The sequence below is a fragment of the Engystomops pustulosus genome, chromosome 6 (genome assembly GCF_040894005.1).
Source record: "Engystomops pustulosus chromosome 6, aEngPut4.maternal, whole genome shotgun sequence".
Lineage (NCBI taxonomy): Eukaryota > Metazoa > Chordata > Amphibia > Anura > Leptodactylidae > Engystomops > Engystomops pustulosus.
The window spans coordinates 30,821,185-30,965,363 of record NC_092416.1 but is presented as its reverse complement, the minus strand read 5'-3'; the positions used below and the strand labels follow the sequence as shown (position 1 = coordinate 30,965,363).

General features: G+C 43.3%; 2 protein-coding genes across 6 annotated transcripts in view; both read right to left on the bottom strand.

The window, feature by feature from the left end:
• LOC140065632 (uncharacterized) overlaps positions 1 to 11,118 on the bottom strand; it is a 12,273-nt gene extending 1,155 nt beyond the window's left edge. For both annotated transcript variants that reach the window (XM_072113215.1, XM_072113216.1), the window contains exons 1-4: positions 11,045 to 11,118; positions 9,388 to 9,753; positions 4,488 to 4,622; positions 2,040 to 2,083 (exon numbers count right to left, since the gene is read on the bottom strand). In XM_072113215.1, the coding sequence (XP_071969316.1) occupies positions 2,040 to 2,083; positions 4,488 to 4,622; positions 9,388 to 9,753; positions 11,045 to 11,066 (567 nt within the window). In that variant the 5' untranslated portion in view covers positions 11,067 to 11,118. The remainder of the gene's footprint in view (positions 1 to 2,039; positions 2,084 to 4,487; positions 4,623 to 9,387; positions 9,754 to 11,044) is intronic.
• An 18,141-nt stretch (positions 11,119 to 29,259) lies between these two features.
• LRRC4B (leucine rich repeat containing 4B) lies at positions 29,260 to 142,932 on the bottom strand. 4 transcript variants are annotated; one of them, XM_072155451.1, is made up of 5 exons: positions 142,757 to 142,932; positions 142,170 to 142,287; positions 40,059 to 40,122; positions 35,572 to 35,655; positions 29,260 to 32,539 (listed from the first exon to the last, which is right to left on the bottom strand). In XM_072155451.1, exon 5 carries the CDS (start codon positions 32,479 to 32,481, stop codon positions 30,559 to 30,561), a length of 1,923 nt encoding a protein of 640 aa, XP_072011552.1. In that variant the 5' UTR covers positions 32,482 to 32,539; positions 35,572 to 35,655; positions 40,059 to 40,122; positions 142,170 to 142,287; positions 142,757 to 142,932; the 3' UTR covers positions 29,260 to 30,558. The 4 variants fall into 4 exon arrangements, with proteins under 4 accessions (XP_072011552.1, XP_072011553.1, XP_072011554.1 ...); XM_072155452.1 differs by lacking the exon at positions 142,757 to 142,932 and adding an exon at positions 142,399 to 142,626; XM_072155453.1 differs by lacking the exons at positions 142,170 to 142,287; positions 142,757 to 142,932 and adding an exon at positions 74,465 to 75,679.
• Between the last annotated feature and the right edge of the window lie 1,247 nt (positions 142,933 to 144,179).

The following is a 144,179-nucleotide window of genomic DNA, read 5'->3' as shown; positions in this document are numbered from 1 at the left end:
GCAATTTTCCGACTTGTCTGAATAAGGAGGAGTGTCCTTCTAAAGATGGGCGTGGCTCCACGAGAGAGGGGCGCGGATTGCAGGAAATCGCCCGTGCGACCAAAATTCGGGCACAAAGTTTAGACCAACTAAAATTAGGTCTAAAGTAGGATACGACAGTCTAATACTGCACCAGAATTCATCATCACAGTGATAAATCTGGCGCAGCAAAAGACTAGTGTTTTCCAGCTAGAAACTGGCGGAACCTGAGACACATTGTTAAATCCCCCACGATGGGGCACATTTACTAAGGGTCTGCGGACCACGATTCTGTCGGGTTTCCCGAATATTTCCTTTTTGTGCCAAATTGCCCCGGGTTTTTGGCGCACGCGATCGGATTGTGGCGAATCAGCACCGGCTTGCATGCATCAGAAATTGGGGGGGCATGCCATCGGACAACCTGACTGATTCGGACAAACCGCGGAATTTAAAAACGAAATTGTGTCGCAAGATCAGCACTTACATGTACCAGGAAGAAATAGGTGAACTCCAGCGGATCTGAGAGGGGAAACGACACATGAAGGAAATTGGACGCATGACCTTAGTGATGTCAGCGCAGCAGAATCGCAGCAGACCCAAATCCTCGTCAGACAACGCACAGCGGGGATCGGGAGAGGACCGGGTAAGTAAATGTGCTCCAGTGTGTTCATATTAATGTAGCTGATAATTATGGTGACTTTGATTCTAGCCACCCCCCTTCCCCCAGAAATTCTTCTTCACACTTTGCTTTTCTTTGAACTTTTCAGCAGTTCATTTTCAGCACATGATTTCAATGACACTCCCCATCACCACCCTATAATCAAGTACATTAAATAGAGTAAAAAAGTCTCTGAAAAAAGTGAATAAATATTTTTTTCAATTTGTAAAATAAAATGAAACATTGGGACACATTCACTAAGGGTCCCCGCGGACTTTACTTTTTCAGATTTGCACTGCTGGGACAGCCATCTAGAAGGGGATTTTGGCGCACGTGATCGGATTTTGGCACAGCGGCGACAGGTTTTTTTCGACACAAATGGGGGGGGGGGGCGGTCCGTCGGTCGATTGTGTCGCAAGACATGCACTTACATGCACCAGGAGGAAGATGGTGAACTCCGGCGAACCTGACCGGGGAAGTGACACATGCAGGATATCGGGCGCATAATCTTATTTAATTGCAGCACAGTGCATTGTCGTGGGACAATGCACTTTCGGGAACTCCTCCGGACCGGGTGAGTAAATGTGCCCAATTATATATAGAGCACACAGATATATCAGGGACCACTTTTGTATGCACATGAATTGCCCCGGAATTGGGATGTCCGTCTCTGATCTTAAAGGGAACCTGCCACCAGATTTTTCACTAATACAGCTAGTGGCAGGATCCCATTGAGCCCTAGAAACTAACTGACACCTTTCTTTTAGGTAAAAAATGTTCCCCTCAGATTCCCATAAATTCAACTTTATAATCTTACCTGGTGTCCAAGCATGTCTACAGCGAGTCGAGGTGGGTGTGGCCTCCTCAGGCTGAATCCAGCAGCTCCTCTCCTTGCTAACTCTGCATGGAGCAATAATGTCATGTGACCAGGTTGACATCGTTGCAGGTTCTGTAGCCTTCTAACATTAGCAAACTGTAAGCATATATCTCATGAAATCACAGCATATCATATCACATAATATCACAGCAACCAGCATGGAGAGGAGTAGAAGTGCATGCTCCTGTTATTGTTTTATGTGGTCAGATATGTGCATGGGGTACAGTTTGCTAATGTTAAGAGGTTACAAGACCAAGATAATGTCACCCTGGTCACATGACTTTAGGCCATGCCCTCGATTCACTCAAAAGATGCATAGATACCAGGCAAGTTTATAACTCTGGCTCTAAAGGAACCTGCCACTAGCTGTATTTGTTAAAAATGTGGTGTCAGGTTCCCTTTAAGAAATAATTTGGGCTTCCAATAAATATTTCCAATAAATAATGAGCATTTTTAGTTTAAAACACTGAAGTTCTCTCCACATACCTTGACATTTTCATAAACAGGGACCTGTCTGTTCTCCAAAGACTCTGGGGGTGGATCACAAGAGATTATAAATAACGTGGCTGAGAAAGTATCTGCATAAAGTTAACATAATTAGTTTGGTGTTGTGAAAAGAAGTGGTTCCTGGGTCTACAGTCACTCTTCCTTTTAGTTTCTATGAATATTGGAAATACTGTATGTGCTACCCTTCCATCATAGAACTGTGCAGCCATACTATAGCTGCATAGCCCTCCCTATCTCTTCCACCACTCAGTTATTTGATTAATGTTGGGAGGAAACAGGCCGCTGAACATGTAAAGTTACTAACAATAGTTTGGTGTTGTGAAGAGAACTGGCACCAGGATCTGCTGTGTACAGTGGCGTAACTAGTAGTGGCTGGGCCCCATAGCAGATTTCTGCATGGGGCCCCCTTCCCCTTTAAAAGATATATGCAAATTTATACAGACATATACACACACACATATAACGTTCTACACTCATACATTCACTATCCTATACTCGCATCCACATACATACATGTATACACTCATATGCATACACAAATACATTTATACACATATATACAAACTCATACAGTATATACACATCAAATTTGCACACTTACTGTATACTACATACACATTATATACATATAGTATGTATATGTATACTTATACATACAGTATAAACACAACATATACATACAGTGTTTACATACAGTACATACAGCATTTACACACATACATTAAGTATATATAGCATATACACACACGTATAGCATGTACACACATACAGCACATGCATACATTCAAATTCGCACCATATACAAAAACACACATACAGCATTTATATATTATATATACACACACACATACCCAAGCATAAGCATATATATTTATACACACACACATACATAAGCATATATATATATATATATATATATATATACACACATACATAAGCATATATATATACACACACACATACATAAGCATATATATATATATATATATATATATATATAAAAGCATATATATATATATATACACACACACACACACACACACATACATAAGCATATATATATATACACACACACAAGCATATATATATATATATATATATATATATATATATATACACACACACAAGCATATATATATATATATATATACACACACACAAGCATATATATATATATATATATACATATATATATACACACACACACAAGCATATATATATATATATATATACACACACACAAGCATATATATATATATATATATATATATATATATATACACACACACAAGCATATATATATATATATATATATATATATACACACACAAGCATATATATATATATATATATATATATACACACACAAGCATATATATATATATATATATATATATATATATACACACACACAAGCATATATATATATATACAAAACACACACATTAGCATATATATATATATATATATATATATATATATATATATATATATATATATATACAAAACACACACATTAGCATATATATACAAACACATGTAAATAATAGTACTTACTTTTTTGATGTCCAGCGTGGCGGCTGTGTAGGCCATCAGCTGGGTGGTTCGGCGTTCGGGCGGGCAGGGGGGTTCGCGTGCGGTTGGCAAGTGCGGGGGGCGGGCGGTTGGCAAGTGCGGGGGGCGGGCGGTTGGCAAGTGCGGGGGGCGGGCGGATGGCAAGTGTGGGCGGATGGCAAGTGCGGGGGACGGGCGGTTGGCAAGTGCGGGGGGCGTGCGGATGGCAAGTGCGGGGGGCGTGCGGATGGCAAGTGCGGGGGGCGTGCGGATGGCAAGTGCGGGGGGCGGGCGGATGGCAAGTGCGGGGGGCGTGCGGATGGCAAGTGCGGGGGGGCGGGCGGATGGCAAGTGCGGGGGGGCGGGCGGATGGCAAGTGCGGGGGGGCGGGCGGATGGCAAGTGCGGGGAGGCGGCCGCGCGCGCGCGCGAGATAGTGCGGTGGGGGCGGGCAGTGTGGTCGGAGGTTCGTCGGCCGGCGTATGGGAGGCTGTTTGGGAGGGAGTAGGCGGGTTAGACACATGCGGCCGTGCGTCCCCGGGCCCCTTAAGTTCACGGGCCCCGTAGCAACCGCTATGGCTGCTACGGTGGTAGTTACGCCACTGGCTGTGTACCTGAGGTCACTCATCCCTTTTGTTTTTGTGGAAATTGAAAAAATGTGCTACTGTGCAAACATAGAGAGAACTGTGCAGACATAGTGTAGCTGCATAGTCCTCTCTGCACTCAGTTATATGTTCAACCTAAGGAGGAAATAGGTCGATGAGCATGTAAAGTTAGTGTAAAGTAAAGTCAAAATGCCCCCAAGAAAAAGCAAAAAATCTCACAGCTAACCTAAACCACAACATGCAGTGAATGTGTCTGTCTATTTTCTTACCGTCCAACCTCTGTGTCCCAAATTTCCTGTATAAGTAGACACTTCCCATAATCATCAGTGCAATTCCCAAGATTATTGCAAAGATAAGTCCAAGTGTAAATCCTAAGGAACTGTCTTTTTCATAAATGATGGATTCTAAAACAAAGAAAGCTGAAAGTATTACTAATAGTAACAACAATATTAACATAAAAACACGGCATGATAATAACAATGCAAATAACAATGGAAACAATCAGAATAATGATAGTAAAAGGTGTAATCCCTGCAAAAACCCGGTACATTTAAGCTGTGAGCTTTGTAAGTTGGTGCTTGGTGATAGACTGTAATAAAACTGTATTGTAGTCTTTGGGAAAACGCGATGGAACTGCCTGAGAGACGTCAATCTCACTGCAGAGACTGTAATGAACAGGGAAAGACTTCCAAGATCTCCTCATGGGGAAGTGATTCGGTTGATTTCAATTTTTACAGAAGTAAAAGTAACCGCTCATATATTGTGATTCCATCTGGTCACAGTATCTGAGAGGTTAAAGGCCCTGGATCAAAGTTGTGTTCAATCACATCTGCCAGCAGAGACCTTCCTCTTCTTGGGTATTCCCAAGAAGATAAGATTCTTAAATATACTCAGGATAACAAAACAACACATTCTCTAATTCACTGTTATTAACAAAATTACAACATTTCACAGATATAAGTCCAACCTGTCTCTATCAGTCCTGGTGTATACCTAATTTCCCAGGGATCTGACCATAATTCTTCTATGATTGGGCATGGCAGATTCTTCTCAATAATAGCTTCTCCTGTATGCACGCTGCAGTTTGACCTCTACCCCTCTCCCTTCCATTACAAGACAAGCTCACACGCAGAGCCTTACAGACACTTCCTACCAGCAAGCAGCAGCATGCACATACTTACTCTACAAGCTACAGGCAAGATAAGGTCTTTATAGAAGGGGAAGGAGACTGTGTGTGTGTTATAGCTGAGATATAGTATAGTTGACAATGTGTGTTATAGGTAAGTTAGCAGGGTGTCATTGTGTGTTTTATCTATCTCATGGATCTCATCATCTCCCATCCCTGATCCGTCTCATCTCTCTTTTTCTATGTGTCAGATACTAGTGATTGTTCAGAAGCTAAATAAAAGTGTAGATAAACCCTGTACTCGGATAATTTAAGCCCATTGTCAGCACACAGCACTATAGGGATCATGAAGTGTCTGTTTCCACACTCTGGAATCGCTGAATACTATGACCATCACTGAGGGGTAGGAACTAAAACAGCAATAAAATGATAATGTAGTCATTAACCCCTTAACGCTCTGCGCCGTAGCTCTACGGCGCAGAGGTATAAGGGATGTATGAAGAGGGCTCACGGGCTGAGTCCTCTTCATACAGAGGTGGGGGTTTTTGCATTTTGCACAAAACCCCCACCGCTAATAACCGCGGTCGGTGCTTGCACCGATCGCGGCTATTAACCCTCTAAACGCCGCCCGCAAAGTCGCGGGCGGCGTTTAAAAGACGCCATCTTTTTTCCGATCTTTTTTCCGATCGCCACGCCCCCGAACGTCATCGGGGGGCGGCGATCGGTTACCATGGTAGCCTCGGGTCTTCTCTTGACACGAGGCTACATGGTTTATGCAGGTTCGTTACAATGAGCCAGTGGCTCATTGTAATGTAAGACCTGCAAAAACGCCATATATTGCAATACTGTAGTATTGCAGTATATGGTAGGAGCGATCTGATCATCTAGGGTTAATGTACCCTAGATGGTCTAAAAAATAGTGAAAAAAAAAAGAAAAAAAAAAGTTTAAAAAATAAAAAAAATTAATAAAATATTAAAAGTTCAAATCACCCCCATTTCCCTAGAATGGATATAAAACATAACAAACAGTAAAAATCACAGACATATTAGGTATCGCCGCGTCCCAAAATGCCCGATCTATCAAAATATAAAAACGGTTACGGCCGGCGGTGACCTCCGAGGCGGGAAATGGCGCCCAAATGTCCGAAATGCGACTTTTACACCTTTTTACATAACATAAAAAATGAAATAAAAAATGATCAAAATGTCGCACAGACCTCAAAATGGTAGCAATGAAAACGTCGCCTCATTTCGCAAAAAATGACCCCTCACACATTTCCGTGCGCCAAAGTATGAAAAAGTTATTAGCGTCAGAAGATGGCAAAAATTTTTTTTTCTTTTTTGTACACATTCGTTTAATTTTTGAAAATGTATTAAAACACAATAAAACCTATATAAATTTGGTATCACCGCGATCGCACCGAACCAAAGAATAAAGTAGGCGTGTTATTTGGAGCGAAGAGTGAAAGTCGTAAAAACTGAGCCCACAAGAACGTGACGTGCGGTTTTTTTTCAATTTTTCCACATTTGGAATTTTTTTTCAGCTTCGCAGTACACGGCATGTTAAAATAAATAACATTACGGGAAAGTAAAATTTGTTACGCACAAAATAAGCCCTCACACAGGTCTGTACACGTAAAAATGAAAAAGTTATGGATTTTTGAAGTTGGAGAGCGAGAAATGAGCCGGAAAACCCTCCGTCCTTAAGGGGTTAATAGTAAGGCCAATACCCCAATGATAATTGTGAAATAAACATGAGGAACTTTATAATCACTTAGCTGAGATCTGGGCTGGCATCGGGATACACGGGGTGCCAGTTGTAACTAACAGCAGACATTCCAGTTCAACACCCACATGCCGTCTTCTGTGGGAGCTGATCATTACTATGGCCGCCCAGAGGTCTGATCAGGACCCCAGGGCTGTCTGCAGGCAGTGCCTGTAATATGGCGTCTATGACTTTGTCTTAAAGGCACAGTGTCAGCCTATGCATGTGCATAGGCTGACACTGCTAATACGCTGCAATACATCAGTATTGCAGGGTATTATCATGAACAAGCAATCAGACGATTGCTTGTTCATGTCCCATGGTGGAACTAATAATACTAATAATAAAAAAATTCTTGTTTTTCGTCTCACAAAAAATGCAATAAAAAGTGATCAAAAAAATATTTACTCCAGAATGATATTGTTGCAAAGTACAACATGTCCTGCAAAAAACAAGCCATCAACCAGCTCCGTAGCCAAAAAAGTAAAAATGTTATTCCATCCAGAAGACGGTCATTCAAAAATGATAGATTTTTCTCCACATTAGGGTTTTATTTGGCAAATTTAGTAAAACATAAGAAAAAATATCTGAATCTGGTCCCCGTAATCGTTTTGACCCATAGAATAAAGATAACATGATTATTAGGCTATACGGTGAACAGCAAAAAAAATAAAAAAGTAAAAAAATCCAGTACAGAATTGATGCTTTCTTCTTTGGGGATAACATCCCCAAAATACTGGAAAAAGCATCTCATCCTGCAAAAAAATGCCGTCACATGGCCCCAAAAATGAAAAAAAAAGCTAAAATGTTATAGCCTACAAAAGCAGCCAATGAGAAATCCTGGCAGCTGCAGGGCGCTCCTTCCCTCCTGCGCCTCGCTGTGCCCCCATAAAACAAGTAACGGCCACATGTGGGGGGTCTCTGCACTCGGGAGAAATTGCATAACAAATTGTATGGTGGGTTTTCTCTTTTTATAGTTTGGAAATGTGTGAATTTTAGGGCTAAATGAACGTATCACCGACACAATTTGACCATTCTAAATTTCACCTCCATTTTTATTTAATTACTATGAAGATCTCAAGGGGTTTACAATCTTCCTAAATGTGGGTTCTGATAGTGTGAGGGGGGCAGATTTAAAAATGTGTTGGTTATATAGGGGGTTTTTGATGCCAACTAGTTAAAATTTCATGCAAAAGTATTTATCCACAAAAAAGTAAATTCTGAAAATACGGAAAACCGATATTCGATTTGAAAGCCGCGTGATGTCAAAATAAATTATCCAGACATTTCAAAAATTATGAAAATGTAAAGTAGACAAATGGGAAATGTCATTCAGCAACTTATTCGGCTGGTAAATTTATCTGCCTGAAAACGCAATGATTTCGAATTCCGAAAATGGCAAATTTTTCAAAAGATTCATAATTTTTTCTTTCTTTTTGTAAATAAACGCAAAACTTAAGTACAACATGTGGGGAAAAAACAATCTCAGAATCGCTTTGATAAGTAACAGAGTTCAAAAGTTATAACCATATAAAGTGACGCAAGTCAGAATCCAAAAAATGGGGCTGACCCTTAAGCTACAAAATGGCTGCGTCCTTAAAGGGGTATTCCGGGAATATGAACGTCTGACACAAAAACCCATGATGATATAAATAAATGAATACAACAATACTCAATGTCATTAGTCACAAAACGGAGCTTAAATAATTAGATTTTATGATTTACAAAATTTATGGCCTCTCTTAAGTAAGTGGAGTTATCACTAAGATGGCCGCCACTGGAAAATACAAGTTCCATGATCCTTTAGTTCTCAGTAACTCCTCCTCCCTCTTATGCTCTGCTCCCAGTGATGATATAACAGGTTTTCTTGCTTGGTTACCATAGTAATGATGTGTAACTGCCATCACCACAACACTGGCCATACAGGATGCACTGCAACCAACCGACAACAGCCAAATGTAGTGGTGATCACATGACCTGCCCAGGCAGGTGCAGGACATGTGATGTGGACATGTGACCAGCGGCCATCTTCTGTCCTGCAACGGACCGCGCGAAGGAAATTAACGGACTGATTAAAGGGCCAGTAGCATTTTAATTCTTCATTACAGTCTATGTCAGCAGCATTTTCTGCTAAGGGGAGCAAAATTTTAAATAACAACTAATTACACATTAGCTTATATTTTGAGTGCCCACTTGTATATGAATTATGCTTATTCCTGGAATACCCCTTTAAGGGGTTAACATCAAAACTAAAGGAAATCTTGGAAGTGAAACTCACCATAGAAAGCCAACGTGACACTTATATTCTCCAAATACAATGACTGCAGTTTCCATATAGCCACCAGATAGTTCCCTCCGTCTCTGAGTTGAAGATCTGTGATCTGTAACGAACCGTTAGCAAACATTCTGAAGCTTCTAACATTGTAGAGAGGTCCAGGAAATAGAAGCTTCTCACTAAGAATATACATCAAGATACGACGGTCAGGATCTTCATTTTGTCCTTTGTACCAGGCAACACTATAAGGTGTCTCGGTAATGCTAGGAGTGACACTCAGGGTGACAGATCCATTAATAACCGGGTGCTGAGGGATCAGTTGGATACTGCTCGTCCCAATGGTCACATCCATTGTGAGGCCGAGAAGAACTAGAAAGGAAAAGTTCATCAGTTATATTTCAGAAACTAAAACACCCCTTTTTTCCTTTGACACAACCGGCTTGTTTTTTGTGGGAAGAGCTGTATTTTTTCACAGCGCTGTATTTTGGTATATGTTTAATGTACTGAATCCAAAAACCAAGGCGGTCAAGAGCAATGAGGGTTCTAATATTTACTCACATCTGTAGACTCCTGCAATGCTCATGACATAGTGCAGAGCAGAGGCAGAGAGCACTGTGCTGCTGTGATTTACTGAATCTCATTAAACTGCATCATTACTCTGGAGTACATGTCCATGAGATCTCAGCAGGTGGACTTCATCTTGAACATTGGCTACATAATTTATACAATAAGACATAGTACCGGCACCTGCAGGGCAGGGAGTGTGATTTCTATTTACTCACATCTGTAGACTCCTGCAATGCTCATGACATAGTGCAGAGGAGAGGCAGAGAGCACTGTGCTGCTGTGATCTACCGAATCCTGCTCACACAGGAGGACAACTCATTACACTGCATCAATGCTCTGGAGTACATGTCCATGAGATGTCAGCAGGTAGACTTCATCTTGAAAATTGGCTACATAATTTACATGATAAGACATAGTACAGGCACCTGCACGGCAAGGAGTGTGATCTCTATTTACTCACCATCTGCAATGCTCATGACATAGTGCAGAGCAGAGGCAGAGAGCACTGTGCTGCTGTGATTTATCGAATCCTGCTCACACAGGAGGACAACTCATTACAAGTCCATGAGATCTCAGTTGATGGACTTCATCTTGAACATTGGTTACATAATTTATACCATAAGACAGTGATGGCTAACCTATGGCACTGGTGCCAGAGGTGGCACTCAGAGCCCTTTCTGTGGGCACTCAGGCCATCACCAGAGATGACTCCAGGTATCTTCCTGCAGTCCCAGACAGCCCAGGACTTGCTGTGCACAGAGCTATTTTAAAGTGACAGCTGTACCTGGGACTATTTTCTGCATTATTGGTGTCCTCAGAGTGCTGGTATCAATGAAAGCTGTGACAGAGAAGGGAGTATAAATCACAAATTACATTTCTGTGCTGGCACTTTGCGATAAATAAGCGGGTCTTTATTGTAGTTTGGGCACTTGGTCTCTAAAAGGTTCGCCATCACTGCCATAAGACATAGTACAGGCAGCTGCAGGGCAGGGAGTGTGATCATTGCGTTATTACCGTGTAGACAGGACGCCTGATTATTGATAGAAAAGATATGTCGCTAATGGCAGAAGAGTCTTATAAAAGTGAACCTTACCTGGTATCACTAATCCCCTCATAGTAGATGATGGATGGTTGTGGGTCGCTCCTGTAGAACATCTATATACAGTGAGGAAGTTGCGTGTGACGGTCCGTCTGTAAAACTTTCCTCTGTAAGTCTGGTTAAGCAATCATGAGACGTAGATAACTTCTGTTTTTTGAATTCAAGGAAATTTTTATATATTTTCAGAATAGCTTATACTGAGAAGTAGGGGCGGATTAAGACTATCATGGGTCCTGGGCTGTAGGAATATTATAGCCCCTACAAGTCTGGAATCACTTTCTGCATAGGCTGCTAGAATCAGCTTCTTGGGGAATGGAGGATGCGTCCCTTCTGCTGCTTTCTATCTGGGGTTTCAGGACCATTGGAAGACCTTCAAAGGTCCCAAAATGCTCTTGTGTACATGCAAATTAAGAGCAGGAAAAGATGTATGTGAATTTTATGGGTGAATAAAATTTGTTGGGTGGTTTGGGTGGCCATGGGTCCCCTAGAAAACTGTGGCCCTGGGCTACTGTTCAAACCACCTATGTTTGGGATCCTAGTCGGAGATCCTATCCTCAAGACCCCGCAACTAGTGCAACTAAAGGGCTGCAACACTGTGGCCTCTTCAAGACAATATCCAAACACCATCTATTCTGGTGTGAATCCTATATATCGGTGCTGCTCATTTGAGATGGTTGAGCTGCAGTACCAGGTACAGCCACACAGATGGAGCCCCTGTTCTTCTGTTCTGATGATTGTTTCCAGTCCCTCACCAATTGACTACTTTCAGTATATGGAATAGCTTGCTGATAGTTAAAGGTCCACTCCTTATTAATGCCAAAAATAGGGGTCCTGCCCCCCTCTATAAATAATCCTCACATATATATTATTTCAATATGAGATCTTCTGCAACAACCCTGCGATGCGTAGATTAGGTAGTTGTTGCGAATAGCACCCTCTCCATGTTAGGAGCTGCCTAGGGAGACTGGCCATCTCTTTAGGAGATCTCCGAAAGTGGAGAACTTAGTAGTTACAACTGGTACCACTGCCAGGGAGGGCAGGAGTTAACATGTGAAATGTTATTAACCAATGTGTTCTAATTGTAAAGCAAGTTGGAAGCTGGTTGGACAGTGCTGCCACCTCACTAGGGGAGTATAAAACCCCCTGGTGGGCGGGAGCACAGGGTCTGTGGTCTGAGGGATCAGTCAGCATTTGAGAAGCCAGCGGTGTCTCAGACCAGCTGCCTGACACCTTGGGCAAGTCAGGAGACTCAGACACAGACTGCTGTGTAATACTAATGATCAAGTGCTGAGGGATAACATAGAGGGCAGGAGAGCACAGGGCTAGTGAGGAGAGAGTAGGAGTTACATGTGGTTAGGGAATATGTTCAGCCTGAAGGGATGGAGCAACGGATTGTATATATACGATGCAAAGGAGAATTCAGATTCCGGCACAACCCTAGGACATTTCCCCCAGCAGTGTCCCCCGCCATGAAATGCCCCCAACAGTGCTCCTCTCATGGAATGCCCCCAACAGTGCCCCCCATGAAATACCCCCAAAAGTGCTCCCCTTCATGAAATGACCCCAACAGTGCTTCACACCCCTAATAAATGCCCCCAACAGTGCTCCACACCCCTAATAAATGACCCAAACAGTGCTCCACACCCCTAATAAATGCCCCCAACGGTGTTCCACACCCCTAATAAATGCCACCAATAGTGTTCCACACCCCTATTAAATGCCCCCAACAGTGCACCACGCACTTAATAAATGCCCCCAACAGTTCTCCACACCCCTAATAAATGACCCACAACAGTGCTCCACACCACTAATAAATGCCCCCAACAGTGTTCCACACCCCTAATAAATGACCCACAACAGTGCTCCACACCACTAATAAATGCCCCCAACAGTGTTCCACACCCCTAATAAATGACCCACAACAGTGCTCCACACCACTAATAAATGCCCCAACAGTGTTCCACACCACTAATAAATGCCCCCAACAGTGTTACACACCACTAATAAATGCCCCCAACAGTGTTCCACACCACTAATAAATGCCCCCAACAGTGCTCCACACCACTAATAAATGCCCCCAACAGTGTTCAACACCACTAATAAATGCCCCCAACAGTGCTCCACATCCCTAATAAATGCCCCTAACAGTGTTCCACACCCCTAATAAATGCCCCCAACAATGCTCCACACACTTAATAAATGCCCCCATCAGTGCTCCACACCCTCAATAAATGCCCCCAACAATGCTCAACACACTTAATAAATGCCCCCAGTAGTTCCCCCCACCCAATGAAATCTCCGCGATGGAGCCCCATAAAATGAATACAGACAACACTTACCTCCGGTGCTCCTCTTCACCCGACTTCATCTCTCTTCAGCTTTCCGGCCAGTGCGGGCAGAGGCACGTCTATGCTCTCTGCTTGCGTGCATGGCGCTATGACGCGGCCGTGTCGCAGGCTAATTACAACATAGCGGTGCCTCTTGCACATTATTTATGTGTCAGCACCACAATTTTGGTGTTTTTTCCCGACATTTGCAGCGTTCTGTTTTCAGGTGCAAAATTGTGGCGCCACTTTTGTGCCGCTTCTATTTACCAACTTGTTTTGTGGCACAATTCTACTTCACCTTCATGAATGGGGAGACAATTCTAAACCTTATTGTTCGTGCACCAAATCATTAATCCCATATGCCACAAACTTACATCCGACTGAAAATTATATTTTCCTGCGCCCAAATGAATAAATGCCCCCATATTTAGGATGATATCTCAACATGGTAACAGGAGAGGTTTTTTGGCAAAGGTTTATCAGTAAACTACAGATGTGGGATAGGGAATGCCCAACCATTCAGTTATAATAAATGGAAAGAGGAATTCATGGATTTATCCATGGATGAATGGAATCTCTGAATATGATTTAATAGGGATGTTGCAGTCTCCCATGATGAGGGTTGGAATCTCACAGGATAGAAAGTGAGGGAGCCAAGAGGAAAAGTGGTCAAGGAACTGATAGGGTGAACCGGGAGGAAGGTATAGTACAGCTACTAGCACGAGGAATGAGTGGAAAAGCGACAGAAGGGAAGATGAGACTGGATACAGGAAGAATGACCGGTGATGGGCGCAGTGTACCTACCTCCTCCTGTGCTGCCGCTTCTGTAAGGAAGAGAACGTTTCTGGACTCTGGTGCCCTCTAGTCGTTCCAATCCAGTATTACACCTTATATATTCAAGTCACTTTCCTGCACTGGTTAAGTTGTAAATATTAAAATAACAGAGACTCATGGCCTCATAATGTGGAGGCACCAAAGCAAGAGACACTGAGGGCAGTATGTTCTGCCAACATCATGGAAGTCTATAGGTGCCAAATTACATCTCCCTACAAAACAACATTTCTCTATTATTAGTTATAAATCAACACAAAATGCTGGATAGCAAAGATTTTACTTATAGAATTAATGTCAGTGCATTTGTAACTGGTTTCTTATGGATTCTAATGTAAATCTGATAATGTTATTACTCTGAAATGTCTTGTGTTATTTGTATATGTCCCCCATCATCTATACAGCGCTGCGGAATATGATGGCGCTATCTAAATACATTTATTATTATAACCGAATGGATAGGCTGTTTGAGCTGGACTCTCCTGGAAGAATAGAGGTCACTTATAGACTTACAGCACCAGAACCAAAGTTACTGCTTATATACAATACCAGAACCAAAGTTACTGCTTACATACAATACCAGAACCAAAGCTACTGCTAATATACAATACCAGAACTAAAGTAACTGCTTAGATACAATACCAGAACCAAAGCTACTGCTAATATACAATACCAGAACTAAAGTTACTGCTTATATACAATACCAGAACCAAAGCTACTGCTTATTTACAATACCAGAACCAAAGCTACTGCTTAGATACAATACCAGAACCAAAGTTACTGCTTAGATACAAAACCAGAACCAAAGCTACTGCTAATATACAATACCAGAACCAATGCTACTGCTTATATACAATACCAGAACCAAAGCTACTGCTAATATACAATACCAGAACTAAAGTTACTGCTTACATACAATACCAGAACTAGAGTTACTGCTTAGATACAATACCAGAACCAAAGCTACTGCTTACATACAATACCAGAACCAAAGCTACTGCTTATATACAACTCCAGAACCAAAGATACTGCTTAGATACAATACCAGAACCAAAGCTACTGCTTACATACAATACCAGAACCAAAGCTACTGCTAATATACAATACCAGAACCAAAGCTACTGCTTACATACAATACCAGAACCAAAGTTACTGCTTACATACAATACCAGAACCAAAGCTACTGCTAATATACAATACCAGAACTAAAGTAACTGCTTAAATACAATACCAGAACCAAAGCTACTGCTTAGATACAATACCAGAACCAAAGTTACTGCTTAGATACAAAACCAGAACCAAAGCTACTGCTTATATACAATACCAGAACTAAAGTAACTGCTTAGATACAATACCAGAACCAAAGCTACTGCTTATATACAATACCAGAACCAAAGCTACTGCTTATTTACAATACCAGAACCAAAGTTACTGCTTAGATACAAAACCAGAACCAAAGCTACTGCTTATATACAATACCAGAACCAAAGCTACTGCTTACATACAATACCAGAACCAAAGCTACTGCTTCTATACAATACCAGAACTAAAGTTACTACTTACATACAATACCAGAACCAAAGTTACTGCTTACATACAATATCAGAACCAAATATACTGCTTAGATACAATACCAGAACCAAAGCTACTGCTAATATACAATACCAGAACTAAAGTTACTGCTTACATACAATACCAGAACCAAAGTTACTTCTTACATACAATACCAGAACCAAAGATACTGCTTAGATACAATACCAGAACCAAAGCTACTGCTAATATACAATACCAGAACCAAAGATACTGCTTACATACAATACCAGAACCAAAGTTACTTCTTACATACAATACCAGAACCAAAGATACTGCTTAGATACAATACCAGAACCAAAGCTACTGCTTAGATACAATATCAGAACCAAAGATACTGCTTAGATACATTACCACCAGTGTAACATATCCCCAACAATCAAGGCCATTTCTAGTACCCGGCAATTGGACACCTTGACCTGGTTATACTAGAATCAATACAATGTGTGGCTTTAAGACGTGGATAACATTGATAATGAGAGTCCTGCACAGGACCGCTGCAATGAGCTCTCTGTCATCACATTGTCCACAGAAGCCGGGAGACAGCAGGAGAGGTAAGTGGTATATTATTTTATAACAGAGGGCACTTATTTTTAAAATGACTGAAAGGACACATTGTTTATTGATTTACTCCAGGGGGCACAGGAGGGGGACAATATTTATATACAGTACAACCAAAAGTTTGGACACACCTTCTCATTCAAAGAGTTTTCTGTATTTTGATGACTATAAAAATTGTAGAGTCACACTGAAGGCATCAAAACTATGAATTAACATATGTGGAATTATATACTTAACAAAAAAGTGTGAAACAACTGAAAATATGTCTTATATTCTTAACGACCTTTTGCTGTGATTACTGCTTTGCACACTCTTGGAATTCTCTTCATGAGCTTCAAGAGGTAGTCACCTGAAATGGTCTTCCAACAGTCTTGAAGGAGTTCCCAGAGATACTTACTAGGCAGTGTTGTGGTCAAGAACAGAAAGACGGTCAAGGCAGGCGGCAATGACGCAAGGTCGGGGATGGAGCAAGAGACCAGGGCTGGAAGTGAAGGGGCAGAATCAGGAACAGGTTTGGGGTCCCAACGGGAGGTCAACACTTCGGAAGGAAAAATTGGGACAAGCTTCCTCATAGGCATGAGGCACTAAGATCTGGCCCGGGAAAGCTTGGAGCCGCCGGTCTTTATAGGAAACGGGGAAGTGGCCAGCGCCAATCAGCGGAGCACTGGCCCTTTTAAGCTGTGAGTGCCGGTGCGTGTGCTGGCTGGCCGGGACAGTGGTGAGTTGAGTGAGCTCAGAAAGGGGAGCCGCCACGGAGAGGGGCACAGGTGTGCCTGCAATCCGAGATGTAGATCGCAGGGGCACCCGTGACTCTGGGACTGCCTATCTGCTTGGGGGCATGTGCATATTGTACGACTCTTACGGAATAACATTTTAAAATGGTCGGGTTCATGGCTCTCTCAGCCAAATAGGTTCCTGACCCCAGGTCTAGCAGTTAGGGAACAGATCTTGAGCAGCAGCATGTGGTGACACCTCAGCGATGTCTGGTGGAACTAGCATAGCGTTAGGACCACCCCTAACCTAGAAACTGCAATTGCCAAGTTAGCAGCTCCTCCTAGATGTCACTTCCGCTATATCACATGCTGTGGCAGCTCAAAACGGAGCTCATACACCAAAGCCTAGAAGTTCTGGAGAAATGCAGGAACCAGGAGCCAGAGCATTACCAGGTGTCACTTGGGTATTCAACACTCTTCCTGCATTTTTAGTTTTCCAAGACATTTTTTTGGCGTAATTTTTGGTACATTCTTAGAAGCTTACAAAAATCTGGTCTGTGGAATTCTCCTTCCCCTTCATAAATTGGGAGTTAGTTTAAACCATTTTCGGTCATGCGTCCAGTCCATACACCACAATCTAATATCCCAGTGAAAATTATAGCAAAATTTGTGCACCAAAAATATGGACCCTGTGCCAAAATTGATAGATGCCCCACTTTGCCTTTATGATCACTTTAAGAATAACACTTACCATGGCGCAGAAGAACAATCCCATCATGGAGAAAGAGATAATCCTGTGCTGGCATGTGTGGACGTGTTTTTCTAGATTTTTCCAATTTTTTGCCCTTTTTCAGTGAGTTGTGTTTCGTGATTTTAACATGACGGCTCTCTCCGTGCTCCAGATGCAGCCGAGCTGGAAAGGTCACTTATCATATTACTCTTCACAATTCTGTGTGCGATCACTAGTTACAGATGGTAATGTGATGATCTGTCCGGCTCATACATTATATTCATGAGAGGTGCCCGGCTTGTTACAGGTTACAGGTAAAGTGGCATTTAGTTCCCTTTCATCAGTATGACAGGTGCAGGAGTAAAGTAAGTGATCCCCTTATTCTCTTCTCCACCTGTTAAGATGTAGCATAGCGGAGAGGAAAGTCTAGGAGGGTTTATCTTTCACTTAAAGGGGCTTTCCTAAATATTTACGTTAGCTCATATCCACAGATACCTGTTTGGTGAGGGTCCAACTGCTTGGAGCCCCACAGATTATGAGAATGTAGGTCTCACTGATGGGTGAAGCGGTAGGACAGGCATGCTGGCTCCCCACCCATCAGTGAGAACGGGATCCGCTCTGGAGAGATGGAGGTCCCAGCAGTCAGATCTCTACCGGTGCCCTTTCCTGTGGATAGATGTAAGATTAGTAATATTAAAGTAACACTCCAGGAATTTAAGTTTACAATTGCTTTACTATTTGTTGTCTGTTATCACATGACGTCTCAGCTAGACAGCACATAGACAGCTAGAGACTGTACAATTTCTGCCTTTTAGGAGGTGGATGTGGTTATCCATATCTCTATCATGGCCATTTCGGGATGCCGAACAGGGGGAACAACCAGAGGGGTGCTGAACAGAGAAGGGAGTCAGACAAACACTGCTAGAGCTGTGCCTCTCCATCTCCTTCAGTAGTCAGGTCAGTGAGGAAGGGGAGGGGTGTAGAGCACAGGATGCAGAAACTCTCTGTGCTTCCTGTCTCAGCTGTGCCACCTCCTCCTGTGCAGGAGGATTTTCTACACCTTCTTCTTTGGGGAAATTTTGATCTGCTAATGAAACTCCTGCCTCCAGCATAAGTGAATGTTTGTTCAGTATTAGCGTGTGCATATGTAGCTATATATGTCAGAAATCAGTGTAGAAAGGTTCTTGTGTGCTTGAGTCTATAAAAGTGCATATGGGTGTATGTATATGTATTTATATATCTTTTATGTATATAAAAGCAAACATACTGGGGGTAAAGGTCGGAAAAAGACATGAGCTTTAAAGACACTAAGGGCACCCTCGGACGTTGCAGAATGGCTGCGGGATTAATGGCAGTTATTCCGCCGTCATTCCGGAACCAGATACAATCGGCCAGTTTGTCAGGTGGCTGAGCAGTGGCATCTGTATTATAAAGGAGTTTCTTCTGCAGATTTTCACCCAGACAACAGAACTAAAAGTCTCTATGGGAAAAGTCCGGAGGGTGGAGTCTGTGGACCAGTGGACCCCCTAGACCACCGCAGGATATAGCATGAGGCCCACGGTGGCAGCCAAGGTACAGGGATGTGCAGGAAACAGTCTGGGATGACAGCAGCAACACAGAGGAACACTGGTAATGCTGGCACGGAGGTACCCAGGTAACGCTGGAGACAGGAACACAGAGGAACACTGGTAAAGCTGGAGATAGGAACACCAGTAACGTATGGGAATGCTGGAGATAGGAGACACAGAGGCGTCTGGAAACGCTGGAAGACAGGACACACCAGGAGCGCATGAGAACGCTGGAGACACACAGGAACACAGCATAGCGTCTGGAAATGCTAATGGGCTTTCTCTTCCATAGGAATGGCTTCGAGAAGCCTGGCATGGAAACCATAGGAGATCCTAGGAGAAGATCCGGAGAGGAGTGAAGGGAGGTGCCGGATTATAAGGGCGAGCTGGATTAGCAGGAGCCAATCAGCAGGACGCTGGCCCTTTAAGGCTTGAGAAGTCCGCGTGCGCCCCCCAGTGGCGGGAGCGCGCGCCTGCGGTGAAGCAGCGTGCAGACTACAAGCTGGGAGGCGGAGCACAGACAGAATCCAGGAGATGTGAGTGAGGGCTATGGGGAGTGCACAGGCGCTGGGCAGGAACACCCCACGATGCCCCACTTTGCCCTTGGCAACGCCTGCCTTGGCGCCCCTAAGCGTCCACTTGGCATGGAGGAGGCCAAAAGTTGGAATTAATCACAGTTCAGGGAGGTTCACAAGGAATTGCTGTTATTCCAGGCCTTGTAGTCTTAAATGGTGAACCCCCCATCCAAAATAATTGTGATGCACAGGGAGTTACCATGAAATTATTCATTACCATGAATTTCATTGTCTGAATAATATGTATTGATGGGAAAGGAACAGAATGAAATTACAAAAAGAGAAATACCTGTAGTGCCCCTTTAAGGGTTCACCAAAATTCATTCCACTTTGCTTCCGATTTAGAGGAAATATATAAATTAGAGGATCGCTATTTCTAGTATCAGAATATTTTAGGCCGGTATATTTAGCAGTTTTTTTTTTTGCACTCAGATGGTTGAAGGAATATGACCTAAATACGTAAGCAACGCAGAATTCCTAAGAGGGCATATTTCTAAAGAAAATGAAGAAGCTGGAAGTGAATTTATACTTATTATTAGTGCTCTCTGTTAAAAAAAGGGCATTTAAAGATTTAAGCAGTTTAAGTTGCCGGACCACCTTTATTTTGACCACATATTTATGTGTGACACCCAATTCCAGCCATTATTTGGGTTCATGCCTTTATAGTAGGAGGACTGTGAAAAAAAAATGATATTCCCTGACAGTAGCTGGACTGTACTCTGAGTAAGAGTTGTAGAAGGATTCTGATTATATATTGCATAGACTATGGGGTTGGAGATAAGTTTGAATGCAGAGATCAAACAGGAGAATATTTAAGTCCCGCTACAACCCTGGAAAATTGATGCATTTTTCAAAGATCTGCTGGTATGGTTACACAGATCTTCACGGACTATGGGGGTCATTTACTAAGGGCCCGATTCGCGTTTTCCCGACGTGTTACCCGAATATTTCCGATTTGCGCCGATTTGCACGCAATCGGATTGTGGCGCATCGGCGCCGGCATGCACGCGACGGAAATCGGGGGGCGTTGTCGAACGAAAACCCGACGGATTCGGAAATACTGCCGCATTTAAGAAAAAAAATGTGTTGCGAAAATTACACTTACCTTCACCAGATATAGGCCGGTGAATTTCAGGGCATTCCAGCGCGCCTCCGGGGAACTTCAGCGCAGAGGCGGAGGAACTACCTTAGTGAATCCCGGCCGGACCCGAATCCACCGCAGAGAACGCGCCGCTGGATCGCGAACGGACCGGGTAAGTAAATCTGCCCCTATACCTTTCACCGTCTGCAGTTTTGCTGTCAACTTTCCTTTAGCTCAAGATAGAGCAGTTGCCTAAACAAAATAGAAAATTGCCACATTTGAGTGTTTTATTTTTAATCATTTAAGAGTAATGGGAATAAATATAAAGTCTGCTAATATTTGTTGCTTTTTCAGTAATCTAGGAGTCATCATTTTTTATATTCTTGCAATATCTTGTGCAGAGCCCAACTACTCTTACATTAGAGGGAGGATGTTTCCTGACCATATTTAGTTGCTATATAATGATCATTAGATAGATCTCTATGCAACACCCCTGCCAATACATAGGCAGGCTGGTAGTTGCGATTAGCGCCCTTTCCAGGCTAGGAGCCGTCCGAGGGAGTCATGAGCCTTCTAGTAAGTTTCTAGCACTGGGAGATTATGCAATTGCATCTGTACCCTCTGCCTGGAAAGGCAATAGTTAAATGGTGTAAAGTGTTATCCAGTCAGTTGGCTGTATTATAAACTGGAGTGTGATTGGAGAGGTGCTACCACCTGACCAGGGGGAGCACATGGTCTTTGAGCACATGGACAGAGTGAATGGAGACTCAGTGCTCAGTACACCTTTAGTGCTGTCACCGAAACCAATCCCAGGAACTGAGTCAGGAGACTCTAATCCAGAGCTGCAGCTTCCACAGTTTGGACACAGCTCCACCCCAATTCTCCCAGCCTGCATCTACTACCAGGCTGGTGCACTATTCCTGAGGACCACTCTCCATGACCACTCCAGTACCAAAATCTGAATCTGCTGTTTGACCGTTCAGGCCCGTTGCCTGCTACCTGTTGTTCAATAAAGAACTGTAAGTTGATTTGCACAACGTTGCCTCTGTATGATACCTGGATACGGCTGTCTACCATCAAGGGCTCAACCATCCATTACCCAGGGACTTATCTTACAGATACCTCAGGGGTTGCTCCAGGGAGAACCAGTGCATCAGCCTCTCCCTCCATATTTCTTGCACACACCACCTGCTGGAGACCTGCCAGGCTGTAGGACAGCCCTCCGGTCCCCATACCAAGCACCATGACATCAGCGTGCCTAGGCCGCAACCGCCAGCCACTCCGGTATTCTGGGCCCCGGCTGCTTCCAGGCCCCAAGAAAAGGCTAGGCCCCGGTGGGGGATGTTGCATCTATAATGTCTATACATATGTTTGTACATATTTCTTTTCCAAGACACCAGGCTCCTCAAATCTCTCCATATAAGTGTCTAGAACTGTGCTGTTACTTACCTCTTCCCCAGTGACAGGATTAATAGTCACTTAGATGTTAAAAATGAAGCGTACCTCTTCTCCTGTGCTCCATGTAATAATCATAGCAGAGAGAATGAAGTCCTTTCTTTTATTGTGTTCTGAAGATGTGTTCCAGGCCCACACTGGGCTCTTCTCAGAATATAACTGGTAGGATGCCATTTGATCCTGGAGGCCTATTTAAGTCTGAATTTGTTGTTCTGATTTACTCCTCTATTATTTTGTCACCACTGCACATAAAGAGTGCAACAATGGTTAAGAATTTTACTTGACTCCTGCATTGCTCCTGTACCTTCTGATTTTGTCTGAACCCTCCTTCTGGTCCACAATTTTTTTTGTGTTTCTGATTCTAGCTTTTGGACTGTTCCTGATGTCTGTGCCCTGTTCCTTTCGTGGTGGCTTTACTTCACATGTGTTCCTGGTATCCAAGTTCCTATTTCATTCTCCACCTCTTGTTCCTGTATCCCCCAGTCAACCACTGACCATGACCTTGGGAGTTCACCTCTCTGTAAAAGGGTAAAGGGTAAAAAAAACTGGGACCCCTTGAAATCCACAAACCAATTTAGCCTGTGCTAAACCAGTTGCAATTATAAAGATCCACCCTCAAGTTTGGAGACTGGATGCTGAAAATCTGATCATTTGCTTGAGGTCTGTATTTAGTGATACCCAACTGTCTATTTTCAAAACCATTAGTTCATTAGTAACCTTATAGCTAATACCTTATAGGTGCCCCTTTTTCCTTAGCTCTCTCCCCTGATGGTCCAAATCCCACCCATTTGAAGTTAAATTGGAAAAGAGAAAAAAAATCAGAGACTCACCTTTTCTATTCCCGTGCAGCAGAGCTTCTCTCTCTTCTCTGCCATGGCTGCTTGTGGCTCGTCACATTGCGCCTGCCGGCTGCTGTGTGCGGCAGAGGCTCATAAACGCTGAGTTAAGCCTGCGGCTCCTCTGGTTACAGTCTAGAATTTACCTCCTTAAAAAAGACGATCCGATTACACCGATGTCACCACATGACAGGAACTAAAACTTTTTTTATCGGTTAAGCATAAAATTTTGCAAAATAGATCTTAAAACTTACAGGGTGTGAAGAGTTTATTAAGGTAATTATTCAATATTTGAAACTATATTGTATTTTTGACTATATTTTTAAACTATATTTTCTTTAAATGTGCAACTAATCGGTCTTCTGCTTACTAATCTCTCTCTTCTACAATTCTTCATACTGCAGCCAGAATGATCTATCAATCCGGAAGCTACACATAACCCACAATTACTAAGGGCTTTGCGACAGTTTTCTGTAAGACTTTGCCCGTTCTTTTCAGTGGAAACTGCTTGTACAAGTATTTAAGAAGTGTCTGAGACTTATTTCTGGTGAATGCAACACAATTGTGGTACGGCTGCGCTAGTCATCATGCGGGTGTTCAGGTGCACCAGATTTAACATGCAAAGTCTGTCGCGAACCCTATATTAAAGGTGCACCACAAAAAAGTTGGTGAACTCTGTTGGGCCAGTGCAGGGAAGCGACAGATTCATGATTTCTGGTGCACGTTCTTAATCAATCAGCATTACAGTGTATACACAGGCAGAGCACTTTTAGTGCAGTTTCCTACTTTCTTTGTAAATGTGCCCCATTGTGTTTCAGACCCTGCACTAGCTGCCCATCAACTTCCATGTTCAATCCAAATTATCCATCCTCATCCACAAAGCTCTACACAGTGCTGTACCTCCCTTCCTTTCCTCTCTCATCTCAGTCTATCGCCCAACCAGTGGTATTCAATTCTCTAATCTAAGTGATCTGAGATTACTTTCTTTTTTCAAATCCAAATCTCCCACTCACATCTCCAGGACTTCTTCCGAGCTGCACATATTCTCTGGAGAGCACTACATCGAACTATCAAGCTAATACATAACTAGCAAATTTTCATTGTTGAGATCGTCAATTTCTGGTGACGTCATGGAGGCCGCTGGGAGCCATTTAAAGATGGCGGCACCCATCTGCAGACCTGTTAGGCTCCAATACATTGACTGCCATGATTGGTGGCAGCACCGGCTGCAGCAGCTCTCGGCAGGTGTCAGCTGTGTCATACAACTGACACCCACCACGCATGGAGAGGTCTCGGTCTGTGAGATCTCTCAATACTTCCCTTCACGACCGCCAAACATAAATATATATCGGCTGCACACATCACTTTCTGTGTGTCCCCCTTCATCGTAATCGACTGGAAGCTCTTGTGTGAAGGATCTTCTATTCTATTGTTTCATCTGATTATGTTATTACTCTGTAATGTCTTATTTTATTTGTAAATGTCCTCCATGATCTGTACAGCCCTGCATAATATGATATATAAATAAATATATCACACAACCCCTCCCCCTGCTCTGAGTCACTGCTATCACAGCTATAACAGCTGATCTTTGAATTCTACAACAGGTACTCAAAAGGGAGGGGCTGTGCAGCAGTGAAGATATCTCACACACCTGTGCACCAGAGTGCTCCGAATCCAGATGAAATGCAGAACTGTTCACAGTCCGGCTGCTACTTAAACACACACAAAGGTATTATTACCTAGATCTCAAGGGACACTATCTGTCTTCAGAGTTTAATGGTCACAACTGGTGAGAGATTCCCTTTAATGGGTGTATGGGTGCAGGCTGGTGGTGTGGTGAGCACTGTCCATAGCCTGCATCAGTCCCTTGGGAAGGAGGGGGTTGGTGTTTATCATCTTATGGGATAGGCACAATGAGGGAGATTTATCACAGTTTGTACGCCTGAATGCTACACCAATTCCTGGTTCAGAGCTGGGAATTGCGACTAATTTCCCCTTTACACCACTTGGGTGGGTAGGGGGCTATGCCGGGGCATGGAGTGGATCAAGGCACAGGACCTGGCATAGGACTTTGCTTGGTGCACCCACCTTGTTGGATGTATATCAAAAGCTCGAAGCAAGAGGGGTGGGACCAACATAAATCTACCCGATGTGTAAATGCACAAAACTTTTTAACCAAAAATCAATAATAAAACTTGCCCTAAAATATAGTAGCCCTTTACACTCACCGGCCACTTTATTAGGTACACCTGTCCAAGTGCTCGTTAACACTTAATTTCTAATGAGCCAATCACATGGCGGCAACTCAGTGCATTTAGGCATGTAGACATGGTCAAGACAATCTCCTGCAGTTCAAACCGAGCATCAGTATGGGGAAGAAAGGTGATTTGATTGCCTTTAAACGTGGCATGCTTGTTGGTGCCAGAAGGGCTGGTCTGAGTATTTCAGAAACTGCTGATCTACTGGGATTTTCACGCACAACCATCTCTAGGGTTTACAGAGAATGGTCCGAAAAAGAAAAAACATCCAGTGAGCGGCAGTTCTGTGGACGGAAATGCCTTGTTGATGCCAGAGGTCAGAGGAGAATGGGCAGACTGGTTCGAGCTGATAGTAAGGCAACAGTGACTCAAATTGCCACCCGTTACAACCAAGGTAGGCAGAACAGCATCCCTGAACGCACAGTACGTTGAACTTTGAGGCAGATGGGCTACAGCAGCAGAAAACCACACCGGGTGCCACTGCTTTCAGCTAAGAACAGGAAACTGAGGCTACAATTTGCACAAGCTCATCGAAATTGGACAGTAGAATATTGGAAAAACGTTGCCTGGTCTGATGAGTCTCGATTTCTGCTGCGACATTCGGATGGTAGGGTCAGAATTTGGCGTCAACAACATGAAAGCATGGATCCATCCTGCCTTGTATCAATGGTTCAGGCTGGTGGTGGTGGTGGTGTCATGGTGTGGGGAATATTTTCTTGGCACTCTTTGGGCTCCTTGGTACCAATTGAGCATTGTTGCAACGCCACAGCCTACCTGAGTATTGTTGCTGACCATGTCCATCCCTTTATGACCACAATGTACCCTGTAACATCTGATGGCTACTTTCAGCAGGATAATGCGCCATGTCGTAAAGCTGGAATCATCTCAGACTGGTTTCTTGAACATGACAATGAGTTCACTGGACTCAAATGGCCTCCACAGTCACCAGATCTCAATCCAATAGAGCATCTTTGGGATGTGGTGGAACGGGAGATTCGCATCATGGATGTGCAGCCGACAAATCTGCGGCAACTGTGTGATGCCATCTTGTTGAATCTATGCCACGAAAAATTGAGGCAGTTCTGAAGGCAAAAGGGGGTCCAACCCGTTACTAGCATGGTGTACCTAATAAAGTGGCCGGTGAGTGTATATGCCAAAGCAAATGTTTCAATAAGTGAATAATTTTTTTTTTTAATTATAGATTTCAAAATCACATGTTAATAATCTCAGTTAAAATGCTGTTTATGCACAGCATTGTTTTTACATTTTGACACTCTATGACTGTTAGAACCTGTGTAAAGAATAGTGCTCCCTGATCCATTATAATGTCGTAGACTTTTCTCATCTCATTCTCCGGAATGTGATAATCTGAAAACCATATCTATCTAGCATGCCTGATCCTACGCCAAGTTTAATTTAATTATCAGTGGAATACCCCTTTCAAAATATGCAGATTCCTAAAAGTAAAAATGTGCTGTTATATGTTAACGTTCTAGATTCTTCATGCCATTCATGTAGCAGCTGAATAACTTGAATGCAGAAGAGAAGCAGGCGATGACCTCACACGTCATTGAATGGTTTGTATGTCTTCAGGTCTTTGCTTAATTTAATGCGGCTCCATTAAAGGATTCCCCTGACAAACCACTAATGTGAAGAAGCGTGAGTCTGGGTCTTTAGTGTAATATCTCATTATACTTAGGAAGTCCATACAGATGCATTTAAAGTAAGAGGTTCGCTGTGTGTGAACTGTCCCAATTAATCATGGAATTCTTTCTTGGAATACAATCAGCTCAGATGAATCAACTTATTCCTCCTTTCAGGGTCAATACATGTCCAGCGTCCACCACATAGATGTAGGGTTTTCATGACATTCCCCATCTCAATATTGCAATCAATTATTGATAGACTCTTTTGGTTAACTGAGAAAAAATCCCTAAATTGGTGCATACTAAGGCGGACATACTGGGGCTCATTTACTAAGGGTCAGTCGGACGCATTTTCATCGGGTTTCCCAACGCTTTCCGTTTTGCACCGAATTCCCCCGGGATTTTGGCGCATGCGATCAGATTTTGGCGCATTGGTTTGCACATGGCAGAAATCGGACTGCCGGACAAACGGACAATCTGGCCGTCGGACAATCCGGCGGATTCTAACAAACCGCAAACCGCAGAATTTAAAAAAGGATTTGTGTCACAAGATCAAGCACTCACATGCACCGGGAATAAGAAGGCGAACTCCGGGGGAACCTCAGCGCGGAAGCGACGGATGCAGGAACACGGGCGCCCGAGCTTAGTGAATGGCGGCAGACCCGAATCTTCCTTGGACAATGCACCGTGGGATCGCGACAGGACCGGGTAAGTAAATGTGCCCCACTGTGTCTTCTCCACCAGTTTTCTGCCAGAAAAGGCATTTATAAAGCCCCGTTTTCACCAGTTTTGGTGGATTTCCACCCGATAAGCCATTTTGCAGGCAGCTGGCATAAACCCTTCAGCCCACTCTTTTTACTATAGTCTCAAACCTGGCAGAGATCTTCATGTAAATCTACCTGCATCAAAGTAATTTTTCAGCTAAATTGGCTCTCCCAGGTTTTATTGTCATGCAGGCAAGGGATGACATTCTAATCAGTGGGGTCCAACTGCTGGATCCCCAACGATCACATAATCAGGCCCACACAATCTTTCCTCACCTACTGATTGAGCGCAGGTTGAACATACGTCCTGCTGCTCCATTCAATACTAGGGGAGTGTTGGAAATTGTCAAGCACATCACTTGTATATCTCCAGTGTTCTTGGTGGTCGACAATTTCGACCACCGAGTGGTCGACAATTTCGAACACTCCCGTAGCATTGAGTGGAGGGGTAGGATGTATACTCAACCTGCAGCTACATTCATTGGGTGAGAAATAGACCCCCTGTTGTTGTGTAGGGCTTGGTTCCCATCTCATAATTAGTGAGTTCCCAGCAGTAGGAACCTCACCGATCTTGGTACAACTCCTTTCATGTTATATGAATGGGGTATTCAAGGACTTTTTGATATATACACCTATACATCAATATCAGATAAACAGAAGTCAGACACTGGATCGGTCGTGAACATGTCTTTGGACAGGCAATACCAACTGCATGTCGAAAACTGTCATCAGATGATTGGTCCAAAACTCATCAACCTGATTTCATTCTTAGGACTCCTGAAGATACCAGCGACCATTTACTGGTGAAGGACTGCCGAAGGCAACTCATGCAATTTGGACTTGAATGGAAGGCACCAAAGAAATAGAATCCCCAATAGATAGTTATAGTATGATGATCGAGGGTCACTTTCAAGAGACACCTTCAGCACCTCCACCAACTCCAACTCTTTGCCACTCCCCTTATTCCAGGACTGTTGGAACTTCTTATTTAGCCCATACCATTCTTGTGAAAAGGTTAGGTTAACTTTAATACCAGATATACTAAATAGGCTACTGTAAGGTGGGTGGTCCTTAACTGGAGGAAACAGCCTGACACCGCTCACCTGACAGCAGTGGGCCTGAAATGAACAACAATCTTTGCTCGGGAATAGTAGGGGCTACAGAAAAAATGTTAATTTGGCCAAAATCTGTAGAGTAAAATGATGAAATATTTCTAAATATTATATTGGGGGAGCAAATTTCACTTACATATGTCAATCAACAAGAAGAGCGTCTTTCATCATTTTTATTATACTTTTGTTGCAGACTCTTGGCAATGTCACCAACTTAGCTTGTTACTTTCCGTCTCAATAAAGAGCCACAGACATATTATACTCTTTTCTGTTCTTATAACAAGAATACATTTCCCACCCAATCAAAATCTCCAAAAACGAAAAAAAAAAAAAAATCCAAAGCAACTAATCACCCACCCGAGAGAAAAAAAAAAAAAAAGGAGGGAGGACTTAAAAAGTTCATAGTAACTTCATTATTTCACACACCTTACACTTTTTGATAGAAATCCAGACAAAATAACTGGCCCAAATATTCCTGTGGCAGAAGTTTCAAAATTCGTAAAGTTCTCCGTGTTCCTTTCCCGAAAAACAAAAATATTTAGTAAAAACTGATTTTTTTTTTTTATCTTTTTTTTTTCATACAGTTTTCATTTTATGTAAAGTTCTGAAGATAATTGGCACATCTGTAAAGGGTTATATGGCACAGTACCTTTGAAAATAAAGTTCTCTTCAAGGTTGTAAACACCTTTTTTGATATTTTGTTATTTTATTTAATTTTTTAAAAAAGCATAATGAAAACCCTCAGAGAAGGATGGTGATATCAAGTGGCAAGGAACAACTTTCCTCCCAATTCCTCCCCACAATACTCAGTTCTGACTTGTTACACATTGTCCAAGCTATTACAAAGAAACCATCTTACAATCGCTGGGGCCTGTACCGCATTACCACTTTTTCTCTGTCATAGCAGGCACCCATGGTAATGAGCAATGGAAAAAAAAAATCTATTTTGTATTTTTTTTTTCTACGTGGACAAAGATGTCACTGTTGTCACAGACCCAGGATGAGACTCCTTAGCGACACTAAAAAAAAAAAAAAAAAAAAAAATCTCCATCGGAAATCTCTTGAGTGGTTTTCCTGTTCTCAACATCTTTGATGAAAATAAATCTGAAATAGAATTTACACATAAAGAGCTGTACCACAAAATAAGCATTTTCATACTTTTTTTTTTCTTTACGTAACTTTTTCCCTTTTCGCGTGTTTTTTTTTCTTTTATGTTTTTTAGTAATACATCAGGTAGTCAGAGAGTGAATTATCCCTTTTAAAGTTATCAAAAGAGTCTTCGTTTTTCGGTTTGTGTCAGTGCTTCGATTTGGGGGCACCTCTGTTTTGGATGGGTCGTTTTGGAAACAGGAAGATGAGTTTTGTATGAATTAGAACCCAGAGAAACTGCCGGTAGCTAGGTCTTCTTCATTCGCGCACTCTGGAAAAACAAACTTTTCTAAGTAACTTTCTGCGAAGCTAAATTTGTGTTTCTTGCACATTTTCCTTCGAGCTGCTTTTGAACAGAAGGGGTTCATGAATGGAGTTCAGCATGGGGTTTTTGGCACAGTTAAGTGTTCCTGTATTGTTGTTATAATGGGACTTGAATGCTGTATAATGGTTAAGGTGATCATGCTCAATAGCAGGGAGCGCCATATGGTTGTCTCCTGGGGCAGTAGCTGGTATTTCATCTTCAACATTGATAATTTCAATAGTTCGTGTTGGCCCGTGATGTTTGTGTAGCTGGTGCTGTTTACGGAGTTTGTAAAATGCGATTAACATGACGGCTGCCATAAATGTGATGGCCACAAAGCACCCGATGATGATCTTGGTTGTCTTCATGACATCGTCTAGATCTTTCATGATGTTCTCTGTCACATCTGTTATCGGGATAGTAAATGTCTTCTCTGTGGATCGGGTACTTCGTGGAGTAAGTGACGTGGTAGAGTATGTTATCCCCCATCGAACTGTTGTCGTTGGACCAGGCTCCTTATCAGTAGGCTTTATTTCCTCTGGGGATGAGTCCATAGTCTCCACCGTAACAGTTGTAAAATATGTATAATCGGTAGTTGCTGGATCAGCCGCAGCAGAAACGTTAAGAGTTGCAGATGCTGTTGTATTTCCTGCTGAATTTGTCACCATACACGTGTATTGTCCCGTGTCCTGTACCGTAACATTTGTAAAATTCAGTGTGCCGTCATGTAAAACAGAAATACGTACTCTATAGGAACCGTGAGTCATCAACGTCCCATTTGGTGTTAACCAGTTGACCGATGTCATTGATGTACCTGTTCTGCACTTGAGCTCTGCAGCCATGCCCTCAGTCACATTGAGATCAGTGGGTGGCTCAACTATTACTGGGGCATAGCATGTGAAGTGACTCTGATCTAGTTCTCCTATGTATCTAGTTTTTAAGTTCGGAGGGGAATGACAACGCGCACAACAGGTCGTATTGTTTGGTACCGTCTCTTTTAACCACCAGCTTAACCACAAAACGTCACAGTTGCAATGCCAAGGATTATGGTTAAGGTGTACTCGCTCCAGGCGGTGAAGAGGAGTAAAAAGATCATGGGGAAGAGACATTAAATTGTTGTGAGAAAGATTAAGTTCCTCCAATGATTTCAAGTCATCAAAAGCATTGCGTTCTATGGTTGTCACATGAGCATGCATCAGCCATAACTTTCGCAAGCTTGTCAGACCCTGAAAGGAACCAGGACGAATCATTTCTAGACGGTTTCCAGACAACTCTAGTTCTTCCAGTCTGACCAAGGCTGTTAAGTTGGGTATATCTTTTAAATTGCACATGCCCAGATTTAGGTATCTTAAGTTCACAAGACCCTCAAAAGCAGCTTCAGAAATATACTCCAACTTCTTGAGTTCTCCCAAATCAAGTCTTCTCAAAGAAGGAACTCTGTTGAAAGCATATGATGGGATACTTTCAATTGGATTGTTTCTTAGCCACAGCTCCCTTAGCTTGGATAGATATTCAAAGGCTTGGGTAGGAACAGTGGTCAAACGATTATCGAAAAGCTCCAATGTGCTCAAGTTTGGGAGTCCATTAAAAGCACCAACCTCAATCTTCCGAATAAGATTTTTGCTGAGCTGTAAGATTTCCAAATGTCGGAGGTGCTTAAAAGTGTCTGTTTTGATAACCTGAATAATGTTCTCCTGAAGGTTCAGGTATCGCGTATTGACTGAGATACTTTCTGGTACTTCCACCAGTTCTTTCCGTGTACATGCAACTCGACTGGCCTGATTGCTGCAAGAACAGGCAGAGGGACAAGATGGTGATGTTCCTCCCAGGGCCAGGGATGAGACCCATGAGATGAGTAAAACTTGCTTCAAAATCATTCTAAAAATCTTCAAACCAAGCATCCTGTGGGTGCAATGGTTGGTGACCATCTTCTATTTTCATAGTTCAATATTCTTCTTCCAGGTTTATCATCTCAGTTACAAGTGCCTTAAACAGAAAAAAATACAACGTATGAGAAAAAGGGATTACGTAGTAAAGACAGAAAGCAACTGGCCCCCAAAGCTAAATGTAGACCAATATCCCATATAGTGTTCTTGTCTCCTTGTATGGGGAAGAATTATTACCCCTCCCCCAACTGGGCCATGGCGTCACTACACCCTCTACAACCCCACAAATTACTCCCCTGTCATTGCCTAAGAAGTGCACCAGTACATACAAAAATCCTTTCTATTTAAAGGACTATGACAAAAGTGAAAATGGAAATAATCATCAAAGCACGTAGTATGAGACACCCCCCACCATTACATAAAAAATGTATTGAGCCGGCTAAGGAAGAATCTTTTTGCAGAATTAAAATGGAAACGTCTCAGCTTCTCCAGCAGAATATCCTCAATTATTAAGAGTCATATTTTACAGTGCAGTGCTCAAAATTCTTTGCAGTCAGCCCCTAATCCCCTGATGACGCCAGTTTCGGCGAAACATGTCGGGAGGGCCTGGTTGAGCGAAATATTTTAATCAGCATAGGGCAGTTCAAAGGTTTCACCTAGGTCGAAGTCACACATAGGCTATGCAAATTGAGCAGGCAGAGTAGGGATGACCTTGAGAGTAATTTTCATCTCTATTTAGATGTTCACTGCAATTTTGTTCGCAAGAAGAGAGGGAACTGATCAATCCTTCTAGCAGTAATACTTACGTATCTCAGTCTCAATTAAGCATCCCCGACCTGCTATATTCGACCTCCGATTTACTGCCCCTTGTGTATTTTAACAATTCAGTTCAGTTGCTTTCATTTTTATTCAATAACCAATAAAAGTTATATTTTATTCCCTACCCGGGTGGCAAAAGGGATATTTTTGGCCGCTGGCCGAGCGGCTTTGAGAGTTTTTTCCTAAATATGTTTTTGTATCCTAAATCTTTGGGTCTAAAACTGGGCTATCTTCCTCCCCCTACAGTCTTGTATGGGAGAGGAAATTTTCTTGTATATTTTACAGTGCAGTGCTCAAAATTCCAGGGATGTAAAATTAAGCATGCCATCTTTTCTAATTCCCATTTTTCAGCAATAATAACACTGCTATTTAAAGAGGTTGTCCGGCCCATGAAACCTTATAAAACAGCTTACAATGGTGTAAAAGAACAAAAGGAGTATAAGTCACATTGCTATTCCCCTGTCAATGCTTCCCTGGTCCTCCGCCAGTCTATGTTCTTCTGACCCCGGTGATGATATGTCAACATGACATGTAACCACTGACGGAATTACTGGTTGCAGTGGTGAATGAAGGAATCATTGGTCGCGTATCAAAGTGGTGGCGACATGAGTAGGAAGAACGGAGAACGGGAAGGGTTGGAAGCAGAGTGGTGGGGGAGGTTTGATATTACTTCTGTTGTAGGCTGGGGACAACCTCTACATTGATAAAAGGAATATTCTCTAGACGGAGGAATCCGTCCTTCGAAAGGAACCTTTCGTAGGCATCTTGTAGACTGATTTTGTATTAGTATTTATATCTTATTTATACTGATTTTACTATGTCCTTCTATATTTCATGCATGGCTGCACTTTCCTATCTACGATACACCTAGAACCCAGAGCTTTCTGGTTTAGGAACAAAATATCAGTATTTTAATAAACGCTAATATAAAAGAAAGAAAAAATAATACCTGTCCCCAGGATCAAAGAAAGCATAATGATCCAGCCTAGTGTCCAAAAAATACTTCATTGGTGCAAAATTGCAAACATCCAGATGGTAAAAACAAAACAGTCCATGGGGGTCATTTATCTTATCTGTCTGTTTTGGCTTTGTCTCAAGTGTCTCATTTTGCAAGTTTTCTTTAGGTATGGTTTCGCCTGGAGTTTTTTGTGCCCCAAAAAAGTTTCAAATTTTAGACAATTTGGGAAGATAAATGTAATTTTGCGACATTTAGAAAATGTGCAATAGAAGATAAATGTGTCTCTCTGACAATACACTAATGTCCGACAGACTTCAGTGCACATTTCAAAAAGTCCCAGAAAAGACACAAAAATTGCAATGCGCCAAAAAAAGTTGCAAAAAAGACACAACATAAGGAAGAATAAAAAAGAAAAATGACCCCTGTGTGTTTCAGCCACTTCTTGTGCCCTTAATCATTGATGGCTGGACATAGGAACCATTATGTATGAAAGAAACAAAGGTGCTACTTTGACCCAAAGTTAACAGATTCTGACCTAAAAAATCAAAGTGTAATTTCAGCTTTACTCCCAATTCTCATAGAAAAACAAACAGTCTAAAGGTGGCCGTACACTTTACATAATTGTCTGCCAAACCCACCAATCTTGATCAGATTGGCCAACAAAACATAGTTCATCTTTTGGTTTATGGTGGAAGGTCCACCAGAATTAGCTTACTGGTAGGGTCTCAAGTGTCGGACCCCCAAGCAATCTAATATGGTTAATCTATCCTATGGATAGATATTTAGATCCAGGAAGATAATTGTAGGCTAGTCTCTCTTGCATGATATATGTAGAGCAAAATAGCAAACAAATGGGACCTCAGGGCTCTATAGTGTTGAAATAAGCTCCATTGAGCCATGGACTCTACAAAACCTATGAATGTGTCCAGCAACATTATTAGCAATTGTGCTACAATAGAGGCTGGCCAGTGATCCGCATACACATCACTATGTCTTGGGTGGGCAAGACCCTGCCTCTGGGTAAACTGTTGGCTATTCAAGCAATCCACACCAGTGATGCCCTACATGGTGTAATTACAACCTGGTCTTGTTTTTGGTATAATGTGTGTTTACAGATACATACTGCCAGATTTTCTGTATACGACAATGGATGCATGGATCAAATAATATTCTTCTGATGGTTTCCACCTGATGTTTTGATGCTGGGTTGTTTCACCAGGACAAGAGTGTAGCTTCACTCTGTAACCTAATGCTTGGGCCCACCAATGTGTCAAACTGTCTCTGCTCTGGGGTCTGGTCAGGAATGATTATTTTTCCGTAATCTCTAATTCTAATGTCCGAGGCAAGTAACTTACCTTGAATCTGCGGTATACCGGTTCTACATGCCTGTCAATATTCAATGTACACGTCTGTCCTTGAATCTTGGTATTACTGAATATCTACAAAAAATCCAAATAAATAAATTACCAATATGATAGCCTATAGATGATCAAACTCAAGAAAACGAAAGATATAATTTCAAACATTCTCCTGTGTCTGGTATTAACCAAATCATAGGCAAGAGATACACTTGCCAACAAGGAATTCAAGGAATTTACAAATCTTCCCCATGACTTATTTATATCCGGGACAAGATCAGGCGGAAAACCTCAATATACATGGGAAAGAAAGTTTCTAAACCTACAAAGAGAGGGGTTCTTTACTGTAAGCGCAGTGGGGGAGATTTAGGTTTCTGAGGTATAAATGTTTTAGTTGTCCATGGAAACCAATCAGAGCTCAGCTTTAATGTAATTTATAAACAGCTGTGGGGAAATGAAAGCTGTGCTCTGATTGGTTGCAATGGGCAACTAGAACAATTCTGCTCAAAGAGACTTATGATAAATCTCCCCCAGTGAGTCTATGGAACGGTCTCCTAGAAGTAGTTATCATGGGGTAAGTACTAAAGACTTCTCAGATGGCCTGGATATGTATTGTTATAAGAAATTAGATAAATAAAGATTGGTCAATGATTGAGGGATTTATTTCCAGATTTGGATTTAGGTAGAAAGTTTTCACCTAAAATGGTGAATTTTGTGTTCTTCATCAAAGGGGGGGGAGGGGGTTGCTTTGAATCAACAGTGCTGAATGGATGTTTGTCTTTGTTTTTGCTTTAATTTTTTATTTTTGCTTCATTTTATTTGGATGGACAAATGTTTCTTTTTTTTTGCCGGGTAACCTATGGCCCTTGGGCGTATAGCTATATAGCCAGAGAATGCAGAAAGTTAAGAGGTTAGAAGAGGTTTATGCAGTTCCCAGGTTCCTGAAGGCTTCTTCTACCAACCATGCTCATGTTTTTAGGTTTAGGCCTAAGGTCGTGTTTAAATTGGTTATTTATTTTAAGTCATAGGTTGGGGCTAGATCTGGGGTATGAGACTTGACTTACATTCCCATTCCATGCTTGGCTGGCGTTCTGGTCCTTCGTTATGCTTACATGATGTTAAGTAATTTAAAGGCACTCTTGCCAATCTTTAATAAAGTTGTGGTCAACCACGAGTCAACCCACAAGTTAAGCTGGAGTTAAGTGTGTCTGAGTCATTAATTATAGATTGTGAGAATAAGATGGAATGGTCCACTCGACACCAACGACTGGTGGTCATGTCTTATGCATTATTTATGTATTTCTAAGGATATAAACATTGTGCAACTGTGATATTCAAGATCTCAATGGTTTGAGTTCAGCTACAAGACATTATAAATAAAAATTGAAAAAGTTTAGGATCAAGATCAGCCAGACCCATGAATTCGGCAGGAGTAGCCAATCATGTAATGTGTATGGAGTTTGAGGGGTATGTGTCCCTTGGGTACAAAAACAAGAGCAGCTGGATTTCAATATTGCCGATCCTTTAGCTCACTAGTGATATCTGGCAGCACTCCCACTCCCTCTATTAACAAACATTTACGTGAATGGGGGGTCTACGGGAATAGCTCTTGGCAAGTGTTAGGTCAACACTTAATTGAAATATATGGCCAGCTTTAGTTTGTTGAAATTGAGATTACTCATTTACACAGAGCGCATAAAATCAATACAATACGCGTCATACAATGTAATTCATGCAGATTGGAATGTGACTCCGCTGTTCATGTCATGGCTATACGCCAGGCCGACGGCATGAAGGAAGTTAGGATTCGGATTAAGTCACTCAAACACTATACAAGACACATGACCCCTTGTCAGGACACTCCGGCACGGCTTTGTGGATCAAAACAACATATGCTGCCATATTCTATAATACCTCTTATCCTCTCCATATTTAGCAGACGACTTGTTCATTTATATAGATGAATTTTTGAACAATGGGGGAAAAGTTTCTCTCAATTTCGAAGATCAGTAAAATTAGGCCAAGTTGGAAATGGGCCAAGTTGTAATGATGACAGCCAATCGCTGTTGTGTATCACATTGCGCAATGATTGGCAGTAGTAGTCATGCGGGTAATTTCAGAAAATTATTACAGCAGTGCAGTAAACAGAGACTTATGAGGAGCGCCGGAGCGGTAACATGCTGAATATCAGTGAATAACACGTTTATTTAAATTCTGTAATGTTTTTTCTATTCCTGAGCTTGTTTTATTGTAAAAAATGTATTGAGTTCTAATAACTGAATAACATATAAGAATAAGCGAAGAAGACATTATAAAGTATAACAAAACAATTTCAACTATTGTACTAAACCAGGCAGTGAATGGTGGAGGACATAGGGCAGTGGGGGCAAACCTTTTAGCAGCCGAATGCCCAAAAAGCAACCCAAAACCCCCCTTATTTATTGTGAGGTGCCAACCAAAAATTAAAGCAGTAACTTATTGCTCCCTGTTCTTCAACAACTTTCAATCATAATGGCCTCCTGAGGACAGCAACACAGTAGAAAGATGGAAAATGTCAGCTTCTTTCTGAAAGCAGCATCTTTTAAGTTGCTTGGAACTGCAGGAAGATTCTTTGAGTCCTGTCTGGTGTCCTGGGGCGATGGCCCGGGTGCCCAAAAAAAGGGCTCTGAGTGCCGCCTCTGGCACCAGTGCCATAGGTTCGCCACCACTGACATAGGGGATTATGAGGAATAAGTGAAATATTAGTAGATCAAAACAAATTATGAAACAACTTATGATACATTATACTTAAAGGAAACCTACCACTTGAAGTGGCAGGTTTCCGATGGCAATACCGAGCACCAGCTGAGGGTGAGCTGGTGCCGGAGCTTATTTTTGTTAGTGTTTTAAACCGCGGTATCGCGGTTTAAAACACTTTTTAAACTTTATAGCCGGCGCAGGGAGGTACGCGCTCGGCGCTTACCGTGCGTGCGGCTACATAGGAAGTGAAGGAGAGCCGTGCGCATTGTAAGCGCCGAGCGCGTACCTCCCTGCGCCACCTATAAAGTTTAAAAAGTGTTTTAAACCGCGATACCGCGGTTTAAAACACTAACAAAAATAAGCGCCGGCACCAGCTCACCCTGAGCTGGTGCTCGGTATTGCCATCGGAAACCTGCCACTTCAAGTGGTAGGTTTCCTTTAAGCACTTGTGTATCCAGATGTGTCCGCCCTTAGTTTATGGTTTAATACAATTTCGACAGAATGCTATTCACAATGCAACCACTGGGAGGTCACAAATCAAGGATGCAGGATTGGCATTTCCCAACAGATTATCACCAAATTATGTTGTTTAGAAAAGTTTGCACTTCCAATTTCTTCACCAGTTGGGTGATCAGGTAGGGGGTGTCTGGAGGTATAACACTGTTTACAAAGCAGAAATTCTTTATATCCAAATTCTGCTATGACTTCGATGGGTCAGGACAGAGGTACCCAAAAACATTACTTATTCTGCTCTGGCTCTTCGTTCCTGCCTCCCTCCGATACTTTGATACCTCCAACTGGTTAGAAGTTCCAGCGTTCACAGGACCAACTTTGTACTTCGTCATGTCACAAGTGAGGTTCCTTGGTCCTTCATCATGTCACAAGTGAGGTTCCTTGGTCCTTCATCATGTCACAAGTGAGGTTCCTTGGTCCTTCATCATGTTACAAGTGAGGTTCCTTGGTCCTTTATCGTGTTACAAGTGAGGTTCCTTGGTCCTTTATCATGTTACAAGTGAGGTTCCTTGGTCCTTTATCATGTTACAAGTGAGGTTCCTTGGTCCTTTATCGTGTTACAAGTGAGGTTCCTTGGTCCTTTATCATGTCACAAGTGAGGTTCCTTGGTCCTTCCTCATGTCACAAGTGAGGTTCCTTGGTCCTTCATCATGTCACAAGTGAGGTTCCTTGGTCCAAGGAGGTGACTGTACGAAGCTGAACGTTGGAAGTACCAAAGCAACACGAGAAGTGATAGCAGAGTAATATACTTTTTTTTGGACTCCTGCCCCAGCACCGATAGGTTTTACAGAATACCAGGAAAACTCCTTAAAATTGATGGCAACATATCCCAAACAAAAACTTTTGCTGTGCTACCCCATTATACACTGAGCATTGTCATTCTATATACCACTGCCTTCACTTCCGTTTCTTCACGGAGTTCCAGTTTCACTGTACTGTGGGATTTTATGTTCCTTAGTTTTGGCACCCGGCATTAACTCAGATAAAACAAGAAGTCCTCCAGACACATCCATCTTCACACTATCTTAGGTTTGTCATGCAATTTATTCACTATAATATCAGAGTGAAAAAAAACCTCTACAGGCTACAATTCACAGAGCAGCCATTAGATGACCGCAGAAAACCAACGGCAGGATAGAAATCTTGTGATATTGAAGTTGATCATATCACATGTCTGTAACATGTAAAACACATACATGGACATTATGTTATATAATATAAGGGACACTCACCTTGGTCAATTCAATAACAGTGGATTGGTCTATCTCCATAAAGGTAACCAGATAAATGTCTTCTCTGCAAAGAGAAATAAAAGAGGTTGGAAATGTAAATTTATGGAAAGAGAATGTATAAAATATATATAGAAATTAAGAACAGTTTGAATTGAATTATTTTGATGTAAAATTCTCCTATGTGAGGAACTGGAACCAACTCAATGCTCCACAACCTTCATGGCATCGAAGACCTGATCCAACACTTAGGGTGGTGACCAACCAGTCTCTCTTACGACATGATTCTTTACATGGAGATGCTGTACAATGTTTTCGGATTCTTGGTTGCAATCACTAAATTTTGTATGTATTTACTATAAGTGTTGGATTTTGTACTTTATACTTCTATATGTATAAAGTTTTGCTTTGGAATGTGTACTTACATCTGCACTATAGAATCTTACGGCATCGGTGGTGGAAAGGTGGAGAGACCCTTTTTAGTACAACTTACTTTATCACAAGTGTTACAGAAGTTGGCAAAATAATCATTACCCAATTATATTGTTTTCATAAAGGGGATTTTTGTCTCCTCTACTGATCTGTCTGTCTTGTTACATATCATAGTTGTATTTCCCATGACACCATTCTGTAGCATCTTCCTTAAGAATTTAGCTTCAGGATTATTATTTTATAACAATAGTCACAACTGATATTTTATTGTACATCCTGCAATAGACACGTCAGGAAAGTTGACATGTTCTCTTTAACATTGTTAGTTCCTACGGTGAAGCTTACAAGACCAAAGCTAAGCACTGAAGATCTGTCAGGCAAAACGGAAAACGGAGAAAGGATGAAGAGTGAGTATAAAAAAAGAAGATAGAAGAAGAATGGTGAAGAGGGAATCCAAGGGTAGAAATAGTAACATCTAAAGAGTGATGTTCTATCTAGAAAACTTCATTGTGTATATGCTGGATTCACACCACGTTTTATGTATACGCTAAGCGTATACGTTGGGAAAGCACCCGACTTCTGGTATGCATTGACAAAGGGTGGCAGATGGAGGCACAGTTGTTGCCTCCGTCTGGCCACTAAACTTCCTGTCCGCAAAAAATAGCAGGATGAAAAGACGTAGCAAGCTAAGCGCAGCGACATATGCGTTCAGTGGAGGCAATGGACAGCTATGCGGATGCAGCTAGTACATTTCTCCCCACAGCCCCACCCAGTGCATACAACGCTCGGCAGGAGGGAGGACCCGGTGATGTCACTGTCCACCTTGTTCATATCTCCTGCAGGATAGTCAGATATAGAGGACTCATATCTCCTGCAGGATAGTCAGATATAGAGAACTCATATCTCCTACAGGATAGTCAGATATAGAGGACTCATATCTCCTGCAGGATAGTCAGATATAGAGAACTCATATCTCCTACAGGATAGTCAGGTATAGAGGACTCATATCTCCTGCAGGATAGTCAGATATAGAGAACTCATATCTCCTGCAGGATAGTCAGATTTATAGAGCTCATATCTCCTACAGGATAGTCAGATATAGAGAACTCATATCTCCTACAGGATAGTCAGGTATAGAGGACGCATATCTCCTGCAGGATAGTCAGATATAGAGAACTCATATCTCCTGCAGGAGAGTCAGATATAGAGAACTCATATGTCCTACAGGATAGTCAGATATAGAGAACTCATATCTCCTGCAGGATAGTCAGATATAGAGAACTCATATGTCCTACAGGATAGTCAGATATAGAGGACTCATATCTCCTGCAGGATAGTCAGATATAGACAACCCACATCTCCTACAGGATAGTCAGGTATAGAGGACTCATATCTCCTGCAGGATAGTCAGATATAGAGAACTCATATCTCCTGCAGGATAGTCAGATTTATAGAGCTCATATCTCCTACAGGATAGTCAGATATAGAGGACTCATATCTCCTGCAGGATAGTCAGATATAGAGAACTCATATCTCCTACAGGATAGTCAGGTATAGAGGACGCATATCTCCTGCAGGATAGTCAGATATAGAGAACTCATATCTCCTGCAGGAGAGTCAGATATAGAGAACTCATATGTCCTACAGGATAGTCAGATATAGAGAACTCATATCTCCTGCAGGATAGTCAGATATAGAGAACTCATATCTCCTACAGGATAGTCAGGTATAGAGGACGCATATCTCCTGCAGGATAGTCAGATATAGAGAACTCATATCTCCTGCAGGAGAGTCAGATATAGAGAACTCATATGTCCTACAGGATAGTCAGATATAGAGAACTCATATCTCCTGCAGGATAGTCAGATTTATAGAGCTCATATCTCCTACAGGATAGTCAGGTATAGAGGACTCATATCTCCTGCAGGATAGTCAGATCTATAGAGCTCATATCTCCTACAGGATAGTCAGGTATAAAGGACTCATATCTCCTGCAGGATAGTCAGATTTATAGAGCTCATATCTACTACAGGATAGTCAGGTATAGAGGACTCATATCTCCTGCAGGATAGTCAGATTTATAGAGCTCATATCTCCTACAGGATAGTCAGGTATAGAGGACTCATATCTCCTGCAGGATAGTCAGATTTATAGAGCTCAATATCTCCTACAGGATAGTCAGGTATAGAGGACTCATATCTCCTGCAGGATAGTCAGATATAGAGGACTCATATCTCCTGCAGGATAGTCAGATATAGACAACCCACATCTCCTGCAGGATAGTCAGATATAGAGGACTCATATCTCCTGCAGGATAGTCAGATATAGACAACCCACATCTCCTGCAGGATAGTCAGATATAGAGGACTCATATCTCCTGCAGGATAGTCAGATATAGACAACCCACATCTCCTGCAGGACAGTCATATATATAAGACTCATTTCTCTTTGGGGATAGTCAAACATAGAGGACCCACTTCTGCTGCAGGAGAGTCAGATCTATAGAATTCATATCTCTGGCAGGATAGTCATAGATGTTTATGTAGGGGGATAACATTTTGGAATGAGGTGAGGAACCCATGGCTCGGGAGCCAGATGTGGCTCTTTTGTTGGCTGCATCTGGCTCTCAGACAGATCTTTAATAAATAGTGATGGCTGCTGTGTGTGTCATAGACTGATTACTGGACACAGGCAGCGATGTCACCACTGCTTACGTCCTTTGTGTGACCCAGGTGCCATCGCTGCCATAGTCTAAGCCAAAGGGTCAAAGAAAAGAGCATGGGAGTGATGAGGAGCACAGGTAGGTGAATATTCTTTTTTTTTTTTTTTTGCAGTGACTACCTGAGCATGCGTGAGCTGTGGCTACCTATATACTGGGGGGCATGAGCTGTGGCTACCTATATACCGGGGACATGTGCTGTGGCTATCTATACACTGGAGACATGTGATGTGGCTAGCTATGTAATCGAGGGCATGTGCTGTGGCTACCTATATACTGGGGGGCATGAGCTGTGGCTACCTATATACCGGGGACATGTGCTGTGGCTACCTATATACCGGGGACATGTGCTGTGGCTATCTATACACTGGGGACATGTGCTGTGGCTAGCTATGTACTCGGGGCATGTGCTGTGGCTACCTATCTACTAGGGGGTATGTGCTGGGGCTACCTATCTTCTGGGAGGCATGTGTATATTGTAGGGCTCTTATGAAATAACATTTTAAAATGTGTGGCATTTATGGCTCTCTCAGCGGAAGTTTCCACACCACATATGGGTTGCACTATTCTTTGCACTAAAAAGGGGGTTCCTGTGCCACATTTATCATGCAAAGTCCGAAAAATGTGTTGTGCTCTCTGTCGGGGCAGTGCAGGGGTCATGAGATTCATAAAGAACATGAACCAGAATCCTGAATCTGCCGCACCCTGCACACTACACAGGCAAACTGCACATAGTACACTGCAAACTGCAGTGTTATTAGTAAAAGTAGCCCTGTGTATGATAAGGGTCCCGCTCATCCACTGTAGCGGATATGCTGCAGGGCAATTTTAGGCCAGGCTTGCGGAAAAAACCTTCAAACATCAACACTGAAAGTCTCAGGGTATGGCTAGTGCGGAGGGGTGGGGCCAGAACGACCTGTGCCGGCCCATTCTGCCACTGGCCACTCCTCCTCCACGGCCACGCAAGAAATTTGGATTATTTCAGTGCTTCTACACCAGTCATGGCACAGAAGGCCTGATAAATCTCCCTCTGAGGGTACATTCACACGCTGTATGTCCGCCGTGCGGGCATACCGTCGCGTGCTGGAGGTGAGGAGGAGGTGACCCCTCCTCCCTCCATAGGAAACAGCGGCGCACGGCCGCACACTCGCAAGAAGATAGAGCATGCTGTATCTTTTTGAGGTGTACGGCGTGGATCGGTGCCACACATGTGTGGCACCCTACTGCCGCCGGGCCGCCATTGTCGTCTATGGGAACGTATATACGGCCGCAAATTTGCGGCCGCCTGTACGTCCCTATGAACGACCGTGTGAATGAGCCCTGTTGCAGGATAGTCATGACTGTTTATGTACTCCAGTAAACTATGTTATAAAACATTTGTAGACACTTCATATCTTATGTTTCCTGCAGAATAGTCATGAATGTGTTTGTAGAATAATACATCGTATACATGGATTTAGAGGAAAGTCAGCGGTTATGTATCTTATTTGTATCTCCTGTAATGACTGTGTATAGACGATAGTCCACGATGTTTATGCATAATAATCTATTTGTTGCAAGCACCTTTGTTCCATGGAGTATGAGAGTCTATAAGGAGAAATCACGATTTTAGAGACGGTGTTGGATTTGTGAAAGCATGGAAACGAGCTTTCTCGGAATATATTACGCTTGACCCTAAAAGGAACTTATACCGTGACCGCTGAGATATGCAAAGCGAGAGCTGAATTACGTAATCTTTCCCCGAACAACAATTTGTTGGTTTTCAGGAAGGGCTTGGGAAGTGTTCAGAGCCAGGACAAGAAGATATTGAAGAATGGCAGAGGGACAGAATTTGGAGAGACAAACAGAATTATGAAATAATTCAAATAATTCACAATAAGAAGATCTGGTTTAAGGGGACAAACACAGAGATTATGGGACAACTGATTTAGATTCCTGTATGTCCAATCAATGTACAAAAAGAGTAAGATATTAAACAAAAAATCCCTTTAAAGGGAACCTGTCATCGGAAATTGGTGAGTGATGTTAAAGGACACCTGTCATCAGGTCTGTGTCACTTGTCCTGTCACTACTACCTGTTGGAGCAGCTCACAAGGTTCCACCCCAGCCTTTATCTAGTTATTTCATACATTAATCATTGTAAAATCATCTATTCTTTATTATGTAAATGAGGTGGGTCACATGGTCAGAGGCAGTGATGTCACCGCTGTTGCCCCTCCCCTCTCCTCCGCCTGCTCATGTCTGTGTGTAATGTATAGTAAAGCATGGCTAGTGTGTGTGCTGCATCTGCTGACATGCTGCATCCTCCTAATACACAGAGACACAGACATCAGCTACACATGAATCTGACATGTTCTCTCCTATACACACACAGGCTGCAGGGGGCTCCAGCACCAGGAAGCACATCATTATACAGCCTTACATCATTATACAGCCTCACACCATTATACAGGCTGTCAGTCAAGCACTGGGGGTGTGGCTGTGCCTCCCACTCATGAATATCGTGGACAGCTTGAATATGCTAATGCTTCATTGGACATTTCACAGGTCATTTGCATACAGCTTTAGGACCTCATTGCTTAGGTTTACAGGCATGTAGAGGGACAATGAAGGGATAGAGGCAATGCTCTCTAATGGCAGTTTATGAAAATATATTTAGTTTAGGGGGTTACTGACGGGTTCTCTTTAAGAAACGGAGGATGGGAGGAAACAGGAAGTGGAGGGAAGCAGATTTTTTTGAGACGGGTAGTTGTTACATTGACAGACATGGACTTGTACAGGGACTGTATTTCTGTGTTGACATAGTGAACAAGACACATGATCGGTGTCTGCTGAGGCCCCTTATTGGCCACAGAGGGTCCCATGAACTCTAACTGGTAGTAATGGGGCACAGGCCAGGATATTGGGGCATGGTAAGTGTACTTTGTTGTCTTGCCTATTCTTGCCCTACATAATTTTCAGAATCAGGTGGCAAAGTGCTTGATAAAATCTAAAAATAAACCCAGAACCAGAGACCTTAACGTGTTACAGGGTCATAAAAACTAAAAAGCTTCTCTGTAACATGATAGGAAATGCTGCCCTCGCAGGGACAGTCTCCTCTCAGCACTATCACTGCTCCTGGGATGCCTGTATAGGTTACGAGTAGTGATGAGAAGACCCGATGAAGTGAAAAAAGCTGTCTGGGTAAAGAACCAGGACCCCAAAAAGTAAAAACCATGATTAGTGCAGCAACGATTGCGGTTTTTAACTATTCAAATGCCACCAGCAGAGTTGCCAGGTTAGCGTAGGCGTGCACGGCTGCAGGTAATTTAAATAACGCTGGCACCGTGCGGCTAGCTGGTAACAACTGGCATTAACAGTAATAGGTTGAGCCGAACACTAACCCGCTAAACACTAATTACAAGCAAATTTGATAAAATTTGAACTCCTCCCTTGGTATCAGAGGCAGCAGCATAGTATTGGTGAGCCCCTAGCACAACTACTACTAAAATTAGGATTTTCTTAGTGTAAAGACCTCAACAGCAATGTATTCTAATGGACCTGAAATTCAAGGATGATTTCTTCATTACCTGGTCAGACGGCCCTGGGGAGCTGGAGGAGTTTTTAAGTTTGTGGGCTGGTGTAACATAACAACATGCCATGACCATCAAGTTCACCAATAAAATAAACTCTAATTGGGAGATTAATCACTGCTTCTAAACCAGTTTTCTGGTGTAGAAGCAATGAAACAATCACAAATTTGCGATTAAGGTAGCAGCTATACCACCGCCACGCCATGTGGGTGTGGAGGGGGTGTAGAGGGGCGTGGCAGCCAGCGGAGTAGACGGGCATGGGGCGTGCCCTCCCTGTGCCTGATTATTTTTGAAAAACCTACAAACTGACGTGGTTTTGCACGGCGGCCACTTTGCCTGCCGGATAGATTATTAGGACTAATCTTCTTGACGTATCCGGCAGAACACAAGGGGGGATGGCTGCTATCATGATAAATCAACAACAAAATCTTTTCATTTCTTGGAACAGCCACCGATTTCCTTCTGCATTTGGATCGCAAAAAGTTCCTATATTTTTCCTCCTCCACTGGATTTATGCCAAAATTTCATAAATTTGGTGCATAGCCATGGATGTGTAGGTATAATATAATATAGTTTGTAAGTAACTAGAGGATAGCATGGTGTACAGAGATAGTCATAAAGGATAGTTATGGCTGTACATGTATAATATAATATTGATGTAACTAGAGGATAGCAGGGTGTATATATGGATTGTCATAGAGGATTGTCATGGGTGTCAATGTATAATATAATATATGCATCTAGGGGATAGCAGGGTGTACAGGGTGTGGGAGATTTGGCCCAGTAGAGACCGTGGTAGCGGGGTGCTGTGATGCAGTTCACGACAGTGACACCAAAGTACAGTCTAAAACAGGTCTAGCCTGTGTTTATTTCAGCAGGAACAAAGTAAAACAGCCTTCACATTCAGGCATCAAAAACAAAATAATATCCTACCCGTCAGGGTGCTAACTAAACAATGGTTCTCTGACTCACCACTAACAAAAAACTTTTGTTGCTCCAGGCACAGAGGTCAAGGCTGCGTGCTCTCCAGCCTCCATCCAGAGAGACAACACTTTCAGCTCTGCTCAGCCACTTTATGCAGACTGATTAGGCTGCTCCCATCACCTGTGTCCAAGGTGCTGGACAACACAACGTCAGCACTAAGGCCTTGCATAATAGCAAAACCTAGGGGAAACATACCGCCCATCCACAGTTAACCCCTTCAGTGTCTCACATACCCTCCCCCTCTGTTTGACCCTGTGGGGGCGAACACTTTTGGCCATCAGACAGTGGGTACGAGACAGGGCATCGGCATTCCCATGCAGCTTTCCTGCTCGATGTTCCACCGTGAATTTGAAATTCTGCAACATTAGGAACCACCTTGTGACCCTGGCGTTCCTCTCTTTGGCCTGACTCATCCAGGTGAGGGGAGAGTGATCGGTCACTAGTGTAAACTGTCGCCCTACCAAGTAATACCTCAGGGATTCCAGAGCCCATTTTATCGCCAAGCACTCCCTCTCAACTATGCTATAGTTCTTTTGAGGAGGTGTGAGCTTGCGGCTCAGGAATGTCACAGGATGTTCCTCACCCTCCACTACTTGGGACAGGACAGCCCCTAAGCCCACGTCAGAAGCGTCAGTCTGCACAATAAAGGTCTTGGTGAAGTTAGGGGTGATCAGTACCGGTCCCTCGCACAAAACCGTCTTAAGTCGCTGAAACGCCCCCTCAGCCTCTTCACTCCACTTTACCATCACCGCCCTGCTACCCTTGGTCAGGTCAGTCAGGGGTGCCGCTATGATAGCAAAATCGGGGATAAATCGGCGATAATAGCCCACTATGCCTAGGAAAGCCCTCACTTGCTTCTTGCTCATGGGTCGTGGCCACTGCTGGATCGCCTCCACTTTATTTACTTGGGGTTTGATGACACCTCGCCCAATACGGTACCCCAGGTAACGGGCCTCTTCCAGACCCAGTGCACATTTTTGGGGGTTCGCTGTCAACCCTGCTGCCCTCAGGGAGTCTACCACTGCTTGCACCTTGGCCAGGTGACTCTCCCAATCGTTACTATAAACTATGATGTCATCCAGATAGGCCGAGGCATATCTCCGGTGAGGTTTTAGCACGAGATCCATTAACCTCTGGAATGTCGCGGGAGCCCCATGTAGCCCAAAGGGGAGTACCACGTACTGAAAAAGCCCATCAGGAGTAACAAAAGCAGTCTTCTCTTTGGCCCTGTCAGTAAGGGGTACCTGCCAATACCCTTTCGTCAGGTCAAGGGTGGAGAAGAACTTAGCCTGTCCAAGTCGTTCTATCAACTCGTCAACCCTGGGCATGGGGTAAGAATCAAATTTGGACACCTCGTTCAACTTCCTAAAGTCATTGCAGAACCGTAGGGAACCATCAGGTTTGGGAATCAACACAATAGGACTCGACTAGTCACTTTTAGACTCCTCGATAACCCCCAGGTCTAACATCTGCCTGACTTCTTTGGATATGGCAAGCCGGCGCGCTTCAGGGACCCGGTAGGGTTTTTGGTGTACCCGGATGTGGGGTTTGGTTATGAAGTCATGCTTGATGACTGAAGTACGTCCCGGTAACTTAGAGAACACATCCACATTTCGGAGCACAAACTCCTTTGCTTCCTGAATCTGGGCCCTGGAGAGGGACTCCGAGATCCGTACTTCAGGCACCTTGGCATCGGGTACACCTACCTCCGGTGTCAACTTCTTGGGGACAGACGCTTTTTCTACTCCCACGGCTATCAGGGACTCTCTTTCCCTCCATGGCTTTAGGAGGTTCACGTGGAATATCTGTTCAGGTTTCCTCCTCCCCGGCTGAGATACCTTGTAGGTTACCTCCCCCACTTTCTCCATGACCTCATATGGTCCTTGCCATTTTGCCAAGAACTTGCTCTCAAAGGTGGGCACCAGAACTAGCACTCTGGCGCCTGGGTTAAAGGTCCTGAGTCTGGCTGACCTATTGTAGACCCTAGACTGGGCCTCTTGTGCCCTTGTCATGTGCTCCTTTACAAGGGGCATTACCGCCGCTATGCGGTCCTGCATAAGGGAGACGTGTTCTATCACACTACGGTGGGGGGTCCTCTCCTGTTCCCAGGTCTCCTTGGCTACATCCAAAAGCCCACGTGGGGAACGGCCATATAACAGCTCAAAGGGTGAGAAACCCGTGGAGGACTGGGGAACTTCACGTATGGCAAACATCAAATAGGGCAACAAATAATCCCAGTCCTTCCCATCTTTGCTGACCACCCTCTTTAGCATCCCCTTCAAGGTCTTGTTAAACCTCTCGACCAGGCCATCTGTCTGAGGATGATATACAGAGGTGCGGAGCTGTTTAACCTCCAGTAACTTACACATCTCCTTCATTACCCTAGACATGAATGGGGTACCCTGGTCAGTCAAGATTTCCTTGGGGAGGCCTGTGCGTGAGAATACCTGGAACAGCTCCCTAGCAATATTTTTGGAGGAGGTGTTCCTTAATGGAATCGCCTTGGGATACCGCGTAGCGTAGTCCAGGATAACCAGGATGTACTGGTGCCCCCTTGTGGATTTGACTATGGGGCCAACCAGATCCATTGCAATCCGTTCAAATGGCACCTCTATGATTGGTAGTGGGACCAAAGGACTCCTGAAGTGGGACACTGGGGCAGTAAGTTGACACTCAGGGCAGGAGCTACAATACCGGTTTACCTCCTCCCACACCCCGGGCCAGAAAAATCTCTGCAGGATCCTCTCTCGGGTCTTCTCAGCACCTAAGTGCCCTCCCAGCACATGTTTGTGTGCTAACTCTCGCACCAGCCTACGGTGAGATTGGGGTACTACAAGTTGCTCAACCTCCTCACCCCGTATCTGGTCGACCCTGTACAACAGTTCCCCAACAATCACCATTCGGGGGTATATTTTGTGAGCCCCTGGTATTTGGAGTACCCCATTTATCACCTTAACATTCTCCCGTGCTTTAAACAAGGTAGGGTCCTGTAGCTGTGCAGCCCCAAAATTTTCACGGGAGATCTCAAGGTCCGGCATGTCGGCCACCTCCTCGTGGCCCTCGACCTCACCGGCTAGGACCTCTAGGGGAGAGAATTCATCACATGGGGTCACCCCTACTGCTGGTGTGGGTACATTGGCCTCAAAGGGTTCAGGGGCCAAGGCCGGACACACCTGATGTCCATTATCTGCAACAGCACCTGAGGTGGGTCTTCGTCTCCAGAGGTCCCAAAACACCGGTAAGTATCTGCTGATAATAGCCTCATGAAACAGGGTCCCCACCACCCCCACTTCATGGGTAATAGTACCACAAGGGGTATGTAGGTTGATGACAGCAGTGGGATATTCGCGAGTGTCCCCATGTATACACAACACTCCCACTTTCCGCCCACTGTATAGTCCAGGATCAACCAGAGCTCCCCGCACCAGGGTGACCAGACTCCCTGAGTCTAGCAAGGCTTCCACTGTATGACCCCCGATTGTGACCATACACACTTGGGGTTCTGCATCCGTGACCGTCTCGGCTGCCAGAACCGACCGGGCAAACAGTGACACTCGCCGGGTCTGGTTGCAGTCCATTGGCTCCACTGACAGTGGACAGTTGGCAGCAATATGGCCCATTTCATGGCATCGCCAGCACTGGATACGGCTATGACCTCTGTCACGAGCCTCACTGGGTTTCTGGGTATCCACGCCCCCCAATGAACCCCCTCCCAACCTGACCTGTCTCCCCTTTTCCGCAGTAGCAGTCTTGCCAGATGGTTTGGTGACCTTGTCACTGGCACTGCTTCGTGTGGGAGAGGTAAGTAGAAGATCCTCCATAGCCCGATATCTCTCTACTAGGGACACGAGTTCCTCAGCATTTGTGGGACCGGCCTGTCCAACCCATCGCTGGAGCCGAGAGGGCAGAGAACGGGTGAACTTGTCAAGAACCACTCTCTCTACCATCTGTGCTGGGGTGCAGTCCTCTGGTTGTAGCCACTTCCGGACGAGATGGATCAGGTCATGCATTTGGGAGCGTGGGGGTAGTCTTTCTGAGTAAGCCCACTGGTGGACCCGGCTGGAACGAACTTGAACGGTGACCCCAAGACGAGCCAGAATCTCCGCCTTTAGCTGGGGGTACTCACGGGCCTCTGTTTCACTCAGGTCGAAGTAGGCCTTCTGCGCTTCGCCCGTCAGGAACGGTGCCAGGACATCTGCCCACTGCTCAGCTGGTAACTCCTCTCGCTCAGCTACTCGCTCGAGCACAGTGAGATACGCCTCCACGTCGTCGGTCGCCATCATTTTTTGTAAAGCCTTTTGTACTGCAGCCCGTGCGGAACGCTGGACAACCGGGTACCCTTGCAAACCAGTATGGGACCCCTCAGTAGTCGTCGCTTGCGGTGCTGCCATAATGCCAGAAAACTTTTTCATCATCAGCTGGAACATGGCTCGGGACTCTTCCTGCTGCTGGCGGGACCTCTCCTCCTGCAGCTGGAACATGGCTTGCTGCTGGCGTGACCTCTCCTCCTGCTGCTGGCGGGACCTCTCCTCCTGCAGCTGGAACATGGCTTGCTGCTGGCGGGACCTCTCCTCCTGCTGCTGGAGCATGGCTTGCCGCAGCTGCCGATTAGCCTGGGACTCTTCCTGCTGCTGCTGCCGATTAGCTCTGGCCTCCTCCTGCTGCTGGCGGGACCTCTCCTCCTGCTGCTGGAGCATGGCCTGCTGCTGCTGCCGATTAGCTCTGGCCTCCTCTTGCAGGTATTTAATAAAGTCCTCCATCTTGGCTGTATCCTGCAATTTGCCTGCTGCTTTCACCCAGGCCATGCAATGTTGCAGGATGTAACAAGTCTTTCAGGTGTGTGTCTTTGAACTGCCCGCAATCCGAAGCACCATATGTGGGAGATTTGGCCCAGTAGAGACCGTGGTAGCGGGGTGCTGTGATGCAGTTCACGACAGTGACAAGTACAGTCCAAAACAGGTCTAGCCTGTGTTTATTTCAGCAGGAACAAAGTAAAACAGCCTTCACATTCAGGCATCAAAAACAAAATAATATCCTACCCGTCAGGGTGCTAACTAAACAATGGTTCTCTGACTCACCACTAACAAAAAACTTTTGTTGCTCCAGGCACAGAGGTCAAGGCTGCGTGCTCTCCAGCCTCCATCCAGAGAGACAACACTTTCAGCTCTGCTCAGCCACTTTATGCAGACTGATTAGGCTGCTCCCATCACCTGTGTCCAAGGTGCTGGACAACACAACGTCAGCACTAAGGCCTTGCATAATAGCAAAACCTAGGGGAAACATACCGCCCATCCACAGTTAACCCCTTCAGTGTCTCACAAGGGATAGTCATAGAGGATAGTCATGGCCAGTGTCGGACTGGTGTACCTTGGGCCCACCAGAGAAAATTTGGGGTGGGGGCCCACCGCAGTGTGAATGCACACTAACTGTGTCCAATCATCGCTTGGAAAACATCTTATTAAATTACAGTGTACTGCGGCTGTAGCTCCATGTATGGCTGTGTACTGCGGCTGTAGCTCCATGTATGGCTGTGTACTGCAGCTGTAGCTCCATGTATGGCTGTGTACTGCGGCTGTAGCTCCATGTATGGCTGTGTACTGCGGCTGTAGCTCCATGTATGGCTGTGTACTGCGGCTGTAGCTCCATGTATAGCTGTGTACTGTGGCTGTAGCTCCATGTATGGCTGTGTACTGTGGCTGTAGCTCCATGTGTGGCTGTGTACTGTGGCTGTAGCTCCATGTATGGCTGTGTACTGCAGCTGTAGCTCCATGTATGGCTGTGTACTGCGGCTGTAGCTCCATGTATGGCTGTGTACTGCGGCTGTAGCTCCATGTATGGCTGTGTACTGCGGCTGTAGCTCCATGTATAGCTGTGTACTGTGGCTGTAGCTCCATGTATGGCTGTGTACTGTGGCTGTAGCTCCATGTGTGGCTGTGTACTGTGGCTGTAGCTCCATGTATGGCTGTGTACTGCTGCTCTAGCTCCATGTATGGCTGTGTACTGCGGCTGTAGCTCCATGTATGGCTGTATACTGTGGCTGTAGCTCCATGTATGGCTGTGTACTGCTCCTGTAGCTCCATGTATGGCTGTGTACTGCGGCTGTAGCTCCATGTATGGCTGTGTACTGCGGCTGTAGCTCCATGTATGGCTGTGTACTGTGGCTGTAGCTCCATGTATGGCTGTGTACTGCTCCTGTAGCTCCATGTATGGCTGTGTACTGCGGCTGTAGCTCCATGTATGGCTGTGTACTGCTGCTGTAGCTTCATGTATGGCTGTGTACTGCGGCTGTAGCACCATGTATGGCTGTGTACTGTGGCTGTAGCTCCATGTGTGGCTGTGTACTGCGGCGGTAGCTCCATGTACGGCTGTGTACTGTGGCTGTAGCTCCATGTATGGTTGTGTACTGCGGCGGTAGCTCCATGTATGGCTGTGTACTGAGGCTGTAGCTCCATGTATAGCTGTGTACTGCGGCTGTAGCTCCATGTATGTATGTATGTATGTATGTGTACTGCGGCTGTAGCTCCATGTATGTATGTGTACTGCGGCTGTAGCTCCATGTATGTATGTATGTGTACTGCGGCTGTAGCTCTTTAAGTAAAAGTTTTATTTTCTCCTCAGGACAGTCACAGCACAGGAGAAATGCTGCTGCATTGTGAGTTTAGGGGTAATACCTAGTCCCTCCAGTAGCCAGTATAGAGAAAGGGCCTCCCCTCACCCCAGGATAGAAATAGGGCCTTCCTCCCCACCCACCCCAGGATAGAAATAGGGCCTCACCCCCCACGCCAGGATAGAAATAAGGCCTCACCCCCCAACCCAGGATAGAAATAGGGCCTTCCCCACCACCCCAGGATAGACATAGGGCCTTCCCCACCACCCCAGGATAGACATAGGGCCTTCCCCCACACCCCAGGATAGAAACAGGGCCTCCCCCCACACCCCAGGTTAGAAATAGGGCCCCCCACACCCCAGGATAGAAATAGGGCCTTCTCCCCACCCCAGGATAGAAATAGGGCCTCACCCCCACCCCAGCATAGAAATAGAGCCTCATCCCCCACCCCAGGATAGAAATAGGTCCTTCCTCCCCACCCCAGGATAGAAATAGGGCCTTTCCCCACCCACCCCAGGATAGAAATAGGGTCTCACCCCCCACCCCAGGATAGAAATAGGGCCTTTCCCCCCACCCCAGGATAAAAATAGGGCCTTCCCCCCCTTCCCCAGGGTAGAAATAGGGCCGTACATGTATACATGTATAATATAATATTGATGTAACTAGAGGATAGCAGGGTGTATATATGGATAGTCATAGAGGATAGTCATGGGTGTCAATGTATAATATAATATATGCATCTAGGGGATAGCAGGGTGTACAGGGATAGTCATAGAGGATAGTCATGGCTGTATATGTATAATATAATAATGTAATTAGAGGATAGCAGGGTGTATATATGGATAGTCATAGAGGATTGTCATGGCTGTATATGTATAATATAATATATGTAATTAGAGGATAGCAGGGTGTATAGAGATAGTCATAGAGGATAGTCATGGCTGTATATGTATAATATAATATATGTAATTAGAGGATAGCAGGGTGTATAGAGATAGTCATAGAGGATAGTCATGGCTGTATATGTATAATATAATATATGTATCTAGAGGATAGCAAGGTGTATATATGGATAGTCATAGAGGATTGTCATGGCTGTACATGTATAATATAATATATGTAATTAGAGGATAGCAGGGTGTACAGGGATAGTCATAGAGGATAGTCATGGCTGTATATGTATAATATAATATATGTATCTAAAGGATAGCAGGGTGTACAGGGATAGTCATAGAGGATAGTCATGGCTGAACATGTATAATGTAATATATGTAGCTAGAGGATAGCGGGGTGTACAGGGATAGTCATAGAGGATAGTCATGGCTGTATATGTATAATATAATATATGTATCTAGAGGATAGCAGGGTGTACAGGGATAGTCATAGAGGATAGTCATGGCTGAACATGTATAATGTAATATATGTAGCTAGAGGATAGCGGGGTGTACAGGGATAGTCATAGAGGATAGTCATGGCTGTATATGTATAATATAATATATGTAGCTAGGGGATAGCAGGGTGTAGAGGGATAGTCATAGAGGATAGTCATGGCTGTATATGTATAATATAATATATGTAATTAGGGGATAGTAGGGTGTACAGGGAAAGTCATAGAGGATAGTCATGGCTGTACATGTATAATATAATATATGTAGCTAGGGGATAGCAGGGTGTACAGGGATAGTCATAGAGGATAGTCATGGCTGTACATGTATAATATAATATATGTAGCTAGGGGATAGCAGGGTGTACAGGGATAGTCATAGAGGATAGTCATGGCTGTACATGTATAATATAATATATGTAGCTAGGGGATAGCAGGGTGTATAGGGATAGTCATAGAGGATAGTCATAGCTTCATATGTATAGTATAATACCGTATATGTATTTAGAGGATAGCTATGTGTATAGGGATTGTTTGTCCCTCATAGAGGATAGTCATGGCTGTACATGTATAATATAATATATGTAACTAGAGGATAGCAGGGTGTAGAGGGATAGTTATAGAGGATAGTCATGGCTGTATATGTATAATATAATATATGTAACTAGGGGATAGCAGGGTGTACAGGGATAGTCATAGAGGATAGTCATGGCTGTATATATATAATATAATATAATATATGTAGCTAGGGGATAGCAGGGTGTAGAGGGATAGTCATAGAGGATAGTGATGGCTGTACATGTATAATATAATATATTTATCTAGAGGATAGCAGGGTGTACAGGGATAGTCAAAGAGGATTGTCATGGCTGTATATGTATAATATAATATATGTATCTAGAGCAGTGATGGGCAACCTTTTGAGCTTGGTGTGTCAAAATTCGTCAATAAACCGAGCCTAACTCGGGTGGTGTGTCACCTTGAAAAAAAAAACCTAATTTTGTGATATTTACAGTTTAAATAACAAATACGTATAATTATTTAACTTACCTGCTTAGTGACTTCTTTATTAATCTGTCAGTTGGTTTCTTTTGTTGGTCTTGCTGTTATTTAACTTGTGTGGGGTGCCATGAACTAAGATAAGTGAGGGGGAGGGGGAATTATTCCAGTGATGGCGAACCTGTGGCAGTCCAGCAACAGCTAGTTTTAAGGACATTTGTGTCCTGAGAAGTGCCCCCCAAAGAGTGTACTTCACAGCCCAGCCCGGCAGAGCTCAGCTCAATAAATTAACTTACCTAACTGGCACAGGCTCCAACGACGCCACGAGCGCTCGGTTACTCCTCTTCAGGCCGCTTCAGCTCCTGTGTAGATGTTCCCGCGCAGGCACAGCATAGGTTGCGTCTTTGCGAGCTGGGGCTGCTCTGTCTCCACGCTCCACTCTGGCGTCATTGGGCGGCCTCCGCAGAGCAGGAAGGGAGGACAGGAGCAGCAGCTGCGATCTCTCTGACTGAGATGCAGCCGCTCGCTGCAGACCACATCGCCAACCGACCGCCCGACCGGCCCCAGACAACAGACAACTGCACTACAGCAATTTTTCTCCAGCAGCCGTGTGTCACTGAAAATGGTAACGTGTGTCAGTGCTGACACGCGTGTTATAGGTTGGCCATCACTGATCTAGAGGATAGCATGGTGTATAGGGCTAGTCATAGAGGATAGTCATGGCTGTATATGTATAATATAATATATGTAATTAGAGGATAGCAGGGTGTATATATGGATAGTCATAGTAGATAGTCATGGCTGTACATGTATAATATAATATATGTATCTAGAGGATAGCATGGTGTATAGGGCTAGTCATAGAGGATAGTCATGGCTGTACATGTATAATATAATATATGTATCTAGAGGATAGCATGGTGTATATATGGATAGTCATAGAGGATAGTCATGGCTGTACATGTATAATATAATATATGTATCTAGAGGATAGCATGGTGTATAGGGCTAGTCATAGAGGATAGTCATGGCTGTATCTGTATAATATAATATATGTAATTAGGGGATAGTAGGGTGTAGAGGGATAGTCATAGAGGATAGTCATGGCTGTATATGTATAATATAATATATGTAATTAGGGGATAGTAGGGTGTAGAGGGATAGTCATAGAGGATAGTCATGGCTGTATATGTATAATATAATATATGTATCTAGAGGATAGCAGGGTGTACAGGGATAGTCATAGAGGATAGTCATGGCTGTACATGTATAATATAATATATGTATCTAGAGGATAGCAGGGTGTATATATGGATAGTCATAGAGGATAGTCATGGCTGTACATGTTTAATATAATATATGTAACTAGAGGATAGCAGGGTGTACAGGGATAGTCATAGAGGATAGTGATGGCTGTACATGTATAATATAATATATGTATCTAGAGGATAGCAGGGTGTACAGGGATAGTCATAGAGGATAGTCATGGCTGTATATGTATAATATAATATATGTATCTAGAGGATAGCAGGGTGTACAAGGATAGTCATAGAGGATAGTCATGGCTGTACATGTATAATATAATATATGTATCTAGGAGATAGCAGGGTGTACAGGGATAGTCATAGAGGATAGTCATGGCTGTCCATGTATAATATAATATATATCTAGAGGATAGCAGGGTGTATATATGGATAGTCATAGAGGATAGTCATGGCTGTACATGTATCATGTAATATATGCATCTGGAGGATAGCAGGGTGTACAGGGATACTCATAGAGGATAGTCATGGCTGTATATGTATAATATAATAATGTAACTAGAGGATAGCAGGGTGTATAGGGATAGTCATAGAGGATAGTCATGGCTGTACATGTATAATATAATATATGTATCTAGAGGATAGCAGGGTGTATAGGCCTAGTCATAGAGGATAGTCATGGCTGTATATGTATAATATAATATATGTAGCTAGGGGATAGCAGGGTGTAGAGGGATAGTCATGGCTGTATATGTATAATATAATATATGTATCTAGAGGATAGCAGGGTGTATATATGGATAGTCATAGAGGATAGTCATGGCTGTACATGTATAATATAATATATGTTACTAGAGGATAGCAGGGTGTACAGGGATAGTCATAGAGGATTGTCATGGCTGTACATGTATAATATAATATATGTATCTAGAGGATAGCAGGGTGTATATATGGATAGTCATAGAGGATAGTCATGGCTGTACATGTATAATATAATATATGTAACTAGAGGATAGCAGGGTGTACAGGGATAGTCATAGAGGATAGTCATGGCTGTACATGTATAATATAATATATGTATCTAGAGGATAGCAGGGTGTATATATGGATAGTCATAGAGGATAGTCATGGCTGTATATGTATAATATAATATATGTATCTAGAGGATAGCAGGGTGTACAGGGATAGTCATAGAGGATAGTCATGGCTGTACATGTATAATATAATATATGTATCTAGAAATAGCAGGGTGTACAGGGATAGTCATAGAGGATAGTCATGGCTGTCCATGTATAATATAATATATGTATCTAGAGGATAGCAGGGTGTATCTGTGGATAGTCATAGAGGATAGTCATGGCTGTACATGTATAATATAATATATGCATCTAGAGGATAGCAGGGTGTACAGGGATAGTCATAGAGGATAGTCATGGCTGTATATGTATAATATAATAATGTAACTAGAGGATAGCATGGTGTATAGGGATAGTCATAGAGGATAGTCATGGCTGTACATGTATAATATAATATATGTATCTAGAGGATAGCAGGGTGTATAGGGCTAGTCATAGAGGATAGTCATGGCTGTATATGTATAATATAATATATGTAGCTAGGGGATAGCAGGGTGTAGAGGGATAGTCATAGAGGATAGTCATGGCTGTATATGTATAATATAATATATGTATCTAGAGGATAGCAGGGTGTACAGGGATAGTCATAGAGGATAGTCATGGCTGTACATGTATAATATAATATATGTATCTAGAGGATAGCATGGTGTATATATGGATAGTCATAGAGGATAGTCATGGCTGTACATGTATAATATAATATATGTATCTAGAGGATAGCAGGGTATATATATGGATAGTCATAGAGGATAGTCATGGCTGTACATGTATAATATAATATATGTAACTAGAGGATAGCAGGGTGTACAGGGATAGTCATAGAGGATAGTCATGGCTGTACATGTATAATATAATATATGTAACTAGAGGATAGCAGGGTGTACAGGGATAGTCATAGAGGATAGTCATGGCTGTATATGTATAATATAATATATGTATCTAGGGGATAGCAGGGTGTACAGGGATAGTCATAGCGGATAGTCATGGCTGTACATGTATAATATAACATTGCTGTAACTAGTGTCCCTCCTCTCCCGCTGCATAGTCAAGGCTGTGTATGTATCATATACTATTATGTGTGCAGATCTGGAGGATAGCCAGATGCAGAGGGATAGTCATAGCTGTGTGGGTGGTTTTTTTCTCTTAACTAATATGCCTTATGTAAAATAACATCTATGTGTAACTCTGAATAGATCTTTTATATAACAGTAAATTAATTTTAGCTGTGACATTTTCGGAGCGGAGCCTCCCTGTTACTGAGGAGTAATGGACGACACGGGGCAGGATTCGCACGGCTCTTCTGATTTTATTTTTTTAAATAATCCAAAAGCTAATTTAGGAAAACTAATTTTTATGTCATTCCGAAAATGGTGTGAACTTTGGAAACGAGAAGCGAGATCTAAGGTGATTGAGGCGTCATGTGTCAGTTTCCCAATGAATCAGCTGTTTGATGGTGGGAGATGTATATATACAGTGACATGACGTAGAATACATATATGTACTTGTATATATACAGTATATATATAGATACAGCTACAAGATGGGTGAAGCCTGCACCTACCTAACAGCTGAGCGTCACGTGACATTATAGTGGAAGTGAGAATGATGGTCTCAGTTGCTATGGAAATCTCCATAGATACAAGCGAGTTCTACATCCCCGCAGGATGTCTTTTCAATAGGGTTCCATTTAGAATCCCGTCTAGAAGCGGAGAGGAGGAATGTGGGTGGGAGTCAAATATATCCTGATGAAAACCCTGCATAGGATCCTGTTAATATCTCTGAATGTTACTTACACGTCTTCCCCATTCACCAGGCAGAGGGCAATCTGCAGATTATACTTATTTTTATTTATTTTTGCTATAATGTGATGTAGGATGATGTAAATTATCATCCGGCTGGAAATCACATATACATGACAACTTCAGCACTGCTACATTATCATCTCTCGCATGTTGAGCTGGCATCAGGCACAGCGCCACCTAGAGTATGGTGGTTCACTGATCATGTACAAGGGGCACTTTTAGGCTTCACTCTGTTAGGCTACATTCACACTGCCGTTGCCCACCGTACCGTAGTAAGGTGGACACACGAAGATGCCGGGGAGAGGAGGAGGGGGGAGAGCATCGCTCACCCCCGCCCATCTCCATAGCCTAAAGCTACATTCACACAAACGTATGGGGGCGTATATATATATATATATATACGTCCCACATACATAGCACTGGCCTCACGGCGCTTACTGGGAGCAGTATGGTGCAGCACCGCGAGGCACCGTACCGTTCCGTAGCAAGATAGAACATGCGTCGGGCTCTATGTTAGGCTATGGAGAGGGGCGGGGGTGAGCAGCGCTTTCACCCTCCTCCTCTCACCGGCACCACTGTGTGCCCACCGTACTACGGTATGGTGAGGAACGGCAGTGTGAATGTAGCCTAACTTAGAGCCCGGCGCCGTATTCCGTTGAAAGATATAACATGTCCTAGTTTTCTACGGGCTATGGAACGGTACCGTGCCGCACGTGTGGATAGGCCATTGCTATGTATGGGGGATGTATATATGCCGTATTTACATCGGTCGTATATATGTCCCCCATACATTTGTGTGAATGTAGCCTTGCACTGTGCAGGAGCATGCCCCCCTTCCCACTTTGTGAGATTACATTGAGCAGATGGAAGTGCTAAGGGACCGGGGCCTAGAACTGTTGGGGGGCCATATAAAGCTGTACATAAGGAATCCATAGAGGGTGAAGGGGGCTTTATATAAAATACCATGTGGGGGCTGTTTGGGATGATAAACTCAGGAATATTTCAGGGAACTGGAGACTGTTTGCTTTAGCTTCTGAATTTTTAAAGCCACCCTGTGAATTCACTGGAAAGGGGCCTACTGAGGAGCTGTCACTCAGGGGCCTACTGAACCTTAGAGGGAGCAGGGGGAAGGTTGAGACAGTGTGAAGTTGCAGTATGGAGGGGCTCTGGTAACGCACCTCAGAGACCTTTTGGCTCATGACCATAATTTTATAAGTTGATTTTAGAAGGAAGGAGGCCATGGATAACAAATATAAGAAGATACCACAGTCTTAGTGCCTGGATCTATGAGTAATGTCTCTGGTTTATCCATAAGTTACACTGATAGTATATTTTGTTTATCTGGGGGAGTGGTGGAGGTGGTGACTCCAAAGATTTGAGTAGATAACGAAATTTAGGACCACTTTAAGGAAATAAAAAAGGTTCAAACAAAAGCACTGAATCAGTGTCATACAAGCTTCATATTCCTAATAATCCACATCACCAACATTTATACGCCGCATACAAACAATGGATGGATTTTTTTCTAAACTAAATGCATGAACTTTTGGCATCAGCCGTGTAAAGAAATGAAATGAATGGAGCAATTTCCATCTCTATCACACGTAGAGAACATTCGCGGTGACCTTCCCTCATACAAGTCTCGATTTTTACATTTTCATAAGTTTTCTTTTTTTTTTCCACAATTTAAATGAAGTAATTTCTTGTCTTAATTTTATGTATATTGTATAGTAATGGGTATTTTATGGTATTGAGTATTTTTTGTTTTTCGATAAGGTCAAACATGCCAGATACAATTGTTTTCTTTTTTTGTTATGTTTTTTTTTTCTATTTTTCTATTTATTTTTGCATTTTTAATGGACGTCCTTCAAAAATCATAAAAAAGTCATTGGGACAATTTTTCTTTTTGACCCAGCTATAACCTCCTGATACCATCAGCCCGGGGCAATGGTCGTGTGACCATCGAGACTAACAGAAGAGGAGACTCTACCGCTGACTCTTTTGCCTGTGAGACGCGTACGAGAGAACAGAGAAGACAGAAGATTTTATCTTCACTCCGGGGACTTGGGAAGTCAGCAGTATTCTTGAAACAAATACTACATATATATAGTGAGAGAGGAATAGCGAGCACCATTCATATGGATTTCCAGCTGCTTTATTACAGTATCATGCAGAGCGGTGCTAAGATGTTATCCTTATTCAAAGTGAATCAGGATGGTGCACTATACCAATGACCAAGAACAAATTGGCGCAAGACTCATTGGTTGGATTTTATAGACCTGCTCCATCCAACCAAGGCGGGCATTACATAGGTGGAGCTGCACCTACTGGTCACATATCAGTGACCTAAACCTATTTTATAGTTTTCAACTGAAAAGCCCCTTTAAATCTGATCTCCATTCGACATTTTAGGCCCTCAATGGAGCCCCCTATTCAGGGTCGTGGGTGCCCCCCCCCCCCAGCCTCATATAAAAGGCAAGTCCTTACAGCTCCTGCATGCGGTGACTCTGAATCCACCATATCGCTTGCTGTTGTGCTTGCTCTTTCTATCCCGCTGCTGTACAAGAACAATCGGCAATGTTTATTTTTAGCGGAGCAAGCGGTAATGTCACATATGGTGCCTTGATGTGGAAGATTGTGGATATTTATCACTCTTTAAAGGGGTTTTCCAGGAGTGTACTATTGATTACCCATTTTTTTTGGATAGACCATGAAGTTTAAAGTGGCGGTGATGTGATTTGTGGCACTCTCACTGATCGAATGCTTTCGGCAAACAAGTACGAGTCTGTGGGAAGTGAGAAGACACAATACTTCAAGCATAGTCCCCTTCAGGCCTGTATGACTGAGCTTGCAGTACCTTTCCTTGCCACTATACCTAGTAGAGAGCTGTTCGGGAATGATGTGGCCATGAAATAGATAATTGGCTGGGATCGTGGCCTAGGCAGTTTAAAGGGAACTTGTCACCTTTAACCTACTCCAAAAACCTTAGACCAGAGAAGGCGAACCTTTTAGCGACTGAGTGCCCAAACTGCAACTCAAAACCCCTTATTTATCGTGATGTGCCAACCAAAAGTAACTGCTCCCTGTTCTTTAACAACTTTCAATCATATTGGCCTCCTGAGGACAGCATCACAGTAGAAAGATGGAAAATTTAGCTACTTTCCAGTGTCCCTCTGTACACAGAGAATCGTGGGGCCAGCAGGAGGTCCTCCAAAGGTAATTCAGCCCTGTCTACTCATTCTCCCTCTTCTTACAGTTCTAAGTAGAGAAGAAAGTATCAAAATATGTCTGAAAGCAGCATCTTTTAAGTTGCTTGGAACTGCAGGAAGATTTTGGTGTGCTGGGGTGATGGCCTAAGTGCCCACAGAAAGGGCTCTGAGTGCCGCCTCTGGCACCCGTGCCATAGGTTCGCCACCACTGCCTTAGACTGAAAATGTGTCTCATTGCTGGCTCATGTTGAGTTCACCTGTGGAGCTGGCAGGGGCAACCAGACCACGCATGAACTGGAATTTAGACAATTATACACTGAGGGTTGAGGTCCAAGGCCGTGAGGAGGCCAGGGATCCTGACTATATCCAAGAGCTCTCCTGCATCCCTGACTGTATCATTTTCATTTTTTTACCAAAGGTGCAACGTAGAAGTGCCGTAGTAGAAGACACATTTACTGTCTTGAATAAGGTAGTGTTTGAGGTTTACGTAGTAGGTTAGAGGTGACAGGTTTCCATTAATTGTTCACTATAAATAGATTATTAAAACTCAAAACATTAGGCCACTAGGCACAGCCATAATATAATACTACCTTACTCTATACATTGGACACCACAACCTAATATATGGGACCTGACCATGATACAACCTCCATTGTGACCTGACCACTGGATCTGACAACTTTCCATTACTCTCATTATGCTCATGGACTGTTACTGTATGACCGGTCTTGTGCATTAGTGATAAGGTAGACCTTCACAAAAAACATGTCATCTAGCAGGGGTAAGGCTTTGACTTTCATAGTCTTCTCTGGCCTCTTACATGAATCAAGCTTCTGAGGTTAAATGTTCATGTAGGACAACTTAATGATGGACATAAGGCCAACTCCTTGAAATTGGAGTCAACATGTCAGTCTCTTTACACAGATTGCCTCTCGTGAATACTGGAGACTGCTCCCGAGGTGTTCTGCTGATAATGGCTTTTTTTTCTTGACCCATGTGTGGTTTCTTAGATATTTTGATCTCTGCCTGCCTGACCCAACCTGGACCTAATTGTCCATAAATATCCATCATCTGCAGAATATAGGAACTTCACATATTGAGCCTAAAGTATAAACTCCCTTGCAGAACTGAAATATGAAGAATTCACTTCACGCGAACTACAGTTGACTCCTCAGTGACGGCCATACTTGTCATACTTCAAGTGCCATTTCGAGTCTGCATAGTGTTGATGAAGTCTGTTCTCTCTCTATACACTGTGCTATTTCCAAAATGTTTAGTGATTTATGGAAGAGATGAGCAAAGCATTCAAGAATCACTTTCCTGAAGCTTTGCCAAATTTATCACAAGATTCAATTCGGGTCAAAATCTATTTAGTCTAAACTGTCCCAGAAATTGTTCTATAACCCCCTCTAGTCCTCTAAAATACAGTAAAAAAAAGGTCCAACCTTTTAACTTTTTCTAATCTTGACATTTTCACTTTAACAGGAGGTGGTGCAAATGGACAAAAATGGGAACCATTAAAAGTCCCTTGAAATGAATGGACATTTTAATGGATCCCTTAGGCGTCCATTATTATCGTACATCGTAGTGTGAAACAAAACGGAAAATATTCTGATTCAATTCGGTGAAAATTGCCTGATTTATACTGACTCTACTTTTTGACTATTCTAGCCGGGCAACAGCCAGGTTCTCAGGAGGCCATACAGAATATCTGGTAAAATTCCCGGCTTCAGTTATCAAGTATTGATCCCGTTTATCGACTACAGTGTACATTAGGATGAGGGTTGTAACTCTTCTTTCTCGTATGACATTTTATGAAGGTTGAAATTCAATTTAGCTTTAATGAAATTATTATTTTGCATCAAAACTAAGAATGAAACCTACATGGAAAAACGGCATGATCAATGAGACCTAGAGGTAGCTGTCCATTTTAGAATACAAGGGTTGGCCACTTTATAACCAAAATTTAAAAACTAGTCCCAAGTTGTCCCCCTAATGTCCCAATGTCCCAGTGCCATAAATAATAATAATTAATTAATAATAATTCCTTAATTTATATAGGATTTATACAGGCTATGCAGCGCTGCACAGAACTTGACAAATCAATCCCAATATGTTTTTGAGTGTGGGAGGAAATCCATGCAAACACGGAGAGAACATACAAACTCTTTACAGATGTTGACCTGGATGGGACTTGAACCCAGGACTCCAGCGCTGCAAGGCTGTAATGCTAACCACTAAGCCACTGTGCTGCCCAAATAATAATTTTATGCTTACGGACGGACCACAGATTATGAAATGTGGAGAGCCATTAGGGGGGCTTTTTACAATAACTTGGGACCAGTTTTGAAATTTTGCTTATAAAGTGGCCAACTCTTTTAAGCTCGGCTTAACCGACTATTAAAGGGTTAGCACTCTTTAGGACTCTCCATTGGGGTTAACAATAATACTACAGCATACTGGACTACAGTCCCAAATTTGACTTGTTTGCCTCCTTTTTTTATTTCAGAGACAATATTGGAAAATGAATCTCGAGAAGAGTCTAGGATTGTGTTATCCCTCTTCACAAGTGAGTGATGCCAATAGGTTTGGGGTGGTACATAAGAGCCCCATTTTTTGCCCACTCATAGTTTGGGTTAAGACTGTTTGTTAAGTAACTAACATTGTGAAGAATTAAACAACTTAGTTCTGTTTGAGTTTTTTTTTTAATATACTGAACATAAAATTCAGATTTTTGCTCTCCACTGTGAGGAACTACATACCGCTATATTTTTCCAGATCTAAGAAAGAACTTATTACAGTATTTTACGGACTATAATGCGCACCGGAGTATAAGGCGCACCATCAATAAATGCCTGCTAAAACGTCTAGGTTCATATATAAGGCGCACCTGATTAAAAGGATGAATGACCAGCAGGTGGCAGACCTGTGCACAGTTCACAGCAGCTGTTGTCTAAGTACGGTTCATATATAAGGCGCACTGGACTATAAGGCGCACCTTTGATTTCTGAGAAAATCAAAGGATTTTTTGTGTGCCTTATAGTCTGAAAAATACGGGTAACTATAATTAGTAAACACCATAGTAATAATGGATTTTTTTTACATGTGTTAGATGTAAATGTGTGCTTTTACTTGGCTGTGTGGAGTCGAGGAGAAACCTATAGAGCATTTCACTCCCCGATACTGGTGGCCATGAGTTCCTACAAAGCGAATTGGAATCAGTTAAAGAGGTTTACTTGCTTTTTGTCCTTTTATACCTCCATTTCTTTCATTGTGGTGGGCTGCTTGATATAAACATGATCAAGATAGGTTTCCACAGAGGAACCATTTGTTATTTTCTCCAATATAAAGGGTTCTTGTTGCTACGGTAACGTAGACATCTTTGCTATATTTGTATACCGCGATAAGAAGTGACTTGAGTTAGTGTCTAGAAATCCTGACTCCTTCACAATATCTCACTTATATAAAAAACCTTGAACATTCAATCATGAGAGAAAATCAAAGCCAGGTCCACTGACAGATAATGAAATTGAGAATTATGGAAGACGGGGGCAGACTGGAAGATATGATGATAATGTAACGGGTATAAATAAAATGAGGTGAGACCATGGAAGGGTGATCACTCTTATGGACCATGTAGAGCCACATACAACGGGACAGTAACCAAGAGCTTGTTCATAGAGAGGGAATACGTCCATCTTCTATGAGCCATAATATGGACATCATGGGGCACATTTACTAAGGTTCCGCGGAGCGCATTTTTGTCGTATTTCCTGACGGTTTCTGTTTGCGCCACATTTAACAGAGGATTTTGGCGCACGCAATCAGATTTTGGCGCATCGACTTGCACACGATGCAAATCTGGGGGCAGACCGTCGGACAACCCGATGGATTCGGACAACGCACGGGATTTAACATTTTGAATTGTGTCGCAAGACATGCACTCACATATACGGGGAAGAAGAAGGTGAATCCGGCGGACCTCAAGGGGAAGTGACGGATGCAGGAACCCGGGCGCACGAGTTACGTGAATCGAGGCGGACTTCATCTTCGTCAGACCATCCGAATCGGGGATCGCGACAGAACCAGGTAAGTAAATTTGCCCCCATAAGTATTTGTGATGGTATCACAGTCCCAATACATGCTAACTCTACTGGAACTTCTGGAAGCCTCCTGAGAAAGGGATGATCTTCTGGAGCCCTGGAAGACTCATAAAATCTCCTAATATTTTACAGGTGTTTTGGGTCTGCCATGCCCCAAAACAGGACATGTCACTTTCCCTATGGTGGAGATGATTTAGAAATACCAAGCAATGAAAATCTTATTTTTTGCATCTTCACACACTTGTAACGTCAAAGCCACCTGAGAAAGCCCTTATGGTTATAAACATTCCAGATAAGAAGCTTGGGTTCCTTAAAGGAAATCTACCATCAGAATGAAGGATTGTGAACCATTAACACTAACATGTTTTTTCTGTGTTTTACAAAAAGGCTTTTGAATATTATGCAAATGAGCCTCCACGGCTCCACAGCTATTAATGAAGCCCCGTGGCCTATTTGCATGATTTTTAAAGCCATTTTTTTGGAAGAGCTAAAGAAGAGCAGATCCTACCTGAGGGGGCATAAACCAGCATGTAAATATACAGGCAGGTTATGTACAAGATAGGTTCTGTAGGTTTGTTCTTAAGTTGAATTTGTATGTAAGTCGGAACCGTATAATTTATCATTGTAACTCCAGACAAATGTATTTTGGTCTCTGTGACAATTGGATTTAAAAAATGTCGGATTGCCATAAGAACCAGGATTCATTGCAGACACCTGTGATAACTGTTATAGATGTTTATTGTAGCCTAGGGCTGAAGTACAGTAAGTTACCAACATCCAGAGGTCCGTTTGTAACTAGGGGTCGTCTGTAAGTTGGGGACCACCTGTACTTGTTTTACAATCCTTGATCCTGGTGGTAGTTTTCCTTTAAATTTTGCCCATAGGTCTACCCCCAAACCACTGCCCTCTTTGGAGCTGGACTAGATGCAGAAGCAGAATATTTATAATAAAAATACTAGAAAATCACAGTAAATAAAGGACAGTTGTTATATGCCCATTTGTTTTATGGTGAAAAGAAAGGTTGTATGCAATTATGTAGATAAATGCCTAAATAGAAAACTTCCTTATATGCCCAGAGCAACCAATGAGAATGCAGCATTCATTTCATAGTCTTCTCTTCTATAATGACAGCTGTGCTATAATTGGTTGCTATGGGCATGGAAGACAATATCATAAATCTGCCCCTTATGACTAGTTCATCACTAATAAAGAGCAATGGTAGATTTGCAAAGTCATCCGCTCTAATGAGATTGGTTTTTAATTATTTAAAGGCTTCCCAAAGTTGCTTTTCTGCAGTATTTGCAGCTCCCAGGCCATGTTCAGACGAAAGATATTTCACTCTGAAAAATATGGCACTGATTTGCAAAAAAAAATGAGTAGTAAATGCCTCAGGTTTGTTCATGCCATGACGCAGATCTGCTCCATAATGACCACCATTCAATAGGGACAACCAATGAGGGACTACGTGTCACTCTTTTTCAATTAAATAGGATTTTAAAAAATACCCACCATCAAAAAAGTCACTTATTTCCAATTTCTGAAGCTGAAAGAATACAGTACCTGAAAACTCTATACTTTGACATTATTGGAAAATATCACTGACTAAAATCTTCCTCCGTTTCAGTCTCATTTTATGTGATGGATCAAGGGGAAACTTGGGATGGGCAAATCTCCAGAGCTTAATGGCTTTAACGTATTTTATTTATGTGGTAAATAAGGCTTTTCACTAGAAAATGGAGATGTTATTCCTATAAATTTGGCTGGTCATGTTGTACATGGGGGATTGGTTTAGCAAAAGAGGCCTGGTCTTTCTCAATAAAGTGACACACACCGGCCTACCGTTCCCCAATTTCCAAATGTTGGCAAGTTTTGGTTAGAAGGACATCAAGTTTTCCTATGAGCTAGACCATCGTCAGGGCCAGACTAACAAACACAAGTTTGGTTCTCACTGGGGGAGATTTATCAGAAGTGTCTGAGGTAAAACATGTTGCCCATCGAAACCAATCAGAGCTCAGCTTTCATTTTAAAAATAGCTGTGGGAAAATGAAATTTGAGCTCTGATTGGCTGCCAGGGGGCAACTAGAACAGTTCTGCTCTCAAACACTTTTGATAAATCTCCCCCATTGTGTTCCATCTAAGTACGTTATATACTATAGACAGCCCCTTTAACTTCAGTTTTAACAACAACTAACAAGTTCAAAAAACAAGTGTATAGCCGGTAGGATCCAAAGAATACATTAGCAATGCATGAGCCCGGTACTTTCCCTATGAAGCTGATGAAGGGTAATATAACCAAATCCAGTCACTCCATTGAATGCCAACCATCGTTGAGCTTATAAACATGTGCTATGTAGATGTAATATATGTTTGCCACATTCACTGCGGACGTTGCCGGAGGAAGCGATCTTAGTGCCGGCAGAAGAACTGTGAGAGGATTTGTGCGTTGACATTTCATTACATAATTACCATACATAATTAATAAGGTTGTAAAAAGACGCAGGTCCATTAAGTCCAGACCATAATTCTACTGTGTTGATTGAGTAAAAAGCAAAAACAACTCATGATGTGGATACCAATTAAAATATATTACCGAAAAATCTGTAAATCGGTATCTTCTCTCCAGAAATCTAGTGACCAGAATCTATAATATTTCTGTATATTCTTCAAAAAAAAAAAACCCATCCAGACAATTCATGAATCATCACAAGAACTCGTAATCTCCATGCTGTGACTGCTACATGTAGGAGAAAACTTCTTTGCTAAAGATATTGGGGCACATTTACTAAGGGTCCCCCGGCCACATTTCCGTCGGGTATCGCAAATTTTTCCGTTTTGAGCTGAATAGCCACAGGTTTTTGGCACATGCGATCGGATTGTGGCCCATCGGCTTGCATGCGACACAAATCGGGTGGCATGGACGTCGGACAACCCGACAGATTCGGACAAACCCCAGAATTTAAAAACCACGGGGAACTGTCACATGCAGGACATTGGACACACGATCTTAGTGAATCGTGGCAGCTCCGAATCCTTGTCGGAAATTCCGGATCGGCGGCGTCAATGGGATGGGTAAGTAAATGTGCCCCATAGAGACATCAACTCTGGTCCAAGAGTAAAAAGATTAGAAAAGTCTAAGGTCTATATTTGTGGTAACTGGATCGTTCCTTTAGCCCTAAAATGAAGACCACCAAAGTTTTAAACCAACCATTCCCTCAATTTTCCGGTGGTCCTCTTACACACCTGCTACAGTATTCCAAAAGTTATGACTTGTATGGAGGCAAAATGATGAGAATTTACATCTCTTTTGATAGTTTTATTCACCTTGGTAGCAGCTACCTGGCACCGGTTGCTACAGCCAAGTTTTCCATTGTCTCCAAGTCTTTATCCGTGATAGTTTTACCCAGTGTTTAACTATTTTTTTTACATAATTGTACATTTTGTTTCCATGGCCCAAGTGTGGAAGCTTTCAATTATCCGCTCAGTGACCAAGTGTCTGCGTACAACCTATGATTACCATCAAATATGCCTACAGTAAGCTGATGTAGGGAAAAGTACAATGCAACATAGCATTAGGAACATGTTCTCTGAAGTGATGATTCATCCAGCTCTACACCAGTCTTGTATGGTGGGTGGCAGGAGAACACAATTTGTGTTAATGTTGGAGCGCCATCGGTACAGCTTGGTGGAGGAGGGATGGTGTCTATGGAATGATCTTCCATTGTTTTGACTGTGTAGGGTAATTTAAATGACGGAATAACTTAAAGGGGTTTTTCTATATGTATGATGGCTATCAATATCAGATAACTGGGGGTCGTCCAACCCCGTTGACTTGAGCTGTAGTTACCTGGTCCAGCCACTACATACATGGCCCTGCTCTTCATTCACATTCTCTGATTCTGGCTTGAGAGGCCATTAGAACAGTGTACGGATACCCCTTTTATTTTCCATAAGCCCACCCCGTACAGTTTGAGGGGCTTGATTTGCATGTCTCTGGAGTGTTTCTTACCATATTAGCTCTTTTTTTTGCATTTTATACATCATAAGGTTCATTTGCTTCTCAACCCAAAAACCTTACAGGGGATGCTCCGCAAATTTAGCATGTCCCCTATTCATAATATCCAGCAGCTGAACCTCCTGTGATCAAGAGATTGGCTAGGGGTGGCTGCAATTTAATGGAGTTAAGTTTTTCATCCCCGACCTATGGCATATGGGACATGTATGGGATCTGGGAGAGTCCCATATAAATGAGTGGGACATTATTTGGGAATGCACACCTCAACTGCATACACACAAAGCTTCTAGAATGATCACTACGGGTCCCAATAGTTGAACGACCAACAGATATCTGTCCTCTACACTGTGGCTCCTTAATCACCATTTACATGAGGAAATGTGGAAAAAGCGACCATTATCCCCATGCAGTTTGCATAACGTGGCAGCAAATCCCTGGCTCACCTGCTAGATGTGCTGCCAACAAACTTTATGCCCATATAAAAGATGCAATGAGCTGGCAAAATGAGAATTTACTCAAGAGTTGACTGATCGCTGGGCATATTCATATGGGCCAATGACCAGGGACAGCTGGCCCATGAAAAAGGGCCCTTAGGCCATGTTCAGACATGGTGCATTAGTTGCAGATTCTCATAGTGGATTTGAACAATAAAGGGTATAGGGTTTTACAATATGACTGATCAGCGAATGTAGGGTGCCAAGCTACAGTAGATGACTACCTTTTATTCAGGGATATTCCATTAAAGGGATATCCCCACAGTCAGAAGTTAGCCCCCATCCACAGAATTGCTGGGGATCCCACTGATCACTACACCAGGGAAGGAGGAGCTGAAATGGAGCGACAGTCAGCTATGCTCCCTGCTTCTCCATTCAGACCCTTTGGAAAGAACTGCTTCTTTTATACTGGTTTTTATGACTTTTTGGAGTTGACGTAAAGTGAATAAAGTGTAAAAATGAAAAAGTGAAGTGAATATAATACCTGGATATTTATAGAAAAATTAGTGTAATATTGAGTATTAAATAGGATATAAAATATGTGAACCGTGAAGAGGACATAACATTAGTGAACAGGTCATACTAATAGTAATTAGGCAGATAAAATTAATAATTGTCAGTGGTGAAGATGATAAATTATGAATATAGAGTAAAGGTGATGTGTGAATGTTGAATATCTGCAGATTTCATTAGACTGAATAATGGAGAGACTATCTTGGTGGACAGGGCCTCTTAATATGAGGAGTGAATAGTCAAGCTGAGTTTCATGTAATGAATTGTGCATGTAATGGAGCAGGGTGAGGATAGCAGCATACGCCGGGGCCTGACATCTCTGTAATAACCATATAATGAATCGGTTGTGTTATAATCATGTCTGGGGATGGTATTGGAGGTTACTTCCACCATGCAGCACAGATACGACGCCTGGGCCTTGCCGTTAATGGAGTGTTATGTTCTCCAACCAGATGCTGCAAAATGCAGCTAGAGCGATGATCACTGGAGTGTCACATCAAAGCCAATGAGCCATCCTCATAGGAGAATTTCCGTGGAGAACCAATGCTCCGACCCTCTGGCACAAGTGTGGTTAATGTAACGCAGCAGCTCTACCAGAATCCATGGTACGAGGCTGGAGGAGAGGAGGATCTGCTGGGATGGGTTAATGGAGGATGAAGATGCCGTGTGGGAGGGAAGCAGCCAGGACCACTATGCCCATGGCAGCTGCACTGCCTCATCTCCCGGAGAGTAAAGGTTATTGCAGCTGTGAGCAGGATCTGTAGTCACATGTGGGCCGAGCACAAGATGAATGCAGCGCAGATGATGACCTAATTGGCAGGTTAATGCAGCGCAGAGATGGCCTTCTACAGAATACCACATCTACCACCAGGCAAGGGGTTAATGACATGTTCAGGAGGTCCCGAAACGAGGCTATGGTCTATGTCCGGGATCATTCAATGCAGGGTATAGAAGGAAACATGACCATTGTGGTTACACCTGTCAAGTCATGGACTGTTTGAGCGTGAGGAATCGAATGACTACAGAGACCACTATCCCCAACCTCCTCCGCAACATCTATAATACAGGCTGCAGCAGAATCAGGCACCAGAGCAATGAATACAAACAGAAGAGAAAAACTTGTCCCCATCGCCCCCTTGTCTGTTCTCTCCACTGGAACCATTTCTATGGTTACCACTCACCCATCTCCAGGTCTGGCTCACATCCTTTGAAATGCTCCTCTCACCTCCTCCTCCACCTCCTCCCTCCTGCATCTCTGAGGGGATTTAATCACGACCAAAACTCAACCCCCCCTTCTCTTTCGACTCCAGAGAAAATAAAAAAAGAATTTGGTTAAAAAAAATAAAAAAAAATTAAAAAACGGACTGGGGGGGTCTATGGATGAAACGTGGATGAGCAGCGATGATGCGTCTTGTCGTCCTTAATTCCTCAGTCCGGAGGAGAGTGAGAAGAAAAAGAAACGATGCTGCAAATGTGGAGGCAGAGATATCTTCTTAGCAGCTGCAGGGCCCATGGCAGAGAGATGCGGATCCCCTGGCTACCGCCGAGCTCTGCACCCGGCTAGAGGTGAATAGACTCAGGGCAAGAAGATGTCCCATGTGCTGCATCCTGGAGCTGCCAGTGACCGGGCTAACAAGGCGAAGCAATGTCTCACTTGTGGTGGATGGGTCTGTTCTCCTGCTGCCCTGCAAGCTGCAGGCGATACTCCCCCTCCCCAATCTGGACTCACAGTCGCTGTGTGTATATGTGCTGCTTCCAGCCCACCCCCCTGGCAGCTCTGTTTTCCGAGTGAAATAATTTCTCCTTTGTGATGTAATTATGGTTTCTAGTCACACAGCAGTGCAGGGAACCTCTCACAGTTCGCCTTCCCCTCCATCCTTCTCTCTGCCACTGTCCTCTTGTTTTTCTCTCAGAGCCATTTGTCTGTGCAGCTGCACTAGGATTCCATCTTGTAGGAGAAGAACATCATTCCCAACCCTGTACTCCCCCCACCACGATTTGCTTAGTACAAAATGAATAGAAGATGCTTGCCGCTAGCTGCCCCCACCAGAGTAGATGCAATCTTCCAATCTCCTCTTCAAAGAAGTCCCTACCAGTCCTGACAGGGAGGTCCAATGTCTGTCTTTTTTATCTGCAGGATACCCTGATATCTTGCAGAAAAGGCCCCGGGGACCATAAAATGCCACCTTACCCTCAGATGTGAAGAGAAATCACCTTGTGGGTTTTTTTCCCCCCTTCTGTGCACTTCGGTGAACAAATTAAATCCAATTATCTAATTAGCCGTCTTCAGAAAGCAAAATTCTGATTGGTTGACATGTTACGATTCGCAAAAGATGAGGTGCAGAACCGGGCTGCAAGAGAAAAAGGGATCAGATCCCTCTCTGTGGTACAGACCTTGTTCCTCCTACCAGGGAGGCGGAGGCTGATGCAAGAGATGACATGTTTAGTGGGAGATCTATACATGGAAAGAGAGGGAGAAGACAGGGAAAAGCGGTGGACATAAAATATGCTGGTGATGACGCAAAGCCAAAATGAAGCCAAGGGTTAAATCATGAGGAGCAACCCTAAAATTTGCAGCCATAAAGAGTATTCCCCATCAGAGGATGCATATGGATATTTCTATCCAAATTCTTATAGATATAAATACTGAGAGGATGTACACTACAAATTAGGCCTAAAGTATAGAAGTCAACACCTGTCTAGGCTTCAGTGGCCTCTGTTCATTATCAAGACATCATAAGCTTCATGTGCTTCCATGACAGGTGCCTGGGATGGTCATTCATCACCATGCTGTGACATTCCTATAATGTGTGTTGTGCTCTTAGGTCCAAAGTTTTTTGGTATTCCTCTGTGCCCCATTAAGGGTTTCCCCTGAAAGTCCAACTCAGCCCCTCGTCATTTGACTTCTTTAGCGTCCACTGTGCATAAAACTCCATCTGACTTTCCTATTGGTATATTTTCTAACATCAAAACCTCATTACATTTTCATGTACATCCAAGTCTTCGCATCTGTTGCTCTCCGATATGTCTGTGTGTAGCCCGGGCATTGATGTTCCAGTGCCGCAGTAATAGGCTTCTCGGGTTGATGGAGCTCCAGGGTGCTCTTACCTTATTATTCTGGTGCTTCTGTCCATCAGCTGGATTTCTTTGGAATGAAAGAGCTGCCCTGTTGCTACTTCTCTTCCTTCAGTTCACCCCAGGACTTCATAAACATTTGGAAAATTAGCAATGTATTATTCTTTTGCTTCAGGGGCTGCCAATTTCAATTCCTCTCGAGCTGTAGGCTTCTTTGCTTCCTCCTGTGCCTGGCACTTCTCCATTCTCACTCCTGCCCTAGCCACTTTAGCCTCAATTAGTCTAGACTCCTTCAGAATCTCACCCTTAAACTGGCCATAGACTCTCGATAACTGTTGACTGAACATCTTTATGGCCCACTTTACTCCCGTCCAACATAAATATGCATACTAGGCAAGTGATCTGAATGGGTAGAGGGGACATCTCTGGTGGCAGTACACCTCCCCCAAGAATAAAAGTGTGACATGTTGAATTCTCATAGTTTGATGCTTTCTTTGACATTTGCTGTCAAAAGAAAGTTGGGACACCACCATTCACATTAGATGAGATGTGATGTGCATAGCCACCTATAAGTGGTTATTTCCATCTTAGTTGTTCGAGAACTTGGAAAAGACCTCCTATAAGTGGTTAGAAGTTGCAGAAACCCTCACACAAGACTATTCTATGATCTTTTAAAAGCTCCTATTGAGGTAAGCACGTGTTACAGAAACGGCTCTGTACAATCACCCCGTCACCGCTATGTGCCTATATGTAAGTGACAGAAATAGCGTTAAACAGCGACCTTTGCTTGTTTCCATAACTCCTAGTTGGATGCTTGTGAGGAGCAGCTATGTAATCCCACCACGCTGGTCATGTTTGACCGAGATGGGTACATACCTTAAACTGAAGGTAGAACTATGATTTTCCTTGTCCCAGATAAGACTTTGGCAGACTTTACACTTTTCTGGAGATTATTCCTATTATTAGGGTTACTGATTTTGAAAACTTACTGCTGGATGTCCCCGTTAATGTGATTTCTTGCCATATCTACATATCTCACCGCTGAGCCCATGTAATCTGAAGAAACTGTCTCTTCTGAAACCGTCAAAAGTTCTTGTCAATGGTTTCAAGGCTGCTTTTCCTAATCACAAAGGTAATAAGTAATCCATAGACCTCGTGTTTGGGGCAGGGCACTGCAATAGATATACCTTTGCTTGAAGCCCTAAAAAATTCCAAATCCCTCTGGTACTGTTACATTTATGTATAATGTACAATATTTCTAAACAGCCCCTTAACTTATCTTATTCAGATAAATTTAAGTTTTGTTAAAGAATATTAATGTTTTGCAGTCACCGTGTTCCTTCCTGTGACCACTGATTGTCCTCAGTGGTCACTTATCTCTGGTACTCCTACTCAGGCTTGGAGGGTAAACTTGGAGGAATAGGGGCCATAGCATTGGAACAGGAGTTGAATCAGGTTGTGTATAATTGGTTTTCAATTTTTTTTAACTGCCCCAGCCTACCAAATGTTTCTTAGTAAGGCTGGCAAACCTTAAGTATTTGGGTCACTGAAAGGGTTATATTTTTTATGACACTCTAAAGTTAGTTTAGTGAGGCTTTTTTTCAATTTTTTTTGTAGCATTCCTTTATTGAGGTACAACAAGTTTATAATATATGATGTCCAATGAAAAGCAAGTGGGAAGATATTATATCACACATTTCAACATTAGATGATACACAGCATAGAGTTTGAATTAACCTGATCACCTAGACAGGCGATTGAAAAAGGGTGGATACCTCAAGTCTATAAGTAGCCATGAAGCATAATGTAGATGCAGTTGGATCTCCATTGAGATGACTCGTATAAGTACCTTATGTGTGATTGGTTTGAGGATGTCACTGTTTAACAATACTAAAACGATATGGAGGGGTATATTAGGAAAGTTGGGGGGGGGGTCAGAAGGAGCATTGGTAATAGGATAGGATGGGGGCACTTGGTGGAGGTCTCAGTGCAAGGTGAACATAGCGCTTAACATATCAAGTCCTGGAGCTAAAGGTAGGTGAGTGTCTAAAGGTCACCCAGGGTTCCCAAGTCAGAATATGTTTGCTATCGGAGCAGTTGCTATCTGCCCTGAGTTCCTCCATTCTCTGTAAGTTCAAAATCTCTGTAAACCATTCAGAGACCGAGGGGGAACATGTGGATTTCCACAGTCTGTGTATGATAGAGAGTACGGCAATGAGAAGAAAGCCTGCCAAGGAACATTTTACCTTGGTGAGCGAAAGTGGGAGCATAGACAGATAGTAACAGAGTTTCAGGAGTGTTTGTTATGTTGTGGCCTGTCAGTTCGGGAATCAAGTCCATGGCTTTCGTCCAGAAGTGTTGTATTTCCGGGCATTCCCAGCAAATGTGGAGCATCGGGCCGGATGCCTGTTTGCAACTCCAGCACACATTGGGGAATTTCGGGGATATAGAGCAGAGTCTAGTAGGGACCCAGTACCACCTGGACATGATCTTAAAACTGGTCTCCTGAGCTTTACCTGAGAGTTTGTTGTATAGCTTGTGTACGCTGGCCCATTCCTCTGGGCAGAAAGTGTTATTTAATTGCCTTTCCCACGCCATGACATAGGGGAACGTGGGTTCCGCTAGTTTATTGAGATAGATGCCGTAAGAACGCATGCGGCACTCCCAATGTTTAAAGACATAGCTTTTCATAGGGCGTTAACTCTCTATGGAGGTCAAGCTTATGTCTAATGAAGGTGTAGAAGTGAGTTAATCCAATGTATTCCCATTGTATGCATGGGGTTATTGCGTCGGATGGGATGCTTTCTGTGTGGGGTGGAAGGGCGCCATCAGGAAGCACCTTCTGTAAGGTGAGTGGTATGGGTGTCCTTAAGGGTGCTAAGAAATCAGAGAAACAGCCTGGGGGGAACTCTGGGTTGTCTGCGATCTGGACCATCACAGGTGAATAATCTTGACACTGTGTAATGTCGCGGCAGCTTGAACATGTGGTGCTTGAGTGTTGCATATGTTAGCGACCATGGAAGGGTGGTCAGGGGAACTGCTGCAAGATGTCCTTCTAGCTGTATCCAGAGCTTAGAGGGGGCATTATGGAACCAGTCTAGGATACACGCTAGATTGGAGGAGACTTTTTAAAAATCTTTTAAACAATTTATTTGAGATAATGGTCAATGATCTTCAAGAAGACCTTTCACCCACTTCATCAACTCCAACGTATTTCATCTCTTATCAACCATAACTTTCCTTACCACTTAGTGCCCTTATTTTAACCTTCTGATATGTTGATAAGGTTATTTATTATCCTGGGCTAGAGTAGGGAGCCTGGCCCCACCCACTCAACCGTATAGATCCTAATTAGCATATTCAGTACTGAAACCATTTGCTCAGAAATGGCAGGGCTTCAGAAAAAAATTAGCAGAGTAAAACTGAGTAGTACAATACCTGGTTGGTGGAGGTGATGAACGGCCCTTGTTGATACGAGGAAGAAGAGACACTTTAAAGGGGTTGTCCACCTTCAGCAAAAATTTGATAAGGTTTGTGTAGGGAAAAGTTATACAATTTTCCAATATAGTTTTTACATCAATTCTTCACAGTTTTCTAGATCTCTGCTTGCTGTCATTCTATGGGAAGCTTCATTGTTTACTTCCAGTGGATAGAGATCTGTCCATGGTCTTGAGATGGACACGCAGGTCACGTCGAGCCATGTGTTACTAATGGCGTGTGTACGTGCATGTCCATCAAAAGACCATGGACAGATGTCTATCCACTGGAGGTGAACATAAAAGCTTCCTATAGAATGACAGCAAGCAGAGATCTAGAAAACCATGAGGAATTGAAACAGAAAGTATGTTGGAAAATTGTTTAACTTTCTTTACCCAAGCAATATCAATTATTTACTGAAAGTGGACAACCCCTTTAACAATACACAAGGTAATGTGGGAAAATGGCAGTATTAGCATGCCTTCAAATTTATGAAGGTAAATGTCCTTATCCCCAGGGGAACAATGTGGACATAGCCGGTGAGTCCATTGTCCAATTGTGGGTCCGTTGTCATGTATAGAAGGAGAGGGGTCATGAATTACGTAAATGACGATTTACTAGTGGTTTGTTAATAGAGGCGTACATAAGCAACAGGTCTATGTATTGTTCCGCCTAGGTGGTCACTGTCAATATTAAGTGCCATTGACATTAGTAAAGCAATAGTTGTCCTTATCAGTACTCACAAGGCTGTAAAATTTAACTACTTACATTTTAATAGATTTTAATGGATTTAGTAAGTAGATATAGTCTAAAAAGGAGAAACTGCACCATCAAGGGGCCTTCCTACCTGGTCATCCAGCACACTGCCCTGCAATGAGGGGCAAGAAACAGTGGTCTTATGGAGAAGTCTTTCTACCCTAACTTTAAGCCTTCACAAGGGCAGCACGGTGGCTCAGTGGTTAGTATTACAGCCTTGCAGCACTGGGGACCTGGGTTCAAGTCCCAGGGTCAACATCTTCAAAGAGTTTGCATGTTCTCCCTGTGTTTGCATGGGTTTCCTCCCACACACCAAAACATACTTGTAGATTGTGAGCCCCATTGGGGACAGGGGCTGATTTGGCAAGATGTGTGTACCGCTGAGTAATCTGTAGGCGCTATATAAATAAAGGAATTATTATTATGGAAAAAAGTTCCCTGACATGGCACCTCACAGCAATACATAGGGGTACATTTACTAAGGGTCCGTCGGATGCATATTCGTCGGGATTTCCGATTTGCCCTGAATTGCATAGGGGTTTTTGGCGCACGCGATCGGATTGTGGCGCATTGCCGCTGGCTTTCATGTGACACAAATCGGGGGGCATGGCCGTCGGACAACACAACTGATTCGGACAAACCGGAGAATTTAACTTTCAAAATTGTGTCGCAAGATCAGCACTCACATACACCGGGAAGAAGATAGTGAACTCCGGCGGACCTGAGCAGGGAAGCGACACAAGCAGGAAATTGGACGCACGATCTTAGTGAATTGCGGCAGCTCCGCATCCTTGTCGGACATTCCGGATTGGCAGCATCAACGGGACGTGTAAGTAAATGTGCCCCATATAGTCCTTCTTTGGTCCTGTATCTTTGTTCTACTTTCTAAATATAGCCTAAAGTTTTCTGGAATTCTCTATCCCCCACCACTTCCTGAGCAATTAGTATGATTGGTTTTGGCATCCAATATGCTAAGTATGCACTTTATGCAGGTTTGTGTTCATGAGATGGAGAAGGCAACCTAGGACTGCACCCAAAATCTTGAAGAAACACCTAATAAATGATGCTCAGATTTGTAGTTGGTGGAGGTAGTGAATGGTCCTCTTTATGCATTGATTATGCTCTTTATGATTGATCACTTTAGGCTTCAGAAGGAAGAAGCTTAGGTTTTCGTGAAGGTGACAATGAACTAGACTGCTATTGCTGAAGATCAATTTTCCCCATGTCTACTTAAGGGGCCTTGCTAATTCATAAACACCTACCTCCCCCTGGAAATCCACCAATTACGGAGCTTTAGGCAAACAATCCAGGTGGTCAGAACCAAGGTCTACAGAACATACCATGCAATCAGAAGATGATTGTACAGAAGATGACTCAAACCTATGGTGGCGATCTGGATAAAGATTTCTGACTGCAGCATATCCCCATTCCTTCTGTATGGCAGTGATGTCTGGGGACCACACAAACATCAAGTATTCCACCTACAGTTCTGCAAACACCTACTCCAAGACGAATGGAGCACCTCAAACGGCAGCTTTAGAGGCAAACTGGGTAGATTTCCCTTACACGTTACAGTCCAGAAAAAGGCGCTAGCATTCCTGGCCCACTTTCAGAGGATTCCTTCCACCATAAAGCCTTGTAACAGCAGGGGGTCCCTGGCAACCAAGGAACCTGAACCAAGCCAGACCCAAACATGTACCAATCATGGCTGAAATAAACTAAATTCAGGATGGTGATAAGCAGTGTCTAGGAGGAATATATCCGTGACTGACAATTCACTATAGAAATACCGGTCCATCTTCCACGGTCCACATAGAAATAGACTGGCCCCACACCTGGATAAACTACTGGACCCCAGAGACTGACAGATCCTGAGCCACTATAGATGGGGCACCCACAACCTGGCCATGGAGTCCGGGCAGCACAGACCTACAACGTGCCCAGGGAGAGAAGACTGTGCCAACAGTGCCAGGACCAGGAGGCCGATGTACTTCTCCAAATACGAGTGATGGACACTAACTTGAGGAGACCCTCACATCTCCTCCTCGACATCAGCTTCATGGAGGAGGAAGAGAAGATCTCTATCCTGCTGGGGGAAGAAGAGACCACATAGGCCATAGCAGTCAAATATATTACTGCCTGCCATAGACTAAGAGCCTTGTGATACCATGGACTCGTATAAACCCCCACACCCTATTCCTCTGCAGCCCTTCCACCCCCATTCCCCATGTCTCCCATCCCTCAATCCCCTACAATCCTCTAATCTCTAAATAATTTCACAATGCCAATATGTACTTGGTCCGGCTTGTAAAACTTCTTTGAATTGAATTGACTAAAGAATCCTCATGCCTGGAAAAAAGCTGAAAGTTGCGTTCCCTCTCACCTCACAGCTAGGACATGACATGTCATACTATGGGAATCACTGCTCAATATTGACTTCAAACTATGGACTAGATATGTCTACTGTATTCTGGATGGTTGGATTCATTTGTCCTCAGGGCGGTGCATGCTGAGCCGTCTGGATTTGCCTTATCGAATCCCCAGATAATCTACAGATAATGTACATTGAACCATAAATGAAGTAGCAGCTGTGGAACAATCTAATATGACATTGGTTGCATTATGGACATAGAATAGGCTTGTGATTCCATGTAGTAGCTGTAAAAGATGCTGATAAATGGGTGAGCCGAATATACGCTGTGCCAACATTTACGGTACAAGGTGTAGCACACCTTGTAAATAGGCCCATGTGTCCCACAAAGTGGGTGGATAGTTCAACGGATATAAGCACAGTCTAGGTTGGCATTGTGGTACAGATCCAAAACAGAAAGCTAAACAGATGTGACCACTACTCCATCTGGCCTTAACCCCATGGGGTAGCTCTGTCTTACCACTGATGACTCCAAGACCCTGCCTTCCTCAACATAAACAGAAAGAAGGTACATATTAACCCTATGTCCATAATAAGTCTTGATGTCTCCAGTTATATCAGTTACATAGTTAGAGTCTGTCAGCTTGAACCAATGTTGAAGTAAAGGAAAGAAGAAACCACAAAGCATTTATCAACCAGAGAAATGTCCTTCTCTACTTCTCTACTAAATACGACAGTCAGAATAAATTTTAAAAGACCTGCTAAAACAAGTCTGGAAATTTAGTACGGAGAGCTTTTGATATTTTATGATTACAGAAAGGCATCGTGGCTCTTGTTGGTCATGACCCTATAGCATGACTACATGGACAGTAGAGTTTCATGGTGATACACTTCTTAATAGCAGAAACTCCATAATGTCAATGCTCTTACAGTAGGGAATCCATAGTGTAACGGCTCTTACATTGGAGTGTTCTGTAATGTGAGTGCTCAACAGCAGAGAGTTCTGTACTGTGGCTGCTTTTACAGTAGAGAGTTCCATAATGTGACTACTGTTACAGTAGAGAATCCATAGTGTGACTGCTCTTACATGTGACAGCTCCATAGTTTGACCACTCTCTATTACAGTAGAGTTTTGTAATGTGACTGCTCTTACAGTCGAGAATCCATAGTGTGACTTTTCTTACGATCGATAGATCTACAGTGTGACCACTCTTACAGTAGAGAGTTATGTAATGTGACTACGCTTACAGTTCAGAGTTCTAGTTTGACTTCTCTTACAGTAAAACGTTTTATGGTGTTACTGCTCGTACAGAAGAGTTCCAGAATGTGACTGCTCTTACATGTGAGAATCCATAGTGTGACTGCTCTTATATGTGAAAGCTCCATAGTTTGTGTTCACATACAGTACGAAGCTCCATGTTGTTGCTACTCATACAATAGAAAATCCATAGGGTGACTGCTGTTATATTAGGGAGTTCTGTAATGTGACTGTTCTTATTGTAGAGAGCTCCACAGTGTGACTTTACAGTAGAGTATTCCATAGTGTGATTGCTCTTACATTAGATATCGATAATGTGCCTGCTCTTACATCAGAGAGCTCCATAATGTGAATGCACATTAGATTGCTCCCTTGTGTGACTGCTCTTACAGTAGAGTGTCCATAGTGTGACTGCTCTTACAGTGGAGAGCTCTACAGCGTGACCACTCTTACAGTGGAGAGTTATGTAATTTGACTACTCTTACAGTAGAGCAGGGCCGGCTCCAGCACCCGGCATACCTGGGCAAGTGCCGAGGACCAGAGAGCTGCCGGGGGCCCACACAGGCTGTGCACATCAGAGGCCTGAGGAAGTCCTGTGTCCTGCACTGTTCCACCCCAATGGGACAAGGTACAGAGCTGCCTGTGTGATGCAGCACATTAGAGGTTAAACCCCCCCTTTCCCCCCATCTCCTCTTCACATGGAGCTGCAGTAATGCTGAAGTCTGGCAGCTCAGAAATCGGGACGAAGAGGTGGAGGAGGAGAAGTCTGAAGACTCCTCTGTGTGACACCAGGGCTGCTGCAGACACCACAGGGTGTGTGATGGTATGTGACATGTATGGATGTGTATTACTGATCCATATAGTGAGTGTATGGTATGTGTGATGATGTGTTTGCCTGCATGTGTGTCTGTTTGCATGTAGCTGCATCTGTCTGTATGTAGCAGTTTGCATGTAGCTGCATCTGTCTGCATGTGTGTCTGACTGTATATATGTCTTGCTGCATCTGTGAATGTTGCTGGTATATAGACAAAAATATTAATCTCCTCCAATGTACATGAGATGGAGAGAGGATTCTGTGTCAGCAGTGATGTGCTGTATGAGGTTCTGCAGCAGATGAGATGCGCATTATGTTTTGAAGCAGCCGAAGTGTGTATTACGATGTTCGGCAGCAGCAGTGATGTATATTATGAGGTTCCGCAGTAGCTGAGGTGTTTATTATGAGGATCTGCAGCAGCTGAGGTGTGTATTATGAGGTTCTGCAGTAGCTGAATTGAAGTTTCAGTTTTATTACTTGGCAAAGGGGAGGGGCACAATTTTTTTTAGGTTCGCCCTGTTGGTTAAATGACCTTAAAACAGCCATGACCGTGACACAGCTGTTTGGGATGATAAACTAGGGAATATTTCAGGGAACAGGAGAGTGTTTTAGTTTCTGAATTTTTAATGCTGCCGTTAGTTCACTGCAAAGGGGCCCACTGAGGCTCGCCCAGGGGCCTACTGAATCCTGGAGCCGGCCCTGCAGTAGAGAGTTCTGTAATGTGACTACTCTTACAGTCTAGAGTTCTATAGTTTGACTTCTCTTACAGTACATAGTTTTATGGTGTTAATGCTCGTACAGAAGAGTTCCAGAATGTGACTACTCTTACATGTGACAGTTCCATAGTTTTACCACTCTCTGTTACAGTAGAGAGTTTTGTAATGTGACTGCTCTTACAGTAGAGAATTGCCTAAAGAGCTTGCCTAAAGAGATGGGTTTAAGGTAGTTGGAAAAGAGTCTGATAGTATGGGTTAAGGCATTCCAGAGAATTGGTGCAGTTTGGGAGAAGCCCTGGAGACATGAGTGGGAGTTATAAATTAATCTTAGATCGCTGGAAGATCAATTAATGTATTAAACAGCAGACTTGACCTGTATGGTGAGGGCTCAGCACGCCAAACGTCAGTTTAACCTATGTCATATTATAAGTTTCGATCCAGATTTTGAGAAGACCTCAAGGTCATAAGCAAAAGCTGTGTTCACATCTGCATCATATTGTCCATTCAGAACCTTCAGTTGAAAATTTGGTCTTATTTTCTAGAAAAAAAAAGCACAGCATGTAATAAAATGATGGACACCACGAGAGAAACCAACTGTCCCCAATTATGTTAATGGAATCTGCTGGGCGTCGTAGGTGTCTATCATGTGCCGGATCCATCAGACTTTCAATTCTGGTTTTCTGCTTCATGGAAAGGACCGAAAAATAAAAGAATTCCTAACGCAGATGTGAACTCAGCCTAAGTCTTACGGATCAGCCCCAGGCACAGTGACATTACTAATATAACTGCACAACGCTTGGATTTGTAGGCAAGGATATTCTTCTGTTCCAGTGAGCATAGTGTCCCCTTGGGTGCAACCTTTTAACTTTACATCCTCCAGTTATTGGAAGATAAATCAGCTACAATAAGTGTCTCATTGGCCTCATCCTTCAAAATTACTCCATCATGAACTTTTTTTCAGAAATATTCAAGGATTTCTCTCTCGAAAGGGAATCGGTTTGGGTAGTTCTCAACAACACATCACTTAACGAATGACAACTGCAGACTACATACAGTCAACGACGGCTCCTTTTAAAGCCACCTATGATATATCTGTCATCATCGAATTGAAAGAAAATCTCTGCGACTTCTTTTGTTAGCAAATTATTCCAAAGATGCCTGTCCACAATTCAAAGGTCTCATAGTAGATGTGTCTTCCAAGTCAATTTCAAGGAGAATTTCAGTATTTTCAAATTATCCATTATGTGAAGAGACATGTCCACAGTCTGTAGACCTCTGGGTAGATGTGTCCTCCATGACAGTTTAAAGGGATATTCCAGCACTCTCATAATATTCATAATCTGAAGATGAATGCATGTACAAAGACCTAAGTTCTCAGGGTAGCTGAAAGGAGAATTAAAGAGATCTCCAGTTACCTTTGCCTGAAGACCACTGTCCACAATCTGGAGGTCTCAAGATGGATGTCTCCTTTATGTAAATTTTAAGGGGTATTCCAAAAGTCCCATGCAATCCCATATCTGGAGATGGATTTCCACAATATGGAGGTCTCAGGGTAGATGTGTCCTGCATGTCAGTTAAAAGGGGTATCCTAGTACTCATGGTATTCCTTATATGAAGAGACATATCAACAGTCTGGAAGTCTAAAGGTAGATGTGTCCTTCATATAAATTTAAAGGATAATCCAGAGATAATTGCATGTTATCGCTTATGAAGAGTTGCATTTCCACAGTCTCTGGGTATATGTGGCTTCCATTTCTGTTTAAATAAGTATTATGGTAATCTCATGCTATCCCTTATCAGAGATTCATGTCCACAGTCTCGTTTTCTCAGGGTAGAAGTATTCCAGAACTCAAAGAGGAGCTAAAATACCACAGATCACGGCACATGGCCTGAGAAATGTTCTTGTCCTGTTACCTAACTCAGCGAACATAAAAACTTCCAGGTCTTTATTATGTTGTCATATGGTGGTATAGAAATATCTTGTAGTCAATCAATTGCAGATAAAAACCAATGTATTCCCAGCGTTACTTCATGCTCTTAGTCTTGGCTTTTTTAAGAATGTGAAGTAACACAGTTGAGTTGTTTTTTGTCGGCAATTGTTTGACTACGAGATATCTTTATACCACCATATGATAACATAATAACGATTACAAGTTTGAGTCCACAAGTTTACTGGACCGGAAAATTTTTGTTTGCTGCATTCCAGAGCTCCCTTGTTCTACCTTATCTAGAGATGCTTGTCCACAGTCTGAAGGTCTCATGGTAGATGTGTCCTCCAAGGAGCTTCCAATATTCTCATATTATCTATTATCTTAAGTTGTATCCATGTCCACAGTCTGAAGGTCTCATGGTAGGAGGTTTAATGGGATATTCCAATATTCGCACATTATCTATTATCTAAAGACGTATCCATATCCACAGTTTAGAGGTCTCAGGGTAGATGTGTCCTCCATGTCAGCCAAATGGGGTTGTTCCAGGGCTCTTCAGAATCCTATCTATCAGTGACCTCCAGTGATTAGACAAATGCAAGTCATTGTACCCCTAAATCAACGGTTCTCAACCTGTGGGTCGTGACCCCGGCGGGGTCGAACGACCAAAACACAGGGGTCGCCTAAAGCCATCGGAGCCACGATTTTATTGCATTTTTTGGCACGAATACAATATTCTTGTACATGGTTTGGGGTCACCGCAACATGAGGAACTGTATTGCGGGGGTCGGTGCATTAGAAAGGTTGAGAACCACTGCCCTAAATGAATGGAGTGGTTGGTCGTGCATGCTCATTCCCTCCATTCACTTCCATAGTTCTTTCAGATATCACTGTTTCAGCATAAAAATCGAGAGGAAAGGGGTTATACATGTGCAACACAACACTTCCAATTCTTCCAAGTCCATGAGTGATCATGGACCTCACAAATGCTAATCTCTGCACCCCTGAATGAATGGAGTGGTTGGTCTTGAATGCTTGGCCCCTCCATTCACTTCCATAGTACATTCAGATATCACAGTTTCAGCAGTCTCATATCAATCAAGGTAGAGGTGGTCATCCATGTGCAACACAACTCATGAGTAATCAGGGGAGTCGTCATTTGCCGTAAAATCCCTTTAAAGAAAAGTGGGTTACAAGAGGTTAACCATTGAGGAGGTATTACTGGTGTTGTTTGAGAGCACTAATGGACCCTCCGAAAGTGGGCCATTTATTGAGCTACTGATGGGGTAAATGAAAAGTCCAAGTCATTGCCCCAGAAAGCCATGAGTGGAATGAAGTAGGTGCCGCATAATAATGTAATAGTGAGATAGACTAGTGGACTCCCTTTGGAATTGTGACCCTGAAACGTGGATATTTACTGTAAATGTACGCTTTTATAATTGATGGAGGAGAAATCAAGGGCATAAAAGATTAATGCAAAGATATTAGGAGACCCCTGAGTGTAGGAATATGGGCTCCTTCAATATGTGCTGTGAAAATGCATCATGCAGTAGACACTATGACAGATGCCTCCAGTAAAAGTCTCCAGGTGACCTTGTGCGCGGTGCGGTGACTTCTCCCAGCCTCTTTAATTACTGCATTGTCAGCTGCTCTCCTCATATTGATCCCATATCTCCTTCTGAGGAGCCTCGGAGTCTCAGTCTGGGAGCACCTAGGATGGATCTCTACGTGTCACCGGGAGAGTCGCCCCTCCTTTATGACAATTGACCATTTAGAAAACGCAAAGCCGGGTCACAGCGCTCGGAGAACACTATATTTGGTAGAATTTGTACGATTTTTATGAAAGATTGTAAACCGTTCAGATGGATTTTGCGGTGACCTCTACTTAGTGTGTACATCGAGAAACGCTCCAGTCGTACACGCTAACTATGTCCATAGGGTCCCGTTAACCCACTGCAAAGTCATAGAGTAAAGTCGGAGGTGAACACTCGAAGCTAAACATAGTTCACTAACATGATGTGAACGCAGCCTTATAAAGATCTTTCACTTCAGTGCATTTGACCCCTCGACTTGCACAATGTACCCCCAATCTCTTACAGCTAAAATTTTGTTCATAAATCACCCAAGGGTGCTGAAACATATTGTTTGGGTTCAATAATGAAAGGAAATCAGTCAAAACAGGGGGAGAGACAGTAGAATAGTTCAATGCAAAGAGCACAGCAGTGTGAGGACACAACCCCAGTGCACATAGAGAAGTTACAATCCTACAACACAAATCATAGTCCTGCTGCTCAACGTCATCTCAGCTTTGTTAGGACTCAGTTTCATTATGGGAAGCAGGGTCATCACCAGTATGACACCAGTTCATTGCCGACCCTGCTGTGCAGGCAGGATGTGCTTTCCCTCTTTGCAGGACTTCTAGTGGACAACAGGATTACATCATCACCTTTAAATGGGGTTAGCACTTTAGTTTTTGTAAGGTGAATATTAGTGAAGGAGGCAGGATATTAGGTAATTTACCCATATACATCTATTAATAGTTCTCTGCTTTCTTGATATGTAAAGTGAAGCCTCCAATCTTTTACCTCATCAGCCAGAGATTCCTGACCATAAAATGGCTGCAGATCGAAGATCATGTGATCTATAGTTGTCCATAAGCAATCGCCCTGCCATGACCTTAATCTAATATTCATGAATACTATCATAAGGTCATGGCAGGGCGATGGACAGATAGAGATCACATGACCCTCCATCTGCAGCCATTTGATAGACAGGAATCTCTGGCTGATGAGGTAAAAGACAGGAGGCTTCACTTTACATATCAAGAAAGCAGAGCGGAGCTATTACTTGATGTAAATTTTTTAATTACATAATATCCAGCCCCGACATTTACACACACATTACAAAAAACATGAAATAAAATGACGAACCCCTTTAAGTCCCTCCTACCAATATTAAGACAACCCCATTCTCCACAAATCCTCCCCCCAACCCCCCGTGCTTATTTCTGCCTCATCTAAGAGCAGGAATGTAGTAATATATAGCCAATGGTTTGGTAGATACTACACTATATAGCTATACTATCTGCGAGTGCTGTGTGCAGAACTAGGCTCCACTTCACCTGGGGCAAAGGTTAAAGAGGTTTCCCCATTTGCTGTATTTCTGACATATATGATAATCCCTTTAAGGGTATGTTCACACAGTTAATTTCCAAACATATTTTACATGGGGAAGGTTTTATATCCAAATTCTACCCCATGACCTGTCATTCTGTTGACCAATACAGATCAGCAGTAATATGACCATATACTTCAACACAGTAAACACTAAGTAAATAAACGCAGGAACCGAGCCACACCAGCTGTCTAGGAACGCCATCGTACAACACACGTGGCGGTAAGGACGCCAAAGTGTACATCATCTACACAATCCTCCATCTCTTCTCCGCTATGAAGAAAATTAACTAACTTGAGAAGAGGCCAGAACCAACAAACCGTGAGTGTATGACTATAACCATATAACGTTATCTATCTTCTATATTGGGCCGATCCTATTTTTTAACTACACACCGCAGATATAGGGCCCTATATCTTGCCAGTTATCAAAGACACCTCCTGGATACCTATCCCCCACTTTTTTCATTCGTATGAACCTTTTTTCACTCATATGAACTTTTTATTCATACGATCTTTTAATATTGTATATTATCAGCTCAAAATTTGATGTATTAAGTTCAAGATAAACCTCTGATGCATCTTTAGAACGTTAGAATCTTTTAATTTTAAACTAGTTGTTGTTTGTTATCTAGACCAATTTTTTCATTACAGACGTCTGTGGGTCTGATTTTTATATATATGTATTTATCTGTATGTTTGTATTGTCTAGATTAAAATCACTTTAATAAGAAATTTGGAGCCGATCCCTATTTAGTGCCTACCTATATACTTTTATGAATCACTTCGCTTTTTTCCCTTTTGGTGTTTGAGGGTTAAGGTAGTAGCACATAAGGACGGCCAGATAAGTCTGATAAGTGCCACTAAAATTTTTTTCACTAAGTAAATAAAACCTGAGATGAACAGCACACAGATTCCACTGTGTGGTTATTTCTTTATTGAAAACAAGGCAAGAACACAGTCGCCGTATATGAAAAAATTAAGTACACCCTACTGGTTCCATCATATACTTGATTAATTGATCAACAGCAAGTGTGACCGCCTCTGTAAAAGCAGAATGTTTGACAGTTTTGTAGAGCATTCAGATGTGTTAACAAGAAACAATGACGGAAAGGCCTTCGCAATGATCTTAAAGAAACAATTGTTGCGACCAATCAATCTGGGAAGGGTTACTAGGCCATTTCCAGGTAGCTCTCCATCATCCTACAGTGAGTGAGATTATATAGTGGGAAAATTCCAAGACTGCTGATCTATGTACAAGTTGATATCCCAGGAAATTCACACCAAGGTCAAACTAAGCAATATTCAGAGAAATTACAAATACCCAAGAGTTGCATCTCAGACTCTCTAGGACTCAGTTAGCATGTTACATGCTCAAGTTCATGACAGTACAATTAGAAAAAGATTGAACTAGAAGAAAGTACATGGCAGCGCTGCTTCAATTTGGAAAGTTGCATCAGAACGACACCAAAAACAGCACCAGTAAAGTAAGCAGCTACAACAGTCCCAGCAGCGTCATTGGAAACGTCCGATAACGCTAGCAGACACTGCTGCATTGTAAACTAGAAACGCCGGACCGTTCTGGAAGCGCTGCCTCTTCCCCAGACCACCCCATTAACTCTATAGGCCAGTGGTGACTGCCTCGCCCCTAATCCCGCCCCCTCATGAATACGTCGGACCACTTTGAGAGCGGTCCGGCGTTTCTAGTGTACATCGCCGCAGTGTCTGCTAGCTTTATCTGAGGTTTCTGATAACGCTAGCAGTGTAACACTGCTGGGACTGTTGTTGTACTAGGAGCTGCTAGTGCCGTTTTGGAGGTCGACAGGTCCCCTTTAATAAAAACCCAACATAAAAGCTGAGAATTATGTGAGGCACAGTGCACAAAGTGGCAAACCTGGCGCAGACACTTCCTAAATACATGTGCAAGCTCCAAAGATGTTCTTTTCAGTGCAAAGAAGGACAGAAACTGGTGCAGCTAGAAGAATAGATCTGGCCCAAAGTGTCAGTACAAACACCTCAGAGATGACCAACGTGGTGGTGGAGAGGAGGATTATTTGAGTTTGATTTGAAGCCACAGAACTTTGGCGCCTTGAAGGTATTGGGGGAGATTAATAAAGAAGTGTCTGAGGTAAAACTGCTCATGGCAACCAATCGGAGCTCAGCTTTCATTTCTTCACAGCTGTTTATAAAATTAAATACGATCTGTGATTGGTTGCCATGGGCAACTAGAACAGTTTTACCTCAGACACTTCCGATAAATCTCCTCCCTTGAATCTACCATGTACATATAGAGTATGTAGATATTCTCCAGTCACATGTAAGGTCAACATCTACAGCTTGTCCAAAACTTGGTCATGTAGCAGGACATTGATCCCAAGTTACAGCTTCAATTCTATAGCAAAAAGGTGAAAAATGAAGAGAATCAATGTTGTACAATGGAGGAGCTGCTTACATCGTTGTCATATTTTTATACTTATGAATATGACTCCAGTCTGTCTCATTGATCTCATAAAAATGCTTACGATGAGTTAAAGTCTCCAGGGATCTACAGTTACACATTTAAAGTTCCTTGAATTAGAAGAAGGAGATACGTCTGTGTCCTCAGCAGTGGGGCCAGGTCTGAAGGACATCTGTCTCACTGTCATTCATATAATTGTCTCACTAAAGGTCTATCTGTGATCCATATACGTATACATTAGGTCTGGATACAGACGTCACTCCATATGGGACTCCATACGGGACGGGACTAGAAGTAGGATACTAATCCGTTAAGTACATACAATTGACTTGGCGCTCCAATATGCTTGCACTTATTGTATCACGATACCTTGATAGCAATCCACAAAAAAAGTGATGACATTTCGGTCTGAATAGACACAGGACTGCAGGAGAGATAGGAGACATGTGAAAAGATGGTCTCTATCGGGATGATGGCGATGAGGAGTATGTGGTTTAAATGCCGTCTAGAGTGAATATACCATTGGCCATTGGTAATCTTCTTATATTTCCCTCCATCGTTTTAAAATCAACTGTTAAAATTATATCTGAAGTGCCATGGGGACTATTACATGAAGCCATCGGTGCTGTAGCTTCACTGGCTGTTACACTGTGCAGGAGCACTTCCCTCCTCCCATTGTGTACTGAAACTTCTTCTGCTGCAGTACAGACAGAGGTAGGGGGGAAGTGCCAAAGGAGCATAGGAGGAAAGAGTGTAACAGCCTGTGAAGCTGCAGCATGGAGGGGATTTAGTAAGAACCCCTTCCCCAGGCACTTCAGGCTCATTAGCATAAATCTAAAAGTTGGAGGAGCCCATGGATAACAAATATAAGAAGATTACCACAGTCACGGTGCCTGGATCTATGAGTAATGTCCCTGGTTTGTCATGATGGATTTTGATGGTGGTGATGGTGGTGGGGGGTATTTATCAGGGCTTTTGTGCCAGTTTTCCTGACATGTGGCCCGGAATTGTGGGTATTATCCCTAGTGGGCATGGAGTGTTGAAAATGGGAACGTGCCTTGTGGCAAAGTGGGGTGGCACCTGGGCACAACCTAAAGCCGGTGCCAGAGCTAGAACTGCCTGGCATAACTGTGCGTAGGGTGTCAGGGTTAATATCATGCGCTGGCGCACCATGAGGCCCATTGTATACATTACCCCCATTGTATTCAATGGGCTTTGTCGGACATGTGGTTTTTTTTCACACAAACACACATTTTTTTTTACGTGCATTAAACTCCCAGCATGCTCTATTTTTGCAACCAAGCCTTAAGATTCTGATCCTGTAGTATTACAGTACAGATAGTAATAACATCAGATGTAATGCTATAATACAGTAATGTAATACATGTTAAATAGTATTGGTACAGAGTAATGTAAGCGGTGATGTATAATAATGTAATTTACATAAATATTAATGTACTGCAAATATTACTCAAATGAATAACCAAAATGGAGATAGATCCCTTACATGATGGACACAAATGGGTTCTGATGGTGCACATTTAATAGATGTGTGATGGTGCCTGGCATTTTGGATAACAGTACATAACCGTTTTCTGTTAGGCCTAATTCACACCTGCATTCAGACCTCCGTTATTATCTTCCATCATTAACACAATAATGGAAATGGATCTGTTAAAACGTCCGTCGATTTGGAATTTTGTCAGAGTTTTATATAAATGTGCAGAAGTGTGGGTATCAAGTAAAAGGCACAGGATCGGGGTATAAGCTAAGGAACAGGCTACAGGCTCCGAAACAGGAACAGTTTTCCAACAGAAAACAGGCGAAATTTTTTTCTCTCTCTTGCTGCGCCTCTTGCACCTTATTTATCAAATGTCGGATCCACAATATTGGTGCTTTTCTGGCACTCATGACTTTTTTGGGGCACAAATTTGTGGCGCCGCTTGGGAGTGAAACTTTTCCGGGACTTTTCTAACAGGTTTTTTGGTGCAATTTTTGGTGCACAATTAGAGCAGCAAAAAGCTGGTCTAGGGAGTTCTAGTTCACCTTCATGAATGGGGAGATAGTTCTAAACTTTTTTATTTGTGCGCCAAGGAGAAATTCTAACCAGACCTGGGTGAACTGAGCCCTGGGAATTTATCAGGCCCCTGGATGCTTGAGCCCCTTGGGCCTGCATCATTCAACCCGCAGCTGAGACCAACACGGAGATGCAGATTTAACCCCCCAACTTTCCAGGGATGAGATACTGCAAGGAACTGTCAAGGCAGCCCTGGGTGTGGCCCACAAGCTCTGAACTAAGCATCCAATTAAGTCAATTAAGTCAATTAAGGCAACATTGAAACACGGGAGCTTATTTACTAATGGTCCACGGCCACAATTTTGTTGGATTTTCTAACATTTTCGGGTTTTGCCCGGCTGAGACAGGGGTATTTAACAGGAGATTGTGTCACATGCGATTGGTTTTTGGAGCTGCTGCACTGGCTTTCATGTGACAGAAATTGGGGGGGGGGAGGGTTTGCGGGCATTCGGATTCGGACTGAGCGCGGGATTTAACTTTCAAACTGTGTCACAAGATCAAGCACTTACATGAAGAAGATGGTGGACTCTGAGCGAAGAAGCGACACATGCAGGATATCGTGCCACATATGTTGCCTCTCATTGCTGGGCTCCTAACTCCAGGATAATATCCCTCAAGGATTTGCCAGGTTGTCTCTGCCAGACTTCAGCACTTTCTTGTCCCATCACCAGATTTTTTTGCCAAAACAGCATTTATTGAACCAGCCAGGACATCAGTTTTAAAAGTATACAGGATCTAGCGTTCCAATGTACTAGTGGTGGGCACACCATTTGGGGTGGCATCAGTAGCTTCCACTATCTAGCTCACAGTAGAAATTTTGAGTGACCCTGGATAAAGGTTGGTGACAGTAACCTCTTCTAAGACCTTGTGTGAAATAGGGTAAAAAGGTGTGGTGTTCTGCCTGCAGTGCATTGTCTAAGATTGTTCGGTTTTGTCAGGAAGAAGCACAAATGTCCAGGACTCGAGACCTGCAAAGGGAAAATAAGTCAGTTTTGTCTCATGTCTCATAAAAAAAACCTCATCGCCTTTTTTCTTGGATAAACTAATGTGTCCCCTCCAGTGGGTGATTACTGGCAAACTGCTTAGATTTCATCATGTTTATGACCCTGCCATTAACAGGCTCTTATGGGTTAACAAGATGTCAGCCGATGGAATCTTGATTGCTTCATAAAGAATGGGAATAGAAGCAAACATCCTCAGAGAAATGTTCGATGGGCCAAGAATCAAATCTTCCTGTTCTTCTTCCTGCTTAGTCCCAGTTTAGCCATAATTGGAACTCGCTTCTTTGTCCCGATGATGTAGTGAGCTGGCCAAGATCTTCATACAATCCCTGCTTTTTCGGATTAAGGCTTTTATACTTTATTGCCATTACAGCAGAACCTTTTTTTCCACACTTGGGCCAGAATGAAGAGTTTTGGCAAACATAGAAAATTGTAAATTTGCCTTCAGCAAGTCATGAACGTGAGGAGGAGTCAATCAGGTAAGTTGTGCCATCTGCCTGTCAGCAGCTTTGTCAGACCACCACCTTGCTAGATGAAGTGAGAAATCCTTTTAAAAGTGTTTATATCATATTTTGACATCTTTCTATCTGCTCCTTAGTCACCGAGAATGTAATCTACAATATTATTACTCAAAATTCACTCATCTGGCATTAGACGCTGGCGCGGGAGTAGAAGCATAATGTTGAGAACCTGGTGAAGGAACAACTTCTTGGAGGAAGCTTCCTTTTCCCAAATCACACGCTGCAGACTGGGATCCCATAACATAGAAACTTCTAGATATTAATAAGACTTAGTAAATCAAAGAATTGTCATCCATTTTTTCCGTGTCAAATGAAGAACTCCAGACTAGCCCATCACAGCAATATAAGCCACAAAATGCTAGAAGATGGTGAGAACTTCCTCACAGGTCTGACACGAATGTATTACCTTAATGTAGTCACACTATAGGAGGCAACCTACAAGTGAGCATATAGTATATTGGGGGTCATTTACTAAGGGCCTGATTCGCGGTTTCCCGACGTGTTATCCCGAATATTTCCGATTTGCGCCAATTTCCACTGAATTGCCCCCGGATTTTGGTGCACTCGATCGGATTGTGGCGCATCAGCGCCGGCATGCACGCGACGTAAATGGGGGGGGGGCGTGGCGAACGAAAACCCGACAGATTCGGAAAAACCGCCACATTTTTTTTAAAAAATGGGTCGCGAAAATTGCACTTCCCTTCACTCAGCCCGGCTCGGTGTATTCCAGTGTGTTCCGATGCTCTTCAGTGCAGCAGCGCCACCTGGTGGACGGCGGAGGAACTACCTCAATAAATCCCGTCCGGACCCGAATCCAGCGCAGAGAACGCGCCGCTGGATCGCGAATGGCCCGGGTAAGTAAATCTGCCCCATTATGTTTATATAATTTACAAAGAACAATTAAGACATCGCTAAGATGCTTAGAACTCAATTCCTGGACTCACAGGAACTTCTCACAGCTACTGAGGTCACTAACGGAACACAAAACATCTACACAGCCGTGGAACCAGGATGAGTCCACCACTGACCAGGAAGAGAAGCCACTGAACATACGAAGCTGCAAAATTTCAATAACACTTTGTCCATAAACCTACAGGGACCTGAAGTTTCAGCACATGGTACAACCATGGATAAGGCTGGCATCTACATGGAAGGTTCTAGGAGATCCATACTGTCTAGGAAGAACATGATCTACAGTACACTGCGAACACATGGGAGATAACAGTACTATGAAGTATGCATAGCTATCTTGATACAGAACCAATAGACATGTTCAAAAAAAACTGGTATCTATAGAGATGTTATAACTCTGGTCTACTTTTTTGCAGCAGGTGCTTGCAAAAGTGGTTGTCTGGTTCCCTTGCAGTTTTTAATACTGATGTCCAATTCTCAAGACCCAAAAGTGGATCCCACACTGATCTTCTTTTAGCCCAATCTTAATTACGAAACTGTTCTGAATATAGGTCATATATATATATTTTTTTTAAAGTACATGGCGGCCAGGTAACCTGTTTAAGAGGAATGTAAATCACATGTAAGAAGACCAAAAATAAAAACCCTACTCGCCTAGTTACATCACCATGGAATGGTTTTAAGAAATATATGGGTTATTTCTAAATATTAAAACCTGGATTGAATCCCATGGAGATATTGAGGGGGATGGGAAATGGAGTAACTCTCCAAACATTGGACAGCTGGAGTAGGGAAAACGTCTCACAGATTTAGCATCTCCAACAGCATCCAGGCGAACCTCTCCAATGGAGCCAGGAGTGGTGACTGCCCAGTGTAATTCTTCAGAAAAATGACCGCACTGACAGGACTCCTTAAATGTAATTGGAGTATGTATTTAGACATCTTTGTCAACCTTTCATTGACAATGACTGTTGGATAGCTAATATGTTAAACCATTGAAAGAGGTTGTCAAGAATTAGCACTTGTCTACAGGATGTGTGTATTTTATACATGTATGGTGCTATTGTTGGTCTACTGCAGTGACAAGACCTTTAAAATAAGTCTAGAAATAACTTCAATAACTGCATAAAATGGGTTTCGATGGTCAAACAAACAAACACAAGCCTAAAATCATCAAGCACAACGCTAAGCATTGGCTGGAAGCCTGAAGGACAAACCTGAGTAGGCCACGTGCCTTTGTAAAAGTCATAATTCTTGGTAGTTGCTCGCTAGTGTTTGGGGTCAGGTCCCTTGTTTCCAGTGAGAGAATTACATCATACTAAGACATTGGGGGTCATTTACTAAGGGCCCGATTCACGTTTTCCCGACGTGTTACCCGAATATTTCCGATTTGCGACAATTCTCCCTGAAATGGCCCTGGATTTTGGCGCACGTGATCGGATTGTGGCGCATCGGCGCTGGCATGCACACGACGGAAATCGGGGGGCGTGGCTGAACGAAGCCCCGACGGATTCGGAAAAACCGCCGCATTTAAAAAAAAAAATTTGTTGCGGAGCTTGCACTTACCTTCACTCAGCCCGGCTCGGTGAACTTCAGTGCGCTTCGGGGAACTTCAGTGCAGCGGCGCCACCTGGTGGACGGCGGAGGAACTGCCTTAATAAATCCCGTCCGGACCCGAATCCAGCGCAGAGAACGCGCCGCTGGATCGCGAATGGACCGGGTAAGTAAATCTGCCCCATTTTATCCATTTTGGGGAAAGCCCCTTTCTGTTTCATGATCAATGCATGTAGAAAGCTTCATGTGTTTTTCAGTCTATGGTGAATGATCTGGAGTGAGTGATAGCTGTCCATCCGATTCCCACCCGACCACTTGACAATGAATTGTGACAATGATAATGGGCCAGATCTTCACAAAAGTAGAAAATATTGTCTGGAAAGCCGTCTGTATCCAGCCAAAAGCTATTCCTCTGAACGGCTCCATAAACCTGGAGGCTCAACTTGACTGATCATGATGTGTTCTAAATTAGCAAGAGAGAACAACACCTTTTGGTGGCATTTTATCTCCTCCGAGAACAGAGTAGATCAGCTTTCTGAAATCCAACCCTCCTTTCCTCCAGTATCTACCATCTAGGGTAGTTGGGACACACATGTCCATATTAGATCCCACTAAAATCTGCTTGTTTGGCCAACATTGATCTAATGTATCCATCAAGGACTCCATTTATCTGAGGACAACAAGTCGGTGAGACAGTCGGAACCTTGTACAATAATATTTATGAATTGGGAACCTCCAATGAGAGTATCAGGTCTATCAATTTGGTGCCTGCAGTTACCGAGTGATCGGCTTAGCAGCAATTTAACTCGTTATTAATACATTTTTCAGTCGGCAACGTTACAATGCAGCAGGATGGAGCCGCCGTCACTGTGGAAACCTCATGTTAGCTGAAACTGTCTTTTGCTTGTACGGTCATGTTAAAGCTGGTGCCTGTCCCAGTGACCCCCACTGTTATGAGCCTAATAAAAAAAGTCAAAATTTAGGAGATGCAAACAATGTGTAATGTTAAGTCGGTATAGTCTTTGTAGCTATAGTGATCAATTGTAAGAGAAGGTTCTAGCCCTCTCTGACTATATATTTATTATACTGTTACAGCGCCGGGGGCGTTGTCCTTGATCCCTACAAATATACACATGCCATTGTGTAGCATTGCTGGGGGCTCAATCTGTGATTTTTGTCTATACACACACCATATTGTTCTAGTACGGGGGGCTTTGTCTGTGATCTGTATTCCTGTACAAACAATACAATATTGTAGAGCTAGGATCATGTCTGTAATATTCATATATATATATATATATATTATATTGTTCTGGTGCTAGGGCTGTGTCCCTGATCCCTTTTACTATGCACTTCGGGTTGTGCCTGATCCCTATGACATTACTCATAATCTCACGCTAATGTGTTTCTTTTAGTCGACACATCGTATATTGTAATAAACCGAGGGACTGCTCTAGTGCAGAAGGGCCTACATCATATCCCTATTTATATACATACACAGTATTGTATTAGACTAGGGAGCCCCTTTTTCTATCTCTATCCTATGACACCATTGGTAAAGTGATATGTGGACACGACGTATTAGATTTTTGTGTCTCAACACATTCATGGATATGTTGAACCAAAAGAAAAAGATATGGAAGAACATATCAATCATTCCTGATCAATAGACAAGTGCAAATCATTCAAGACTTGATTCGATGAAGCTTCACCAAATTTTTCTAAATATTTGATTCGGCTGTGGACTGATACTACTCTAGTTGCTCTTGAATTTGGTTTAAAACCCTCTCCAGTGCTCTTAAACACCTCTTATCTCGTTTAGTTCATTTTTTCCAATTTTTTCAAATAGGGTTAATTTAAACCCTAATGCTAACCCTATCATTAAAACTAATCCTAATTAACAAGTTAGAAGAGAATTAACAAAACAAGATAGTAAAAAGAGGGGCTTACTGTATTTTTCGGACTATAAGGCGCATCGGATTAAAAGGCGCACCCTCAATAACTGCCTGCTAAACCGTCTAGGTTCATATATAAGGCGCACCGGATTATAAGGCGCACCGGATTATAAGGTTGAATGACCAGCAGGTGGCAGACCTGTGCACAGTTCAAGGCAGCCGTTGTCTGTAAGTATGATTCATATATAAGGTGCACTGGACTATAAGGCGCACCTTTGATTTCTGAGAAAATCAAAGGAATTTTGTGCACCCTATAGTCTGAAAAATGCAGTAATTTTAATTTCAATGACAATCGGAATGCATTGGATTGAAATTGTTCCAAATCTAAAAATCAACAAGTAGATCTCTCATCTCTAGTGATCAACTATCCTTGAACTGAAATCAGACCCTGAGTAAGAAAAGTAGTAGTTTCTGAAATTGATCTATCCACGCCTCTACGTTGTAAGGGCGCATTTTGCATAATTTATCTACACTGTTTTACTTCAGTATGAATATGTTAATGTGCAATAAGGCAGATGTTTGAGTCATAGCAATGATTAAGGATCCTGGAATTAGCTGCAGAACCTATGGAGAATGAGTTGTTGAAAAAACTGTAATTTATGGGGTATAACATCGGAGGGTGTTTGCAGTGGTGGAGCTTGACTAGGTCATTACAAGGGTGGAAGGGCATATGCAGTGGTGGAGCTTGACTAGGTCATTACAAGGGTGGAAGGGCATATGCAGTGGTGGAGCTTGACTAGGTCATTACAAGGGTGGAAGGGCATATGCAGTGGTGGAGCTTGACTAGGTCATTACAAGGGTGGAAGGGCATATGCAGTGGTGGAGCTTGACTAGGTCATTACAAGGGTGGAAGGGCATATGCAGTGGTGGAGCTTGACTAGGTCATTACAAGGGTGGAAGGGCATATGCAGTGGTGGAGCTTGACTAGGTCATGATAAGGGTGGAAGGGCATATGCAGTGGTGGAGCAAGACTAGGTCATGATAAGGGTGATAGGGCGTCTGCATTGGTGGAGCTTGACTAGGTCATAATAAGGGTGGAAGGATGTATGCAGTGTTGAAGCTTGACTAGGTCATAATAAGAGTGGAAGGGCGTATGCAGTGGTGGGGCTTGACTAGGTCATAATAAGGGTGGAAGGATGTATGCAGTTGTGAAGCTTGACTAGGTCATAATAAGAGTGGAAGGGCGTATGCAGTGGTGGGGCTTGACTAGGTCATAATAAGGGTGGAAGGGCGTATGCAGTGGTGGAGCTTGACTAGGTCATGATAAGGGTGGAAGGGCATCTACAGTGATGGAACTTGACTACGTCATAATAAAGGTGGAGTTCCTACCACTGAAAGGGGGAACACAGTTTAGTTGTTGTAACCTATGATCAAATGTACGGCAGGATTAGAGAGTAAGAGCCAAGCATGAAGCAGTAGTCAGTCCAGAGCTGCATATTTAACTAAGTCATGGTGCAGTGATTCTGACCAGGCAATTCACGGGGGCGGAGGGGATTGCTGACACCGGCTCTGCAGGAACATATCAGGTTGGAGGTGTTGTTGCATGGCACCTAAACTACGTGCGTTGGAGGTGATGTCCCATTACTGTAACTGGAAAGATGCAGATTAGATTGCAAGTCAATCAAAATCCCAACAGACTAGAGTTATTTCCCATGTTATCCATAGTGTGCCTCCCCATATGGGATGACATTTTTTCTGTCTTCGCCATATTAAAGACTGTTCCTGTTTTAGATTGACGTACATTAACACCGTACACGTACAACCTGTGATATTAGTAACCACGTTCCTCATGTTCCTCCATGTTCCTCCACTATAAGGGTTAGGATTACGATAACCTATGTTAGCTCTGTGCCCTATTGATGATCCTAATCCCGGCCCTACATTCCCCCATTTTATTCAGTGGACCTTCTCTATTGCTCCTCATTCTCAGAGAAGATAGAGAAAAGGGCCATTTTGTTCTGAGTCTTGTGACAAATTCTTCCATCTGCAGAAGGTTTTGTGTTTTCAAGCCAAAGGTTTTCAAGGAATTCATTGTGCGAAATAAGAATGTCAGGTTATATTGATGAGTAACTGTTCAGGAAGCCATGTTGGACTATTAGTTTTGATAAAGGGATGCTTTATGCGATATCTAGCACGGCTTCTTATTATATGTGTCTACTCTTGTACTTTGGAGCCTGTAAATCAGAGGCGCGCAGTAACGCCTGTGATTTCACATTCCACTAGCTGCATTCTGGCTCTTCACCTCTAGTTGGGAGGGATTTATGACTCTAATAGTCATTCCCTAGTCAGCACGGTGCTCGGCTTCTCCAAATATCTACCGCTCCGTGTATAGTATGTCACAAGCCAAACGCAACACACAGGGCTTATTCTGGAAACATGTCCCGATGGGTTCCCTGCGATGAGTATTCATCAATATCCATACCCTGATTCCTTCAAACGGAAGTCTAACCATCTTAGTTCTTACGGGAATTATGTCACCGATTTTATTTTTTTTTAGACCAGATATTTTCTTTTTTTTACTTTGCTTTTATTTTCACATATGACTGAAATGTTTTACATCAGTCATAGGGATCGCAGTAAGCTGCAGTTTAGAGATGAGTCATTGGGGGGGAACATATAATCTCCCCCGGCACACATGGCACTGATATACTAAGGGGCTTCAATCTCTTAGGCCAATTCCACACTTGCGAGTGTGATGCGATGAACTCGCATCACACTTGCAACGCGTGCTGCCCGGATCTCTCGGCCCGAACGCTGCAAACCGGAACTGAACTGACATGCTTAGTTCAGTTCCGGTTTGCAGCATTTGGGTCGGGAGATCTGGGCAGCATGCGTTGCGAGTGTGATGCGAGTTCACACTCGCAAGTGTGGAACGGGCCTTAGATGAATTCTGCGACAGGCCCGGCTATAGTGTGTATCTCAAATATGCTAGGACCGACCCACTCTACTATAAAACTACTATACAAGCTTTGACCAATCTAACCCCTTCCTGACAAAGAACGTATTAGCACGGCACTGGTTGAGGTAACGTCCCATCCGCACTATATCTGATGCAACACGAAATTCTGCACTGAAAGATGTGTTCTGGTCAAGGTTAAGACAAGTCTGGAATTACCTTCAAAGGTCCTGAAATGGCTCTTGTGTACATGTGTATTGAAAATGTGAACAGATGTACAAAGATTTCATGGGTGAAGACCTTCTCGGTATAAAATTTGGTGTCTGGTTTGAGTGGCCAAGGGCCTCCGACAAGGCTTGGGACCTGGGCTACCACCAAACCGCATATATATTACAACGGTTCCGGAGCACAGTTGGACCATGTGACACATTTATCATGCAGAGTCCGACAGACTTGTGTCGCAAGCTCTATGTTAAAAGTTCCCCCCAAAAAGTTGGTGCACTCGGAGCAGTGCAGGAGGCGACAGTTTCATGATGAATGTGCATCACAATTCATGAATCTGGCGCCCTCCTCACACTACACAGGCAAACTGCACATAGTACGGGGGCCTATATGTAAGTAAAGTAGAAAATTTAGCATTTAAAAAATCAAGAATTTTTCCATATTTTTTCAAAAATCTTTTTTTTTCATAAATTAACGCAAAACGTATCAACCAAATTTCTGAACTAGCATGAAGTGCAACGAGAAAAAACACTCTCAAAATCACCTGGATATATTAAAGCGTTCGAAAGTTATAACCACTGTCATATTTTTAAAAATGGGCCGTGTCAGGAAGGTGTAAAACGGACATGTCGTTAAGGGGTTAAGGAGGCCCCTTATACTGTATAATCTTAATATAAGTAAGTGCACAGTGTTAACCCTGGTGTCAAAGGAGGTAAAAATCTGTATGAAACTTTTAAAAATAACACGGCACAGTATTTATATGTTTAAAAATCTACCGTACATTATATTTATTACACAAAAAATTGATATTAAAAATATCCAAAAAGTAGAAATTTATAAAACAGTAATGCATTAGGTAACATCCAGTGGGGGTCATTTACTAAGGGCCCGATTCGCGTTTTCCCGACGTGTTACCCGAATATTTCCGATTTGCGCGATTTTCCCTGTATTGCCCCGGGATTTTGGCGAACGCGATCCGATTGTGGCGCATCGGGGGGCGTGGCCGAACGAAAACCCGACGGATTCGGAAAAAAACGCTGCATTTAAAAAAAAAAAAAAAAAGTGTCGCGGGACTCGCGCTTACCTTCACCGGGTATAGGCTCGTGCATTCCGGCGAGCCTCGGGGAACTTCAGCGCAGCAGCGACATCTGGTGGACGGCGGAGGAACTACCTTAGTGAATCGCTGGAAGACCTGAATCCACCGCTCAGAACGCGCCGCTGGATCGCGAATGGGCCGGGTAAGTAAATCTGCCCCAGTGTGTCAATCCATAAGACAAATACATTGGTTATAAAAAAAATCCATATACAGTATATACCAAATGCTAAACGGATGCCTCCAGTTTGTGCCAATTACTGCACTGGTTGCCCATCTCCTTCCGTATTCAGTTTAAAATAATAACCCTCATCCACAAAGCTCTGAATAATGCTGCACCTCCATACCTCTCTTCTCTCATCTCAGTCTATCTGAGATTTGCCAGTGATATTAGATTAATCTCTACCTTAGATCGAACCTCTTGCGCACGTCTCCAGGACTTCTTCCGAGCTGCACCAATTCTCTGGAATACCCTTCCCCGGTCGATCAGACTAATACTCAACCTCCAAAGCTTCAAACCCAAAACGTAAAACTTTTTTTAGGCAGCCTACCACAGTTGCTAACTGCACAAAATGTCAACTCCCTCTTTACTAATCCATCCTGTTTTTTCCTACCAGGAGGATCAAGGAGGATACTGGGGCCCTGCCTGTTATCTACCTACTAATGTCTGTGTTAATAAAGAGATTACTGATCTCTACAGAGTTTTACCCTATTATTATGGCTAATGGTCAGTTGTGATCCACACCTGTTGTGAATGTTGTGATCCTGTGCTATCTACATACAGTTGTTACCTGCCTGTCTATGATGGTGATAGGATGACTGCTAAAAGGGGATCTTCACAGAACAGGAAGTGCCAGTCTACTATGAGGCTCGGTGGTCTGTTTGAAAGACTCAATATTTCAATTTTCATTAGAAAAATTCTAATCTTTGAAAATTGTATAAAAAATATGTTTAAGATGATAACTTAATTGAAGCAGTAGGTCATTCTCTAATTACACATTCCCTTTTACTCCGTCTTGTGTAATCGGACAAAATGTCAACTCTGTTTATGCGAAGAAAATTTTATGCAAACATAACTCAGAAATTTTTTACGACATATTAGTGATTCTAGTATAGAGTGCGGATGTCTGGGATGCTACACGAGGACTCGAATTGGCTCGGGGGAGAAATTACATAAACACATATTAAATTAGAGATGTTTAGACAGTTGCTAAAATGTTTGTTTGCGCGAGTCACTGGGTGAACGTTAATCCGAGAAGACAAAGTCGGAGAGGGATTATTGATACGGCAATATTTTCATGGTATCGCATAACCAAACTCGGGAGGAGACAGACATCGTGTCACTGGCGGCACATCCGCCGTGGCAGAAGGGGGGAGCCACTTATGCCGCTCAGCGGCTGCCAACTCCAAGCTCTACCATTGTGAGACCTCTATACGTGGCAGAGGGAGACAGACGCTCTGTGATATCATTGTGCCTGTTACCAATATTTTCGGTTACTTTTAGCAGACTATGGGGGTCATTTACTAAGGGCCCGATTCGCGTTTTCCCGACGTGTTACGCGAATATTTCCGATTTGCTCCGATTGTACCTGAATTGCCCTGGGATTTTGGCGCACACGATCGGATTGTGGCGCATCGGCACCGGCATGCACGCGACGGAAATCGGGGGGCGTGGCCGAACGAAAACCCGACAGATTCGGAAAAACCGCCGCATTTAAAAAGGGAAATTGTGTCGCGGAGCTTGCACTCACCTTCATCCAGGATAGGATCGTGAACTTCAGTGCATTTCAGGGAACTTCAGCCCAGCAGCGCCACCTGGTGGACGTCGGAGGAACTGCCTTGATGAATCCCGGCTGGACCCGAATCCACCGCAGAGAACGCGCCCCTGGATCGCGAACGGACTGGGTAAATAAATCTGCCCCAATATTTCAACTATTTTTAATTTTTTGATTATATATTTTGCACCTTTAAAATGTTACCATCAAAATCCATCATGATAAACCAGAGACACTTACACATAGATCCAGGCATTGTGGGAATCTTCTTATATTTGTTATCCATGGCCTCCTCCCATCTAAAATCAAGTTTCAAATTATGCTAATGAACCTTAAGGCCCCCTGAGCTTAAGATCAACAGGCTGTTACACTCTTTTACTCTCCCTTTCTGCTCCTGCTCAGCACTCCTCTCACCCTCTGCTTGATGTAATCTCACTGCAGCACAGAGAGTTTCAGCACACAGTGGGAGGGGGAAGTGCTTGAACAGTGTAACAGCTTGTGCAGCTAAAGCACAGAGGGGCTCTGGGAGCTGCCCCAGCAGACATTCAGGTTCATAAGCATAATTTTAAAAGTCGATTAAATATGGGAGGAAACCATACATAACAAATATAAGAAATTAACAATAGTAAGGCCCCTTCCACACTTGTGTTGCAGATCACGTCAGAGTCTGATCAGGGTGCGATCAGTGTTTGGTCAGTGAAAAGCGCACATTTTGCATCAGAGTGCAATCAGTTTTCAGTCAGAGTTTGTTCAGTGTCTCAGTTTTTCACGCGCGTTTTCAATGCAATTTCAATGCGTTTTTCACACGCAGAAAATGCGCGTGAAATGGACTCAGGACTGAGCTCTATCTTTTCTATGGCAATTGATGCGTGAAAAACGCATTGCACTTGCATTGCACTTGCAAGTGTCTCAGAGTGCGATGCGTTTTTGATGCATCTCCATAGACTTGTATGGTGCGTTTTTCACGCGTGTGACTTGCAAAAGTCAAGCATGTCGAGATTTAAACGCACGTTAAAAAAAACGCGGGTGTGTGCGTGAAAAAAAATGCAAGTCTGAAAAGACCCATTGATTACAATGGGTCAGAGTGCAATGCAAGTTCTGCGCGTCAAAAGCACACGCAGAAAACGCGCGTGAAAAACGCAAGTGTGAAAGGGGCCTTAGTGTCCCTGTTTTATTTTGATTTCTAAATTTTGGTAAATTTCTTTCTATTTTGCACAGAAAAAAAAAACGTTTTTATTAAAAATCAATAGCGTTTGTGTCTGCATATTCTGAGAGACGTAATTTTCTTATTTTTTCCCATTAACAATGGATTTGTATTTTGCAAGTTGAGCTGCCGTTTTCATTGGAACCTTTTTGTGCTACATATATTGAAATCAATGGGAAATGGGAAATCAATGGGAGGCATTTTGTGACTCAAATCTTTTGTGATCTATTAGGTGTATTTGTGAGGGTCAAGATAATGATTATATGTCCATAATAATTATATGCTTTATGATTGTATACATGTGCCCTGTGCCCTATATTTTTGTACTCTGTCTGTTATGAAATACAGAGCTTTTCCCTTACATCAGTTTTAACCAGACATGCAACTGTCAGCGAAACTCAAGTCTTATGATCAAAAAGCAGATGTTTGTTAAGAATAGCACAAGCATCCAGACTAGCGGTCGATTTACTGTAGACAACGGTGACTGGAAATTACCCTGGCATAGCAACCAAGGCCTAGTTTTGAGGACCAATCAGCAGGGGTCGGAGGCCACACCTATATACTTAGCTATAACCAATTATAATGATTCTAATGTATGTAACCACGCCTCTTTGTATGAATATAAAAAGTTATGTATCAGGAAATAAAGACACAGTTCAGTTCTCTTTTCTGAATGGCGAGTAAAGAGTATGGGCTAAGACTAAACAGAATCTGAGTCTGTCTTCTCTTACAAAAAACGTGCACGCATACTCAAATAATTTGGAGTGTCTGAAAAAAGAGTGTATTGGCGGTCTTGCGCTGCCCCGTCATATTAAGATCACAGTGATGGGGACATTGATAGTCAACCCACACTGTAATGGGGCAAAATTGGGTAAAAGTTCCTCTGGCATTTAAGAGTTAAAGGGGTTGGCCAATTTACCTCATGACCTTCCAGCAGTGACCATTTTATGGTCAGGAATCTCTGACTGATGAGATAAAAGACAGGAGGCTTCACTTTACATATCAAGAAAGCTTTTAATAGATGTACCGTATATATATATATTGTGTATAAGCCAAGATTTTCAGCACAATTTATGTGCTGAAAAAGCCCCACTCGGCTTATACTCAGGTATATAAAAAATAAACATAGTACTCACCCACTCAAGTATAAGCCCAGGGTGGGAAACAACGCCACTCATCAATAAAATGTCCAGCAGAGTGCCCCCATAGATTAACCCTCCAGCAGAGTGCCCCCTTAAAAAAATAAACGCAGTAATCACCCTCTGCCACTGCCCCACGCCGCCCCCTTCTCCCCACCGCAAGTCTTCAGTTCGTGCAGGTAGATGCATGTCTATGCATTCTGCCAGCACAGAACTATGGCGCGGCAGTGTTGCCGCCTGCTGACATCATAGTTCTGTGCTGGCAGATCGCATAGACGTGCATCTGCCGGCGTGGCCGGGAAGCTGAAGACGTGCTGCGCTGAGAAGGGGGCGCCACGGGGCAGTGCTACGTTTATTTTTTAAGGGGGCACTCTGCTGGACGGTTAATCTATGGGGGCACTCTGCTGGACATTTTATTGATGAGTGGCTTCATTTCCCACCCTGGGCTTATACTCGAGTCAATATGTTTTCTAGTTTTTTGTGGTAAAATTAAGTACCTTAAAGGGAACCTACCACCACGAATCTACCTATAAAGGTAGATCGGGTGGTAGGTGGATGTAAGGGACGTGAGGAGAGCTCTTTTTAGAGCTAATCCTCACGTCCCCGCTAACTTTTGGGAAACTTTATTAACCTAATATGTAAATTTAGTTATGCGGCTACTGGGGCGTGGAGTAGCCGGCACGAGGCTACACAGCACGGCTACTCCACGCCCCGGTAGCCACATTACTCCTCCTACCCTGTTGTGTGCGGTGCGCAGCCCTCGTCTGACAAGCCGGCTACTGCGCATGCACAGTAGCTCCGGCCTCGGAGCTGGGCCTGCTCAGCCGGCGTTCTGCGCCATCATATCGTAGCTGCGCGCCGGACACAACAGGGTAGGAGGAGTAATGTGGCTACTGGGGCGTGGAGTAGTCGCGCTGTGTAGCCTCGTGCCGGCTACTCCACGCCCCAGTAGCCGCATAACTAAATTTACATTAGGTTAATAAAGTTTCCCAAAAGTTAGCGGGGACGTGAGGATTATCTCTAAAAAGAGCTCTCCTCACGTCCCTTACATCCACCTACCACCCGATCTACCTTTATAGGTAGATTCGTGGTGGTAGGTTCTCTTTAAGCTTATAGTCAAATATATTCTGTATATTGGTAAATTAATATCCTGCCCCCCACACTTACACACACACATTACAAAAGACGTGAGGTAAAGTGGCCAACCCCTTTAAATGGTCATGATTGAATTCATCAACAACTGTGACACCCGTTGTAGGAGCCGAGCTGTAAATCACAGCAATGGGTAAGGGAGTGCTACAGGGTTAAAATAGACATATGGCAGTGTCTATGTTGATCTGAATGGGGTGGTGGGAGTATTGGGGAAAATATACTGGACTGATGCTGAGATCTCTTATCCCTCTGCTACAGAAACTAAATTGGAATCACTCGACAATCTCTAGAAAATCACTCTCGTCAAGCAACTTGCTAAAGATTTTTTTAATCACTTCTTGATAGGATTTCTTGGTGATATGGATTCTTTCGGAATTCGCTCGTTCGTGTTGTGACATCTCTGTGGAAAAAAAGTAGAAAAAAAGTCTCCATCTAGGCCAGGCCGCAAGAATCAGAGCTAACCCCGAGGGTTACGGAAATCATAAAACAAGAGCCTGACAGCTCGTGCGAATTACTAAATTCATTGGGGGTCATTTACTAAGGGCCCGATTCGCATTTTCCTGACGTGTTACCCGAATATTTCCGATTTGCGACGATTGTACCTGAATTGCCCCGGGATTTTGGCGCACGCGATCGGATTGTGGCGCATCGGCGCTGGCATGCGCGCGACGGAAATCGGGGGGCGTGGACGAACGAAAACCCGTCGGATTCGGAAAAACCGCCGCACTTTAAAAAAAAAATGTGTCGCGCTTACCTTCATCCAGGATAGGCCGGTGAATTTCAGGGCATTTCGGCGCGCCTCCGGGAACTTCAGCGCAGCAGCGCCACCTGGTGGATGGCGGAGGAACTACCTTCATAAATCCCGGCCGGACCCGAATCCAGCGCAGAGAACGCGCCGCTGGATCGCGAATGGACCGGGTAAGTAAATATGCCCCATTGACTATGGGGGAAACGACTACCATAATGCCATGAAGATACCCGCCCCCCACCGGAACGTACTTCCCTCTAAAATTTGTCTACAAAAACAGAATAATAGGCAGTGAGAACAAATTATACACATTAGGTACCATAGTTTAGCCCATAGTATACATAGTACCAGCACCAAGCTCAATAATACCAGCACTGAGCATATTCCATAAATGGAGTATTAGAATTGTACTTAGTATAGAAAGATACGACCAGACCACGTTCACATATCTATCACCAGTACATAAAAACTCATGGATGACATAGTGTGCCATTTCATTTGGCAAAATGATGGATGCAATAACAGAAACCCAACTGACCCCATTAAAGTAAGTGTATCCATCGGGACACCCTTTGTGTCCATCTTTTGATGGATCTGCACTTGGCACCATGCAGGTCAGCAAACCCCCTTCCAACCATTTTTCTAACAATTGGTCTGAGAGAATTGGCTGTAGGCCATCCCTGCATGGGGCCCCCTGGTCTTCAGAGCCCCAAACAATTGCATGAGTTGCATCATAGGTAAATCTAACTAACTATTTTATTCTTCTCAGTTTGGACAAAATGCCAACATTCTCCTAGGTGTAATGGTTTTCTGCAACATTTTTGGTTGCTCATTTATAAATATTCTAGAAGATGACCTTAAACCACCTTCACCAACCCCAACTCTTTGCATCCTTTAAAGGAAACCTTCCATGAGGAATGTACAATCAGAAGTAGATCTGATGGTAGATTCCTCCTGCCTGCCTCTACCCTATCAGCCGACAGAGACGCTTCCTTGTGATCTGCCGGACGGTGCACACTATGATGCGGTGGTGTCACCGCAGATGACGTCATAGCGTGCACCGACCGGCAGATCGCAAGAAAGCGTCTCTGCCGGCTAATAGAACAGAGAGAAGATTGAAGAGGAGCCGCCAGGAGCTGGGACTAACATCGGGGCGCCGGAGGGTGAGTATGTAAGTTTGTTTATTTTATGTGCTGGGCAGGCTGGCTGTATACTACTGGGGACTGGCTGTATACTACTGGGGGTGGGCAATATACTACTGGGGGCTGGCTGTATACTACTGGGGTCTGGCTGTATACTATATGGGGCTGGCTGTATACTACTGGGGGCTGGCTGGCTGTATACTACTGGGGGTGGGCTGGCTGTATACTACTGGGGGTGGGCTGGCTGTATACTACATGGGGCTGGCTGGCTGTATACTACACGGGACTGGCTGGCTGTATACACCTGGGGGCTGGCTTTATGCTACATGGGGCTGGCTGTATACTACATGGGGCTGGCTGGATGTATACTACATGGGGATGGGCTGGCTGTATACTACTGGGGGCTGGCTGTATACTACATGGAGCTAGCTGGCTGTATACTACACGGGACTGGCTGGCTGTATACTACTGGGGGCTGGCTGTATGCTACATGGGGCTGGCCGGCTGTATACTACATGGGGGCAGGCTGGCTGTATACTACATGGGGGCTGGCTGGCTATATACTACATGGGGGCTGGCTGGCTGTATACTACTTGGGGCTGGCTGTATACTACTTGGGGCTGGCTGGCTGTATACTACTGGGGGCTGGCTGGCTATATACTGGGAGACTGTGACTAATGCATTTTCCACCCTTGCTTATACTCAAGTCAATAGGTTTTCACAGTTTTTGGTGGTAAAATTAGGGGTCTCGACTTATACTCGGGTCGGCTTATACTCGAGTATATATACGGTAACTGCAGAGGCTACTTGGTGTAGAGTAACCTTAGCTCCCACTGCCCGGCAAGGATAGTACACGCCCCAGTAGTCTCTGCAGTTGATTTACATATTACTAAAATAAACTTTTTAACAAGTAAGGTTAGGTTCCAGAATTATTAAATTACAGATTAGGGCAGAGGCAGGAGGAGGAATCTGCCATCACATCTACTTCTGATAGTAGATTCATCATGGTAGGTTTCCTTTAATAGGCATCGCTTCACTGGTTCTGATTTGGACCAGATGCACATGAACTATGCCTTGGGATGTATGCTAGCCATTGCTAGAACAATTCTTCATGTATTTCTATGGTTTCCACAGCCCTTGTATATGCGTCGACCAACTTGGCCTCTCAAATAGAAGTCTATTGGAATGTGAAAAATAGGAATGCAACACAGGTGTCATCCATATTTGCAAGTCAGTTTCTAGGTAACAGAATCATGTGACACTTCAAGGGGTTGGGACGTCATTTTCCAGCCTTCCATTTAAATTTTGGTAAAGCGAGGAATTACAGGCAGATGGCCCGGAAATTTTACAAACAGGAGATCCGGGCTTGGCAGGCAGAAAAAAAACCTAACATTTGTGTGCCTGTAACTTTACTTGGAATTTTTTTGTCCGGTTCCCATCATCGCCGAGCAATCAGTGTAATTATTTTCAGCTCTCTACTGTCAGATGGCGATGCCAGGCTGTCTACTCCAGCCCTGGACTGACCAACTGACAGCCGAGAGCCTAATTAGCATAGTTCCATGGTAGTTTCATTAGGCTTCATTCATACCTTGCTTTTAACATACGTCGTAACCTTGTAAGGACACATGAGGTGGTTTTTCAAAGTGCCCTTACAAGGTAAGGCACATACATATCCCACTGTATGCATATACCATGGCATACTTCACCCAGTGCTTTCTCCTGGTGGGAGGAGCGGGAGTGGGAGCTTTCCCTGTGTATTCGCAGAGTGAATGAACAAGGCAAGGTGTGAACCTAACCTAATCTATATGCTATTTAGGCTCTTGACTGTCAGAAGGGTAGCTCCGATCATCTGATACAGGCGGTCCCCTACTTAAGGACACCCGACTTACAGACAACCCATAGTTACAGACAGACCCCTCTGCCCTCTGATGAAGTTTACAGAATGCTTTACTTTAGTCCCAGGCTGCAATAATCAGCTGTAATGTGTCTGTAATGAAGCTTTAGTGATAATCCTTGGTCCCATTACAGCAAAAAATGTTTAAACTCCAATTGACACTGGGGCCAAAATTTTTTTTGTCTGGAGCTACAATTATAAAATATACAGTTTCGACTTACATACAAATTCAACTTGAGAACAAACCTCTGGACCCTATCTTGTAAGTAACCCGGGGACTGCCTGTAATAGAAAACAGCGGCAACTGTGGGGGCTTAAAAAAAAAATTCCAATTATACTGGAATGAGTGATTTGGTGCCTATTCAAAGACACAAAGGGGCTCATTTACTAAGGCTCTGAATCGCGCATTTATTAAGGGTCCGAATCGCGTCGGGTTTCCCGAATATTTCCGGTTTGCGGCAAATTGCCCTGGGATTTTGGAGCACGCGATCGTATTGTGGCGCATCGGTGCTGGCTTTCACACAACAGAAATCGGGGGGCGTGGCAGTCGGAAAACCCGGGACGGAAAAGGTGAAACTCCGGCGGACTTCAACGCAGCAGCGACACCTAGTGGATATCGGGCGCACGACCTTAGTGAATCCCAGCAGAACCCGGATAAGAGTCGGAGGAAGCACCGCTGGATCGCGACTGGACCGGGTAAGTAAGTCTGCCCCAAAGAGTTGTACTTCACAGTGGTGATGGTGGTGATAGGTCCTATATAAAGTGGTTTTTCTTTAATAATCTCTTTCTTGACAAATTTTCCATATTTTCTATATCTCAGCTTGCTGTCATTCTTTGACTTCTCCGCTGGATAAAAAGTCACAGAAAACTGATCTCTTTAACGAGTGAGCACTGTAGTGGAAAATATAGCCCAAATCGCCCCTTTTTCATAATTTTTCCATCCATAAATATTTGAATAAAAAAATGATCAAACAGTCATTTAGGTCCCAAATTGATATACATTAAAAAATCAGCGCACAACTCAAAAACTGACACCTTAGGTCTGCACACCAAAGTGCAAAAAAGTTATTGGCAAAATGGTAAATCAACTAAAACCTATATAAATTTGGAATCCCTGTGATTCATATAGACCCAAAGAATAATGGGGAAATGTAAATTGGAGTGCAGAATAAAAGTCGTAAAAACAGAGCCCAAAAGAAAACATTGCAAATGTGTTTTTTTGTCAATTTCATCACACTTGGAATTTTTTTCCAGCTTTCCAGTACATTGCATGAAATATAAAATGGCTCCACTAAAAAGTACAATTTGTCTCGCAGATAACAAGCCCCTATACATCTCTGTTAACAGAAAAATAAAAAAGTTATCGCTTTTGGATTGTGGGGAGTAAAAAAAAGAAATGCAAAAAAAAGGCTGAATTCTGTAAGGGTTAAAGAGATTCCCCCACAGATCACAAGAATGGGGGTCCTCATCACTGAGACCCCCATGATCAGCAAGTTAGGCCTTATCCTGTGAATAGGGTCTAACTTGTTTCCTGGGAAAACACCATTAAGATTGTTCTACTACATCTGATTTAGCATGAAAAATCTGGAGTTCCTTGACTGAAGGATCAAGGATTATAAACAAAGTACACTGACATACTGGTGTGTGCCCCCTCTAACAGGATCGGCACTTTTTTAAAGTTTCTTTTTTAGAGATGAGCGAACATGCTCGTCCGAGCTTGATGCTCGTTCGAGCATTAGCGTACTCGAAACTGCTCGTTGCTCGGACGAATACTTCGCCCGCTCGAGAAAATGGCAGCTCCCGCCGTTTTGCTTTTTGGTGGCCAGAAACAGAGCCAATCACAAGCCAGGAGACTCTGCACTCCACCCAGCATGACGTGGTACCCTTACACGTCGATAGCAGTGGTTGGCTGGCCAGATCAGGTGACCCTGGAATAGACTAGCCCCTGCCCGCGCTGCTCGCATCATTCTGTGTCTGGATGCCGCTAGGAAGAGAGCTGCTGCTGGTCAGGGAAAGCGTTAGGGTGTTCTATTAGCTTACTGTTAGGCAGGAGTGATTCTCCAAGAACCCAACAGCCCTTCTTAGGGCTACAATAACGTTCTACTTTTTTTTTTTTTATTTGCATCTAGTACCATTTTGTGAGGAATTAGCAGGGGGACTTGCTACCGTTGTGTTTAGCTCTTAGTGGCACACATATCCACCTCAAACACCAAAGTGGGAAAATTTAGTAGGGGTTGGATTTCAATTAGGCACAGTCTGCCATTTGTCCTTTTTTATTTTACGTTTATTTTGTTTAATAACTCAGCGTCATCTCATCTGGCATAGTAGTGTGCTTTCATACTTGGCTAGAAAATAGCCATAGGAGAATCCAAACGGCTTACGCCTACAGTAGCGTTATATATTTGATTTCTGGTTGATCTGCTGGTGGCTGTACTTGCTGCAGTGCATCTACTAGCCAATTGTGAGCAATTTTTAGTGAGACTTGCGACCGCTGTGTTTTGCGCTTAGTGACGCACATATCCATTGCAAAGACCGAAGTGGGAAAATTTAGTAGGGGTTGGATTTCAATTAGGCACAGTCTGCCATTTGTCCTTTTTTATTTTACGTTTATTTTGTTTAATAACTCAGTGTCATCTCATCTGGCATAGTAGTGTGCTTTCATACTTGGCTAGAAAATAGCCATAGCAATAGGATAGCATTGTTTGGTTTTAAAAACTCAAAAACACAAAAAAAAAAAAAAACACAAAAAAAAGTTAAAAAAAAATTAAAGCTATAACTCTCATTTTAAAAATGTTTAACCCGAGGGCTAGGGGTAGAGGACGAGGGCGGGGACGTGGGCGTCCAACTACTGCAGGGGTCAGAGGCCGTGGTCCTGGCCGGGGTGAGACACCACCTGCTTATGAGGGAGCAGGGGAACGCCGCAGAGCTACACTCCCTAGGTTCATGTCTGAAGTTACTGGGACTCGTGGTAGAGCACTGTTGAGGCCAGAACAGTGCGAACAGGTGATGTCGTGGATTGCTGACAATGCTTCGAGCAATTTGTCCACCAGTCAGTCTTCCACGCAGTCCACCCATGTCACCGAAATCGCCACTCCTCCAGCTCCTGCACCTCAGCCTCCTCCCCCCCAGTCTGCCCCCTCCCAGGAAAATTTGGCATTTGAACCGGCATACTCTGAGGAACTGTTTTCTGGACCCTTCCCACAGTCACAAACCACTTGTCCGGTTGCTGCTGAGCAATTTTCCGATGCCCAGGTTTTCCACCAGTCACAGTCTGTGGGTGATGATGACCTTCTTGACGTAGTGGAAGTGTGTAAAGAGGTGTCTGACGATGAGGAGACACGGTTGTCAGACAGTGGGGAAGTTGTTGTCAGGGCAGGAAGTCCGAGGGGGGAGCAGACTGAGGGATCGGAGGATGATGAGGTGACAGACCCAAGCTGGGTTGAGAGGCCGGGTGAACACAGTGCTTCTGAGACGGAGGAGAGTCCTCGACCAGAACAGGTTGGAAGAGGCAGTGGTGGGGCCAGACGGAGAGGCAGGGCCAGAGCTGGTGCATCAGCGCCAAATGTGTCAACTAGTGAAGCTCCCGTGGCGAGGGCTCTTGCGGCGAGGGCTAGATCTTCAGAAGTCTGGAGGTTCTTTAAGGAAACACCGGATGACCGACGGACTGTGGTGTGCAACATTTGCCAAACCAGGCTCAGCAGGGGTTCCACCACTACTAGCTTAACTACCACCAGTATGCGCAGGCATATGAATGCTAAACACCCCACTCAGTGGCAACAAGCCCGTTCACCTCCGGCCGTGCACACCACTGCTCCTTCCCCTGTGTCAGCTGATAGTCAGCCCCCTGCCCAGGACCCTGCCACAAAAACCCCATCGTCGCCTCCACGATCCTCCACAGCATCCACCAGCGTTCAGCTCTCCATACCCCAGACGCTGGAGCGGAAACGCAAATATAGTGCAACCCACCCGCACGCCCAAGCCCTTAATGTGCACATCTCCAGATTGCTTAGCCTGGAGATGCTGCCCTATAGGCTAGTAGAGACCGAGGCCTTTCGCAACCTCATGGCGGCGGCCGCCCCTCGGTATTCGGTCCCCAGCCGCCACTACTTTTCCCGATGTGCCGTCCCAGCCCTGCACCAGCACGTGTCAGACAACATCACCCGTGCCCTGACCAACGCCGTTTCTGACAAGGTCCACCTGACCACGGACACGTGGACGAGTGCTGCCAGGCAGGGCCACTATATATCGCTGACGGCACATTGGGTTAACTTGGTGGAGGCTGGGACCGAGTCTGACCCTGGGGCTGGTCATATACTGCCGACGCCGAGGATTGCGGGGCCTACCTCGGTCCAGGTGTTTCAGGCCTACTATGCCTCCTCCTCCTCCCACCCCTCCTCCACCTCCTCCTCCGAACTACCATCCGTGGGCACGGCGCCATCAGTCGGTAGCTCTAGGCACAGCAGCAGTGCCGTTGCTAAGCGACAGCAGGCGGTGCTCAAACTGCTGAGCCTAGGCGATAAAAGGCACACCGCCCAAGAGCTATTACAGGGCATCACGGCGCAGACTGATCTGTGGCTGGCACCGCTGAACCTGAAGCCAGGCATGGTTGTGTGTGACAACGGCCGTAACCTGGTGGCGGCTCTGCAACTCGGCAGACTGACACATGTGCCATGCCTGGCCCATGTGTTAAATCTGATAGTTCAGCGTTTCCTCAAGACATACCCCAATCTGTCAGATTTGCTCACGAAGGTGCGCCGCATCTGTGCGCATTTCAGGAAGTCCAGCACAGATGCTGCCACTCTCAGGGCAGCGCAGCGCCGCCTCCAACTGCCCGCTCACCGACTGTTGTGCGACGTGCCCACGAGGTGGAATTCAACACTGACCATGTTATCCAGAGTTTACCAGCAGCGCCGAGCCATTGTAGACTGCCAGATGTCAACTTCCACCAGAACTGGTAGTCAGGTCAGTCAGCTTCCTCAAGTCTACAATGAGGAGTGGACGTGGATGTCTGATATCTGTCAGGTGCTGAGTAACTTTGAGGAGTCAACACAGATGGTCAGTGGCGATGCCGCCATCATCAGCCTCACCATCCCGCTGCTTGGCCTGTTGAAAAACTCTCTGATCAGCATGAAGTCGGAAGCTTTGCGCTCGTCACAAGAGACGGGGGAAGAAGATTCCCTTGTTGATAGCCAAAGCACCCTTAGGTCTGTTTCTCAGCGCATATCGGAGGAGGTGGAGGTGGAGGAGGATGAGGAGGAAGAGGAGGAGAATGTTGGCGAGACACAAGAGGGGACCATTGTTGAGTCCTTCACTGTTCAGCGTGTATGGGCAGAAGAAGAGGAGTTGGAGGAGTTGGAGGAGGAGGAAATGGACAGTCAGGCCAGTGAGGGGAGTGAATTCTTACGCGTTGGTACTCTGGCGCATATGGCAGATTTCATGCTAGGCTGCCTATCCCGTGACCCTCGCATTCAAAGAATTTATTCCAGCACCGATTACTGGGTGTTCACTCTCCTGGACCCACGGTACAAGCAAAATCTTTCCACTCTCATCCCTGCAGAGGAAAGGAGTGTGAGAATGCATGAATACCAGCAGGCCCTGGTTCACAAGCTGAAACAGTATTTCCCTTCTGACAGCTAGCGGCAGAGTGCGTAGTTCTGCGGGACAAGTAGCGAGGGAGAGTAGGCGAGCAGGCAGCTTGTCCAGCACTGGCAAGGGTACGCTTTACAAGGCTTTTGCCCGCTTTATGTCACCCCAGCAAGACACTGTCACCTGTCCCCAGTCTCGGCAGAGTAGGGCTGATCTTTACAGAAAGATGGTGAGGGAGTACGTAGCTGACCATACCATCGTCCTAAATGATCACACAGCTCCCTACAACTACTGGGTTTCAAAGCTGGACATGTGGCACGAACTGGCGCTGTACGCCTTGGAGGTCCTTGCCTGCCCTGCCGCTAGCGTCTTGTCCGAGCGGGTTTTCAGTGCAGCTGGTGGCATCATCACCGATAAGCGTACATGCCTGTCGACTGACAGCGCTGACAGGCTGACGCTTATTAAGATGAATAAAGCCTGGATTTCTCATAATTTCCAATCTCCACCAGGTGAAGGAAGCTCAACCTGAATAATTGATCCACTCCTCCTCCTCCTCATTTTCCTCCTTCTCCTCCTCTTTGTACAGTAAAGCAGAGGAAACTGGCTATTTTTTGACAGGGCCCACTGGCTCTAGCTATAGTACTTTATGCATTTAATTTTTCTGGAGGGCCACCGACCCGGTCCTCTGTTTTAAACAATTTTTGGGAGTGCCACATACAGGCACTCAATCTATTCAATTTTTCTGGAGGGCCACCTACCTGCTCCTCTGGTTTGAAAACTTTTTGGGACTGCCACATACAGGCACTCAATCTATTCTATTTTTCTGGAGGGCCACCTACCTGCTCCTCTGGTTTGAAAACTTTTTGGGACTGCCACATACAGGCACTCAATCGATTCCATTTTTCTGGAGGGCCACCTACCTGCTCCTCTGGTTTGAAAACTTTTTGCGACTGCCACATACAGGCACTCAATCGATTCCATTTTTCTGGAGGGCCACCTACCTGCTCCTCTGGTTTGAAAACTTTTTGGGACTGCCACATACAGGCACTCAATCGATTCAATTTTTCTGGAGGGCCACCTACCTGCTCCTCTGGTTTGAAAACTTTTTGGGACTGCCACATACAGGCACTCAATCTATTCTATTTTTCTGGAGGGCCACCTACCTGCTCCTCTGGTTTGAAAACTTTTTGGGACTGCCACATACAGGCACTCAATCTATTCTATTTTTCTGGAGGGCCACCTACCTGCTCCTCTGGTTTGAAAACTTTTTGGGACTGCCACATACAGGCACTCAATCTATTCTATTTTTCTGGAGGGCCACCTACCTGCTCCTCTGGTTTGAAAAATTTTTGGGACTGCCACATACAGGCACTATCCAAATTAAATTGTCCCAATAGCAGCCTCCACACGTTGTCTCCATTGCTACCTCCAAAAGTCGTCCATATAGCTGCCTCCATACATCGTCCCTTTATCAAACGAGGTGTGTCAGGCAGAAATTTGGGTTGTTTTCATGGATTCCACATCAAAGTTGTTAACTTTGTCGCCACCCAGCTGTGTTATCCACAAAATATACTAATAAACTTTTATCATTTACCAATATTATTTCAGTGCTTCTTGCGCATCTGTTTACATTCCCCTCACCCGCCATATCCCAAACTTATAAGAACGCTACTACACTTGATCTTATACAAAAGGTTCTTAGAAGTGCTGTTTGGGGAGTAGCCTAGAGACAGGGGCTTGGATTGGCGAAAGCTCGCCTGGCAGCGGAGCGCCAGCTCCATCCCAAGATCCAACTAACATAGTTTTAACTGCAGCACCTTTAATCTACTACTAGTTCACTGCCTCCATAATAATAATAATAATCTTTATTTATATAGCGCCATCATATTCCGTAGCGCTTTACAAATCATAGGAAACAAATACAAATGTAATGTAACAGAGCACAACATTTGTATGGAACAACAGGAGTGAGGTCCCTGCTCGCCAGAGCTTACGGTTTATGAAGATGATGGGGTAACACGAGGTAAAAGAATATTTAATGGTCAAGCCATTCTTCTTAGGGAATAGAACAAAATATAATAAATGGAATTGCTGTCGCTTGAACCACTCAGCCGTCATCTTATATACCAGGTCCAGGGTGAATGGGACTGTAGAGAAGTCTGGTGCCTGTTGGTTGCTGGATAACAGATGGGAGGACGACACAGGACGGGTTAGTAGAAGAGTTAAAACTTCATGCAGTTAATGAGTGTTATAGGCTTGCCTAAAGAAATGGGTTTTAAGAGCACGTTTGAAACTTTGGAGGTTAGGTATTAGTCTGATAGTCCAGGGCAGAGCATTCCATAGAATTGGTGCAGCTCTAGAGAAGTCTTGGAGACGCGAGTGGGAGGTCCGCACTAGGGTAGAGGTTAATCTAAGATCACTGGCGGATCTAAGAGCACGGGTTGGGCGATAGACTGAGATAAGAGAGGAGAGGTAGGGGGGTGCAGCATTATACAGAGCTTTATGGATGAGGGTTATTATTTTAAACTATTCGAAAGGAGACTGGCAGCCAGTGCAGCTACTGGCATGAACTGTAAGCATACATGGTCCCCTTATCAAACGAGCTGTGTCAGGCAGAATTTTGGGTTGTTTTCATGGCTTCCACAACAAACTTGTTAACTTTGTCGCCACCCTGCTGTGTAATCCACAAAATATACTGGCAAACTTTTATCATGTACCGATATTATTTGAGCGCTTCTTGCTCACCTCCTTTGGTTCCTCTCTGCCACCCATTGGTTTGAAGCCTGAGTCCATTTAGGGTATGTCGCCATGACACTCTCTAGCCTGCCGCTGCTGCCTCTGCATGCCGTCCCCTATAGTGTCAGGGTCAATTATTGGATGTTTTAGATGCTATCTAGCTTCATTCTGTCACTCTGTCATGGCCATGCTGTTGCCCATAATTTTGGCATAATGGTGCGATTATGCAGCCTCAGAGGCATCCATGCATGCTGCCCCTGCTGTTTCCTGTCCATTTCCGTGGTGTTTCCATCCTTTTCTGAGGTTCCCAGGTGTTTGGCCAAGCTTCCCTGTGCAGAGCCTTGGTCCCCTTGAAAAATGCTCGAGTCTCCCATTGACTTCAATGGGGTTCGTTATTCGAGACGAGCACTCGAGCATCGGGAAAAGTTCGTCTCGAATAACGAGTACCCGAGCATTTTAGTGCTCGCTCATCTCTATTCTTTTTCCCTTGGTGTTAAGAAATGATGCAAATGAGCCTTTTTTTGTGAAAACCAGGGGATAAGAAGCTAAAAGAAGTGCAGTTCCTGCCAAAGGGGGCACACATCAGTATGTCAGTGTGCTTGGTTTATAGTCCTTGATCCTGGTGGTATATTTCCTATAAATATTTTTCTTCATTTTTCAACCTTTCCTTTCTATTTACTTTACCACCTTACTCTTTGGATTCTCTTTTTCTCTTAGCAATCTCAGATTTCCTCTTTCGTCATTCCCTGAATCTCTACATTTTTCTCCTTCACTATTCCCTTTATTTCCCCTTTTCAGATCTCTCTCATTCTCCTTGACCCCTTAAAGGGGTTGTTCCTGCTGTGTCTCTATATAAATATTTTTGTAAGATGAAAAGTTGTACAATTTTCCAGTATATTTTCTTTATCAATTCCTCACGGTTTTCTAGATTTCTCCTTGCCGTCATTCTATAGGAAAATTCTATGTGTACTTCATGTGGATAGAGATCTGTCCATGGTCATGTGATGACACACAGGTGCACAGTATGTTATAACAAGCAGCACTGATTACCCTAAAGAGCCGTGCACCTGTGTGACATCACATGACCATGGACAGATTTCGATCAGCATGAAGTATACATAGAAGCTTGCAGCAGGAATAGATACAGATGGTATATAGGAAAATTTCAGAACTTTTTACCTTACAACCAAAACATTTATTAGCCGAAACAAAAACAACCCAATCGTTCTTCCAAAATCCTCTTGATTTCTCCTTGTGCTCCTTCATACTCCTCCTCATTCTTCTTCCTCTCTTCTCCTTCACATTTCCTTGTATTACCGCTACTTCTAGTGCATGCACCTTCCTCCCTTCCTCCCTCCCTTCTTACCTCCCTTCCTTCCTCCCTCCCTTCCTTCCTTCCTGCCTCCCTTCGTTTCTTTGTTCCTTCGTTCCTTCCTTCCTTCCTCACTCCCTTCTTCACTTCCTTCCTCCCTCCCTTCCTTCCTTCCTTCCTTCCTTCCTCCCTTCTTTCCTTCCTTCCTTCCTTCCTTCCTTCCTCCCTCCCTCCCTCTCTCCCTCCCTTCCTCCCTCCCTCCCTCCCTCCCTCACTTCCTTCCTTCCTCCCTCCTTCCCTCCCTCCCTTCCTCTCTCCCTTCCTCCCTCCCTTCCTTTTCCTTTCACACTATATTCCCCCTTATCTCTAGATTTTGTCCTTCTTTGACTCCTCATCATTCTTTTGCATTCTCCCACAATTCCTGCGGATTTCTCGTGAGGGGATGTAGTTGCACCTAGGAGACTATAGGAACCCATAAGGTTATATTCAGAGACTAGCTCTATAAATAATATACTATAGCTGGAGACCTGGTACAGATTGCATATTGAGGCCCAGCAGCCTCTTCCTCGTCCTCCTTCCCTTTCTCGATTCACTTCTTCTTATTTCTGTGGATCTCTCCTTGTGCTGCTTACCACCTCTCTATGTCTTCCCCACTATGTATTTTAGGATTTTCCCTCATTCATTTCTCCTTTTTGTTCTTCTAATGTCTTCTTCTTTTTTTCTTCCTCGCTCTTCCCCCATCATTCATTCCCTTTTACCATTTTACTTCGCATTCCTCTTCTTCAATCTTCTTCTCCATCATTCCCTTTCCTTCTCCCTTCATTCCCCTGATGTCTCCTTGTGCTTCTTCCAATCCCCCTCCCTCTTTCTTAATCATTCCCTTCCCATCTTCCCTCGTTCCTCCTCATTCCGCTCGTAGCCTTCTCATCCATCTTCTCTATTCCTCCTTGTACCTTTGTCCATCTCTTCCCATTGGTCCACCCCTCTAACACCCCTTTATTTCTACCCCGCCATCTCTTCTCGTCCCCCACCCTCTCTCCCTGGCTCTATCTTCCTCTGCCTGTTGCTATTCATTTTCCGAAGAATTTTCTACACTCTCTGTTGTTGTCATGGAAACAGATTCTCACAACCACTTCCTGCTCGCTCCTTCTGTGCTCGCAGGGTTTGTTATATGATGGAGGAGGACAGAGGGTGAGAAGCTGCCCAGTCATAATAATACATTGCCATAAATGGCTGACATTATGGCGATGCATCTACAGGGTTGTGTGTCATTGAGTCTGTACAAAGGAAAGGACATCCCGGGCCGGCGCTGGACTGGTTACATTAGTACTAGGCTCATAGCTAGACATCATAGGACATGACCTAGAATATCAATAGAGACACCATGGGTGTAGCTGCCCTGCACAGACCCAATGCTCTCTGTTCATTCAAGAAATGTTCCTTCTCTCTAATAATACAGTCCACTATTGTAAAGACAGCAACATTTTGATAATATTTCTAGGATTGACTCTGACCCTAGATCATCAATGAGTTCAATAACAGATATACAAAATTTTTCATAAATTGTATCATTTTTATATCAGTTTGCCCATCTTTAGGTTCTGTTTCTAACTTAAGTTTTCCCAGAGCTGGTAGAGACTAAAAAAGTTTGAATAAAGTACTTGAGGTAAGATAGAAAACTTACTATTCTCAGCTCCTGCTCCCACTCCCCTCTCCATAGACTTTTATGAACAAATTACTATTTTCTATTTCCGCTTCTCTATCACTCAGCTCCTCCCCTCTTCCTAGACTTTTATGAAGAAATATAATTTCATGGAGCTGACTGTTTGTCTTAAGAGACCAAGATGGATTCAGCAGATATTTCAGAAAGGAAAGGAAGGGAGAAAATATTTAATATTTTCACTTGTACAGCTGAAGTTTGTAGAAAGATTAGCGATCATTTCGAGTGATATTGTACACTCTCACCTTGCAGTAAACATATTTCTGGCAGCCTTCAATGTTTCCTGCCGTGTTAGATAAACATAATGCAGCTGTTTCTTGTGAATTATATAAGTATTTATAGAGCCAATGACCACAGACTCCTACATGTTAAAGGAGAGAGTAAATATTTAAAGCAGCCATTTGACTTCACGTGTTATCATCTAAGATAGAGATTGGTGGTGGGTCGTCTGGCCATTGGGAAGCCACTGATAACAGGCATGTGGGTCACTGTTTGCACATGCCTGATGCCAACCCACTCATGCCGCATCTGGAAGGATCCATAGGATCTGGAAGGATCCATCCATCTACCTCCGAACTGTCTTTCTAGTGACCTAATTTCTCCTCCTTACTCCATAAATTTTGACCTGAATAATACACTCCTCTTTATTGCTCCCGTGCATATTAGACTCCAGTTTGTATAGTAGCTCATCCTTTATCCTTTATTCTCTAGAATGTCTAAAATCTGATACATTTTTTTAATTAAGCTGTTAAATATACTTTTATAAATAGTTAGCATTTATCATTTACTGTCAAAAAGGTTAGGAGAAATGTTATAAACTCTATGAAGAGTAGAGATGAGTGGGTTTGTCGAAATTCAGGTTTGATGGAAAATGGGGGTCATAAAGGCTAGAGGGCTGAAAAATGGTGGGAAAAACAGGGCAGTCACCCTGCCTAAAATGGGCAAAGGAAAGTACTTAAAATAATAACAACATAATATAAAAAGCAAATAAACAAAGAAAAAATAATTACAAAAATATTATGTTACAGTGGGTAAAGGTGCTCTGGGTGTTCAGACCTAGTTATTATCTCTGCAGTAAAAGAATCAATGAGAAAACCACAAACCCTTTCTCTTACTGCGGTAAAGGTGCTCTGGGTGTTCAGGCCCGGTTATTTACATAGAGGATTTAAGTGAAAAAACAGACACATTTCCTCTTATGGCATTTAAAATTATGGTAATCGGATCAAAATTTCAAGTTCTGATAATACAGAAAATCTAAATTTTAAGTTCAAGTTCTAACAATACAGAAAGCCACAATTTCAAGTTCACGTTCTGGGTATGCAACATTGAAAAAAACAAACAGCAAGTGGAGCCTTAGGTTTTCCAGGTTTTTTTAATATCTTGGCCACTGCATCTCACGTTTACTCCGCAGGTTCCTGGGCATACATGAGGTGTTGAGATTGTTTAGGCTTTGGCCACACTTTATGTAATGGTGGCATAGCGTACAAATGACATATGTTCTATCTTCTGCATTCTGTGAAAAAAAATAGGCACGAACACTAGCAGGCAATGACTTGTCTATGGACTGAATGATTTGTCTTGGCCAACTTTTGCTTGTTCAGCCAACTGCCTGGGGCTTCCTGACAACCACCTTTTTGTCTGAAGTATCACTGCCTTTCACCTATGTTGGGTCTGGGACCTCATCACCCCTCACTTCTTCAACCACCAAGCCCTCACCACTGCCCTCCTTCTCAGTCTGCACATCATATAAATGCTCAGATGTTGGCAGTAGTGTTTTAGCCTCACATTGGTCTCTTTTGATGGTCCACCATCTACACCCTCATCCTCCAATAAAAGTTCTTGGGAATCTTTGAACTAATCTCTGCTAATGAGATAGGTGCAGTTGCATAGGCCACAGAAAACCAGCTAGGAGACTCACTGACTACTCCATGGTGGAGGGCTCGGTACATCCAACTGAGGATGATCACGACGTAGATAATCCCATAAAACAGTGGTGGCAAACCTATGGCATAGGTGCCAGAGGTGGCACTCAGAACCCTCTCTATGAGCACCCAGGCCATCACTCGAGTGCAGAGTTCACCAAAGAGGACTCAAGGCCTCTTGCAGTCCCAGGCAGCCCAGGACCCTGGAAGGAATCTACAATGATAATCCAAACTTCTTCTCCTTCTTTCTACTGTATTGGTGTCCTCAGGTGCCTATACAATTTAAACCTGTGACTGAGCAGGGAGTGCTAAGTTACTGCTTAAATGGTTGCATTGGCACTTTGCAAAAAATATGTGGGGTTTTGGTTGTAGTTTGGGCACTTGGTGTCTAAAAGGTTTGCCATCACTGCCATAAAAGTTGATTCCCTGTCTGCCATAAAATTGACAAATGCCTCATCTTTGTGTGTCCTTCCAGTACATGCTGCACATCCTGGTGCCTACTTGCCCCAGAGGAACTTGGAGCAGCAGAATCAGCTCCATCCCTAAATTCCTCCTTTCCTCGTTTTACAAGACCTGCAGTACTAAACTATACAATGACAGCACCTTTACAAACATGGTATTAGTGCACTCTATTCAAGAACAGGAGCACCTTTATAATCTAGGTATTATTGAATGCTTTTCACTGTCAGGAGCTTCTTTGCGTTTTTGATATTAGTGCATGCTATTCACCGACAGTAGCACCTTTATAATCTTGGTGTTAGCGCATGCTATTCCCTGACTGGAGCACCTTTACAATTTTGGTATTAGTGCATGCTATTCACTGACAGGAGCACCTTTACAATCTTGGTATTAGTGCATGCTATTCACTGACAGGGGCATCTTTACAATCTAGGTATTAGTGCATGCTATTCCCCTGACAGGGGCATCTTTACAATCTTGGTATTAGTGCATGCTATTCACCGACAGGAGCACCTTTACAATCTTGGTATTAGCGCATGCTATTCACTGACAGAAGCACCTTTATAATCTTGGTATTAGCGCATGCTGTTCACTGACAGGAACACCTTTACAATTTTGATATTAGTGCATGCTATTCACTGACTGTAGCACCTTTATATTCTTGGTATTAGTGCATGCTATTTACTGAAAGGAGCACCTTTACAATCTAGGTATTAGTGTGCACTATTCCCTTATAGGGTCACCTTTATTTTTCTGGAGCTTTAAATTACAGAGAACGGTCCATCAAGATCTTGCTGGATGATGCAGTAAATGCTGATATTCCTGTCTGATCTTTCCAAGTATTGCTGTGAAATCCTCTATAAGCAGTAAGAATATCCCTGAACCATAGCAGCATATGGGTACCTGAATGCAGTTCTTCATAGTGCCCTAAAAAGGGAAGTTGTTTCAGATTTCCGCCTGTCCCAAAAACAGCAGCCTCCTATCTATACCTAGGTGCCCTTAAAAGGGCAATTCTTCCCTAGCCTTGTCTCCTGGGCACATTAGCCTGCTCCTATATAGCTGTTACGAGTCCAGCCTGGCCAATAAAAGACATGGCTACAGAGGACATGCCTGTGGTTGCTAAGGGGCTACAATCTGCTTTAGTGGCTGCTCATAAATCAAACAGCTTAGCACTTTTTCCCCAATTATAGACCGGAATTTTAAATAGCAGCACTTGGTCCATGGTTGCAGAACCATCAAATTCGGTAAGGACTCAAACATTGCAGTTCAAGTCCGCTCATCATTAATGAAGAGACTTCATATGTTACAACAGCATTATAATCTCTATGTACAGACCTAATGTAACAGTGTTATAACTCTGTATAGACTTGATATCGTGCAACAGTTTTATAATCTCTATGTATAAACCTAATATAGCTCTTCAGTGTTATAAGCTCATTGCATAGACCTGATGCATTACATCAGTGTTATAATCTCAATAGAGGACATATGCAGTATATGTGTCTATTATAGATTTGTTTCAAGTAGATACAACCATCATCTACACTTCTCACAAGACTCCCCTCTGGCCTGTGCTTTTTACAGAAACTATTATGTATACTCATTTCTTATACACAGTCACAGTGATTTGTATGTGATCTCAATGGTCTGAATTCAACCAATTTAGGAAAGTCCATAGAAACCTGAGAATATGCATCCAATAAAGTCAGTGATATGGATAATGGTATATGGCCTTCTTTATAAAAGTCATCTAAAAGGACAAGAAAGCATAATCGACTGTGGAGTTGGACTTGGTTTTGTATGTTGTCACAGGTCGATAAAGTAGATATGAACTTCGATCAACCTTTTTGGAAGCAGTCGAAGTTGGAGCACCTTTATAATCTAGCTATTAGTGCGCACTATTCACAGACAGGAGCACCTTCACAATATTGGTATTAGTGCACACTATTTACTGACAGAATCACCGTTACAGTCTAGCAAATAGTGCACACTATTCACAGATAGGAGCATCTTTACAATCTATGTATTAGTGCGCATTATTCACTGACATGAACATCTTTACAATGTATGTATTAGTGCACATTATTCACTGACAGGAGCATATTTACAATCTTTCTATTAGTGCACACTATTCACTGACAGGAGCATCTTTACAATCTATGTATGAGTGTGCACTATCCACTGACAGGAACATTTTTACTATCTAGGTATTAGTGCACACTATTCATAGAAAGGAACATCTTTACACTATGTGTATTAGTGTGCATTATTCACTGATAGGAGCATCTTTACAATCTATCTACTAGTTCACACTATTCACTGACAGGAGCATCTTTACAATATATTTATTAGTGCACATTATTCAATGACAGGAGCATCTTTACAATCTATCTATTAGTTCACACTATTCACTGACAGGAGCATCTTTATAATCTATCTATCAGTTCACACTATTCACTGACAGGAGCATCTTTATAATCTATCTATTAGTTCACACTATTCACTGACAGGAGCATCTTTACAATCTATGTATTAGTGCGCATTATTCAATGACAGAGAAAGGACTTTCAAGACCTTGCTGAATGATGCATTAAATACTAATATTCCTGTCTGGTCTTTCCAAGTATTGCTCTTAAATCCTCTATGAGCAGTAAGAATATCTCTGCACCATAGTAAGCTTTGAGTAGTCTAATGCAGTTCTTCTACCAATAAAGTCACAGGTAGATCAAATAGTATTGATCTCCAATCAACCATTAAGGAAGTAGTCAACATTGGAGTCAGTGTTCAAAAAGTAGAAGTCAAAGACCTAGTAAGCAGGAAAGAGGTAACATGGAGCTCATGAAGAGCTGCTACTCTCTATACCGCGTAATCCTATATCAATGTCATTATTGATACAGCAAGTTCAGCGACTCACTGTATACCGTCATGTGAGTGTGATCACATCTACAGAACCAGAGTTAGAGAGATCTGTGTAATGATCAGACGTCTGCACATGGTCATTGTGTGGTCCTCTGTACAGGGAGTGTCAGACTGGTTTTGTATGTTGTCACAGGTCGATAAAGTAGATATGAACTTCGATCAACCTTTTTGGAAGCAGTCGAAGTTGGAGCACCTTTATAATCTAGCTATTAGTGCGCACTATTCACAGACAGGAGCACCTTCACAATATTGGTATTAGTGCACACTATTTACTGACAGAATCACCGTTACAGTCTAGCAAATAGTGCACACTATTCACAGATAGGAGCATCTTTACAATCTATGTATTAGTGCGCATTATTCACTGACATGAACATCTTTACAATCTATGTATTAGTGCACATTATTCACTGACAGGAGCATATTTACAATCTTTCTATTAGTGCACACTATTCACTGACAGGAGCATCTTTACAATCTATGTATGAGTGTGCACTATCCACTGACAGGAACATTTTTACTATCTAGGTATTAGTGCACACTATTCATAGAAAGGAACATCTTTACACTATGTGTATTAGTGTGCATTATTCACTGATAGGAGCATCTTTACAATCTATCTACTAGTTCACACTATTCACTGACAGGAGCATCTTTACAATATATTTATTAGTGCACATTATTCAATGACAGGAGCATCTTTACAATCTATCTATTAGTTCACACTATTCACTGACAGGAGCATCTTTATAATCTATCTATCAGTTCACACTATTCACTGACAGGAGCATCTTTATAATCTATCTATTAGTTCACACTATTCACTGACAGGAGCATCTTTACAATCTATGTATTAGTGCGCATTATTCAATGACAGAGAAAGGACTTTCAAGACCTTGCTGAATGATGCATTAAATACTAATATTCCTGTCTGGTCTTTCCAAGTATTGCTCTTAAATCCTCTATGAGCAGTAAGAATATCTCTGCACCATAGTAAGCTTTGAGTAGTCTAATGCAGTTCTTCTACCAATAAAGTCACAGGTAGATCAAATAGTATTGATCTCCAATCAACCATTAAGGAAGTAGTCAACATTGGAGTCAGTGTTCAAAAAGTAGAAGTCAAAGACCTAGTAAGCAGGAAAGAGGTAACATGGAGCTCATGAAGAGCTGCTACTCTCTATACCGCGTAATCCTATATCAATGTCATTATTGATACAGCAAGTTCAGCGACTCACTGTATACCGTCATGTGAGTGTGATCACATCTACAGAACCAGAGTTAGAGAGATCTGTGTAATGATCAGACGTCTGCACATGGTCATTGTGTGGTCCTCTGTACAGGGAGTGTCAGACTGGTTTTGTATGTTGTCACAGGTCGATAAAGTAGATATGAACTTCGATCAACCTTTTTGGAAGCAGTCGAAGTTGGAGCACCTTTATAATCTAGCTATTAGTGCGCACTATTCACAGACAGGAGCACCTTCACAATATTGGTATTAGTGCACACTATTTACTGACAGAATCACCGTTACAGTCTAGCAAATAGTGCACACTATTCACAGATAGGAGCATCTTTACAATCTATGTATTAGTGCGCATTATTCACTGACATGAACATCTTTACAATCTATGTATTAGTGCACATTATTCACTGACAGGAGCATATTTACAATCTTTCTATTAGTGCACACTATTCACTGACAGGAGCATCTTTACAATCTATGTATGAGTGTGCACTATCCACTGACAGGAACATTTTTACTATCTAGGTATTAGTGCACACTATTCATAGAAAGGAACATCTTTACACTATGTGTATTAGTGTGCATTATTCACTGATAGGAGCATCTTTACAATCTATCTACTAGTTCACACTATTCACTGACAGGAGCATCTTTACAATATATTTATTAGTGCACATTATTCAATGACAGGAGCATCTTTACAATCTATCTATTAGTTCACACTATTCACTGACAGGAGCATCTTTATAATCTATCTATCAGTTCACACTATTCACTGACAGGAGCATCTTTATAATCTATCTATTAGTTCACACTATTCACTGACAGGAGCATCTTTACAATCTATGTATTAGTGCGCATTATTCAATGACAGAGAAAGGACTTTCAAGACCTTGCTGAATGATGCATTAAATACTAATATTCCTGTCTGGTCTTTCCAAGTATTGCTCTTAAATCCTCTATGAGCAGTAAGAATATCTCTGCACCATAGTAAGCTTTGAGTAGTCTAATGCAGTTCTGCTACCAATAAAGTCACAGGTAGATCAAATAGTATTGATCTCCAATCAACCATTAAGGAAGTAGTCAACATTGGAGTCAGTGTTCAAAAAGTAGAAGTCAAAGACCTAGTAAGCAGGAAAGAGGTAACATGGAGCTCATGAAGAGCTGCTACTCTCTATACCGCGTAATCCTATATCAATGTCATTATTGATACAGCAAGTTCAGCGACTCACTGTATACCGTCATGTGAGTGTGATCACATCTACAGAACCAGAGTTAGAGAGATCTGTGTAATGATCAGACGTCTGCACATGGTCATTGTGTGGTCCTCTGTACAGGGAGTGTCAGACTGGCCCACCAGAGTACCAGAAGATCCTCTAGTGCAGAGGTCCCCAACCGCCGGTCCGGGGACCAGGACCGGGCCGTTGGAGATTATCAGCCGGTCCGCGCAGGGGCGCCTCCTGCTCAACGAGGGGGCGGCACCGGCCAGCACTGAGCTCCCCCTTCCAAGCTCTCGGCTCCCCCTGCCCCCGCTCAAGCTCCAGGGTCCTTTCCCGCTCCCTCCGCTAACGTCCCCCTGCTGCCGGCTCTCTGCTCCCGGCTCTCCGCTCCCTCCGGTTTCCGGCTCTCCGCTCCCTCCGCCCCCTGCTCCTGGCTCTCCACTCCCGTCTCAACCTGTCTCCGCTAATGCCCCCCCCCCCCCAGGCTCTCGGCTCCCTGCCCCTGCTCAAGCTCCACGCTCCCCTACCGCTCCCTCTGCTCTCGGCTCTCGGCTCCCTCTGCCCCCCCGCTCCCGGTTCTCGGCTCTTGATCTACCCGCTTCCGGCTCTCCGCTCCCGGCTCCCCTTCCACTCCCGTCTCAACCTGGCTCCGCTAACGTCCCCCCCCTCCAGGCTCTTGGCTCCCTGCTCCCCCTGCCCCCGCTTAAGCTCCAGGCTACCTAGCCTCCCGGCTCTCATGACCTACCTGCTCCCGGCTACCTCACCGCGCCACCACTGCTGCAGGACAAGGCACCAAAATTTCCAAGAACACAATAGAGAGGTAAGGTTACTTTATCTTTGCATATATATGTGTAATAGGTGTATATATGTGTAATATGTGTATATATGTGTAAATATATGTAATATGTGTGTGTATATATATATGTGTGTGTGTATATATGTGTGTTTGTATATATGTATATGTGTGTGTATATATGTATGTGTATGTATGTGTGTGTGTGTATATGCTGTATCTACTGTTTGTTTATGTGTATATATGCTGTATGTATATGCAGCATTTGTGATATTTATCAGGGCTTCTATTTTGTACTACTTGGCAGTACTCGGTATGCATTTTATACTACATGGCGGTATTCTGTATGCATTTTATACTACATGGTGATACGCTGTACGCATTTTATACTACATGGCGATACGCTGAATGCATTTTATACTACATGGCGATACGCTGTATGCATTTTATACTACATGGCGATACGCTGTATGCATTTTATACTACATGGCGATACACTGTATGGATTTTGCATTGCTTTATTTTTACACCAAACCAATATCATGGATCTGGTCCGGACACTCCCTGATATCTTATATTATAAGCTCCACCCCTCCATAACCCCACCCCATATGACCAAAGCCCCGCCCCCACCGGGCCATGGAAAACTGGTCTAGCTTAAAGCCGGTCCCTGGTGTAAAAAAGGTTGGGGACCTCTGCTCTAGTGGGTCCAAATGGCTCTAACTAAATACTGGACCCCAGAAACACAGCAGAAGCCAACATAATTTGCAGGCTACTAGGATCTATTTCCCAGGGGGTCCTAGGAACCTCAGTCCTCCGACACTGTGTAAAGGTGGGGGTAGCCAACTGGCTCAATGACTTGGATACGTTCTAGTTAGGGATTTCTATGAACTCATGTACAAATCAATAGTCAGTACAGATTCAAAGTAAACGATAAGTTCTGTATACAGTCACAGTAATCGGAGGTGGACCCCCCTGAATGGTTAAAAGTTTGGCGTAAAGTCACAGTTACCTGACTCTCTGTTACTGCACAGGTTAGGGATCACCTGAGTGTGATCTTATGTACATCAAGGGTGATTCCAAGAAAAATAATTATTAATAATTTTAATTATTTAATATTGTTCAACAAACAAAAATGATAAAAAGTTATATATATATATATATATATATATATATATATATATATATATACATATATTGCTAATCAGGGCATAATAAAATAACTATAGAACTATAATATTTATATATATAATAAAATAATAATAATCAGTGCTCTACTTCCTGTCTGATGCCCCAACACACAGGAAATCAATCTGATTTATTTCCTGTGTTTGAACTGTCCTGCGGAAAGTGGAGGGTATGTATTATATATATGTATTATATAGAATATTACAGGTCAAAGGTATGAACTGAGTCACAGTGATTAGAGGGCAATACTGTCTCTAGCACCAGGCCACTAGGGCACATGACCTTGACTTTTGACCCACAGCCTCAGGACTCTGATCAGAGAAGAAGCCACAGCAAAGTTAAAGACCATAGCATCTAAAGTTGTGTACAGACCAGGATTCTACACTCCATGATCTGACTGTGATCTCTTTTACGAGAAAGAAGCCTAAGTGAGGCCAGTGCATTGTCGTAAAGATATGTCTAGGATCCTCTGCGCAGTCTGTACACAGCCTTTGATCTGTAAATAGTCATCTGTAACCTTCTAAGTAAGGCAGAAATCTATTCACAAGATCATAAATCTGAGTGTGATCTCCTGTAAATGTCAATAGTCTATACAGTCATAGATCTGAGTGTGATCTTCTGGATCTGCACATAGCAGTGGTCTTTACAATCCTTGTGGATCTGAGTGTGATCGTCTATACAGTGGTCTGTGAAATCACCACAATCTCAGATTAATCTCCTGTAAGTGTCAGTGATCTCTATAGCCACATTGATTTGAGTGTGATCTCTGATATACAGTATGTTAGCAGACTGTAATGTTATAGTGATCTGAGTGTGATCTGTGATACATGTTAGAGGACTGTAATGTCATAGTGATCTGAGTGTGATCTCTGATACACGTTAGAGGACTGTAATGTCATAGTGATCTGAGTGTGATCTCTGATACATGTTAGCGAACTGTAATGTCGTAGTGATCTGAGTGTGATCTCTGATACATGTTAGAGGACTGTAATGTCATAGTGATCTGAGTGTGATCTCTGATACATGTTAGCGAACTGTAATGGCATAGTGATCTGAGTGTGATCTGTGATCAGGGCCAGCTCCAGGATTCAGTGGGCCCCTGGGCGACAGAGCCTCAGCGGGCCCCTTAGCAGTAAACTCATGTGGCGGCATTAAAAAAATATAGAATTTAATTAATTAACCTCTCAGCGATTTATACCGTACATGTACACATTGTAACGAATCCTATGTAAAAATGCCATATACTGCAATTTAGTAGTATTGCAGTATATGGTAGGAGCGATCAGGCCATCTAGGGTTAAATTACCCTAGAGGGTCTAAAAAAACTAAAAAAAAAATTAATTCAATAAGATTCACCCCTCTTTTCCTACAACTGATATACAACTAAATAAACAGTAAAAATCACAAAAACAGGCATCACAGCTTCTCAAGCTGCCTGATCAAAATATAAAAATGGTTATTCCTGACGGTGAACCCCATAATGGAAGATAGTGCCTAATTAGCCAAAATGCCACCTCTACATCACATAAATTTTTTTATAAAAAGTGATCAAAAAGTTGCAGTCCTCAAAATGGTAGCAATGAAAACATCAGCTCATCTCACACACAGTTCCTACACCATAGTATGAAAAAGTTTGAATTTGTATTAAAATGCAATAAAACCTACATATATGGAAAAAACTGAGCCCACAAGAAAGTGACACAAATGCGTTTTTTCGCCAATTTCCCCACATTTGGAATTTTTTCCAGCTTCCCAGTACACGCATGGAATAATAAATAGCGTCACTGAGAAGTAAAGTTTGTTATGCAGAATAAAGTCCTCATACAGCTCTGAACACGGGAAAATTAAAACGTTATAGATTTTAGAAGGTGTGAAGCGAAAAAATGAATGTAAAACACTGCGTCCTTAATGGGTTAATGTACAGCCCCTCAATTTAATATACAGCCCCTCAGATTAATATACAGCCCCTCAGATTAATATACGGCCCCTCACATAAATATACAGCCCCTCAGATTAATACATAGCCCCTCAATTTAATATACAGCTCCTTTTACCTGTAACATCCAGGCTCCATTAGTTAGGAACCATATAGTGGGCAGTAGAAAAATAATAAACGTTAACTCACCTCATGCAGGTCCCGCGCTCCTCTTCACCTCTTCTGGGGCCGCAATCTTCAGGGCAGCGTCTTCTGTGCGGCAGCCGGGACGCTGGCGGCGTGAGGTCATGACGTGGCCGGCCAGCGTCCTGCACAGAGACGCTCTGCCTGTCATTTGCAGAGTCCTCCGAGGGTCCCGCTTGCGGCCCCGCCCCCTGTCACCCGCGCCAGCACGCCGGCTCTCAATTACATCGGCGGCACAAGGTAGCCGATGTAATTGAGTTTTAAGATCGGGCCCGTGCGCCGTGGGCCCCTCTGGAAGCTCTGGGGCCCCGGCACTTGCCCGGGTAAGCCGGGTGCTGGCGCCGGCCATGTCTGTGATGCATGTTAGCAGACTGTAATGTCATAGTGATCTGAGTGTGATCTCTGATACATGTTGGGGGACTGTAATGTCAAAGTGATCTGAGTGTGATCACTGAAACATGTTAGCGGACTGTAATATCATAGGGATCTGAGTGTGATCTCTGATACATGTTAGTGGACTGTAATGTCATAGTGATCTGAGTGTGATCTGTGATACATGTTACAGGACTGTAATGTCATAGTGATCTGAGTGTGATCTCTGATACATGTTACAGGACTGTAATGTCATAGTGATCTGAGTGTGATCTCTGATACATGTTGGGGGACTGTAATATAGTGATCTGAGTGTGATCTCTGATACATGTTAGTGGACTGTAATGTCATAGTGATCTGAGTGTGATCTGTGATACATGTTACAGGACTGTAATGTCATAGTGATCTGAGTGTGATCTCTGATACATGTTACAGGACTGTAATGTCATAGTGATCTGAGTGTGATCTCTGATACATGTTGGGGGACTGTAATATAGTGATCTGAGTGTGATCTCTGATACATGTTAGTGGACTGTAATGTCATAGTGATCTGAGTGTGATCTGTGATACATGTTACAGGACTGTAATGTCATAGTGATCTGAGTGTGATCTGTGATACATGTTGGGGGACTGTAATGTCATAGTGATCTGAGTGTGATCTCTGATACATGTTAGCGGACTGTAATGGCATAGTACATTCATAGTCATCTCAGCATGATCTCCTGTACACGTTTGTGATCTGTATAGTCTCACTGTTCTATGTGTAGCTATCCCCTGTAGATTTCAGTGATCCAAACCATCAAAGATTTGAGTGTGACTTCTCATCTCATCAGTGATCTGTAAGGCCTTAGTGATCTGATTGTGATCTCGTGTACATGTCAATGGTCTGTATTATTGAGTGTAATGAGTGTTGTATCCTGTACATGGAAGTGATCTTTACAGCCACAGTGATATTTGTGTGATCTCCTGTACATGTACGTGATCTCTATAGTCACACTTATCTAAATGTACTGTACATGTCAATGGTCAGTAACATCACAGTGATCTGAGTGTGATCTTCTGTACATGTAACTGGTCAGGCATGTCATAGTGATAATGTCAGTGGTCTGTATGTCATAGGGATTAGAGAGTGATTTTTTTTACATGTCCATCAAGGGAGCTTTGTGGGGCTTTGTACAGGAGCGGGGTCCCGGGTCCCCCACAGTCGCAACATCCCGCCCAGGGCCGTTTTAAGAACAGGGCAGGGTGTGAGATTAGTGAGGTTATCCCATCAGTCTTTGCTGTACAGCCTCTACTCCCTCTTATCTCTTTTCACTGCTGTAGTCGGAGTCAGTGAAGGGAGGGGGCAGAGCACAGCAGGGGATCCTGTGTACAGGAACAGGAAGCAGAGCTAGGTGTTTAACCCTGTCTGCCCCTTTACAGCTTCCTGCAACCTTTTGCTCACCTTCCATTTTTAGAAGTCTCTTAGCACAGAACTGATTGCGCCATGGAAACCAACCCGCAGCTTTTAAAAAAACTAAAGCTGAGCTCTGATTGGTTTCCATGGGCAACTAGAACAGTTTTACCTCAGAAACTTCTGATAAATCTAATTATTCTCTTCTTAAAATGGAAGGGCATAACAGAAAAAATGCTGGTGTGAACTTAGTTTCCCTCATGTCCTTCCATTATTTAAAGTAGAAAAAATAGCCCTGCTGCCCAATTTTTCTGCTATAAATAACAGAAAGAATGACAGAAGGAAGCCCCAAACATGTAACACTATGGGAAATGAAGCGAGGATGGAGACTGTCTATACATTTTCTGTATTCTCTCCTACAACAAAGGAACATAACGGAAACTATTAAACTTAATGACTGGTCCACAAGATCAAAATTTGCTAGTCAGGGGCCCTGAAATTCCTAGTGGCGGCCACTGGCATAACTAGAAGCTGATGGGCCCTAATGCAAAGTCTGTGCCAGGCCCCTGACTATAATGTATGGTTTATAGTAATAGTCTTCTCATATGGGAAAGTGACATCATAAGGGCCCCCTCAACCTCTTGGGCCTGGGCGCGACCGCAACCTCTGCACCCCCTCAAGTTACGCCCATGGTGGCGGCCATGCATGTACATGTCAGAGATCAGTACTGTCACTTTGATCTAAGGCCCCATTCACAACGATCACCGTGGGGATATATACATGGACACAATATACGTCTATAACGGCTATGGCAACCAAGTGTGGCACTGTACTGCTCCGTACCACACAGGGAAAAGACAGAGCGCGCTCTATTTTTTCCTTTGTGCACAGCTGTGCGGCGCTGTTACCTATGGAGAGGGGAGGGGTGAGCAGCTCTCAGGCGAGCATAGGTTCGTGTGAATGTGGCCTAAGTCTGATCCCCTATATATGTCAGTGTCTGTACCATCATAGATCTGAGTGTGACCTCCTTTACATGTCTGTGCTTGGTCACTGTACTCTAATCGGGTGGCATAGACCTTTATGAGGCGCCATGATTGAGCTGCAAATTGGGTGTGCCTGAATCACAGGCCCCTATATGGTCATGTGCAAAGGGTCCTAGTGGTATGACTGCAATCCCTTGTCCTACTTGTTAGTGGTCTCTACAATCATAGTGATTATACGTATCATCGTCATTATATAACACAATGATGCATAGTACATGACACTCAGTCATATTCATCTGAGTGTGATCTCCAACATTAGTCAGAGGTCTGTAGGCAGTCATCTGACTGTTATCTCATCTACAATTCCTAGGTCGGGCACAGTCAAAGGGATTTGCATTTGCTCAGCAGTACAAGCCATAGGTCTCTTTACAGTCACTGTGCTCTGTCTACATGTCCCAGATCTGTAATACATTATATTTACATAATTGTCTCCTCCTGTCACAGTCCCATCGTCCTTTCACAGTCACTGAAGCGAGTGTAGCCTCTTCCAAGATGCAGAGGTCACTGCACAGCCACAATAATCTGAGTGTGATCCGAGCCTGTCACATCTGATAGTGATCTCATTTACAAGTCGTCGGTCGATACACAGTGACTTGAGTGTGATATGCGAGAGAACTCTACATTGTCAACGCGATTGGGATCTATGAGAGGTCTGTCACATTTTCAGAGATGAAACCGACCGATACCAGGTACGCTATATGCTGCAATGTCAAAGACCATTTTATGGAGTTGCGGTGTCACCACTAACAAGGAATCAGCTCATAATTTGGATCGATAATTAAAGGCTATTACATCGAATTGTGACGGGCAACAGTCAACATGGGCAGAAAACCCGGAATTGGGCAGATGATGATCTTCTATTAGTTTACATGGTTCTGCCCAGCTTGCACATCACGCACGAGATATTACCACCTTATGTAAAATTAGCCGTTTCTTGGCCTAGTTTTATGGTTGTCCCTATAGATAGTCCTTTAGATCGTAGACAGCACCAATACTACCAGAACTACAGATTCAAGAGTTGTAGTGCAACTCTTAGGGGCCACAAAATTTTTCCAACTTCACTGAACTGTCTCCAATGCCAAGTTTATGTATCTCTAGACATCTTTAAAGACAGAACAATATCATGTCTAAGGAGATTTTTGTGACATAGGGACTAGGCCTCAGCCTATACCGATCCAATCGTCAATGGTTCTCTCTGTACATGACAGCTCTCAATAACCCTAGACACAACAAGTCTACGTCTTGAGTGAAATTGTCTTGGCCATCTGTAATGACCACATACCTAGAGACCTATACCAGACGCCAACAAGACAAGCTGGCATGTATCCTCCTGGCACTCTACCTGTCTCACAGCGTTATCGTTCTCTTTACAATCGGAGCTTGTTAACACAACAGTACACACATGATCAGTATTTAGAGACATTATATTTGACATATCATGACCTTTCCTCTCCCCCCGCCATTTCACACATGACTGACGATGCCAAAACATCCAATCTATAGCTTGTCAAAGTGGAAATGTCACCACAGGACATGGAAGCTCCACTTACACTGACGTGGAGGTTCTCGAAGGCCTTCAGTCCATGGCAAGAATCCAGGGAGAACGTCTCCTCCGCAATGTTCTCCAGGAGCTTGGCTGGAGGATGCAGGTCACAGGATGACAGGAATCTGCAGACCAAGAAACAGAAAAAAGGAGGAATCAGAGGCTTCGGCACCTTGGATTCTGCTGCTTTTTCCGCTTTTTAATTATAGCTGAGACACAAAGAGAAAAGCTCTGACTCAGAGAGGAGAGAAGATTCCTCATTAGCACATGGTCTTCATGGCAGGCTGGAGGTGCAGGCACTGCATCCTTCCTCTACTGTGCTGCCATCCCTTGTGATGCTGCAGAGCATTTGTAAAGCTGGGATGGACATGGGCTGAATACTAATACATCACCAGCCAGTGAGACATTCATGTGAGAGGCAGCGAGATCCTGGGGAGCCGAGAGGAAGGAGACAGAGAAATAAAGAGGAGAGAGAGGAGCAAAACAAAAGGGAAGGAGAGGGGGAGACTGGATGCAGGCGGAGAGGGGAAGCTATGGAGAATACATCCAAGAGGGAATAGCATGGCAGCACTGGAGGGATGGAGACAACCTTACCGTGCCCATAACTGCAGCAGATATACGATGTGCAAGCCCCAGGAATGCAGATGTGGCCAGCGGTGGCATTGATTCATCCAGCTCCTGGATTACATCTGCATTGTAATTAAGTGGCTAGTTGAGAAGCGTGTGCTCTTATGAGCATGTGCACATGTGTCAGCCTGGAGGAGGAGGAGGAGGTACCAAGCGCTCTGCCCAACATCCATCAAGGGCAGGCACTGGCATGGACTGGTGTATGGCATCACAGCACTACCCACTACTGGCACAAGAAGACAGATAGATATATGATACATTGAAAGATAGATATCACAATACTGATAGATAAAGAATTAATTCATATGTGACATACTAGATTTACTAGAGCCTGATTTATGATAAATATATAGAAGATAGATAGATAGATAGATAGCTAGATAGATAGATAGATATGAGATAGATATATAGATAATAGATATGAGATAGATAGATAGATAGATAGATAGATAGATAGATATGAGATAGATATATAGATAATAGATATGAGATAGATAGATAGATAGATAGATAGATGTAAAAAAAATATTAGAAAAGCAAAAAAATAGAAACAAGCAGCACTTTTAAAAATAAAAATATACACAGGCTCATAACTCAAACCAAGTTCTTCCAAATGAGATATATTTACAAAAATGGCAGCACTCCAAGGTTCCAGTGAAAAAGTAAGCTTTATTACCACAGTATGTATCCAGCTACGTTTCGGCTCTTAAGGACTAGAGCCTGCAACAGTGCAAATATATAAAGGAAAAGGAAGTGACATCAGCCATAAGTTATCATAAACTCATCTGTATGTTCCATGGTACATATATATGTAGATATCATACAAAAATAAATACTCCATTAAAACAAGATGTGTACAGTGAAAAGTAAATTTTGTACATAAGTGTTATACATATATTTCAGTGTAAAGTTACCGCACATACTCATGTATGAGTCGAGTATAAGCCACGGTGCCCAATTTTACCGCAAGAAACTGGGAAAATGTATTGACTCACTAGTATAAGCCTAGGGAGGGAAATGCAGCCGCTACTCTATAATAAGATGTCCAGTAGTCTCCCCTGATCAATAAAATGTCCACGGCAGAGTGCCCCCCTCAGTGTAATGTCCACAGCAGAGTACCTCCTTAATGTTATGTCCACAGCAGAGTACCCCCTAAATGTTATGTCCACAGCAGAGTACCCCTTTAAAGTTAAGTCTACAGCAAAGCGCCCCCATCTGCTGCGCCTTTGTTTCTCTTCCGGCAGATTGCATAGACATGTATCTGTTGGTTCGTCCCAGAACCCGAAGTTGTGTTGCAGGGAGAAGAGAACGCTGGGGGAAAGCGCTGGAGTACTAAGTTGGTACTAAGTGGGGCTTTTTCGGCACAAAAATTGTGCTGAAAAACTCAGCT

Coding starts and splice junctions, on each gene's coding strand:
- LRRC4B (XM_072155451.1), bottom strand. CDS start 32,481: ATGGTCACCAACCATTGCACCCACAGGATGCTTGGTTTGAAGATTTTT.